Raw genomic sequence first — 139,557 nt, 5'->3', positions numbered from 1 at the left:
AATATTTTAACAAAATGAACTGTACATACCAACGCTGTTCCAAAACCTTGTGAGCTGCCTCACTGTCTGTTCTTAGGCAGCATCCTAACCAAGAAAGAACCTCATAACTGACTGTTATGGAACACTACATAGACAGCTATATTTTTGTGTGGCACACAAATGTGGTGTATGTGAATTTGGCAAGGGGCACATATATTGTAGAGATCCACCTACAGGGCACTCTTCTTCGGAAAACATTCCCTATCGATTGCTGTTTCTGTTCCGCAAGAAGCGTGGCTCACATGTCTGTACTTCAGACAGCAGCATGTGTTAGAATAATCATCTCAGCTCTCTTTGACAGACAGAGGAGAGGCACACATGATTGGTCCTGATCTCAGAGCTGCTCTTTGTGCCGGAAGTGTTTGGGGAGCTTCGCAGTAAACTCGTCCCACACTGCCGGCCATCAGCCTGAAGGATCTGCAGGAGTCTGGAAAATGCATCAGTGAATTAAAGGAGCTCCATCTTCACGGTCCAGCGTCTCTCCTCCACCTCCTGTATAAAAACAAGAGAAAAAAAGCTTGTCTATTGTGAGCTATGCTAATCACAAGTCTCCCATCCCCCGTTTTCTCTAATGTAGCAAACACAACACTGCAAACCTTGTGTTAGTTTAACCGAGATGGTAAATAAAAGCTAGCTAATTAATGTGTGCTGGGCTCTAGTCTGCAGTAGTCACTCAAGTGCTCTTCTGCTGTTGTTCATGGATCTCTAAACTGTGACACTGTGGCATCGGGTCTCAGATCTGTCAACAGGATCAAGTCCCGGCGTTTCATGTGTTTTTTTTAACTCCGCTGTCTTTCTGACCTGCCTTATCTCGGTCTGCTCCTTTCCCCAAGTCTGATAAGGACAAAGGAGCAGCTGAAGGAACAAGTGCAATCAGATCGTTTTAGCAGTTCTATACATCAAACCCCACACAGGCACTTGAGAGGAAATTAGGCATCCCTCTCCTTACATCCCACATCCTCTCCGTCCACTGGCCTATAGTGATGGTAATTTTAGGGTAAGAGGGCCATATCACAAATCATTGATCAGAATCAAATCAGCATGCATGGAGATCCTCTAATCTGACTTAAATTGTGCATAACAGTTATTTGCTGATTAGTGGGCTGCTCTCTGCCAATGAAGGGGAATATTTGAGATGCAGTGATGTCTCTCTCTCTCTCGCTCTCTCTCTCTAATCTCTCTGAATTTCTGTTTTATTACATCCCACTCTGTTTTTTCAATAGTGCTTTCTTTAATCCACTCATATTACTCATGGTGCTAAACTCGAATATAAATGTCTATAGTCTGTCTGGTCTGGGTGTTTGTATTGAAAAATACAGTAGGGTTCAAAATCTGAGACCATTTGTAAAAATGCTTCTGTTTTGCATTTTTTCTAATATAATTATTTTTATTTCAAATTATCAGCAAAACAATGTGTGAAAAGTTGAAAAAATTTTTTTTTTTTAGTATTTCATAATTTCTTATGAATCAGAAACCTATGTATTTTCTTCCAAATGTAGTCATTTTGCATGCACTCGAGCTAATAGTTAACAATTAACATTACACTGAGTTTGTATTTGTTAGTATTAGTTAATTACATTAGTTAAATTTAACCATGAACAATTCTTGATAGCATTTATTAATCTAGGTTAAAATCAATCAAAAAAAAATAAAAAATCAAAACTGTAATTGTAACATACTAATACATTTTTTAAAATTCAAAGTTGTGTATGTTAACATTAGTTAATGCATAATGAAGTAACATGAAATATCAATGAACAACTTTAACATTAACCAAGATTATTTTATTCTGTAAAAGATATATAGATCATTATTGGTTCATGATATGTAATGCATTAACTATAGTTAACAAATACAACCTTATTGTAAAGCGTTACCAGCTGGCAAAACCTGATGATTAATGTTACTCAGCATGATTCGAGAATGTTCCAAAGATCATCTTGTGTGCTTCATTGGAGGCAAGGAAACCTGACCTTTAAAACAATAGAGTTAACATCATTGTCACAAATGTGCTTTTGATGTACATTTGACTACTGACCTACTTACATGTAGAAAGAATGCAGAATTTGTAATATTTCATATGCATTTAAAGTCATAATGTTTATTTGTTTTAGCATTTTCAAAATCCTAAAATTTCCTATTTCTAGGTTTGAATTGCATTTTGAAGTCCACGTTTCAAAGTTGTCTCAGACTATTGGACATCACTTTATTAGACCTCAAGAAGATACTGTTTGCTTGGCTGATTTAAAACATACAGGTATTTGAGATTTAACAGTTGACCCCTCTGTTCAGTAAGGGGACATTTCTTTGCCTTCCAGCTGTTGACAGATTAACCAGACTTCTGGTCAACAGCTCAGTGAGTTGTGACATCCTTACAGTGCTATAGACTGGGCAGACTGTAGAATGCCAGGCTGTTCAGTGTCTAACTTAAGACCAATGAACTGTAAGTTTGACCTTTTTGTTGGAGCCATGGTGCAGTGTTTGGTGAGCTGTGGTGCTCATGTGGGTGATGCAGGTTTGAGTCCTGTTTGTGTGTTACAATTCCATTCCCCTTCTCTGTCCATTCAGTGCTACACTTAATAAATGTATCTACTAAAAAATAAGTAAAAACCCCATAACAAAGAATGGGAAAAAATCGACCTAATTTCAGACCAGTGCTCACTATATATATCTATCCAGTTGTAAGTCATGTTCCAGCTCTGCTGTGATGGGGATGATAAACAGCAGTCCATTTGAGAAGGCAGAGGAGTCATACTGCAGGCTGAGGGATGGGGGTTGAAGTTGAAAGCCGATTCTGAAACAGGAACCTGCAGCTGCGCAGCAGGTGGTGAGTGGCAGGCTGTCTATCCTCATTGTCCCTCAGATGAGCACACAGGCCGCAGCAGACCCCCAGAGCCACTGCTGCAGGTCAGGGGCTTACAGGTGAACGAGTTGGAGGAGGAGGGGTGCTGGATGGCTACCATGCACCTGCTTCAGACACTGCAGTCAAGGCTCAGTGGAGAAAGAAATGTGGCCTATCTGCCACCTGTCCCAAGCCCTCTGTCACTTCGAGGGGGTGAGTGGAATCATGTAGATGGATTTAAAGGGTTATCTGAAAAAAATTAAATAAAATAGCAACAATTAATATAGTGCCTTGACCTCAATATGAAAGCACTTAGATAAGTTCTCCACATGCAGCCACACTCTCTCTCTATGTGTTTAAGTTGATTTAAGTTGATTTATGTTATTAAAACTTACTTTGACTGCTCAGCCGTTTCCTGGCAGTTCCCGCCTCCTCCTTGCCCACCTTACACGTTTCATTGGTACCGACACCCAGGAAGGAGGAGGCGGGAACCGGCTGATAACATAAATGATTTCAAATCAACTTACGTGCACACACAGCAGCCATTTGTGGCCTCCAGCTCGTCTTTATCGCCCTCCCGGCTGATTAGCCCGATTCAAGGCCAGGCGTGTGTCCTCACTGCCCGTCCCCGCCCTCCTCCTCGTCACATTGAGGTTATAGTGAAGCACATACAATGGAACTCAGTAGAGCCAATTTTTGGAGGGTTTGAAGGCAGAAATTAGAAGCTTATAATTTTATAAATGCACTTTGTTTAATTGTTCTGTTAAAATGTTACTGTATTATTTGAGTTTTTGTTTTTATCTTGTCTTCAGAGTAATCCAACAAAACTGCATGATAATTGTTTTTAACAAAAACTTCACTAAATTAATTTTAGTATTTTATTTTTCTTGTTTAATGGATAGGACAAATGTTTAATGGTGCAATCCCATTCTAGGGATTATTCCAGGGAAGCTTATGGCTGTCCTTTGTAGCTCTTTCAAAAGCATTGTATTTTTGTAAGACCTTACCAAGAAAACCCCTCATATTTGTTTAGACTGTTCCTCTGATGACAGCCTGTTCATTTCAAGAACTCACTTAGCATTCATGCTCTATTCTTCTGTGTGGCAGCGACTTCTTTTCTCCAGTGTTTTAGGAGTTAACCGTCATGCTTTCCATCTCCCTTATTGGATCTTTCATTTGCCTACTCAGCTGTCAGATCCAGGCCTCAGGCTGCCAGCGCTCTGTCTCCCCCAGCATCACTGAACCTCAGTCCTTCATACTGGGCTCCACAGCCCTCTGTTTGTAAATAACATCTCTGCTAGTTAGGGACAGGTTTAATGAGCTCCTCTAAGCCCACACAATGCCCATTCTACAAAAAAAAAAAAAAAAAGATGCACAGCTGGTCATCAGTAATCATAGCACCAGACTGATATTTGTTTTATAACATCCAATTATCCATACACAGTTTCAGTCAATTGCTGTACCTTTAGAAAATGTACAGCATTAAATATTTGACAAGCAATGCAGCCAGAGTCAAAGAAGGAAATATTAGACCATCCCAAGGAGCTAAGGAACTTAAACAAGGATGAAATTGAATACTGTTACAACCACATGTCAGCGCTCCCCCCCCATCCACTCAAAAGTGGCAACTCTAATGATGGATCACTCTTAGGATATAATCCGTGTCCATTTTTATAACCGGAAAAACAGAGAATGTATTACATGCTGGACCTCCCCAATGCTGTCGACCCATTATGGTCGATCCATTATGCTGAGGAATGGTGCATTGTTCTCCTTCACGACTAGCATGTCTAATCAGTAAACAGAGCATGTGTGGGCTTGCCTCGACCTGAGGTGCGGCTTGTGTCTCAGGTTATTCTGTGCTGGATCATCATTATGAAAGAATTGGCTGGAGTATGATATTACCAAAGATATCGGAGTGGCTATGCTCTCAGGAGTTCACATTGAGTGACAGCCATATGCACTTAGATGAAAAAGAAAGTTGTTTGGTTCTTAAGAATGTCTATTGTAATAATTGTAACTGTATATTGAGTATATTGGTGTCTTTTATCTATAATGCTGAAGTGAACCATTTAGTCCTCCCGGACAATGCAATCCACATTGGAATCCAAAGCAAATCTATTGGCTGAAAACCCTTCTAATGGGTCTGTTCGTTAGATGTATTAGAAATCCTACAAAATTTATTTTGCATATGTGCTGTGAGACACTGATATAGAGGGAGACTGAGACTTGCATCATGAGTTTTCTCATATGATGCTTATCTGTATAACTTTGAAAATACAACAAATAATGTTGTTTAAATGAGATGTCACACATAATTGTGATAGCTGAGGCTATAAATCGTTAAACTAAATATTTTTTGTTCTTTGTGTTTTCCAATTAACTTACATTTTTTTCAAGATAACCATTCAACATACTACCTTATCATACCGCCAACTGATTAGCCTGCTAGCTTACCATACACAAATAACACAATAAACCTTATTCACACTAGCGCCATCTTTGGGAATGACAACGAGGCTGTGAGGGATAGACTTGCAGTCTCTTCAATGGGCTGTACTGCAGTTTCAATTTTGTTTTATTTAAACAAGAGAAAAAACCTTGCTAAAATATCTGTCCAAACACATTTAGTATACAAAAATCTATAGGCTTTTGATCAAGCATAAAAAAGGCTACATCCTGGGGACTGCATTATCCAGGAGGGCTTAATTTTTTATGATGCCACCATTAAATAAAATGCTTTACAGTGATTTGACCACATATTAGGGGGGTTTAGGCACACTTCTTCGTGTTGTGCCTAACCATGCCCCTTACCCATGGTTAAATCACTGTAACGCACCACCTCTCATAGCTAATTGCTTTAGTAGATAGTACTAAAACTCCACACTACATTTGGTCATCTGTGTTGTCTTAACAGAGCACTATATAGTGAACACTTCAAGCTAAGAAAGCCATTATGATGAAGTTGGAAGGCATTCTGTCTACAGTCTATGTATGTGCTAAAGCAGTTTGCTGTAATCCACCTGATTTACATTTAGATTAATAACATTCATCTCATGACATCATCAAGTACTTAATTAAAACTCATCAGCTGCAATAATGAAAGATCTGAGACTGGAGCCTTTTGACATTAATTACAATACAGGTAGGCCAACTGCTCTTTTATTAAAATGAAGTATATCCTATGTAAGGTTGGCACAATAGATTATGACTGTCTGCTGTTAGATCAACTCTTAGATCGATTCTTCTGCAAGATGTTACAGTAGAGCTCTCAATCAGATTTTATTTCTTTTGACCTATTTTGTCCGTCCCTGATTTGGTAAAACAGAAATAATAAGAAAAACTTTCATTGTGGTTACGAGATGATTTTGCAACATGTGTTGGCAACTTGCATTGACCACCTGTATAGACAATCTGTATTGATGATCTCACCCTCTCTTTCCTGTCATCCGCAATAGTATAATTTAGGCTGAATTAATCTACAGATGGAGAACAACACTTCCTGGATTATTGCTTCAATAAGAACCTTTCTGAGAACTATTCATAAACCATGTGATTTTCTATAATCATTCCAGTTATGTAAATGTGTTCTGTGGTGTAATTTCGTTGACCATTCATTGGCGATCCTGTCTAAGGTTGAAGGATTGACGTGGGCATGACATCTCCAGGGCGAGTTCAGACATGTCCGAGAAGCCCTCCCAAGGACCAGGCACGTTGAGTGATTTACCAGGAACAGCTCTCAGCCAATCATAGCCAGACACTATGAATGGCCTGCCAGCAAAATTATAGCTTTGCTGATTTTCAATGGAGAGGCTTTCTAAACTGGATTATCAAGTGTTGTCTTCAAAGCTGACCCATCAACTCATAATGCAACTGAATGTTCAGAGTACAATTACTTAAACAAAGTCACAATCCTTGCATTATCTGATCAAAATCTCTATTCTGAGACATTTTGTTTTTTCGACGTCATATCATATCATATAAAAAGCTCACAATGCCAACTCTAAAAAAAAAAAACATAGCAGCCTTTGATATGGAGACTAGGAATAGTCATCACACTTCTCACTCCAGGAAATATACATTATCTCAGGGTAAGTTTATGCTTGAAAGTCATTGTATGTATAAGTTCATAACTTCACGTCTTGACTATAAAAGCTATTGAACATTTCCACTTTTATCACCCAGGAACTAAGATACAGTTCATTGAACACACGCTGACCCAATGCCAGGGCACGTTGTCACACTACATGAGGTAGGTTGTCATAATGGCACCCCGCCTTTCATAGGCTTTTTATTGGCTTTTCAGCAAACGTAAACAGTAAAACAATAGTGAAGGACAAAATGATGAATAAAATAGCAAATATGTAAAAGGTAAAATATTGACTTTTTTTTTTGGCAGATGCTTTTATCCAAAGCAACTTACAGTGCACTTATTACAGGGACAATCCCCCTGGAGCAACCTGGAGTTAAGTGCCTTGCTCAAGGACACAATGGTGGTGGCTGTAGGGATAGAACCAGCAAACTTCTGATTACCAGTTATGTGCTTTAGCCCACTTCACCACCACCACTCCATTGTTTTGGCCATTGGGTATTGTAATTAATGTATTGCAACAATTAATGTGTGACAATGTGCCCCAACCTGACATTTATCTGGGGGAAAACCCTTATTCTAAGACCCTTGTTCAACTTTTTGGTTTAAATCTGCTTTCATTAAATAGTTGACCCTTGCCTGAATGTATGCCAGTTTTAATGTGTTCATGTGTTCACATGAGAGCTATTCTAATTTAAGAGGGTTTTGAACTAGACTTTTGAAACAACATACAAAACCACTATTAGAGAAAACCTGCATTTGTGCAATTGCAATTGGACCTTTAGGTTACTGAGTTTTTGCCCATGTGACAATTTCCCCATGTGTCCTCCCCTATACAGTTTAAAGGATCTCCTGTCACGCACACCAGACAGTTTGTTCTTGTCCATTTCTATCAAGTGTACTTCATCAAAATAGTGGCCCTTGCCTTTGAAAGCCCCAAACAAACTTGAGCTGTCTCATAAAACTAACAGGCGTGCCATCCGCTGCACGACCGTATGGTAAATCAGGCATGCATTGTCCTCGCTTAAAGATGAGGCTCATCCGTCCAGTCCAGACTCTTAACAAGAGCTTTACAATGTGGTGCGAGTCGGCCAAGTGAATGAACACACCGGTGGATGTGGCTCAGCCTTGGGAGGTAGCTCAGCAGGCCTCCATTGTGATGCTAAAACAGAATCAGGCAGCCAGGATACACATTTAAAGGATAAGAGCTGGGAAGAGACTGAGAGAGCCAGAATTGCAGCACAACAGACAGACAGCAACTCCCCTCCCATTTGACCTCACTCTGAGAGGAACATGATGTTCAAGGATGTTTTTATGACAGAAGTTTTCTATGGAGGCTTTTCATAAGCTGTTGCTGAAAAGTTTGTTCCAAAAAAAAAAATCAAGAAAAACTATCGACAGTAATATTTCTTTTATCTCTATGTTTAATACAAAAAAAGGAAATATACAATCCCAGTTTAAAGATTTTGTGTTTAATTAGTTGATGGTGTCATCATACAGTATTTGCTATTATGAATCCACACACATAAAAAAAAGAGTCAAACAAGCCACACATAGCTCAGGTCTGGTCCACACTGCAACTTATTCTGCCCAAAAACATCCACCAAGACAAGAAAAGACTAACCAGACTGTCTGACCAACATTTTTAGTTTCTAATCACGAGTGCTTATTGTATCAACTTATTGTACAATATTGTAGCACCTTGTAAAAACAACTTTGTTTCCATTATCTCTAGAATTGCATAAAATCAGCCAATTAGATTATGTTAGATGGATGAGACCAGAGATCCAAGTGTGGAGGCAAAGGGAAATTTTTATTGATAATTAAACAGCAGAGCTGGCAAAGTGTGAGGGGAATTCAGAACCCAGCAACAATCCAGGCACTACAGCGAAGACTGGCAACCAATATAGAAAACACGCAACAGGAGCGACTAGGGCAGAGAGAGAGTGGTGAGTAACTAACACACAACAATAATCTAGCAAAGAACACGAAACAGAGTGGGGTAAATATAGGCAGAAAACAAATAACGGTCAGATGCCACTTGTCCGCTGAAAGTTTGCATGATCGGCGTTCCCATGGAAATGATCAGGGTTCCCATGGCATCGCTGATTCCGCAAGCCAGTGGCACCTGAAACACATGAAGAGAACGTAAACACAAATGGAACAAACCAGCAGACTCTCCGAGACTCTCCGGTACTGTCTCTACCATGACAGTACCGCCCACAAGGGATGCCTCTTGACCTACCCAGAATAGTTACCATGATGAAGATGGTACTGATTGATGAGGGCACGGTCCAGAATGTCCCAAGCCGGGACCCAACATCTCTCCTCAGGACCATAAACCTCCCAGTCCACCAGGTACTGAACCTCTCTGCCCCCGCATCTGATGTCGAGCAGCTGCTTGACGGAATAAGCCGGAACGCCCTCCACTAGGTGAGGTAAAGTTGGGACGAGTGTGGAGGGATCTAAATTAGACCGAATGAAAGGTTTAACTCTGGAGACATGAAACGTGGGGTTGACGCAACTGAGGAAGAGGGGCAATTTGAGACGGACGATCACCAGGCTAATGACCTTCATGATGAGAAAAGGTCAGATGAATTTGGGCCCCAGCTTACAAGAGGGGAGTCGGAGTGGGATGTAATTAGAAGACAACCAGACCTTCTGCCCACAGATGTAAGCTGGAGGTTTATGTGATTAATGACTTCAACCACTGTCTCCCTTGTTGAATGTAATTTGGGGAGGGGAATGAAATGAGCTGCCTTCGAGAACTGGTCCACCATGTTCATGTTGATCGTGTTGCCATGGGACGGGGGAAGACCGGTGACAAAATCCATAGCAATGTGGGCCCAGGGTGGCAGGTAACATTGGACGAGTGGCCGCACCGGAGGACGTGTGTCCGGACCAAACACGGAGCAAACCTGTTGTACACTCGGTGGTCAAGGTGGTGTTGTACAGCGAGGAGTGGACTTTAGTCTCCACGACTCAGGATACCATGCCCACCACCGAGAGGCAGGTAGGATGGTGTCCAGAGGAGTGGTGGAGATCTCGATTTCAAAACATTGAGACAGGACATCGGCTTGACTTTTTAGAAAAAATATGCCCAACAAGCCTGTCTGGAATTTAGATGCTTTGCTCCGTGAATGTATTCCAAATTTTTAAGATCAGTCAAGACCACGAAAGGTACCTCTGAACCCTCTAACCAGTGGCGCCATTCCCCCAAGGCCAATCTGACAGCCAACAATTCTCTATTACCAACGTCGTTATTCCGTTCTGCTGGGGTCAGGCGGTGCGAGAAAAAGGCGCACGGATGCACCTTCCTGTCCGAGGAAGAGCGCTGTGACAGAACAGCTCTGACACCGACCTCTGACGCATCCACCTCCACCACGAACTGACGTGAAGTGTCAGGATTGTTTAGAATGGGGGCGGTAGAAAATGTTTCTATTAATTTACAAAACACAGCTTCAACCCACAGGGACCAACAAAACTCAGTACGGGTGGAGGTGAGATCCGTCAGAGATGCGGGGAGCTGGCTGTAATTTCTAATGAAACGGTGATAAAAATTGGGAAACCCCAGAAACCTTTGTAGAGATTTGCGGGAATCTGGGGTCTGACATTTTAGAGCTTGCCAGATCATGAAAATACTTTCCAGTTTTGTGTGCAATATCCATCAGACAGTCAGTGAATTGGCTGTAGACAGCATGATAGCATGGGAAGTTTGCATGTTGCTTCCGAATGTTCCAGTACCTTGACATCGGCCCCATTTTGACAAGTTACAGATAAGCGGCAGCTCCCTTTAATTTAATTTCCAAATGAGCTAGGTAAGGTTTCTTAGACATTCTTAGTCTGTCCTGACACAGAAAGAATTTCATAGGTCCAGGAATGCCTGGCTTGTTTTGCTCAGGTCCCTTATTCAAACTCTACTGGTCCATAGAGAGCAGTCTGTGGCCTATCCGTCTGAGACCCAAACAAGCCAGAGTTACAATTTTACACACACTATTCTATTCTACCACCTGAATCAGGCAAAAAAGCAAGAGATAATTAATTGATTACAAATAAATGAGACACAGGAGCTCCTCAAATAAAATTTCTTACAAGCCATAATGTGAAAACAGGCTGAACTTCATGAAGGTCCATGGTGATCACTTGAAAGTATTTTTATTGAGGCCATTTAATAAACATTTCAGGAGTTCACTGGTTCATATAGTCCTGGATCACATTAATGTAAACTGACTTGGCGTGCTGTGCATGATGGAGGGGCTCGAGCACAGGACTGGAGCTCTGAGATTGCCCTTGGACTCTCTGACTAAAGTAAGAAATAGATTGACAATAATAATTGTGTTAAGCATTATGAAATATAAAGTTGGAGATGGGGAGGTGGAGAGACGTCAGAAGAAGCATCACTGATGCCGCTTATTTATCCGTGGGATATGATTGGCAGGCCTGGATGAACAAACTACTCCTGAATTTACGTTTGGATCATAATTTGTGTGTAGACCAAGTACCCAAGTTCGCAATGACCCCTTACCAAACGGGGTTTATGGATGTGAATATTTGGCATCATTTTGAACACTGGATTGTGAGTTCCTTTTACACACTCCCAAGTGTCTTTGAAACTGTGCATAACTGGCACAAGACAGCAGGCAGAGTTGTGCTGGACACAGTTTTGTCTGGCATGAAGTCAAGCTGGCTCATGACAAAGAACAGAGCTGTCCCCTCAGCCCTCTCTCTGGAGAGTGTGAATCTACACTGGAAAGAGTCTCAGTTGTCTTGGAATGATCCAACAGTGACACGAGAGGACTTTTACACAAATCCTGCTTTAACCTAACTGGAGGAACAAAACACTAATGTCAGAACAACAAACGACATTTCAGCCAATCGCTGCTATGGTTTTTCAGCTTTGTGGTTCAAATACATGCACTTTTCGCAATGTTTCTGAAGCATCTTTTGATTACCAGAGTAAGGACAACTGCTGTGGTGTTACTAGTCAAAAAACACATTTGGATGATCTCTAAACTGTTCAGTTAAAGCTATGACGGTTCTGTGTTGTTCTGTATACACTGTGTTCTTTCAGATTGTCTCATGGGATGATATTTTGCATAGATTTGGACCGGATGGCCTTTTATGAGCCACTACCATCACCAAACTGCATAAATTGCATAAATGTTTGCTTTCAAACGGGTTTCCTCTAATACTCTCCCTGTCATCCATTGGTCATTCAACCAGATAGTCCTGCCCCAGACTCATCCAATTGGTTGGGTGTGCTGCTAAAACAAACAGAGCAATATTTTGTTAACACCACAAAGCCAACAGTACTTTTAGGGAAAACCAGTCTACAAATGGTTTACTTATAGTTGATTCTGCATATAATTTTTTTCCCCATTAAAACAAGTTTGAATCCTAAAGTAATGAATTGTTATTTTGAAAAATATGAATAAAATCAAGACCACTCACATAAGATGAGGACTCTAGTCATATCAGTAACCCTTTAAAAGCTGTTTTATTCTTCATGGGGCAGGGGCACCCTTATTGGGGACTGCCATTTTAAAATCACATGACCATCTGAATACTACTTGCTTAATCTCAGTATCTATCTATTAAGAAACAAATAGAGACTGATGCACACGCATTGGAACAAGTGTCCATTCTTTATCAGTGAATGGCCTCTCTTGATCAGGTTGAGCAGTGTGTAGCTGTCCTGTGCAAATCCTGTGGTAGGAAAGTACAGGGTCCACAGGACTGTCACTCCTGTTCACCTCTTCTAATGATACCTCGACTATCATTAGACTGGCCCTGTGCATGTCATTTCACTCCTCCTTACCCATCCTCCAATCCCCAGCCCTCTAATTATGCATCTGTGCCACAAACCTGTAACCCCACAGAGACATCTCAACGTCACAAGATCCCTCATTCAGGAAGACTAGACCCTTCAGTCAGTATATAATTATATATATATGGCTCTCATTCAACAGTAAACTATCTGATGTCCAGTCTGCCATGTCCTTAAAATTCATTTAACAGATTAACCCTATAATGCTTTGGCAATCAATGCAATTTGACACTTGGTTTTCTAAAGCCTCCACATCATCAACATGTTTTATGCAATGTACTAGATGTCTACAGCCTCCTGGTGAAAGTTTACATACTCTTCTGGAAGTAGAAGACCTTGTAAAATAATTTCCAAATTATCCACCTTTGTACTGAGGTGCACATGTATATTTTCTGTGAAATCTTTGCTGATTTTGATCATGAAGAAGTAACAATAATGTTTGTATTGTTGCATTTATTTAAAAAATAGTATTTGCTGAATTGAAGAAACTTGTGCTTTCTGAAATCATGTTCAAATGTGTATCAAATGCGATACAACCAGCTTTTTAGGTATATCTCTCAATCATCCTTACATTCCATTCGCGCCCACCACAATAAAAACAGCTCTTTGAAAATACTGAAATATAATTTTTATTGCATATATTTAAAGTGTGAACTTATATATATATATATATATATATATATATATATATATATATATATATATATATATATTTCTAACTCATGGGAACTGAAGTATTTTCATATATGCAGCCTTCTGTGTCATTTTAAAGATCTCATTGTTTTATACTACAAGCTATTATGATGTTATCTCAATATAAACTCCAAAGACCTACAGTTTAACTTTAAAAAAATATCAATATAGTGTTTGCTGCATTAAAAAACATTTAATAATAATTGTTTTTTTGAAAAAGAAAAACATTATTCATAATGTATTTGATGTGCTGAATTGTAATGTTATCCATTTCTATAAACCAAGGAGATGATGTTGTCATGGTCAAACTCCCAAACATTTGGTATCTCTGAAAAGCCCAGGTAGTTCTCTTTGGATACCCCAAGATTTACTTCTGTGTGAAGTATGGGCTAAAAGGAAATTTACAAAACAAAAGTCCTATACCAAATTCAATTGCTGGGTCTCGAGAAAAAATAATTTTAAAGCCTGGTGTACACAAATAATAATAACAATAATATTTGCTATATTATAGCAGATAATATATAACAATATATATTATAGGTTCCAAAAACAGCTCCATTTAAAATAATAATAATACGTTTCTGACTATTAATTCATACGTCAGGCTTTATATGGTTAATTTAGTCATTAAAGCGATAGTTCACCCAAAAATGAAAAGTCTCCCATTATTCACTCACCCTCATGGCATCACAAATGTGTATGACTTTCTTTCTTCTCCAGAACACAAATTAAAATATTTAGAAGAATATCTAATCTCTGTTGGTCCTCACAATGCAAGCGAATGGGTGCCAACATTTTGAAACTCCAAAATCCATATAAAGGCAGCACAAAAGTCATCTACATGACTCCAATGGTTAAATCCATGTGTTCAGACACGAGATGATATGTGTGGGTGAGAAAAATAATTTTTTTTAAGTAATTATTTGTCAAAAATTCTCTTTCCTGCCCATTAGGGGGCGATATGCTAGAAGGATGTGACTCACCAAAAACAGGTGTATGAGAAAGTGAAAGTAAATTGGAAATTGACTGAACAGGGAGGATAATTTACAGTTAAAAGGACTTAAATATTGATCTGTTTCTCTCCCACACCTGCCAAATTGCTTCTGAATATATGGATTTAATTACCAAAGTCATCTGGATTACTTTTATTTTACCCATATGTGGATTTTGGAGTTTAAAAATGTTGCCACCTATTCACTTACATTGTATGGACCTAAAGATTACTGGTAACAATGATGTATCTTGTCATTCTGGTGTTGTCAAACAACACATATTTAATTATAAACATTGCAGTACTTAACACACAGGTACACACAAATCACACTCTGCATATAACGCCCTGCTTCAACTTCCCTGTCGTTCTCTGCCTCTTCTTCTCGTCTCAGTCCCGCAGGAGAATTATTATCCACCTTAGTTCTCCCGGGCCCAATTAAGAAGCTCTGAGTTGTCAGAGGTGTTCTACACTACTGTACTTTTGAACTGACTGTACGTTTGAGTGTAATAATGGCTGTATGTACATTTGTATGTGAATCATATCTGTATGTACAGTGGGGTATAAAGAGTGTACTTGTGAAAAATGCTTTTACTTAGTATTTTTCTAATTTAATAATTTTTTTATTGAAAAATTAAACATGAATTTCCACATTAAATGTTTTAGTATTTGGTATGTCCCCTTTGCTGTGATGAGAGTAAGCACTCGAGCTGGTATGGACATCACATGTTTCTGCAAAACTTTATTATCCATGTTTTCAGTATGATTTAAGAATGTTCAAAAGAGCCTCTTGTGCACTTCATTGGGAGCAAGAAAATCTGACCTTTCATAGAAAAGAGTTAACATAGTGTTACAAATTTGCTTATTTGAATAGTAACCTGAATAGTGCAGAATATCTTGTTTACATCATATTGTTTCTTTCTTTCAAACCATGCATGTGTGCATGTGTGTGTAGAAGAGCTTGTTTAGTATGTAAAATGTGTCTGCCTTCCTAAAGCGCGTCTGGAAAATCCTCAGGAAATGTCTTAGGTCGCATCCTTGCATTGAAGGGTGTCATGTGTACTGCAGCCCTATATCCACCTGATATCAATCTGATTACAGGAAGAAGGGGGATTAGAGGCTAGTATGTTTGTATAGACATGGAGGTGCAGGGAATATCTAAGCACAGTCTGTGGCTTCTGAGAATCCAGAGCACTCATGTTCTCCTTATTGTGAATTCGCAGTGTATTAACCTAGTCCCCTGATGGCTGAAGTGTGTGTGTGTGTGTGTGTGTGTGTGTGTGTGTGTGTGTGTGTGTGTGTGTGTGTGTGTGTGTGTGTGTGTGTGTGTGTGAGCGTGTATTTATCACTTTGTGGGGACCAAATGTCCCCATAAGGATAGTAAAACCCGAAATTTTTGACCTTGTGGGGACATTTTGTCGGTCCCCATGAGGAAAACAGCTTATAAATCATACTAAATTATGTTTTTTGAAAATGTAAAAATGCAGAAAGTTTTCTGTGAGGGTTAGGTTTAGGGGTAGGGTTAGGTTTAGGGGATAGAATATAAAGTTTGTACAGTATAAAAACCATTATGTCTATGGAAAGTCCCCATAAAACATGGAAACACAACATGTGTGTGTGTGTGTGTGTGTGTGTGTGTGTGTGTGTGTGTGTGTGTGTGTGTGTGTGTGTGTGTGTGTGTGTGTGTGTGTGTGTGTGTAGATACCAGCCTGCCCAGAACAGGTGTGGTCCCTGTGGGTCCAATCAGTTTTAATGAAGGCCTGGTTTTTGCTCTACAGGAATAGACTGATGTTTGCTCTACCCCTCTCTCAGGTATCAGCAAGTTTATCTGTACCTCTTCTCTGATTCAGCTCTGAGCGCTAGCAGTTTTGTAATCAAATTTACTGAGGATTCACACATCAGCCGTGTGCTGCTATCACCTATGCTCAGAAAGCTGGCATGAGCAGTCATGAATAGAAAGATTTGATGAATAATCTTCTTTGAAGAGTAATTCACACATTGTCATAACTAGCTCTCTATTGTCTCTTTATTGAGCGAATACTTAATTTGGGAAACTTATTGTAAACGGGCTAATGTTCTGAATGTTCCCCCAAAACGATATAGCACAAAGCCCCCAGGCATTCTTGACTCCACGGAGGAATAGTCTGTACATACAAATGATGTATCTCCTGAGAGCTTTTAATGTGCTCCTATGAAATTTTGACTAACAGGAAAACAACTTGCAATATCACTGGAAAATGTCAGACCATCATCTGTGGAGGTAAGTTAAATTTATCAAAATCCAATAAATCCAAAAGCACATCTGCTGATTATTTGTACAGATTCAACATGTTAATTAATACCACAAACACACACACACACACACACACACACACACACACACACACACACACACACACACACACACACACACACACACACACACACACACACACACACGTGGCCAGATGTCTTGAAGGGATTCTTAAAACTGTATGACACCATGGCTGATACTTGTCAAATAGGGAAGTTGTTATAAGGGGAAGGGCTATATCTCAGTTTTGAGTGAAAACTCCAATAAAACAAATGTGTGTTTAACACCTATTTCAAAACCCTCTAGGCCAAATTGATGATTTTATATTTTTGATGTTCCTTTAATTGTTTTGTGCTTCATACTTGTTTTGCTATAAAGTCTATAATAGGCTGTTTAATGACAGGTTCCATTGTTACAATGTGGCATTGTTCCATGCAGTGTGACAACTATTGGACAACCTGTACTCAATGACCTGTATCTTTTTTTTCCTGGGCAATAGCTGTGGAAATGCTTTTCCTCTTTTTTTTGCCAATGTGGCAGCCAGTGCTGGGCATAATGTGATTACAAAGTAATTACCTGCTGTAATCTAAATACTTCTTGGTCAAAAAGTAGTGTAACAAAATACAATAATTATTATTTTTTTTTGTAATGAGATTACAGTACTGACTTTCGGTAAATTTAACTAACTTTTGAGTGCATCACTTGAGTAACTCATATTTCTAAAACAATATTATTTATGTAGAAACATTAATTAAAAAATACATTTAAAGTATAGAATAATTTTCAAACATGAATTATGTTTATATGTATTTTGTTTGCTTTTCTATGACAGCTGAAGCGCATGTGTCCCCAAATGAGTCACTGTACTGGAGAAACATATAGTCCTGAGTGCGTGACTTGTGTTGAACAATGAATAAGGACGAAATATAGACCATTTTTTTTAATTTGTTGAGCAGAAAATAAATCTGTGAAGTGTTTTAGAAAGTTACTTAAAAGTGAAGTAATCAGTAATGTGATTATCTTTTCGAAGAAGTAATGAGTAAAGTAATCTGATTTTAATTTTAGAAGTAAACTTCAGTCTGACCTCACAGTGAAATCAGAAACAGTTGAATTTTCTTTAGTTAAAATTGTTGTGCTTACTGATATGTAAAACATTTCCTCCATTGGCCAAAGCGGTAAGAGTCGTAGAGCGAATAGGAACGTGTGAATAGGTGTAGTGTCCACGGAGAGGTGCCAAAAGTGAGTTGTGAAGCTAGCTGTATTCAGCTGTAAATGATGGAATACGGTGAAGGGGCATGCATATTTTATATATTGTAATCTCTACCCCTAACTCAAACACTAAACCTAAACCTAACCATCAGTTGAGCAAAAATGTAATGTTGGGGTGGGGGGGATGCAACTGTCACACTTCTCACTGATTATACTTTATTACTTACTAGTTTCAATGCAGGATGCACACCTGGATCCTCCACACTGAGTCGCAACATGCTTCCACCCAACATGCCACAAAGGAAGACAAAATTTTGTTTGAGCAAAAGTGTTTGGTGGGAGTCTGGGAGATGACGCTTGTCTGAATAATGTGACCGATCCTAGGATCCTGGAACTTTTGGAAACATGCCAGTTTCCCCTGTGATGATGTTGGTAACTTTCAGAATATTGGTGGCTATAAAGAAACTGACTTTCAAAAAGAAATCAAAATTCATACAATATCTGCACTCAATTAGCTGGACTTACTAAAGGTGGCACAATATATTGTGGACAATTGTTCTAAGAATAAGTGTCAGTTCAAGCTCATTTAAGCTTCTGGACACCTCATCTCGGCATGGTGCCCGTACACACAATTTGCAGGTTGGTCATCAGTTATAAAGTAGAGGAGCGATACATTTGATTGAGGTTTTGGAGACCAAGGCTCACATTTCCCTTTTGTAGTCATGCTTATGCAATCAGGTGTGATTTCTCTCACTGATTTAGTGCTAAAGCAAATTAGATTTGCTCCCGGCCCACTCGCCCAGACAATGTGGGAAGAGAGAGTTTGAACAGGGCCAAACCAGCAGGCAGGTGACAGGAGATGAGCTTGTCGCGGTATGTGATTAAGGAGCGGCTATGACATGCAGCTGGCTTTAATGAGAAAGGGATAAGCTCAGTTTAAAAGTGCTAAATGTGAGAGTGCACAAGGCAAAGCACAGTTAATCACATAAGATGCAGATAAAAGAGAGCCAGTGGGGTGAAAATGAGAGTAAGAAATGCATTGCAAAGTGAGCTGAACATAAAAAGCCATCCTGGAACATTTTTTGATACACTTTATAGGCAGAGGCTATTTGCACTAAATGAAAATAGCGATAGATACTATTTACACTTTCAATTAAATACTAACATACAGTGTAGCGTCATCACTGCAGTGTGTTTTTTGGTGTTTATTTAGAGTCACACAGACACCCTACACCAACCCCTATCCCTAAACCTAAACCTAACCCTAACCTTCCCTTACAAAAATTAGCCAAGGTTTTACTAGAGTAACCATAGTTTACCATAGTGTTTTGTTGTAAAATAGTATAGTAACCACAACATTAAACTAAATTAACACCATGGTTAACTTATTAAGAGTATTAAAGGAAATATTAAGAGCGGAGGCAGAAAACTGCTAGGTTGAGGAAAAGTGGGAAACCGAACCCAGGTCATCATCTTAATAAAAGCACATCCACACCATCTTTACACATTATGCTATTTGCTGTTACATTTGAGGACACAGTTTGTCTGTTCTTTGTTTCCACCAGACTATTTGAGTGCAAAAAGCAGCACTATGTGGCAGGTGCTATTTACACCAGTTCAAATAGTCACTCCGCACTTTACATTGAGCTTTCATATGGCTGGCGTGTTCCCTCGCTTGCGAGGATCAGGGGAGGAGGAGTATGGTCTGTCTATCTTCTGCAGACTCGAAAGTAGCTGTGGAGCCCAATCTGTGCGGCACAGACCTTTCCGCACTTGGAACAAGGGAAGCCCTGGGCCGGTGGTGTCTGAAGGGCAGCCTGCTCCTTCTGTCTTTTCCTCTTGTCCTCAGCAGCTGCCCATCTGTCAGCTTCAATGCCAGCTATGCCAGCCTTGTTTGTTGCTTGCTTCCTGGTGCCACGAGTGATGATGGATTCCGGCTAGTAAAAGCTGCTTCTTGAGCTGGTCTTTAAAGCGCTTTCTGGGGGCCCCTCTATTGTGCTTTATTTATGAAGTTCGCCAAAAAAGATGTGCTCTCCATCCTTCCGACATGTCCCGCACATCGCAATTGATGTTTCAGTATCATGTGTTCAATGCTCGGCAAATGTTCTTTCTCTAGCACCTCTTCGTTGGAGATTTAATCTTGCCAATTGATGAGCGTCATTATTATGTACATTCATGCTATTCTTTGAAAATATTGCATGACATCTGCATTTGCTGTTACAAAGGTTTAGGTTAGCATTATATTACAGCAAAGTCCCTTTCAAGGCAATTCAGTCCACTCAAAGGCCATCTTGTGAACACTCCAAGGCAGCTGTTTTCTATGAATGCAAGTGGCATAAAAGTACAGCTTCTGTCTACTTGAATGGGGAAAGACTGAAATCTCCAAAATGTTAGGTCAAGATAACAATCAAATAGCATATTTAATATCAGCAGTAAAATATGACAACAATGATATCATAAATTGTGCTTCTTTTGCTGAGATAACACTGAAAACAGAGGACGGTTAGAGTTAGGTTTAGGGTAAAGATTAGGGTAAAGGTTTGGGTTAGTGGTTAGGTTTAAGGCCCAGGTATACTGTGTTTTTCAGCATTCCAGACTACGACTGCTTTGTGATATTCTTTTAGTACTGTCAACTGCAGGTGCTTGTGCCAATGATGCACGCAGATAAGAACTGTCCACGTGTCGAGAAAATCTGGGCTGTACGCGGACAGTCGCAGACTGTGCTGATGACCAGTTCCATGATAATTAGGATACCAGTTCACTATGTTTTGGAACAGAGATACAGAATATCTCTAGCAAAGTCTGTGTGGGCTGGGTAGGTGGTAAAAGTTCCAGAGAATGGTACTGCAGTTGTTTTTCTCTTTTTTCTGTCTGGAATGGGACCGAGTGTGTGGCTAAGCTCCAGGACACTGCCTCTGGTCCTGGGTGTCCCGACACTTTGCCCTCTGGCTGCTCTCTCTCTCTCTCTCTCTCTCTCTCTCTCTCTCTCTCTCTCTCTCTCTCTCTCTCTCTCTAACAGCCACAGAGATCTAAGAAACCCCTGAGGAATGCTTTTCACTAGCCACCCTGCCAACCGTCCTGGGCATGCACCACGCTTTATAGCAGCCCACAAAGGACATGAAGAAGAAATGAAAGGAGCAGGCAGGAGTGACATTTAGGAGGGCTCTTTTGACTGATTCTGAATTTCAATCACGATTGCGGTTTTTATTTTCGGTGCGCTGCATTGGAGAAATGCTCTTTCTGTCGGCTGCATGAAATTAAGCACAGTTAAGATAAGTATGATAAATCAGTTAATATATTCTTTGCAATATGACCTACACAGCCAATAAATTGAGAGATCTCACCACAACATATTATAGGGAAATAAGACATTATGTCTTCATAATATAATCACAGAAATATATAATGGATCATTACTCAACAATGAAATTTCCCCTGATGAAGGTGAATTTACATTGACATATTTAGAGGAGAGAAGACAAAAAGAGGCTATTTAATGTCTGCATGCAAGAAGGCTTCTGAATGAGCTCTTCAACCCTCTAAAGTGTTCCCTAATAGCATCTCTATTCGTTCAGATATCAGTGAAAAGACCTCATCTCTTAAAGAGACTGAAACAGTGCTGTGTAGCACAGTTTATTGCAATGTGTATCTGTTTGTGGATTTCAGCAAAATCAATGAAATTAACACATCAAGGAGCCCAAAATATAGCTGGCAATTTTATAAAATCAAATGTAGGTTACAAAAATGGCCTATTTGTTATCAAATTACAAGTGAATGTACAAGCTGATTGTAAAATGGCAAGTAAGTTTGTAACATAATCACATTGGTAAGATCAGTGATTCTCAATTTTGTGTTTCAGGACACAGAAATTCACATTTCAAATTTGTTTAATGTTCAAAGGTACACACTTAAAAAAGTTCCTAAAATATAACTTTGAAATGTATTAATAACCAATAACTTCAAAGGCCCAACAATATGAAAAATACACTTTGTGGTTGGCACAAACCATGTTTATCCTTACTGAAATTAAACCTGTATTTAATGTAGTCTGGGTCATTTTTATTTATTTACATTTCTTAGTTTTGTTCATGGTTTTCGAGGGTTAAGGGTTGTCCTAATTTTAATGGCTTTTACCAAGTGACAGATGACTTTGATTGGACACACTCTCGCACAGAATGATCTTTGACGTTAACAACTTTGAAGTCATTTAGCTTATTTATTTTGCCATTCTCACTATCCATGATTATATGGTTAAATGAATTGTATTATTTGCATTTAGCACTGTATTGTCCCTGCTGTATGTGTATGTGCGTATGTGTTCAGAAAAGCCCTGTGATCCATTTTTTGGTCACGAACCACTGGTATATAAAATGTGCTGTTTTTACACTCATAGCAATGTTATGGTTGTTTTGTATGATATGGTGTGCTCCAATACATAGAAAGAGATGTTGAATTGTCTACATGTCATAACAAGGTACAGAATGCAATTAAACAATGCAATGAGCACATTTTCACTGACGCAGAGCCATCAGAAAACATCATCCCACCACTGCTCTTTAGTTCTGTGAGATAAGAGTCATTTTATTACCTTTGCCCTTTAACCTTGTGCTGTTGGTGACTATTGGCAAATCCAGCCTGGAATGAAAGGGCTGGTTTAGTAAAGCTTTAAATAAGATTAGGGATAACGACTCACAATCATTCTGGTGCTCTGTGTAACTGACTAGCACAGTTCATTGGCTGCATCGTTTGTCTTGTGAAAAGGCAGAGATATTAACAGAAAAATACATTTAATGAATGAAAGGAAGGAAGGAATTTCTGCTGAAGCCCAGGATGAAATGTTGCCTTGAATGCCAAAGTTAGAAAGGTCGGTAGGGTGTCGGGTCATGTTTTCATCATGTTTACCTCATCTGAAAGCAAGACAAATCGGCCTACCTCTTTCCCCTTATATTTTATATTGTATATTCTATTCAAATCTATTGTATCTATTAAATAAAAACATTTTTATTAATCCTACCAATTCATTCTAATTGTAAAAACACACTTACACACTGATGGCAGTGTTTTGCTGACTTTTTAGCAGATTGGCTGAGCCATCTCTCTGTGTGATCTGGCTGACATGCCCATAACACCTGTAATCAGGGGCTGCCAGCAGTGCCCGAGGGGACATAAAGCAGCGTGGCGATGCCCTGCCTTGACAGCCGTCCTTGTTCCTGCTGACAGGTCTGTGTGCAGGGCCGGAGTGGCGACAGTGCCCGTGTAAATACAGGCAGAAATCTCTGCCTCTGGGGAGATAATGTTATCTCCAGCGTCAAGGAGCTCTCCCATCCCTCCTCCACAAAGAGCAAAAACGCCTGAGAGGCACACAGCACCTCCCCTCTCACCCCACCAACACCGCAATCACAGCAGCAAGTCACCTCTGTCACTTCCACAAGGGACTCTGCAAATAATGTTTTTGAGGTGTAAACAGAATTTATATTCTGTTACTGGTCACAAATGTGTTACTCTGTATGAATGTGTGCCCTTGCCATGACCATGGAACTGTTGAGCACAGCTAGACGGAATTACCATCCCGGCTTCTCCCTGATGTTCAAGGAATGTGAATTATTGCACAGATTTCGAAGGGTCTCTACACATGACCTCCAGCAGAAGGAGGCAGAGCCGATGAAATTGACTAATACTCCCTTTCCTTTTTTCTTTTTCATTAAAAAGAGATTTTAAATGTGAAAGTATTCTTTTTTCATTCAAATGCATTGGATTTTCACAGATATTCAAGTCAGCTGGATTTTTCGAGGTGGGGGGCACAGCAAGCAAGGAAATTAACTTGAAAGCAAGTAAAACATAAGTCAATAAAAGAGCATTCCTCTCATACTGCTCCTTGACTTTGCTGTCTGAACACTGGTTCACAAATATTCTTTTAAAACAAAAGATAAACAGCCAAGTTCTTCTGAAGTTCTTCACAAAAGACAATTTCGTGAAGTTTTCTGTTGTCAACAATCTGTTTTGATTGTTTTAAAGGACAACGCACAGCCCTACTAAACAATGTCTGTGTTCAGAAAGCTTACTGCTTAATGAATAAAATGTATTCTGCTTACTATTGTAACCCTAGAATGCGTGTACCACTGTACCCCTCCCCCAAAACCCCAGGTGAAATCTAGATTCTTATTCTTTAAAACAAAATACATTTTTTTTTTTCACTAAGGGAAATTAACTGTAATGATAATTTTATTTATATTTTTTTAAATGAATGATATATAATTTATTACATTCTGCTGAGTTTCACACATATTGAAAATTGCTTTTGGGTGACAGTGTAAAAGAGTCTGCATAACAGAAATATGGGCAATTTCCATCTATGGTGGTAATATGAAATGTCTTAACATAACATGCCACACAAACAAATACATATAAGTACAATGGACTAGGATGCATTTTATTTTACAAACGTACTTGTAAACTTGTAAAATGACAATCTTATCTATATTGCTGTATGACACTATAGTTCTATATTACTCCATTTAGCTATGCAGTATTTGTGGTTCAGAGTGGGAGCGTTCTGAATTAAAAAGGTTGTTTCAAACACATTAAGAAGTGTCCCAGGGGTTATTACCATTGTGCCCTTGCCTTGAGTTTCTAACCTCAGGTTGCTCCATGAGGACTGTCCCTGTAATTTGTATAAAATAGGCTGAATGACAGCTTGCTATTCTTGTATGCTACACATAAATATTAGTGTGAACATGGTATTTGACATAACAATTGGAAATTGGAAACAATACATGTATTACAAGAGTGTTAAATGCATTGTCTACCATAGGAAACACATATGGGTTATATAGGACCCACATATGTGTTTTAGGGGTATAGTGAAGCAAATTCTCTGATCATTTCAAAAATATTCAACTAAATGTTTCAGAAAAAGTCAGGTCACATGGTCAAAGACACCTTAATTGAGGAATGCCTGGAGTGACAGATAAAAAAGACCACTTCATGTAAAAAATTATAGTAAAAATGTATGACCAGGCAATTATTGAGCCACATTTACATTCTAGGGTAAAAAACATAAACTAAACCGTTTGCATTATTCCACAACAAATGTTTCAAACAGTAGCATGTTGCATTGTTGTCACGACCGCTTCACATTGCATGTTTAATTTAGCGTGTACCATCTTAACATTCAACAACCCGATCAAATAATGTGTATAATAAAAATAAAAGTCCAGCTCATCCATCACACTGGAAATTAAAGGTCAGTCGAGCACATTTTGTGGGATACAGTATTTCATGCAGTAAGGTTTCTTGTCATCCAGGTCTTTGATGAATATGGAAAATTTGTTCCAGGAAAATTATTGATTTGTTCTAATTTAAAGTCAAAAATATAAATAAACATAGACTCAAAAATAGTTTTACCCTCAAAGAGAATGGTGATTTATTTTTATAATCTATTCTCAATAATTAATTTTTATTTGGAATCTTGTGCAATAAATATTATAATGTAACATTTAATTTGAATAATAAAGATAATGAAAAAAATCAAGCAATATATTGACAAACAGTCCTACAGATGGTTGATCTTTTTATTCAAGTACAGAATATATTTTGTTTCATGTTGCATGTTTGAGTCCATTTCTCAAAGAATCGATACAAGTACACTTCTAGAACAGTCATTGCCTTGTGACATTGCCACCCACAATTCATCATAAATCCGAGACTACAGCATTTGCATTTAGAAATATAAAAGAAATCTTAAAGAGGGAGACTTTTTACTCTCATATAATATCATCAAAAAAGAGAGAAAATAAATTATTAGACTAAATCACCAGGCAACAAACTGAGCTAATGTTTCAAAGTGCTTGTGCGGGTTTGTTTTTCAGTGAAAATGATTTTGTAAAGCACTTTGGCTTGATGCATCTCTTTTCCTTCAAATATCTGATTTATTTAATTTTTTTTGTTAGACTCAGAAAGCATGACATTACCAAAAATATCAAGTCAACTAAACTGAATATATTAGATTAATGAATCAATACAGGAACAAAATGTCACTATCCTAGATAACTAGATTTGTCCCACAAGAAAATTTCCCAACAAAGAATGAAGAATTCAAAGAACAAGGGCAATTTAAAATGAACCGGTATAGGTTCATACAAAATTTGAAGTACAAAGAATAATTACATAGAACTTTTCAACTTCAATAGTTCATTATGCTAATGTAGCAAAACAAAAGTCAATAGGTTTTTAGACCAGCAAAGACAATGGTGTGTTCACAGATACGACTCTGCTCTCTCCCACAGTTGCATCTCAGAGAAAAATCCCTCACAGAGGCCATAGCCATGATCCAGGGAAAGTGGAATGGCTTGGACTTCCTCTTTAATATCCCAGGGGTGCTGCTGATACAACTGAATCTGATCTGAGAACAGAGTCATTCCTTCATAATATTGTGGATGGGCTTGTACCGGCTGGTGATGCTGTTGGTGAAAATCCTCCATGCTGCTTCCCATCATGCCATGCGCCTCGAGGTAAGCACAAGCCTGCTCATCCTCATTGCTGTAGCCAGGCCCGTGCTGGTTCTGTGTGGACACCTCCAACTCACATCCCAGCGAGCTCAGCGCTGTGTTGATATCCAAATCCTCAAACGTGCTGTCATTCCCACTAAGTACATCATCAAAAACAGAGGCAAGGTCAAAGTCTCCTCTCAGTACATCTGATGTTTTGATCTCAGTGGTTAACAGAGGGGACTTGGAGACTCTGGCCAGCTTGCTGCCTCGTTTGGGGAAGACCTGCTTGCGTTTGTTTCCTGGGATAGCTCCTTGGAAGTGGCCCATTCCCATTTGTTGGCCAGTTTGGTTGCACTGAGAGCCATAAGAAGAGCTAGGAGAAGATAATATTTTGCTCTGTCTCTGGGTATTGAAGTTTGTGGCAGGCATTCGACGTCGTTTGAAAACGCCATTAACGAACATGTCAGCGTACTGGGGGTCGATTTGCCAAAAGCCACCCTTTCCTGGCTCGTCTTTCTGCCTGGGCACCTTCATGAAGCACTTGTTCAGTGACAAGTTGTGGCGAATTGAATTCTGCAAGAGAAGGAGGAAAAATCTGTTGTTAATTAAAAGTTAAGAATGCTTGAGTGAGGGCAGGTTTTTTAACATTTAAACCTACAAAGAAGAATTTGAAGAATTGGCATAAAACATGAACAAAACACAATAATTAAAACAATAAAAAAAAGTCATTTGAAGGAATATTCCTGGTTCAATAAGATATAAAAGTTCATTTAAATGAACGCTAAGCTCAGTCAACAGCATTTATGGCATGTTGATTACCACAAAACTTTTATTTCAACTCATCTTTTCTTTAAAAAAAGGAGCTTAAAATGGAAATTAATGGGGCCAGTCTGTAATTGTTAAAATACTCACTGTTTCAAAAGTATAGCCACAAGACTTAAACAATATGAGTGTTAACATGATTTTAGTGTGATAAAATCGCTTACTAACCTTTTCTGTGCAAGTAGTTATACCCAATTTTACAAATACGACATAATACCGACAATTTAAACAACTTTGCAGCTCAAATAATACATGAGTTTTAACAGGAAAATTTATGTAAGTTCACTTCTAAAATAATAAGCTTCACATTTCTGACTTTAAACCCTCCAAACATTGGCCCCATTCACTTCCATTGTACTGTAAGTGCCTCACTGGAACTCAAAATTGTGCTTTTTTTAACGAAACAGAGGGACTATTCAAACATTATGCCACAAATGCTGATTGAGCTTGGCTTGTATTGATCTCAGAATATTTCTTTCAATGTGGAACCAACATTATGGTTATATGTATCAGTAAAATGAACTTCTAGTGGCAGAAGTATACAACACACATATATGCTCCGATTAATCCCTTTGTGCAGCAGGTAGAGGTGTCCTATTTCATTAGTTCAGTGCCAAATGGGGGAGGGGAATATTGTGTGTACAGGAGGAGAAATGTGGTGAATATAAGGCTCTCGAGTAATGCAGCTCTCCTAGTTTCATATGATCATAGTTCCCTTAGGGATCCCTCATTAAGGAGTGAGGCCTCAGAATACCTAGTGTTCTAGGGTGTAATGGTCTCAGCTTCCATCACCAATCACCCTGCATAGGGTATTTTAACACTAAGTATATTAACACATCTCAGATGTGTGCACAGGTCTTCACTGTAAAAAATGTCTGTAATTTTAACAGTAAAAAACTGTAAAAATGCAACAGTAAAACAATTTTAATTGGTAATTAAAAGTTACCTTAAAAAAGACAGTAAAAATTATGATATATTTAAAAAGACAATACGTGTAATTTTACAGTACAATGTAATAAGTATGATTTTACCGTAAAATTAACGGTAAAATGTATATTATGTTTAACAAGAGAGTACATGTACTTTTTATGGTAAATTATTGTTAAAATTATGCAAAAAAAATAAAATAATATATATATATATATATATATATATATATATATATAAAATCTACGTTCCCAGAATTCCCTGCGTTACCATCATATTTCATTATTATTTTGAATATCAGTTACGTACATTGGGGTGTTTTGTTTTATATTTGTTGTAGTTTAGTTCATGTTTACTGCATTAGTGAAATCTCATATGTGTTACCCTGATGGTGTTTAGAGTTTGTGTGAGTGACACTGTGCACTGTCTCTACATGTTTATTGTTCATTGCTCTTGGAAAAGTCTGATGAACTTCATGTCATTTACATTTACATTTACATTTATGCATTTGGCAGACGCTTTTATCCAAAGCGACTTACAGTGCACTTATTACAGGGACAATCCCCCCGGAACAGCCTGGAGTTAAGTGCCTTGCTCAAGGACACAATGGTGGTGGCCATGGGGTTAGAACCAGCGACCATCTGATTAACAGCCCTGTGCTTTAGCCACTACGCCACCACCACTCCACGTGACTCCACATGTCATCATGTGCCTTCTGTGAGTACTACAGTAGTAACAAATACCTTATAAAGTGAAAAGCAGATTTTAACATTTTCAGAAGGTTAAAGTGTTAAGTTTATATCATTTAATAAACGGTAATGCACCGTAAAATATACAGGCATCAAAATGACTGAAGTGCGGTTGCCATATTTATTTACATTGTGGCTCTGTGTTTTGGTTGTGTGGGTCCCGTGTTGAGACACCAACACACCCATAATGTTAATGGCATCCTATGCTTCAGGTTTCCTATCCACCTGTAGCCTACTCGGTCAGTGCACCTGTTGTTGTATCCATTAAGACCTGGATGTGGTATAAACGTGATCTAAATACTACTTCATAGAGAAAAGACACTTGAGTGATTCACAGAAAGGATCAGTGATGTTACCTGCCAACTTGGCTCTGCGTATCTGTAGTAGCAGAAATTCCCCGTGATCCAGCTGTATATGGCGGATAGGGTGATTTTGGTTTTGTTGCTAGCTTGCATTGCCATACAGATCAGAGTGGCATATGAATAAGGGGGCTTCACATAGCGGTTTGTTTTATAGTCTATCTCCTCTGAAGGATTAATTTGCGCCGTTACATAGCTTGCTTGTTGGTGCCCATATGAGTTCGCCAAATTGCTGCAGGACGCGGTGGGATTCCCAGGTGTTTGTGGCATCCCCGTTGCGGCTGTGTCTCCGGCAGGTGGGCTGGAGGGTGAGTCGGTGCCCCCTAACTGGTTTTTGTTGAAGAAGAGGTGTTGCGGGTGGCAGCCGGAGCTGGGTGTCCTCTCCGGGTTGGCACTCAGAATGGAGAAGTTTTGCAGCCAGTGCAGACTGGTGAGACTGTCGTCAAAGTGAGCAGAGCCGCCGACATCGTCCTGATCCTCCGAGTGAAGCATCATCCATTTCTCTTTGAATTTATCAGCCATCTCGGGACTCATTAACACTGGCATTTTGGAAGCGACGCACAGTAGCCTATGTATCACCCTTTTATTTAGTTTCGTTCAGGTGAGAGATCTGTAAAAAAATAAACACATTATTTAAAACTTTAAAAATAAACGGATAATAAAAGAACGTCACCGCAAAGGTGGAGGAAAATATATTTACAAGTGTATAATTTATTCTCATTCTTGCGCAATACGTGTGTATGATCATTTGATTAAATTCCCCAATGTAAATGCATACCTCCGACATGTAAATACACCGCAGAGCTCGAGCTGTTGACCCGTAGTGGTGCGCAGATCATTCAATATCTCTCAGTCCGTTAGATTCTGCTGTTCGTCTCAGCGCAACAAGTGCAGACGATAAACGAGCGCATCCACAAAAACAATACTGCGGTAAAGTATCATTACACTCCTTGTCTTATACAAAGAAAGTAATGCAGAGCCACCTTTACTGTATCCAGTCTGGCGTAGTAAGAAATATAAGCGAGTGAGTGAAATGAGAAGAAGGTTTTGCGCTCTACAGTTTTGGCTGTTTCTTAATAGCCCTTTAAATGTTGACGCTCTCTGATTGGCTCAGAGCCGCAGAGTTGAACCAAAGTCTATCTAGCAAGTCAAGCCACTATCGGCCATCTTTGGAACGCTCTTGGGAGGCTAATTCCAGTCATGGCAGTGCAGCTTCTATCTACTTAAATGGAAGAACACCAAAATAAAAAAAATGGCTGGTCAAGATTACGGTCAAAGAACATATTTAAAATCAGCCAAAAAATATGACAATGCTGGTATCATTTATTGGGATTCTTTGCCTCATATTATGCTAAAAATGCAATTTTATTTTTGCGGATTGTATAGCTAATACGCATGCGCGTTCTCGAATTGACTGAAGTGTGATGTCTGTATCTAAAGGTTATTGGCTCTTTAACTGTCTAAGGTGGGATTTGCTGTACACATCCGACGACCGGTGGGCACTCAGAGCATTGTGGTTGAGCGTTCCAATTTCTCCCATTCATTTAAATACAAGTGACCCGTCTCTGCTATACCTACTCTGGTTTAACGTGTCATTGTCCCTGCGCGAGGAGTGTCTGTCTTCAACCTCACATTTTATCCGCGCGAAATGAGACATTATTATTAGGATTATGATGATTATTATTATTATAAAAATGTTTAATATACAGTTTGTTTTCATTGTGTGTTTCAAATATTTTAAAGTTTATTGAATTGATTTTTTTATTTGATGCAATAAACCCCTTAAGCGATACTCTTATTACTACTTGATTCCGTGTTTTATGTTTTAAAAGTAATTCTTATCAGTTTTTAAAATTGATTTACAACGTTCTTAGGTTTGATACATGCCTGTACTAAATCACTGAAAAGATCGTTTGTAATGAAGTATGCACGCGCCAAGAGTCCACGAAAGGCGCTCAAGTGAAAACGGAAGCATAATAAAAGAAGCGCGCCCCTCGTCCCGCCTGAAAAGACCTCTTCCCTCTCCTCACATAATGACAGCAGATACACACACACACACACACACACACACACACACACACACACGCGCGCGCGCGTGTATGTTCAACCACGGTGTTATACATATAACAGATTTTCCAGCAGGTTTGCAAAATGTTGAGCCTTAAATCTGGGCAAAATAATTAGGGAAAAATACAGCATTAATGCAGTTTCGGGATTGACAGAATTTGAGTGAGTGTATTTTTAAAACACAGGATATACTGCCACCGTTTGGCAAAAAATGGTCTCTACACTTAATACATAGGTTATACAGAGCCTGCCCAAGGCATAAGCGAACTAAGCGGCTGCTTAGGACCCCCGTGGCCACCAGGGGGCCCCCAAGAGCACATGAAATGACAGCTTGATTTTGGTTTTGTTTTGTGATATACAATGTCAATGGACAATGGTAATTATACAAAAATGCAATATTAAGTTAACGGGCTGCTGGATGCAAGCACATTCAGACAGCAAAACAGCAATGTCATAAAAAAGGACATATCCCTCTGGTGCAGAGAAAAGGAAAAAGAAGAAAACAGAGGAAGAGAAAAACAGCAAGATAAAGGTATGTTAAGTAGCTAGGCTATGTTACGAGCTAACATTAGCTGGCTAGTTAGTTAACATGGCCTATGTAGCATATCTTCCTTTTTAGGAAGGTTTGATTAAACATCCATAAATAGCCTTGACATCTTAATATATTATAGTACAACATATTACTTAGCTAGTTTTAGATTAAAGTTTTTGTCTTCTATGTAAAAATATCTTTCCTGGGTATATATTTTTTGTAATAAAAATAAGCTTCTGTTCCATAAACTTGGTACTGATAACAACTTAACATTATTTACATTAGTCTACCATTTTGGGGTCTTTGCTATCATATCCCAATATCATTATGCCTCAGTTAGCTGTTATAGATTAAGAGATGACTTGCTGCTGTGTATAATAGTTTGTGTTGAGAAAATAACATTCTGTTCTGTCAAATATGTACTCTTATGAAACTTCCCTAGGAGCACTGTTGAAATATTTTGGAGGTGGGGCACAACCAACACCACCTGCCCCAAGTGCCAGTGCTACAGCTGATAATGATTTTTCAACAATCCCAGATCAATATATTTATATGGATAAACCATGCCTTTTTTTTTTTTTTTTTTGACATTTGCATTACCTTCTAATATGACATCTAACATGGCTAGCTTTTATTATTATTATTTTCATCTTTCATCAGGTCCATCCTCTGCAGACGAGGAGCACTTCCCAGCACATGCATCCACTGATCCTACTGTTCCTTCCATGTCTGTTTCAACCTCAGCGGATGTGGCAAGTTAATAGCACAGCAGCCTTTGTATTTGCTCAGTTTACTGTAGAATATCCTGAGATTAATATTTCTAATTATAATTATTCATGTAATTTCCTTATAGGTCCTTTTACTTCTGTGGTCATTGGGATCGATGTCACATCTAACCCCTTAGCAACTTCCAGCCTACACCATGGATCAGCAGCTCCTCCAGTTGACCCAGCTGAGTTGTCATCTATCCTGTCCGACTCAGAAAGGACTGATCTGGTAAGCAGAGGGCCACTGCCTATAAAGGAAAACTTCACATTCCCTGAAAAACCTGATGGCCGAAGCTTCCACTACCACTACACCAACAGAAAATAAATTAATGGGGAAATAATGTAAGTGGAGCTGGCTCACTTATTCAAAAATAAATGATGCAGTCTACAGCTTCTGCTGCAAATTGTTCTCTAGGAAGTCCACAAAACTGGTAACAGAGGATCAACAAGATTGGGTAAATATAGGTGTGCTACTGTTACAATTAAAACCATAGAAGGGTAAAATCATGCCAGGCAGACATTGGTATGTTGTAAGTGACACAGCTACAACTAATAAAATTGATAAGGGGTGTGATAGATTTATAGTGTGTGAATAATCAAGCATTGACAATATTCAATCATATTGGCGGCACCGAGGGGCCCCCAAATCAAATTCTGCTTAGGGCCCCATAAAGGCTTGGGCCGGCCCTGTATATATATATATATATATATATATATATATATATATATATATTGTTTTTTTTTTTTTATTATTATTATTTGTATTTTTTTTTTAATTGCAATGTCTGTACTGTCAGATGCCTAAGACGTGCACTACCAGATGCGCTACAGGGAGACAGGAAGAACAGCTGATCGTCTTCGCAGTTGCAGACCACGTGTAACAACACTTGCACAGGATCGGTACATCTGAATTTCACACCTGCGGGACAGGTACAGGATGGCAACAGTAACTGCCCGAGTAAGACCAGATACACACAATTCCTCCATCAGTGCTTAGACTGTCTGCAATAGGCTGAGATATGTTGGACTGAGGGCTTGTAGGCCTGTTGTAAGGCAGGCTCTTACCATACATCACCAGCAACAACGTCACACATGGGCACAAACCCACCTTTGCTGGACCAGACAGGACTGGCAAAAGTGCTCTTCACTGATGAGTCATGGTTTTGTCTCACCAGGGGTGATGGTCGGACTCGGGTATATCGTCGAGGAATGAGTGTTACACAGAGGCCTGTACTATGGAGCGGGATCGATTTGGAGGTGGAGGGTACATCATGGTCTTGGGTGGTGTTTCAAGCATCATCGGACTGAGCTTGTTGTCATTGCATGTAATCTCCATGCGATTTTTGCTTTTTTTTTTTTTTTTTTTAGAAAATGAGGGAGGAGTTGAATTTTTTTTGTTGTGATAATCAACATTATGCCATACGTGTTGTCAATAAAGCTTAACAAGTTTCAGTTCTGTCCTAATTTCATGTGCATTTATTTACTAAGTGTGTTTCAGTGAATATGAAATTTATAAGTAAAGTACATTAGTTGTGCTGTTTTTATATATTTTTTGAAGGGGGGCAATTGATTATTGATCATGCCCTATGAGAAATAAACACAGTGACCCATTTTTGTGCACAACACTTTGTTAAAACCATGTAACTACATACAAATATACATTACTTTTAAAGGTGCTTGACATAGATAAGCAGCAGTGAGTTTAATAAAAAGCATCAGATACAGTTGAATTCATAAGTTTACATACACTTAGGTTGAAGTCATTAAAACAAATTTTTTAACCACATCACAGATTTCATATTAGCAAACTATATTTTTGGCAAGTCGTTTAGGACATTTACTTTGTGCATGACATGAGTAATTAACAATTGTTTACAGACAGATTGATTCACTTTCAATTGACTACATCACAATTCCAAACTGTCTTTAAGCAGCTTTGAAAATTAATGAAAATTAGACAATTAGCTTCTGATAGGCTAATTGGAGTCGATTGGAGTTGTACCTGTATTTTAGATGTATTTTAAGGCCTACTTTCAATCTCGGTGCCTCTTTGCTTGACATCATTTGAAAATCAAAAGAAATTAGCCAAGACCTCGGAAAAAATTGTGGACCTCCACAAGTCTGGTTCATCCTTGGGAGCAATTTACAATTGCCTGAAGTTACAACATTCATCTGTACTACAATATTAAGCAAGTTTAAACACTATGGGACTATGCAGCCATTATACCACTCAGGAAGTAGATGCATTGTGTCTCCAAGAGATGAACGTAGTTTGGTGCAAAAAGTGCAAATCAAGCTCAGAACAACAGCAAAGGACCTTGTGAAGATGCTGGAGGAAACAGGTAGACAAGTATCTATATCCACAGTAAAACGAGTCCTAGATCAACATAACCTGAAAGGCTGCTCAGCAAGGAAGAAGCCACTGCTCCAAAACTGCCATAAAAATCCAGACTACAATTTGCAAGTGCACATGGGAACAAAGATCTTTTTGAAGAAATATTCTGGTCTGATGAAACAAAAATGTAACGATTTGCAATAATGCGATAATTATGTTTGGAGGAAAAAGGGTGAGACTTGCAAGCAGAAGAACTCCGTCCCAAAAGTGAAGCATGGGGGTGGCAGCATCTGCTGTGGGGGTGCTTTGCTGCAGGAGGGACTGGTTTACTTCACAAAATAGATGGCATCATGAGGAAGGAAAATTATGTGGACATATTGAAGCAACATCTCAAGACATCAGCCAGGAAGTTAAAGCTTGGTCACAAAAGGGTCTTCCAAATGGAAAATGACCCCAAGAATACCTCCAAAGTTGTGGCAAAATGACTAAAGGACAACAAAGTCAAGGTATTGGAGTGGCCATCACAAAGACCTGACCTCAATCCGCTAGAGAATTTGTGGGCAGAACTAAAAAAGCATTTGCGAGCAAGAAGGCCGACAAACCTGACTCAGTTACACCAGTTCTGTCTGGAGGAATGGGCCAAAATTCCAGCAACTTATTGTGAGAAACATGTGGAAGGCTACATAAAACGTTTGACACAAGTTAAACAGTTTAAAGGCAATGCTACCAAATACTAACAAAGTACGTAAACTTCTGACCCACTGGGAATGTGATGAAAGTATTAAAAGCTGAAATAAATAATTCTCTCAAATACTATCCTGACATTTTACATTCAAAATAATGTAGTGACCCTAACTGACCTAAGACCTTTTTTCTACGATTAAATGTGAGGACTTGTGAAAAACTTAGTTTGAATGTATTTGGCTAAGTGGATGTAAACCTCTGACTTCAACTGTATGGCACTTTAAATTATGCAAATCCCCTTCATTTAACGTTTTTTAAAGCTTTCAGAAGTGCCACTTCCCATTTTGTATGTTTCAAAGGGAGGAGCAAGGGACAGCCACACATTACTGTAAGAAACAAAACAAATATATACGATACAGACATATATGATTAATTCAGCTGGATAAGTATATTATTATACTATGTGTCCGTATCGGATAACAATCTGATTATCTGATGCACTTAGTGTTCATTTGCTGATTATACAAAACAATAAAATGCATTAAGTACATAGTCTTGAACCACCATGAAGCTGCAAACTTCTAAAAGATGAACCCTGGGCATCCAAGTAATCACTTGAGCTGTAGTGAAGGTAAAAGTCTTTAAGTCTTATAAACATCTTGTCTTTCTTGTCTACAGGGTTCGTACAGATGCTTCAAAGTTACATACAAGTACTTTTCAAGCACATTTTTATTTGTTTTCAAGGACTATGCTTGAGATGTCATTAATAAAAATACTTTAACCATACAGTTCATTTATTTTTATAAAACACCACTTATGAGCAACAATGAGCATCTTTATCTACACATTCTCACAGTAACAATTCTTGATTCATTAATTATGAAATTGATTTGCATTTGTAGTGTGCTCCCTTAAAACGCACTTCACTTTCTAACAAGTGAATAATCCGTAAACATTAGTCTATATGACTCATGTGCTGTGTTCCATGTTTTCTAAAGTCAAACATCAGATTTATGTGGATTTATGTGGAGGATCTGACCGAAATTTCCATTTACTTCAGTTTTTGTCTATAAACGCTGAGGGTAAATATTTTGTAACATGTTGACATACACTTTTATTCATAAAGGACAACTTGGCTGTTGTTCTTTCTTATATTATTTAATTTTGTTTCACGAACAAAGCAAGTTAACACTAACATGGGTTAAATGGGTTACACCACATTTTGAGGATTCAATGGGGTACATCACCAAATAGTTTTGTGTGAAAATATTAGTTCAAATGTGAGTAACGTTTTAACAGACTGGAAAAAATCACTATATGCATATTTAAGTAGCCTCTGAACTTTGTTATTTTCCACAATTTTTGTACTAATTGTTTTTTTTTTAAACATAAAAAAAAGGTTTTAAGATTGATAACACCAATGCCATGAAATCAAACATTCTTTTTAAATTATTTAAATTATTAAAAAAAAAAATTGTTTTGCTTTTTTGCACACATGTTCGGCATTGCATGCTTTTATTAAAATAAGTACAAAATAAATACTTTTACATGTCATAGAAGTGCTGTACCAGATGATGGAGACAAGGATTTTTTTTTTCAGGCAATAAACATTTTAAATATATTTTCTAAAACATTTGCTGAACAGAGTCAAGCCATTTCATATAATTAAAGGTAAGGTTATAAAATTATACAAAACATTTTTTTTTTTTTTTTCGCTATTTGAAAGCATTTTCATGACCAAAAAAGTAAAGTGACATGACTTTTTCAACATATTTTGATATTGACCCAAATGTTGTCAGAAATAAAAACAATTTTGTGAAACACAAAGCTTTCTTTACAGAAGGGGGCACTAGTCATCTCACATAACTGGTTCCTCCATTGATATGCATTCAAATCATTCAAAATGTTTTACATCTTGTATAATTTTTTCACACTGGAGAGTAAATTTTAATTAAAACTGATGGTTGCAAGGAATCATACTTGTTAAATTTGCAACAGCAATATCTATAAAATATATATTTTTAAATCCTCCAGCAACATTTGATTGCGATTGGCCAATTCTGAACAGCGCTGCCAAAAGTAACAGGTGACAAGTTACAGCGCCGTCTATTTCTGCAGTCGTTTAGTGGTGTTTCGTCCTGTTTTTCGAAAAAATAAATAAATACGTTTAATTTATTAAATGATTTAAGCAACGTATTTTAAGATTTTCTATAAATCAATAACTTTTTAAGCACCTCTGGCTATTTTCAAGGGTTTTCCAGGACTTAAATTTGAAAAGGCCAAATTCAAGAACTTCTTGTAACTTGTACAAACACTGTTATTAATGTATTTTTAAAGCTAGTCAGTTAAACTTCTGTGTAGTGTTTCGTTTACAAATATCTACTTCAAGAGAGATGTTTCAGATGCTTAAGCATAAGATTTTGATTATGATGCTTATAATCTTGATTGAGACAAGATAATATTCATGGAACAACATGTGATGGGATTGGAATAGTTTGATTTGTATGGGATAGTGAGAGCGTCTTGGGATGATGAAATCGGCACAGCAGAGGGCCTATTATGGAATGAGACGCTCATCATCCATGTGGAAGGTGCTGGGGAGGCAGAGCAGGGGCTGACTGGAGCTGCTTGTGCTCTGACTCTTCAGGCTTTCAATGGACTCCGATGACCCTGAGGAAGGGTAAGGACAGGTGGTGTGAGAAATAATCACCTGCAGACAGCAGAGATCCAAATTTTACCCTGAACAAATATACAAAAGTGCATCTAATTGTGTTGCACGTAACATGAATAAGTTGACTATTTTTGTGACTAACAAACCAAATTGTAGAAAGATAGAAAATGAGTACCAATGTGAAAAAGAGTGACCATTTCATGACACAGGTGACCAACCAGAATCAACATTCCTCTACAGCAGTGGACCATGACTTATTATGTGGGTTAAGAACAAAGCAAAATTTAAAGCAACAGAGAGGGAGGGTAAGACTGAACAGAATTAGACACACAGCTTGAGAGATCTTCTTTTCTACATTTCTTGGTACTAGGGGATACGTCAATCTGATAATGAAGATTCAAAGCATTGATTGCGGATTTTTATTTTATTTTATTATTATTGCTATAATAATACCTGGAAATGAGTTCCCCTTCTGTCGCTCTCTCCACGTTGTGTCAGAGAAGCAACACTAGGGTCTCTCTTGAGCGCCGATATTCACCTCTGAACTATGAAAAAAGGCCAATGAGAGTTGGCAACCAGTATTTGCATGTCCCGCCTCGACATACGGGTATTTAAGCGCGCAAATACGGGAGTTCATTCAGAAAATTTCTTCGAGCCGACGGTCGTGTTTGCAGACTGCTGCGCTTTACACACCGAAGTTCCTGCTATCCTCTGCTGCATGCTGTTGGATTCTACGGCGCACAACAACGGCTTTCTCCTGTTTGCACGGTTATGCACTTCCTGCCCCTGAGCGCATCGACAGTTGCAGATAAGAAAGATCTCTCACGAGTTCTTTCATTCATAAAAGAGTGATTTTATTTAAAAGAGTAATTTCCTCTAAAAGAGCAAAAACACAGCGGCGTTGAACGCCCTTTTAAGGACGCTGTCTTTATAAAGATGACTTTCCGCCCTGTGTTGTTCCTGGATGCGTAGAGTACTCTCCGCCTCGACGGCCACATGCGTTGTGTCGCGGTGTCTGGGCAGCGATCACACTGAGGCTGCGTTTAGGATGGTTCATGTTCTCATTGCGAGAACATGACCATGACAACGCTATGGTCGCGGCTTGCTTACAACCGTAAGCTACTCCAGCCGCCCCGCATCGCCTCCTTCTTCCCACGGGATTGAGGCCGATGCGGCTGGCGATGGAGGCGATTCGGGATGGCAGCGGTGCAGCTCGCCGGTACGCCTCGACCACCCGCGCCCGCACGCTCGTTGACTCCCGGCCCCGCCGAGGTGGCGGCGACTCGCCACAGCCAGTCTGCCTACCCTCTTGGCGATGGAAGCAGATGAGTTCGCACGACATCGGAGGGCGTGGGTTCTGATGCTGAGGGCTCCTCTGGGCTGCCGCTTCGGGCTTGCACGCCCAGGAGGAGGCCGACGCACAGATGTCCGATATGCTTTCCGGAAGCCAACAGCGTGGGTCTGGATTGGAACACTCCATCCTCCCCACAGCCATCACGGCTGGACGATTGGTTCTGGGCGCTGGGCTGCTCACAGCCTCGCCCCGGTTCCTTTCTTCCCGGAGGTGCATGATGAGCTGACGCCTTCGTGGAGAGCACCCTCTCCACTCGCCGCACCGCCACCTGCTCATCCGCCTCGCCACCCTCGACGGGCGGAGCGCCACGCAGTACACGGAGATCCCCAGGTGGATAGAGCTGTTGCGCTCCACTTATGTCCCGAAGCACTACCACCTGGCGGGCCGCCCTGTACTCCCTTCCCGGTCCTGTAGAGCAACATCCTCACTCACCGCGAAGGCCTACAGCGCTACCGGATGCGCCGCTTCCGCCCTGCATGCCATGGCTCTCCTGCAGGTCCACCAAGCCAAGGCACTTCGCGCCTGCCCTGATCCTGCAGGTCCACCAATCCAAGGCACTTCGCGCCTGCCCTGATCCCGACACGCTGCAGGAACTGCGCTCAGCGACCGACCTCGCCCTGAGAGCGACGAAGGTCACAGCGCAGGCACTCGGGCAGGCGATGGCCACTCTGGTTGTCCAGGAACGTCAGCAATGGCTGGACTTGGTTGAGATGCGTGAAGCTGACAAGACTCGCTTCCTCAACGCCCCTGTCTCCCAGTTCGGCCTCTTCGGCGACACCGTTGAGGACTTTGCCCAGCAGTTCTCCCTGGTGAAGAAGCAGACAGAGGCCATTTCGCACATCATGCCGCGCCGCAAGCTTGCCGCCACGGCCCTGGCCCCACCTGCTCGCCGAGGGCATCTTCCCGCGGCCAGAAGACCTTCTGCTCCGCCCCAACCTGGGCCCAGCTCTCAGCCCCGGCGTCGAAAGCAAACCGCAGGAAGCGTACGCCCCTGCCTCACGGACCCCTTCGAGGACCCGGAAGGCTCCCAAGCTGTCCCTGAGACAGCGGACCCAGAGGACAAGAAGTTAGCCCAGAGGTTCTTTTGTTTTTTCATTTGCCGCGACCCCCTCTCAATAAAAGAGCTATTTCCTTTACCTCTGGGTCACATGGCTCGCAAATGCCGCTCTCACGGCACTGTGCTTTCAGGCCTCAACAGTCTCGGCGCCCAGGATGCGGTGCTCCCGCCCTCAGCCCCACGACTGTTCCTCGGCCAGCCGGTTCAGACGAGTCCAGAGGACGCCAGCATCAGACCTCCTCCTCAGTCACGAACCCGCCCCTGCCGGGTGCGCGTGAACAAGGTAAGTGCTTTGAGTTTATTCTCAGCACCAGAGCCTCGGTCGCCACAGCGCTCCCGACGCCAGCGTTACCTGTTCCAGCACCGCTGCATGGCCCTCGCCGGTACGTCCGAAATACTCGTCCCCTTGGTGCCCCTAGCACGGAGCTTAGAGGCATGGAAGCTTTCACTGCCCAGCTCGTCACGCTGGCTGCACCGGACCATCCGACTCGGTTACGCAATTCAGTTTACCAGGTCTCCGCCCACTTTGTGGGCGTTTGTTCCTCCGCAGTGCACGGCGAACATGCCCACTCCCTGCACAAGGAAATTGCCTCCCTTCTAATCAAGGACGCGATAGAGCCTGTCCCTCCGACCGAAATGAAGAAGGGTTTCTACAGCCCTTACTTCGTTGTACCCAAGAAAGGCAGCGGCATACGACCGATCTTGGACCTGCGAGTTTTCAATCGGACCTTGTCCAAACTCCCGTTCAAAATGCTTACCCAGAAACAAATTTTATCTGGTGTCCGGCATCTAGATTGGTTCGCAGCGGTAGACCTGAAGGACGCGTACTTCCACGTCTCAATTCGCCCTCGACATCGACCCTTTCTACGGTTCGCGTTCGACGGCCAGGCGTATCAGTACAAGGTCCTCCCCTTCAGCCTGTCTCTGTCCCCTCGCGTCTTCACGAAGGTCGCAGAGGTGGCTCTTGCCCCGCTACGAGGAGCGGGCATACGCATACTCAATTACCTCGACGATTGGCTCATTTTGGCCTCCTCACAGGAATTACTATGCGCACACAGAGAGACCAGGTGCTCGAGCACCTCGGCCGTTTAGAGTTTCAGGTCAACTGGGAAAAGAGCAAGCTCACCCCGGTCCAGAGCATCTCTTTTCTCGGTTTGGAGTTAGACTCAGTCTCAATGACAGCACGTCTCTCCAACGAGCGTGCTCAGTCAGTGCTGGAATGCCTCGCTTCTTTCGAACCAGACACCGTGGTCCCCTTGAAACGTTTCCAACGGCTCCTGGGGCATATGGCATCCTCCGCGGCGGCCGCGCCACTGGGGTTGATGCATATGAGACCACTTCAGCATTGGCTCCAGACTCGAGTCCTGAGACGAGCATGGCGCCACGGCACGCACGGCGTGGAAGTTACCCCTGCCTGCCGCCAAACCTTCAAACCCTGGACAGACCTCTGCTTTCTACGGGCAGGAGTACCCTTGCAGCAGGTGTCCCGTCGCGTTCTGGTTACAACCGACGCCTCCAAATTGGGTTGGGGCGCCGTGTGCATCGGGCGCGCAGCCGCAGGCACATCAACTGCCTAGAGCTGCTGGCCGTTTTTCTTGCCCTGAAGAAATTTCTTCTGTTGATTCGTGGCAAGCACGTCCTAGTCAGGACAGACAGCACCACGGTGGTGGCCTACATAAACCGCCAAGGCAGAGTACGCTCCCTCCACATGTCACAGCTCGCCCGTCGTCTCCTCCTTTGGAGTCAGCAGCGACTGGAGTCACTGCACGCCACTCACATCCCCGGCAACCTCAATGTGATAGCGGACGCGCTGTCAAGACAAAACTTGCCCGGCGGAGAGTGGAGGCTCCACCCCCAATCGGTCCAGCTGATTTGGGACAGGTTCGGCAAGGCCCAGGTAGACCTGTTTGCCTCCCAGGAAACCTCCCACTGTCCGCTCTGGTATGCCCTCACAGAGGCTCCCCTTGGGACAGATGCTCTGGCGCACAGCTGGCCCGTGGGGCTGCGCAAGTACGCTTTCCCCCAGTGAGCCTTCTTGCACAGGTGCTATGCAAGGTCAGGGAGGACAAGGAGCAAGTCACTCTGGTGGCCCCCTACTGGCCCAACCGGATGTGGTTTTCGGATCTCACGCTCCTCATGACAGCCCCTCCCTGGCTGAACTCCCTGAGGAAGGACCTTCTTTCTCAGGGACGGGGCATGCTCTGGCATCCGCATCCAGACCTCTGGAATCTCCACGTCTGGTTCCTGGACGGGACGCGGAGGATCTAGCCGGCCTACCTTCGGCCGCCATAGACACTATTAACCAAGCCAGAGCCCCTTCGACCAGGCATCTTTACGCCCTGAAGTGGCGTCTGTTCGTGGACTGGTGTTCTTCCCGAGCCGAAGACCCGCAGAAGTGTGCAGTTAGGTCAGTGCTCATGTTTCTTCAGGAGAGGCTGGAGAGGAGGCTGTCCCCCTCCACCCTCAAGGTGTATGTTGCCGCTATCGCGGCCCACCACGACACGGTAGACGGCAAGTTGACGACCTTCGTCGCACGACTTAATCGTCAGGTTCCTAAAAGGTGCCCGGAGGATGACTCCCTCCCGGCCTAACCTGTTTCCCTCCTGGGATCTCTCGGTCGTCCTTATAGGACTCCGGAGACCCCCCTTCAAGCCGCTTGACTCAGTTGGACTCAGGGCCCTCTCTCTCAAGACCGCCCTGCTGATTGCGCTCGCTTCCATCAAGAGGGTCGGGGACCTGCATGCGTTCTCTGTTAGCGACGCTTGCCTGGAGTTCGGTCCGGCGGACACTTTCGTGATCCTAAGACCGCGACCGGCTACGTGCCCAAGGTTCCTACCACACCCTTCAGGGATCAGGTGGTGAACCTGCAAGCGCTGCCCGGGAGGAGGCAGACCCAGCCCTTTCACTGCTGTGTCCAGTACGTGCCTTACGTATTTACCTGGACCGCACACAGAGCACCAGACGCTCTGAGCAGCTCTTCGTCTGCTTTGGGGGACAGCAGAAAGGGAATGCTGTCTCCAAGCAGAGACTCGCCCACTGGGTTGTCGACGCCATTTCCCTGGCTTATCACACCCAGGCCGTGCCCCCCCCTTTGCGAGTCCGAGCCCACTCCACCAGGAGTGTTGCGTCCTCGTGGGCAATGGCTAGGGGCACTGCCCTAGCAGACATTTGTAGAGCAGCGGGCTGGGCAACACCTAACACTTTTGCGAGATTCTACAATCTCCGAGTTGAGTCAGTATCGTCCCATGTTCTCTCAGGTACCGAGCCCGTAGAACTCGGTGGCACGCCCACGATCTGACCGGGTGAATCGCTTGCACCCACGCCCTTCCCTAACCAGGGGAAACAGTGTGCCTTCATTCCCAGGAGATCCCAGGTTTGGGACACTGGTTGACTCCTCCCTAGCCCTCGTGGGTCGCAGTTCTCGTGGAGGAACTCGCCGACCCAAACCACTGCAGGTACCGCAAGCTACCCTGTACTGGTATAGGTGCCCCACAGGTAAGGCCTCCTGTTCGGACTCCCCTGTGTGTAAAACCACGGTTCTGTCCCCTCACGAGTTGACTCTGTGTTTCCCTTAGGCAGTTACAGCTGCCTCGGTTGCCGTGCTGTATGCTTCCCCCTCTGCGAGGCTGGATCTACCACCGCGACTACTTTTCCACATAAGACCTAAGTATAGGCCATGCGATGTATTTGCCACTCAAAATTTGCCTCCCCTCCGGGTAGGTGTGGCCTCCGCAGGGTCTTCTCTGCCCTAATAAGGGCTAAGACCCCCTTCCCTCAATGCGTGTAAGGGCCCGGCCGTAGTTGCTCTATGCGAGAAACATAGAGAGAAAGAGGCCCAGCCAGGCTGGCCCGTTCCCATGTTGGCGGCCATCACCTTGTTCCCCCCTCCAGGGTAACGATAAGGAATCCTGATGGCTTAAATGGGGCATTGGGGAAGGGTACGTGCAGCCTGATACAGTTGGTCATTCTGCACGTAGGAATACCTGCTCGCTCCTGTATCAGCAGATCACGCATACGGCTCAGCGCATGGCTCTTTTTAAGTGGACCCCTAGTGTCGCTTCTCTGACACAACGTGGAGAGAGCGACAGAAGGGGAACGTCTAGGTTACGTATGTAACCTCCGTTCCCCGATGGAGGGAACGGGACGTTGTGTCTCCCCTGCCACGTCGCTGAGCCGAGCCCCTGTTGTGGCCGGACCATTTCCGGCTCCTCAGAAAAATCCTGAATGAACTCCCGTATTTGCGCCGCTTAAATACCCGTATGTCCGGGGGCGGGACATGCAAATACTGGTTGCCAACTCTCATTGGCCTTTTTTCATAGTTCAGAGGTCAATATCGGCGCTCAAGAGAGACCCCTAGTGTCGCTTCTCTGACACAACATCTCGTTCCCTCCATCGGGGAACGGAGGTTACATATGTAACCTAGACGTTACATGGTCATATATTATCCAAACTACATTTCTTATTTTTTTCTACTTCTCAAAGTATTGTTTTTGTCAATATCCCTCCAGTAAAATTTTTTAAGCATTTCCGAAAATAATTAAGAATCATACAAATGATTACTGAATCAAGTTGTGATAAAAATTTCAGATTGCATCACATCAAATGGTCTAAGAAAATATTTACACCCCTTTTAGAGGAAAAGGTCTCCCAAAAATGAAAATTCTCATCATTTCAACAACACAAACAAAAATGTTAAAAAGAATATCTCAGCTCTGTTGGTCCAGTCAGTGCAAGTGAATGGTGACCAAAACTTTGAAGCTCCAAAAAGCACATAAAAGGCAGCATAAAAATAATCGATAACACTCCAGTGGTTTAATCTATTTCTTCTGAGACGATACATTTGATTTTGAGAGAGAACAGACCAAATATATCTCTTTATTTTTTTGACACTTTTACACTTCCTATCACTAGCTTGAGTGCTAGATGGCGCTAGAAAGAGTAACAAAGCTTGAAATAATGATCGCCAAGGAGACAGCTGATGTCAAGATTTATAGTGAAAAAGTAGTTCTATTTTAGTCTGTTTCTTACATAAAGAAAGTATTTCAAAGTTTTTCTCACCATTCACTTCCATTGTCTGGACCTACAGAGCTGAGATATATATATATATTTAAAATCTTTGTTTGTGTTCTGCAGAAGAAAAAAGGACATACATACCTGGTGGCATGAGTGTGACTAAATGATGAAAGAATATACATGTTTAGGTGAACTATTGCTTTAAGTACATCTTATTAATACACTTTGGTGAGACTTTAACAAGAAATAAGACATGTTAAAAACATTGAGAAAACAGTAAAAAAAAAAAAAAAAAAAAGCTTTTAAAGAATGAAAACAATGCCTTTAAAGAGAAGCAGTAAGGGTAGAAATGTAACTGTGAAAGCAGTAGCAAAAACAGAGACGGTTTACAGAGAAAAACATTAGATCTGCCAAACATGCAAAACAATTTGCTTGCTCCAACTTTGCTCTTTAGGTTAGCATTTTCTCAAAGTCAACACCACAAAAATGTATCAGGGCATATAAGACACTCTTCCCAATGAGGAACTGTACTGATAATAGGACAGATGACTTTTGGCAGACTCAGAGACTTACTGGGGCTGTTAGGTTGGTAGGGTACTAAGTGTGTGTTAGCAGCTCACCAGTTAGAGTCAGATCTGCTGAGGGGTTGCATTCTGTCTGGCTGAGGCTACTGCAATCACTCTGGCAGTCCTGCAGGATTTCACTCACTGACACACCCAACAATCTGCTCTCTGAACCTGCAAGCACGGAGAGGTGATTAACATGGTTTCTTCTCCAACAATAAAGCCACAATACAGCAGCATTGCAAACAAAACCTAACAGGCCATAAGGATGTACTGTAGATCAGATATTCACAGCATATTATAAATGTATAAACATTTTCATACAAACTCTTCATTCATGTTTTGACAAATTATATGTATTACTGCTGGCCATGACTAGAAGCATGCTACAGAATACAGATTGATCTGTTGAATACATATTTTCATTTATAATCAGAATGGTGGTTTGGGACAATGAGCTTGCTAACCAGAATTTGGGAATCCAGGTTTGGCAGACATGCTCTCTGTTGACTGTCGGAAACAAACAATAAGAGGAGGAGTAATTTTTACAGCTGGGGAAGTGATAAAACGGTGTACATTGTTCACTAGTTTGCATTTCTTCATCAATCACTCACAACCAGGTAAAACCCACAAGCCTATTCAAACTAACCCCTTACACAATCAGCTCATCTATGCCACGAGTCAAATACACAACATGTAAATAATTTTCTTTCGACTAAGAAATGATATGTAAATAAAGTCATATACCGTATTTAGACCTTCTATGCGGGTCCTTTAGAAAACAACAGTAATAAAACTACACAGCTGCACTGGCTCCAATTTTAGAAAACTATGTTGAAAGAAAGCTGTTAACTGATTGGCTTGAGTGGTCAGAGTTTCACAGTGTCTTCTTATTTTGTTTTTGGCGATTCGCATTCTTCATGCATACTGCCACCTATTGGGCTGGGAGGAGACTTTATAGTAAAACAGACTTAAATATTGATCTGTTTCTTACCCAGACCTATCATACATTTTCAGAAGACTGATTTAAACACTGGAGTTGTATGGATTACTTTTATGCTGCCTTTATCTGACATCATGGGAAAATCAAACAAAATCAACCAAGACTTCAGAAAAGAAATTGTGGACCACCACAAGTCTGGTTCATCCTGCAATTCCAAATGCCTGAAGGTACCACGTTCATCTGTACAAAAAATATTATGCAAGTATAAACAGCATGGGACCGAGCAGCCAACATAGCCAACACTCAGGAAGGAGACGCATTCTGTCTCCTAGAGATGAAGGAAGTTTGGTGTGAAAAGTGCAAAGGATCTTTTGAAGATGTTAGCAGAAACAGGTAGACAAGTATCTATATCCACAGTAAAACGAGTCTTATATCGACATATCCTGAAAGGCTACTCAGCAAGGAAGAAGCCACTGCTCTAAAACCGCCATAAAAAAAGCCAGACTTTGTTTTGCATGTGCACATGGGGACTGAGATCTTACATTTTGAAGAAATTTCCTCTGGTCCGATGAAACAAAAATGGAACTGTTTGGCCATATTGACCATCATTATGTTTGGAGGAAAAAGAGTGAGACTTGCAAGCTGAAGAACACCATCCCAACCATGAAGCATGTGGGTGGCAGCATCATACAGTGGTGGTTCTTTGCTCCAGGAGGGACTGCATCTTTACATGGATGCATTTAAATGTTGCCAGATTCATTTTGGTAACATAAAGTGGGTAAATATTTGCACAGCTGGTCTTACTGCTGCAGAAAAATAAGTGTGCCTCTATGACAGATTGGTCCTCAGAATGAACAATAATTTGTAATTTGATAAGCTAAAATATTAATGAGCTGATGTCAATTACATTTAAAAAGAAAAAAACATTTTTGACACCATTAAATTAGCAAATTCATAATATGGCATGACATATCCAGCATGTGGCACTGTTCTTCAGTTACATGATCTGCACTGCATGAGAGCATCATTAATAGGCCTTAGTTTCTATTCAATCACTAAAAAAAGAGGAATAAAAGAACAATGATTTATCAATCTATAACCAATGAAAAACAAAATAGTCATTTAGCCATTTATCTTTATTTCCATACCCAATTGAAATGATCAACTTACTCAGCAGAACAAATCTAAATAATAATGGGGGGGGGGAAATACAGGAAGCTCTGGCATTGATTAATGAGCACTTACACAGTCTGCAGATAGGACAGTTGTTGGCCTGGTAACGCAGAGTGTCAGCACAGGCATTGCACAGACACAGGTGCCTGCAAGGGAGAATGAGTGTGTCACGCAGGTCTGATAAACAGACCACACACTCGCTGATGTTGTCACTGTTCTCATCCTCTGCAGACTGAAAAATTTGGTGAAATCAGGGACAAGAAATGGCAGGATGGATATAATATTTCCAGAAATCAATGTCATAACATGTGTGTCCTAATTTCTGCTGTTTGATCACAGTGACATGATTTACCTTTGTCTCCTGATTGTTTCTGATTTCAATACCATAAATTTCCTGCAGCGGGTAGCTGACACGGTCCACCTGCTCAAATGTCACCATGTTAGCTGAACAGACTAATTTGACTATGTGCTATTAATAATAATGATAATACTGATGCTTATGTTGGTGATAATATTAGTATTTGCTGTAAAATAATAGACCATAAACGAATAGACCATTTTGCTGTCTGGTTAATGACTGACTCAATGGTACAAATGATTTAACTTTGAACTGCATATCTTAAAGTGTTAATTCATCCAAAAATGAAAATTGTCTCATCATTTACTCACCCTCATGTCATCCCAGATGTGTATGATTATTTCTTCTGCAAAACACAAAATATGATTTTTAGAAGAATATATCAGCTCTGCAGTTCCATACAATGCAAGTGAATAGGTGCCAAAAATGTGACTCCCCAAAAAGTACATAAAAGTAATCCATAAGACATAAGTGTTTTGATCCATATTTTCAGAAGTGATATGATAGGTGTGGGTGCGAAACAGATCAATATTTAAGTCTTTTTTTGCTAGAAATGTTGCTCCCTGCCCAGTAGGGAGCGATATGCAAAAGAATGTGAATCACCAAAAACACAAAATGGAGAATGTGAAATTGACCTGTTTCCCACCCCACCTATTATATTGCTTATGAAGATATTGATTCGCTGGAGTATTATGGATTACTTTAAAGTTTACTTGATTTTTGGAGCTTAAAATTTTGGCACCATACACTAACACATTATGGACCTACAGAGCTGAGAAATGTTTCTAAAAATCACCATTTGAGTTCAGCAGATGAAAGAAAGTCATACACATCTGGGATGGCTTAAAAGTGAGTAAACAATGAGAGAATTTTCATTTTTGGGTGAACTATTCCTTTAAATTTCTCTGAAAATGCCACATGACATTTATTAGGTCACTTACAGTAGATGTATCAGGTCATTTTAAAAAATGATTACACTGATCAATTTCTAATTTTATTTTCAAAATACCACTTTAAAACATATGACAAAATGGCATCAACCTTTGTCAAATTGACATTTTCTAAAAAATTAAATAATAAAAACTGAACTCTCAAGAAATAGAAATACACACCCTTTCAAAGGCTGCCAAGAGAACATGTGCATGCCCTGTGATATCTGTAACAGACATCAAAATGTTTTTGTGAGACAACAGTGTGAAATGTTATATATAAATATTCCAATTATGATATTTTATGGTCATAATCATGTTCCACCAAGCATCTCCATCATCCACTATTGCCTGGACCACCAAAGGGAAAACACATCTGTCCAAATAAACATTTTATTCAAATGTTTCATTTTGTATGAACACATTATGTGCAATACTCTACAAAATTGTCTCAACATTGTATTACAAAGTCCTCACAACAACTTGAGGATCCGGCACACGTACAAATGAGTGTCTGAGCTTCTACAGAAATGTAATCACAGAAAAATCACACCTCTTCAGGCTTCCATTTGTCAAAATCAATCTTGAATGATGGCAGAGAAAATTGTTGATTCATCCCTCTCATATATTGGACCATCTCAGAAACCACTGAAGGGTTCTTGGGGCTGTATCTTTAAAAAAATATTTTTTTTGTGGTTTTCACCAACATGTCTGAGCATATGTGCAGCTATCATTGCATAGTAATGTTCAATTCATCATTTCTCACAAACATATAGACAAAGAGTGAAACTTGAAGTTATGATCCACAAAAGAGCTTTATCGTTTGTATTCACGAAGACCAAGCAATAATTGCACCACTGTCTCCATGGTTAATTAAATTGCTAAGAGAGCTGTTATGTGGTTATGATTCTTTGGACTCAAACATCACAAGTGATTCTTGAAAGCAACTGAGACTTCAAAGTTTCTATCTTCTAATCTTCTGGTATGCTGTAAGAAATTCATTTATTCACAAAGTGAACAACAGGCATTGGTGAAAACACACTGATTTAGCAACATGCATTATCATTTAACTGCAGAAAAGTTACCCTATGGACTACTCTGCCATTGCCATTCCATTGGCAAACTCCTCAAAGGCCTGGCAGTATAGTGTAATTGACACTCTGGCATCAGTATCAAAAGCAAAATTCAACACTGTAAAGGACTCTTGGATCTCTTGTGTGCTGTCAGAATCATCCTTGTAACTGGAAAATTGAGAGGATGTTTTGAAAACAAAACAGACTGTTGAAGTTGACTGTCAAAATCCCACCCATTTCTCTTTTTTTTCAGCATAGTGTTAAGCAATTAGGTATTAAAGGCCGTTCTATATTATAAATATATTCACGCATGGCTCAAGAGTGTCAGGAATGACACACGGCTGAGTGTCTGCATAATAAATATACAGGTATATAATACAAAATATTAAGATCATTACATTTTCATTAAATCATTATTTTAAAGTAAATTCAGTAAGTACCATCTGTCCACTAAAAGAACATGTCCTTGACATGTAAACTAAGGTAAATAGCTAGTCTCTATGGTCCCAATGCAGTGTTATAAACAGAAGCTTGGTGAACTGTATTGAACAATCAGCATTTAGATCCAGAGTTTTTTCTTAAAGTGTCAAAAACAAGACGTTAACAAGAATATTCTAAAGTGCAAATACTACTTTGAAATAACCTTTAAGACAACCCTTTACAACAAACTATAATGTCAAAACTACCCTACAAGACGTAAAGAATCCTTCCTGATGTCCTTAACGTCCTCACTGGCTCCTGCGGTGCAGGGGTGACATAGGGAGACTGAGGAAAACAGGGGCAATTTATTAATTTACCTTTTTAGTTAAGATGATGTGAGGTGTGAAAAGTGGTCTGGAAAGTTTTGAGGCTGTTTCAGTAAAAGTCACCTGCACAGGTCTGTTGCCTAGGAAATTCAAATCCATATTTTCTCCAAAAAGGTATCCCTCAGGATGGGGCGTATCAACCTTTTATCCGCCCATGAAACAATTACTGGTGAAATAATTTCCTGCGATAATGAAATTAGGGAGATTATAATCTAAAATTACTGATCACTAGATGGAACTGACTCATACAGCTGTTTTAAGCAAATTTAGTAGTAAACAGTAGACAACAGAAAACGGTAGAAAACTGAAGAAATAATTGGCTACAGGAATTTTTAAAATTAAAATGTTGTAAGAGGGCAAAATGTTACAGACACCATGAAGGAGCAACTGTACAAGAGTGTAAACGAGGAAAGAAAACTGAAACTATATTATACTTTGCCAACATTTGTCAACAATTTTACAAAAGTAATATTTTACCTGATTTGGGGGTATGCAGCAATTCTCCGTCTAAGTATTGAACCCATTTTTAGATGTGAATGCTGAAGACTGAATATGTAGATAACAGAAGGTTTCTTTGGACAGTGAGCTGGATATCGTTTGCGTCCTCCGCAATTGATACAGTCCCATCTCTCAAGATAAAATTAACCGTCTTCTGGATCGACGTTTTAGCTTTTATGAAAAAAAAAAAAAAAAAAAAGACTGATTAATGTAAAACCACAACTCATAGTAGACGTCAAGTAAATAATGTAAAATTGGTAATTTTTTTTTTTTTTTTTAACAAGACTTAGAAAAGACTCCCCTCTGAGGATCACATAGTCTCGCGAGAGTTTCTCAGAGAGAAAAGGATTCTCCATTTGCGTCGTTGTTTCAGCTGTAGTGAACAGAAAATAAACACTTGTGAATGCTTAAATCAAAAGCTTCAATAGAGAATGTATATTTCGCCACTGCATTATGTTACATTAAGCTAAATTTATTCTCCACATAAATATTGGTGATGCATGTGACAATATCGCCTTTTAGTGTTTCATATTAACATAAACGTATTGCTTATTATGAACATATTATTATACATTAACAACTAAACTAATATCATACATTGTCTTTTAGATGGGTACAGTCGAGCATGATTTTTATTCCTAAATTATTTTATTATATTAAAAGTTGTCTTCATAAGCTTACCATTTAATTAATACTGCAAATTACAAACGGGATGCTATGGGACTGCGCTACAGTAACACGCGGCGTCTCTGTTAAGATCCTAGTGATTTAATTGGTTTTGGAAGATTTGTTTACCATATTTGGGAAGGTAGTAGAATAGCTCGAATGGGAATTGGACAGGAGATACCGTCATTCATAAAATCTGCCGTCTAGAATTTAACAAACAAAGCGTTGCATAATGGGATATGTAGTGTTTTGTTTAAAAAGCAACTTCAACATGCGATGATTTCCACACCATGCAGTTCATATGCGTTGTTCTTTTCTGTTTGAGAATATATAATTTCACACTGTATGACCAAATCTGTAAACATCTATATCGAGCGCGTCAATTTATGAGCCACAGTAAACCAGTGTCATCAGAAACACAACAAACGTGGACTCCAGAAGCATACAATTCCCATTACCTCTGCCCCGCTCTCATTGGCTGCTTCGTGCTGTCAATCATCTGGCGTTCCTTACACTAGCGCTCCTACAGTAAATATTTGTTTGCTCAGCCGGCTGTGATGGTGGACGACTGAAAGAAAAAAGCGGAGAGACTTCATCTCAAAAATCTTGTCCCGGAAAAAACAATATTATTCGTGGCTCGGAAGTAAATGTCGACGAATATGGATGAACTCAAGCATCAAGTTATGATAAACCAGTTCGTCCTGACAGCTGGATGTGCCGCAGAGCAGGCGAAACAGCTTTTGCAAGCGGCACACTGGCAATTTGAGGTAAGTGCAGCGCGAGCACACCATGCAATGCATTGTTTGTGTGATGCACTGCATACACAGTTGCTGTTAGCGTGTCGAAATAACAATGCTATTAATGACTAATAACAACGTTTCACTTCCTCCTTGAAAATGTATAGTCTAAAAGCATTTGTTTTATTTTTGGTAACGAACAGCACCTTAAATATATTTACATTATATACTATAACATTTGAGTAAAGCTCAACAGAGTTAGGCTTCTATCCAATTAGGGTATACTCCAGATTACATACTATAATCCTTACTCATGACACACTACTAGCTTTCCATGCTATTATGCAATGAAGATGACCGCTGACAGATTACACAGACTGCACACCACCAGCAGTGTTGTATACGAACACAAATTGTGCTTTCGTTTTTCATTTGATCAGCCTACATGCACACATACATCCATTCTCAGCTCTCACAAATTAATAAAGCCCCCAGAGTTTTCCAGTCTAGCGTGTTATAAACCTATTTAAGTAATACTACAGTGTTTCCCATTAGACTGTGTAAAATATTTGTACACCTCTCATGATAACATAAAACATTTCTAAGGTTGTGTTTTGCGCCATTTTTTTGGCAAAGCATCTCTCTCTCCCAGTCAGCCAGCCCCCCCTGTACGCGCATGCTCACACACACACACACACACACACACACACACACACACACACACACACACACACACACACACACACACAGAGTCTCACAAAATCCTGTGGGAAACACTGTTCTATTATTATATAGTATTAGGAGTAATGTTGTGTTGTCATCCTTCATTCACAGACAGCCCTTAGTGCCTTTTTTCAAGAGACAAATATCCCTTACGGCCCCCATCATCAAATGGTGAGTATAAAACCCATCAACTATTTGCTTATAGTGTGTGCATTATTGGACGAATGCTGCTTTGCCTGTGTTTATTGTGTTTATATGGTAGCTTTGGTTGTTTGGCTGTAACAATATTAATGGTAAGAGGTAGCCATATCGGCCATGTTGCAGAGAGATGGGGCTTCCAGAAATAAACACACACAGACATGCGGGCGCTGTGTTCACTTCACTGTTATTACAGTGTGTCGAGGTAGGCAGTATTTCAGTGTTCAGCATAAATTCAAAGAAATAATGGCCGCAAGGTTAAAGTATCATGGATGTGAGTTTGCGTCGGTCACACAATAATCAGTGTATTGAAATATGAATATTCAGTTCATTGTTGAAAAATAAACAAGCATTTGAGTTATAAATTAAATGTGCATTATGGCAAAGGAGTTCCAGAATGTCTCATTGTCACTGGATTCGTGTTAATGAAACTTGTAGTATTTGTTATGGTGGCCCAGCAGAGCACAACACAACAAAATTAGCAAAGCAAACATATGTTGGAAACACAATGGAAATTAACCACAGCATAGCGAAATTAAGACACAACCCAACAAAATGAACACAAAATAAATATCTTTAAACACTAAATTATATAAAATTGAATTGTTTAAAATAAAATAAAATCCTAAATATTTAAATTAAATAAAAAAGTTTCCTCCAGAGCAGTCATTTGTAATCAAGCTGCAGAGGTTTTGACTTTTTTTCTGATCTCTGTTATCCTACAACAAGAGAAAATTGGGTCTTTCTGGTGTGCGTTTTTAAGTTTGTTTTGTTAAAAATAAAAAAAATCAATTTGATGGAATTTTGTTATGAAATTGAAATGCGCAAATCTTAACAAATATTTTCTTGAGCTTATGGACTTTGAAGTAAATCTAGACCATTGTTTAATCAAAAAAAAAAAAAGGGCAACTTGCCCACTTTTTTCTTTCACTTGTAACTACTTTTTTGAGTGGTGCCCCTTTCCACAGTGCCCTACAAGGGTGCAAAAATGTTGTTAGGAAATCACCCAAACATGGCTCATCCAATCAGAATTCATGTTCAGAACTATAGGTTTTGTAATTAAAATTAACCCATGAAAATTTGGTTGGTGTAACCTAATTTTTCAGGTTGATTTAGTCACATTAAATAACATTTGTGTGTTTAATTAAACTAGTATATTTACCACATGAAGCAAATTGTTTGGACAACAAACATTTTCTTTTGGTTTGTTCCATAATTTCCACTGCACTGGCACACTTATTCTGATTGGCAGAATTGGGGCTAAAACAAGTGTATGAAAAAATCAGCAGATTTGTGTGCTTGCATTATGTTTTTTATATTGAGTATAGTATGTGTTGTTTGGATTCAGAATGTGCCAATAAAAATGAATGGCTGATGGCGACTGTAGTGTTTGAACATCTAAAATCATGTAAATGTTTTTTTGGCTGTCAGCCACAATTGTTGCATTAAGTTGCTGTTAATCGGATGTTGCTGAAGGGTCTATCTTTTTAAAGCATAATTGCACAGATTCAGGCCTCTCTGAAGCTTAACACCTGAATGTATTGCTGTTCATTTTGAGTAGGGATGCCCCCTAATAGTCGGCCAAACCTTAGTCGATGAGAAGAGTCTTGGTTGACCAAGTTTTGATTGGTCGGTTGGTCGCTGAAAAAAAAACTCCACAGGAAGTGCCGAAGACACGCAGTCAGTGACGGACAGACATGATCGTTTTCACAGCTGGTCCATGCAGTAATTCATTATGTCGGGCAGGAAATCCATGTGTGGGATCATTTAGAGAGGGTATAGGATGACCCCAAGACACTGCATACGTTCGCCTATCATTCATCGACCTCAAACATGGCTTATCATTTGAAACATGTAAGTAGCCTAACCTTAGCCACTTTGCATGGCCGCTCGCTCTAACGTTAGATAACCTAGATAAATGTGTACTATTAGGCTTATCCAAGTGTTCGTGGAGAGTGGAGAGAATGTGCATTTCTCTCTATAAATTAACAAAATGTTCAGACAGTCTCCTTGCTGGTTTTTCAGACACATTCAGAATCATTACTGCTTTTTCACAAACCCACGCACATAGCAGCGGGAGAGTTTATTTGTGATAACATGCCAACAAACAACATGAAATATGAGCTTGCACCTGTTATTGCACTGATTTGCACACAACGGGGGAAAACACAGAAGAAAATAATGTTGAGGCAGTGGTTTGTGAGACGTGGGTGATGTTTTCATTTAATTCTTTTCTTTTTCCTGATGCCTTTCTCTACTCTTGCGCGCTTGCCATTTCATTGGCTTTTGCTTATTGTCGGTCACTCGCTTGTCAGGACAGTGCGCACACCTGAGGATAAGGGTTTGAAATCCATTGTAGCGTTTGCGACAGGGTCATGTGATCTACTCGCAGAGAAAACAGATGGAACAGTGCATACGAAAAATGTTTGATACATTTCTGAAGCAACAACTGCAACATTTAAATCACTTTATGCCTCCTACACACTACTTGACTTTCAAATACGTTGGATTGTGGTACTGTTAATATTACACAACTGTCTGTCTTGTCAAGGACTCCTCCCACTGAAAATTCCCATGCCCCGTTTCTTGCTCTCTCGTTGGCTGTAGGTCAACGCTACAGTTTTATTCAGTCAAAACATATTTCATTTTGCACAATTTAGAATCACAGGCAGGTCCAGATATTTAACATGCTAGATATCTTGCTGACATCGGCTACGTGTCAGCGCTTTTCTCTGATCGCGTCTTTGATAATTCATACATTGCGTTTGTCAGTCATGGGAGCGAGCTCCGATTCGCCTATGATTTTGGGCTTTCGTCGGCTAGTGAAAATTGGGCCTAAATTTGTGTAGTGTAAACTTTGCATTACTCTCACCTGTGCAGGTGAGGACAGGTGAAGCTAACAGCTGCACACTCATAGAAGCAGATATATCCGTCATCCTGGACCAGCACATTTAATTTCAAAAATGTTAATAAATAGGCATGTCATAGATTAATTTTAAATAATAATTAAGTACTATTAAATGAAAAATCTATATAATCAGTTGAAGTAATAGTATTCAGTGTGTTTTGACCGGGAACAACTGTTAAATACTGGTAATCTGGTAATCAGAAGGATGCTGGTTCGAGCCACCACCATTGTGTCCTTGAGCAAGGCACTTAACTCCAGGTTGCTCCAGGGGGATTGTCCCTGTAATAAGGGCTCTGTAAGTCGCTTTGGATAAAAGTGTCTGCCAAATGCATAAATGTAAATGTAAATGTAAATAAAAAGCTGAAAGGGAAAAAAAAGAGAGTAAAAAATAATTTTTGAAGAAACTAAAAAAAAAGAAACTGGAGGACATGATGCATCAAGAATCCTTTATAATCTAACTGTTACCCTTGAATCGTAATCAAAACGAATCATGAGGGCAGTGTAGATTCACACCTCTAGATGTAATGTTATATGTTTGTCTCCTAAAGTGACCCTGCTGCAGTCACACAATAAATAACTGCTGACCACGTTGGCTCACAACTCACACAGCAAAAGCCTCAAACAGGAAGTGGGGCTGTATCTCACAAAAAGAGGCTCTTTCAAACTAAAATGAGTTTTATATACAAGTTTTTCCAAAGTTAATGTGTGCATTGCTTATGGCTAAAAGTTACATTGAAGACACTCTGTGCAAATTTGGCCATGTCCTAAATGTTTTGCACTACAAAAGACATGTGTTACTAGAGGAGGGCTTTAACCACCACATGGAGGAGTCTGTTTCATATTGAAACAAGTGATCTGTCAATGATATATATTCTTAAAAGTGTAGATTTGTCAAATATTAAATAGGGTGACTAAAAACAGTCCTTGACAGATGTGATGTAAGATGAATTGGAACATTAATAAACATAATTTATGGAACAAGAATGTAAATCTGTTCTATTGCTGTCTTCAATTGAGTTAAAATTATTAGAAACCAAAACTTTGGCAGTATTAAGCACAAATTTGAGGGGGAAAAAAATCTTATGTAACATAGCATGTCACATTTTGAGAAAGAATTTAAGGAAATTAAGGAATTATTTTATCCTGTCCCTGCTATTCCAGTGAACCTCTGACCATGTATTAACCTCCAAATAAAAGATAATCTAAGTTAAAAAAAAAGCCTTAGTTAGATGTCAAGATATCCTGTTGTTAAAGTACAGTAACTAAAGCAGGATTTAATACACAAGGAGTAGAAAAGGCTCTTTTTCTGGCATTGGGACTAAGAGGAAGGGGTACAACTTCTTGTAACTTTAACTGTTTTTTTTCTGGGTGTGGACTAAGAAGCAGTTCAGACTCTCAGCTGTTGGTATTTCAGGTCATAGCTGGCAATATATTAATTTATAGATACACTTACCTATGGGGAAAGGTTAAAGAACTGTACATATTAAAGAGAGTAAATGTTCTAAATTGTGGAGGCTGTGAATTTGAAGTTAGACAGTTAGTTTGAAATATAGAATAAACAATATTGAGACGTTAAGAAATACTATCTTAGTTATCAAAGTCAACACAATGGAATTTGCTCTGAAAGTGCATTGGAAAAGTAGATATTTCTATTTCTATTCTATTTTTAACAACCTACATTTTTCAATTGGTATATAGCCATATTATAGACTGTGTGAAGCATTTGGTCCTGTGTTAATGTCTCGGTCAAAGCTTTGTGTCAGAAGTGTGCCAGAAAGTAAACCACATTTAAAGCATGTTTCCAAAAGCATTCTTCCCAGCATATAGAGAGTTCTGCGAAGGGATGCAAAGTGTGTGAGTCGCAAACGTGCAAACTAGTAACGTGCAATGCAGTCATGTTTGTGCCGTGTCTTTGTTTGGTGCCTCTTTAATGTACAATATTTCAGTTCATAAACTCCAGAACAAATTGTTTAGGGTCTGTAAAAATTTTCTTGGACAGAGAGTAACTCTTTAGGTTGTCTGTTTGTTGGACTCCCCTTAAACGGCTCTGTCCAAGCTTACTTGGCAGTGGACACTGCAGTCTGGATTAACCTCAGAGTCATGTCCTTGATTTAAATAGAAGTGTGGATCAGTCGTCTTTTCATTGTAAAACCCAGCCAACATTTTCAGACAATAACTGCCTATTGTTTTGCTCTGAAATCCTTCTGTACTGTGTGTACTATGTGAGTGAGATGAATAAAGAACACTGTTGTATTTTATTGCACATGTACTTGGCTACGAGTATATCACAAACCGACACCTGGAGCCAACTTCTCTTTTTGTAATGCCTGGAATAATGTCTGGACAATATAACACAAGGTACAGTGATATAAATACAGGTGGAATAATGTACATTAAGAATAACAGGTATATTATGAAATACAATGCAGAATATTAAAAGAATATAAAAGAATAGCCTGGCTCTCTGTCTTTATTAAAATTATTGCCATTCTTATTTTTTTGTTTTCTCCCCTTTTTTCCCCAAGTCCTCGTGGTGGCGTAGTGACTCACCTTAATCCATGTGGCGGAGGACGAATCTCAGTTGCCTCCACGTCTGAGACTGTCTCTTTTCATGTGTCTTGTTGATTGTGTTACCGTGGCTCATGCTGTTCTCTGTGGCATCCACGCACAACTCATTACGCGCCCACCGAGAGCGAGAACCACATTATAGTGACCATGAGGAGGATGTGAATCTACCCTCCGTAGCTACCGGGTCAATTTGGATGCTTAGGAGACCTGGCTGGAGTCACTCAGCATGCCCTGGATTCGAATTCATGACTGCAGAGGTGGCAGTCAGCATATTTACTTGCTGTGCTACCGAAGCACCTATTGCCATTCTTTTGATATATTATTCTTGCAATAAAAATAGCAGTGTGGTTCTGCAATTCGTTTATCTACAGCATGTAAAGTGTCTTTTTCAGGGATGTTCATTGCAGTCCGAAGAAAACAAATCTGAACACTCTCTAGAAAAAAAACCTTTGGATTGTCAACGGACGATTTGTCAGACCACGTGTGCATAGCGCCATAGGAATGCATTGATACCATACAAAAGTTTGTTCGGAACAAACATTCGTACTAACAAAACGGATTTGGTGTGAACAGGCCTTAGCACATACATTGGAATTTGGTGTGAAAAAATCACTTACCAGGATTACAGAGTTTTGTGTATTTTAATGTTCAGTGCATTACTGTAACTGTGATGTTTGCCAAGAACTAACATTCCTTTAAAAAAAACCATTTCATTTATTTATTACTAATTTTTCCAATTGAGGATATCTCCAAAGAATGGTTTTATTAGATTTAGCGAACTTCAAGGGACAAATTTTTAATAGCTAAGTATGTACAACACACCAGAAAGACTTGATTTTCTCCTGTTGTAGCATAACAGAGTGCAGAAATCAGAAGAAAAAAAATATTAACCTCTGCAGCGTGATTATTACAAATGAAACTTTTTCTTTTGGAAATCAAAGCACCTCTTAAAGGCATTATCTGCCTGCTTGGCAAACTTCCCAGTCTCTCTTTCATGCATTCACAAATACAATGACACCAGATCATAGAGTCTTGTGTCCTGTTTTACAATTGAATGCTGCAGTGAACCATCAATTATCTTATTACATAGATCATCTGCCACAATGTGTTCACTTTCCATAACTCCAGCCCTAGAACCTCCAAGCTATAGCATAAGTGCGGAGCAGTGAATTGTGTCATCCATTCAGCCCAAAGGAATTTTAAATCTTTCTATAGTATGTTGTAGATTTCCAGTTACATATGATAAGGACAAACATTTTTCTCGGCCCATGTGAAAGCTGTAAATCCATCCACTGCTTGTTTTTGTATTCAAATAGTCAGCTTGCCACTAGAGCAATAGCAAAATGAAATGGGAACATGGGAATGTTGGTCTATTTTTTTCTTCTAAATACCCCTGCGACGTTCATGGAAGTGATTCAATGTGCTTGAACACCACACAAGCTGGTTTCACTTTCATGTGTTTAAACCAGCATGTTTCTGAATTGATTCTCCATGGAAGTGGTCACACACACTCTGACCTCCAACTTGAAAACACAGCACTGTTGATACAAGGAGATGCTGTTTGCTAACAAATCCCACATTCGCCCTGGACCATCATTGTTTTCTACTTTGTCTTGCATAGAAACACAGAAACCACTCAGGAGATCCTTGGGATGCAGTTTGCTTTCCCAGTGCTCAGAAAGAGACACATTTTATGTTTTGAACATTCACTACAAATTATGTTTCCAAGTAATACTTAAGAAACAAAAAAATAATGTAACAAAGTGGACTGGGCTGTGCACTGCAGGTCATGTTTTTCTATACCAACTCTGACCTAATTTCTTATCAACAGATCTGTCCTCACAACCAAAATATTTCCATAGCAACCCAGCTGTCGGCCAGAGCATGTTTGTTATGTACACAACACCTCTTGAAGTGTGCTTTGTCAATATTTCTGAATTATGGAAGATTTGCAGATGCATTTGCTCTTTGTTTGTGAGCCGTGTTAAAGGAAAAGTACACCCCAAACTGAAAATTCTGTCATCCTTTACTCACCCGCATGTTGTTCCAACTTACTTCCATGGAACATAAAAGGAGCTTAGCAGGATGTCTGAGCTGCTCTCTTCCATACAATGAAAGTGGTTGGAGACCTTTCTTTATTTCATTTTTAAAAGAAAGAAAAACACTGTGTGTATCCTCTCTGGGTAAGTAGTATTGTCACTATTGCAAATTAACCGGCAACAACCTGTTTTAATTATTTTTTTATTTATTATTTTGATCAAATCCTGCTTAAAAGTTTTCAAACACACATTATTTCCTTAGGCTGTCATTGGAAATTAGCTAACGTGTGTCAGAATTATGGCGGCAGGGCAACGGTTGCTAAGACAGGATTGGTCAGAAACACTTTTAAGGCATGTCTTAGTGAAGGGTCAATTGCTTTGTGTGAGGAACAAAAACCTTCTTAGTATGAAAAAAGAGCAGCTTGGACATTCTGTTATAAAAACAAATTTTGTGTTAGACAGTAGAAAGACAGTCAAGGTTTTAAATGATGACAGTAACTATTCCTTTTAGCTACTTACCTTCTCCTCCATATGTATTACTGGATGCCCTTTTTGTGCATCTCTTCTTAATTGAGGCCTTTTTTTGTGGCATTTGAAGCCTGTGTAACACAGTTTCAAAGCCATTTTTTAATCCCACAAATTTCCTGTTGCAAATACTCTTGTGATTTAAAGTCATCTAGGGTTACAGATGTCATCTTAGAGACATCTTGGATATATTTTTAAACAGAACTCAGAGGGCATTTCCTTCTTCCTGAAGGATACATGCTATTCAGCCCCTTTGCACCAGGAACATGCCTATGATGCCTTAAATTTCAACCCCCAAAGGCAGCTCATAGTTTCAGAACAGAGCTGGAGATTATTGTATCAATACTAAACACAAAAAGTTGTACACACATCATTTTGTTTATTTAATGTACTTTTTTCATCTTGAAGAATCGCAAAAAAGCTGCTAAATCAATACACAGATTGTTGATGTGTACCAGGCATATTTGCGGTGACCTGTGAAGTGGTGTTTATTTTGGTGATGTTGTCCTGCAGCCAAAAACACTGCAGGATGGTGGGGTTGCTCTCTTGAGTCCTATTGTGTATTTCTATAAATATGGGCTTTGCTTTGGACAGAGGAGAGCCAGTTCAGAGCACAATGGAGAGGTCATTGAGGTAATGGAGAAGCTCAACGTTGAACAGAGGAAGGCAGAGCATGTGATGCCAGGGCATAGATGAGAAACAGGAAGTAGAACTATTAGAAAAGTACCAATCAAAACAAGCAGAAAGAATGCAAAGGAAGGGAGGGGCTGTCGGAATTATCTGTGGGGGCAATTTATGTCAATGTTTCGGCTTGTTAACATGTCACATGGATTCTCAAAGTGTGAGGCATCCCCCTTAGGGGGGGCGGAGGTATTGCAAGGGGGCCGCAGAAGACTGGCTCGTCCTCAAATCTCGTTCAATTTCACACATTCAACAAAAATAGTGAAAATACACATAAGTACCGAAGTGCGCAATTTATTTTCCTCTGCCTTTAAACATTAGTCTGGCACCACAGCGCATCCTACGCACGCAGCTCTTGACAGCCCAAAGCGTTGATGTCATGTGCGCTCAAGAAAACAAGGCCATTCTTGCATGCGCACCAGTTTCAAATGAGTGACGAGGTGAATTAACATTTAAATTTTGGTCTTTTCCTCACACAACACACTATATGACTTCAGAAGGATTGAGATCTAAGGCACGAGTGCAATGGATGACTTAAATAGAGCTTTTATGTGTGGTTTCGGAGCTTTCGGAACAAAAACAATCCTCTCATCCCTCAATCTTGTGTTTCACGGATGAAAAAAGTAATACTGATTTTGCACAAGGTCAGAAAGGTCAGTTTTTATGAAAGTTTATCAGTATCATTAATCAGGTGTTAATGATTGCCAGAGGTCCTGACCGAAACAGTGTGTAGACGGCGCTGTCACGTGATACTTGTTACTATTTTCAGCGCTGGCTAGGATGTGACATTCAGTTATTTATTATTACTGGATGAGGATTTAAAAAAACTTTTATAGAGACTGATGAAGCTTATTTCTATTCATAGGTATGAATCCTTGCAATCCTTGCTTGAAAGTTTTCTTGTTTCAAAGGGGGGCGTGACCCCCCAAAAATTGAGAACCACTGGATTAATATATGTTTTGTTAGTTAGGAATGCTAAGAGTATAGAGTATACAAAGTCAACATTAAATTGTGTTCGATGGGCGGGACATGATTATGTCCATCTGGCGTTGATTGGATTGTGAAATTTGCCCTTACAAATCAAAATGGGATTAGTGGTTGGAAGAGAGGGGTTGCAAAATAAGAGGGATCGGTGATGTCAGCCAAGAAGGAAAGACATTTCAGAGGTGTAGCAAATTATATCACTTTGAACCAGAAACATATAATAAGAAAGTAAATAGGGTCCATTTTGATTTCATGTTGACTATCTTCTTTTATTGATACTGTACCAGATTTGTTATTTGAGACATGTTGTTTTGCCTCTTAGGGGCCATTCAGACCATACGTGTTATTGTGCTTAAAAAAGCTAGATGCTTTCAACTTTCAATCAGTCAACGCTTATAACAGAACACAGGTGTCTCGGACATGCTTTTAAAAGTTGATCTTCTGTTTTACTCATACTCCTGTGCAAGACACTAAAATAACACCTGGATGAGATGCAATGGTCAAAGACGTCCATTTTGCACACGTTTACAGAGAAAACCTATGAAGTGCAGGGACACAAAAACGCAGCCTCATCTCATGAAAATTGTGTGACTGGGGGAACATATTTGCTAAATATTATTACATGGTTCATGACACTTATCGTGGCAGTTCCAAGGTGAAATGTCCACTGTAAGGCACTTAAAACAAGTTCAATATTCTTCCAAACAGATCAGGCTTTTAAGGGTTACTTCTCTATTGAGTTTTAAATAAAGAAAACTGACCCTCACTAACCTAAATTTTAAACCTAACCACTAGTATCATAATAACAAATTGAAAAACGATTCAATGAATTAGATGAAAAACACAAATGCTGAAACAACCACGTCATTATTTGGCACTTATAGCACTTTCAGCTCACATATCGACTCATAGTTGTAAGTGCAGACCAGTTAAGCTAATGAGCAATTAGACAGAGTTCAAAAGTAAAAATAATTTTCCTTAATATAAGTTATATAATACATGTGTGGTTTGAACGGCCCTTCGTGCTGTTTACCTGTGAATTATCCAAGCACATATTTGTGATTCTTTCTCCATCCACTTTACAGATGTGTACTCCCGCCAACACACCTGCAACGCCACCAAACTTCCCTGACGCGCTCACCATGTTCTCGCGACTTAAAGCCTCGGAAAGCTTCAACAGCAGCAGCAGTCCTAGCATGGCCACCTCGCCCCCTCCACCTCCGGTCAGCTGGGGCATGACCCCACCCATGTCCAACCAGCCGAGCTTATGGACTCAGGGGCCTTCGCCCCAACAGGCCCACCCACCCCCTGGCTGGCCCTCAGCTGTCAACCAGCAAACGGCAACCGAACAGAAGGCTAGTGTCGCCATGGAGGCCGAGAGATGAGGGCCCAGACTACATGGCCTCCTTCCCAACCTCCCTCACGCAGTTGATGGGAAGAGCAAGAGCAGGGGAGAGAGGGTTATGGCAGGGTCTGGGGCACTCGTTTTTCTTTCTCACTCACCAAGCATGGAGGGGGAGAGAGCTACACCAAGAATAACCAAGCAACATGGACTTTTAAAGAAGAGGAGAGAAAGCCAACACAAAGGTAATAAGAGAAACAAAGCAAACGCACATTGCATTACTAAGAAAGAAAGCAACTGAAATGTACTGATATTGTTTTCTATAATAAATGAGTAGTTTAACATTTACTACGATCATTACGCCATGGATTATTTCTGGTATCTTTTGAATGATGGACGTTTAGTGATTTTTCTCACCTTTAACTTTGTATTCTTTTATCTGGTGTTCTTTCTTTATGCAAGACCGGTCGTTTATTACGAGAACTGACATTGCATGTGCAATTGCAGGATTTGTTTTTGCAGTTTTTAAATAGTATTCATTGTATGCATTCATGTGTATTACGTGTGTCACGAACACACACTCAAACATCAAGTGTATTGGACATTTCCTCTCCCCATTGGATAAGGGGACTTTTCGTACCTCACTGGTCACCTGACTCTACTCAACCAATCAGGGAATCTCACTACGATATTTTTTCGAACTCAAACTGGATTTTACATAATGTTTTGCTTTATCTATCAAGCAGTAACTCACTGATATTCTCCAATATTGTGTGGATTGATCTGTTGATTCTGTTTTCTGAATAGACAAAAAGATCTGGATATATTATAAGCATGGTAAAATGTTTTATTTAAACCATTTTGAGGGCCGAGGGAGGACCTGCAGGAGGGGAGCAGTTTTGTTGCTAGAGGGCCTTTGATGAGGATAAATCCAAGCCGCAAAAAGCTACATAAAATCAGACTAGTACAAAACATGTTTGTGAGCAGACTTGCAAATTTGCATGGCGTATTCATATGTACATAAATCATATTTTGTCACTTCTTGCTTTTGGGGGGAATTCTACATGAACGCTTTTTGGGAATACTGTCACATTATGTGTTTTTAGAGAAAATTATATCTTAATTCAGGGCAGCCCCATCAGCTTTTCTATTGATATTTATTTAAAAACTATAAATCATAAAAAAAATGTTTGAAGTCAAAGTTCATTCTTGGATGAAAACAGGATGAAAACAATAATTTTCATGAGGCAATGCTATCAGTAACTTATCTTAAAATTTCGTTTTTATTTACCGTTTATACAAATTTCTGATCAAAACTTGTCTTTTGGGGTAACTTGTTCCTAAATGGGTTTCCATGTATGTTTTCCTCTGTATGACTGTATTGATACCATTCCCACAATATTTGTGGACTACCTGATAATTAACTTATCATCGTTTGTGTTTCTAAATAAATATTGTATGTCCTATGATGTGACTTCTGTTCTTGAATGGATTGTCCATTCTTGTTCTGGATACTCATTGTACAGGTCACTTAATAAAAAGTTTGGTAACACTTTATAATAAGGTGACATATTGTACTTTAAAGTACAATATATACTAACAATAAACAGTAGTATTTTTATAAATAAACAATAACCAGCATTATTAAATGCAGACATTTTTTTTAATTGTTTGTTCATGATACACCATGTTTTATCTAATGGTCATGTATAGGACCTTATTGTAAAGTGTTACTTAAAATTGATTACAAATATTTTCCTTTTTTGTTTATTCTACTGATGTCTCATCATTTCTCTATTCAGATTCATGTGACGAAATACTACAAAGAATTAAAATGTGTAAAATGTCAAATGTGAATGAGCTGAGCTCAATAGGAAAAAATATATTACTTCACTGATTCTTGAGATAACGGACAAAACATGTTTAAAATCTGATTTGTATTTTTTTTTTATTGCTAAATTAATTTGAAATGGATATATTTGTAGACAAAAATCTCAGCAAACGAACCATGTAAAAGATGAGGTTTTATAAAAGCTCTTGTTTCTGAAAATGTACATTTATTCACTTCATAACTTACACTTTATAACATAACTTTTTTCTCTTTTCACACTATTCAGAATATTCTGATGGAGTTGACAAAATTTTTCTATCTTAACCATGGAACACTAGAACCATTTTGAGCCATTTTCCTCCATTAAAGCTGCCTCTATAGCCTAAACCAAAATGGCAAAATAAATCCCACAGTTCTAACAGAATTGATCAAAATGGCAATGTTAGTTGAAGCTGTGACCGCAGAGACTTAAACATTGTTAGATTAAAATATACTTACCAGACCATGTGTCCTACTGTTGCATCCACCATGAGCAGGAAGTGGTAAAGAGGTACTCAGAGTTATAGTTGACCATGGCGTTATCTGATTTATTCAGTATTATAAAAAAGTCTGATGGAGTTGACAAACGTGAGGACACAAATTGTATCTTTTTTTTATGTAAAATATTATTTAAAGTTTACTTTGTATATTGTTTGATATCTTACAGATCCCTACCTTTAATTTGATATTAATAGTTATGAATTAGTTGCATTTTTAAACAAGTATTTTGGCAGTTTAACTTTTTGACCTGAGGACAGGTTAAGTTACATGTGCTTCCAAGTATAGAGCATGCATTTTAAAAAGTTCTACTGAAATTATTTAAAAATTAATAATAAATGCCCTGAGTATACATACTTATTTTAACCTAAAATCTTGTTGGATACAAAAAAAAAAAAGTTCTCCTGCTCTCCATTCTGGTCCCACTCTATCACTGGCACAGCTCGAAGTTCAGGACACAAAGTTCTACATAGCAGGGGAGAAGGACGGCATAGATGTCAATGTGAACATCACACTGCATTTTGAAAAGAAGTTTGCAACAAGGCTTCTGGTAGAGGAGGGGCTGCAGGGCTTAATGAATCAGGAAAGGTTTGATATCAAATGACTCACTTGGCCACTTCAGGGCTGCCAGGAGCCTGTCAGGAGACACCCGCTAAGGTTTGAACTGAAAGGAATGAATGGACATGAGTCAGCAGGAAATGAGATGAGTAAGAGTTCTGATTGCTCCATTAACACTAACACACAGTACATGGATGGATGGAGATCTAGTTTAAATGATCAGACACTGTCAGAGCTGTCCAGCCCGTATCAATCTTGAGATTCACTGCACAAAGCCTTAGCAAATTGTCAGGGGCAATGGACAAAATTAAATGTACAAAGGAAAGATGTTAACAGGTCTGTTGAATCTCACAAAATCAGTAAATAAGAAATATTAATTTGCAGAAGACAAAGCACCTTTTTGGGACTATTGGGATTTTTTTTACATTGTGTTTTTATTTTCCACAACAATTAAAATAGCCTCTGTCCTCTTTGTCATTACCGAATGCAAAAATGTTATTCTCATTACTGTAATCCAAATTTTGATGAAAACGAAAGTCCAGGAGGATATTTATCTAATTATGTAAATCACAATACAAGGGTACTGCCACATACCTCACCCCTGTGACAATTCTTCCAGAAATCTTCCAAACTCAACTTAAAAAACAAAACAAAACACATATTACAGAAATGAGAATCTTATATGATAATCACTGTAGAGGTAATTTTTCACTCTTTACAAGTAATGTTGCAAAACAAAAACATTCTCAATGGTTCTGAAAATAGGCTTCATTTTTATGCAAATTATTTTTTTATTTTTTTATTTTGGGATGTAATATGATTTATTTATTTTTTCATGACATTCACCAAGATGGTAGTTAGCTCTGCATCTTAACAGGGTCTCTGGCAGCTAACACTCACAGACCAGGTGGTCTTTTTTTTAGTCATATAAACTGCGAGCAGGTCAGACCGGTGTTGACTGCAGAGAGACAAGCAGTTCTCAGTACATCCTTCTACTTGGAGATCTGATTTGTCCGCTCTCCTCCTCCTCCTTCCCCACGTGGACATATGCACACACTCTCTCCCTCGACTTCTGAGTCTGCACTGGCTCGCAGCAGATTAGCACTACGTCACAGACAAATCAGCACAGCTGCCATACTGATACACACTCACACTCAACATTATGTGCAGTGATTGTAAAATCTTTGCTGTCATTAAGCTGCAAAGTCTGTTTGACTCAAATCAACTGCCCTCCAATGAACTTGCCAAGAATTAAACATAAATGGACCTAGAATACAGTTTTCAGCTAAATGTAAACCTTTAAACCATTGTGAAACATAAAGCAATTCATGAAACAAGACAAATTGTGTTAAAATGTAAAATAAACAATTATGGAATAAATAAATTGCATAGATTTATAACAATTAAAACACAAGACAATTTTCCCCGACCCGACATTTATTAATTATTGGCTACCCTTGTCCTGAGAACACCTTTGTTCAACCTGTGAGTGAAAGGAATGTTTCACCCAAAAATGAAAATTCAAGCATAATTTTCTAACCCTCATGCCATCCCTGATGTGTATGACGTTCTTTCTTCTGCTGTACACAAATGAAGATTTTTAGAAGAATATCTCCATTTTGTAGGTCCATGCAATGTAAGTGAATAGTGACCAAAACTTTGAATCTCCAAAAATCACATAAAGTTGTGGGTGAGAATTAAACACATGTTTTCAAGTCCTTTTTTCTATTAATGATCTTCCCAGTAGGTGGCGATATACATGGAGAATGCGAATTGCCAAAAACAAAAGACGAATAATGTGAAAGTGGACATTTACACCGATCAGCCACAACATTAAATCCACCTGAATAATATTGTGCAGGTCCCCCCTCGTGCTGTCAAAAAAGCGCCAACCCGCATCTCAGAATAACATTCTGAGATGGTATTCTTCTCACCAGAATTGTACAGAGTGGATATCTGAGTTACTGTAGACTTTGTCAGTTCAAACCAGTCTGGCCATTCTCTGTTGATCTCTCTCATCAATAAGGCATTTCAATCCACAGAACTGCTGCTCACTGGATGTTTTATGTTTTTGGCACCATTCTGAGTTAATTTTAGAGACTGTTGTGTGTGAAAATCCCAGGAGATCAGCAGGTACAGAAATATTCAAACCAGCCCATGTGCCACCAAAAATTATGCCACGATCCAAATCACTGAGATCACATTTTTCCCCATTCTGATGGTTGATGTGAACATTAACTGAAGCTCCTGACCTATATCTGCTTGATTTTATGCACTGCACTGCTGCCACTATAATAATTAAATATATATATATATATATATATATATATATATATATATATATATATATATATATATATATATATATATATATATATTTAAGATGGATTTGGACTAGATTACTTTGAAACCAACATACAAAACCACTGCAAGAAAAACACACATTTGTGAAATTTGACCTTTGACTCAAAACCATGTAATTACCTATGACCCTTAAGACAAACTTCACTTATGAAAATTACCCCCAGTTTTCCTTATAAAAACTGTTAGAAACAAAAGAAAAAAGCAGCTAGAGTAGATAATTCAGCATCAAACTTAGATTTATCGATACAATTTCATAATGTGAGTAAAATAGCCTGAGCAACGGATTTATCAACACTCAGTTGCAGTTAGCAACACAATGACTTCATCATTCCACAGACAGCCTGCAAAAGAAGCAAAGACTGCAGCTACTTTGAGCAGCGTAACAATATTTGCAGACTACATGTGCTTGTGCTTTCTTCTGTGTTCCGTTGCCCACTGTTTCAGACCCCTCCTTTCATCTTATTGTCTGTTCAAGCCCCTCCCCCTGTGATGTCATCATCCAAGATCACGTTTGGCACATGGGCATGCAGCAGAAACTGGACCCAGTCTATCTGGGTGATATTTTGTAATCTTATAGACAGAGGAGATAAAGGAGAGGAAAAAAGATGGATCAGAGAGGAAATGATGCAAAAGAAACAGTTTTTTATAGTGTAAAACAGAAGGTAAAAATGAAGATAGATTGGGGAGAGGAAGGGGCTGTGCAACACTCACATTACACACAGATAAACTCCAGCTGAGACCACTGAAATGGGAAGTGGTCCTCAGTGATTTCATAGACTTGCTCACTGTGAACCAACGAACACATGATTCCAGCCTGCTTTACAAATACAAAGATACACAAGCATACATAGACTCTTAGAAACACAAAAACAATGCACCAAGAACCATCATATCAGGCTCTGTCAGTAGGTCAGGGTGTTTACCTCAGTCCTATGTTAATTCATTGGTTCATATTTCAGGTTGCTGGCTGCTTCAGTATGCTATTGTATGTAAACGTCTGACCTCTAGAGGTGAAGGCCAGGATAGGATGGATTAAAGGAATAGTTCACCCAAAAATGAAAATTCTCTCATCATTTACTCACCCTCATGCCATCCCAGAGATGTATGACTTTCTTTCTTGTGCAGAACACATTTTATGATTTTTTGAAGAACATTTCAGCTCTGTAGGTCCATACAATGCAAGTGAATGGGTGCCAAAATGTTAACACTCCAAAGTGCACATAAAGGCATCATAAAAGTAACCCATATGACTCCAGTGTTTTAATCCATATCTTCAGAAGTGATATGATAGGTGTGAGTGAGAAACATCAATATTGAAGTCATTTTTTGCTAGAAATTCTCCTCCCTGCCCAGTAGAGAGTGATATGCATGAATAATGTGGATCGCCAAAAACACAATGGTCAGTAAATGATCAAATAATTGTAATTTTTGGGTGAACTATCCCTTTGAAAAGTCTCTTTGAGAAGTTTTTTTTAGTTCTTTTCAAAGTAGGAAAGTTTGTTAATGAAAAGTAACATGATCTTTAAAAAAAATAGTGAATAGCTGAAGTTAATACTTAATTATTTAATCATCATTACTACTTAAAAATCATTCTTAATAAAGAAAAACTATCCATACTTTTTTACACCTTAAAAATTGCACTTTGTGTGTGAGAAAGGAACTTTAGAAATAACATGTATTATTATTTCTACTTGTAACAAAAATAAATGATGTCATGATAGCCATGTTTTTTACTGCTGTTTTATCCTTTATCAGTTTTTAAATCAGATTCATAATCATACATACAGCTAAATGCATTTTTAAGGATTTATCTCTGGGTATCTTTATGATCCGCATTCAACAACCATTGAAAATCTTAACCCTGAATCCTAAACCCAACACTCATTGAAACCTTTAGGAATTTTTAGATTTTAATGAAAGTTAATTTAATTTAGTCTCTTCACTAAGCCGCTTGAATTGTGGGGACAGTTGTGAGATCATCACACTGTAGGTGAAACACAACCACACACACACATACACAAAGAACCAGTAAAGTTGACGGTCAGTACATCACATTTTACAGGACATTTGACTATGAAAATAACATTCAAGCCCATATGGAAATAAGATCTTAGATGGTTTAGTTCTAACAGACGTGAATGGAGCAAGGCAGGTGAATGTACTGGAGAATTGAGCGTTATTTACTGTGAAGCTTTCTACTGATTGAGCTTGTTTTTTTTATTAATTATTGATGTCTTCTCATTTTATGATCCACATTCACACCACAATGGGAACAATGCTGTAAGAGATTATGGGGAAAAAATCTAAACTGCATAGTAAAAAAATATTTCAAAAGAAGAACAGCTGGACAAGGACTACAAAAGGAATACTAATTGGAGCAAACTGACTATTATCCCCATCACACTTCAATACTGTCTACATTTCCAAGATTGAAACTGGACTGTGACTCAACTACTCAGAGAACAAGAACAGCACCCCAGTGCCTATAGGTAATGCCATGTACCGATCATTAAATTCAGGGTTGACAAGAGTCTTATTTTTTTTTTAGAGACAATATTAAAAATGTATTTCTTTTTTATAATTTATCTTTTAAATGGGCTTTCTGTCTACCGTAAGTGGTATGTATGAATGATAGATTCAAATTGTCAAATAAAGTGTTAATAACGATGGCCAAAAGTTAATAAACATTACAAGAAAATAAAAAGACACCTGAAATCATCTGCATCCAAATCTCACTTTGTTAATGCCTTTTGTGATACTTAAAAACCTGCCATATTAGACAACTCGTTTAGTGCAACTCTTCTGCGTGTAATGGTATGGACTTTCTTACACTTTTACATTATTGGCAGATGCTTCCTTAACAAATACAGATACTGTATACAAAAGTGCATATATTAATGAATTATAAGCAGTTCATTTTTGTACTTATTTTGCTAAATTAGATCTATATTTCTACAAGTTCAGCAATGATTGCTTGACTTGTTAAGTTACCACTGGCTATTTGTTTACTTAGGTGTTTACATCATATTATGTCAAAGATGCATATTTTTAAGATGTAGAAAATGGTGTTGTAAAACTTTTTTTTTACTGAAAGTCAGAACCCCCGTAACCCCCCCCCCCTTGTTACCAAGATTAACAGTAGGTTAAAAGTGTAAAAAATTGCTACAGTTTTAATGTTGCATCAACAAGAAATTGTATGGTGTTTGCAAACATTTGGTCAATCATGTACATTCATGTATAGATATATTCATGTGAACTTTTCAGATTCACAACGGACTCAGTAATATCTAGAAACATCTATTCTGTCTAATAGGAATAACTCAACAGAGGACTGAATAATTTTTTTTTTTAAGTAAAATAACAGTAGGGCTTTTGGTGATACTGGTATGGTCAAAATGTAAATATTTTCAAATGAGGTTGTAAAATCAATGAAATATGGCCTTTAGGGCAGCAGCACTATGATCCCAGTGCTGTCAGGGGGCTTTACACATGATGACGACACGACCCTGTGGAGCATCCTTTTCAGAAGGCAACAGCTCCAAAACCGCCTTGAGTTTCTTCAGGTGATTCAAAAGAAGAGCAACATACTGGAAGGTAAAGAAAAGCTTGCAAGCAGACACATGCCCTTCTTAATAAGACTGATATATACCAATATTAAAACAACGATGATATGAATAAAGACATGATTGACATGAAACATGACTCTATAAATAATACATTTAATCTACTTTGATATATGCAAACATTACTAGAGCAATTTGGGTGGAATAGAAACAAGGACAGAGAGAACAATAGTAGGCTATTCAGCTGCTACATGTAGATAACATGCAAACTTTGACCTGATATTCACAGTTATTCCTCTTTCACTCTTCAAATATAAGTGGTTGCATCTACTTTGCTGGGCACTTTGAACATTCAAATTGCAATGACACAGCTCTTACCTGTAATCCATGTGCAATATTAATTTGACTAGTTAGTACAAACAATAATTTGGCTGATGTTAATTTACATTTTCTAGAATCCCTTGCAAATGATGAGGGCCCATCTGAACTGGAAAGGATAGAGGAAGAGTTGAAGCTTCTGGAGGAAAAAGAGAAGGAGTTTCTCAAAGTGAGACCACAGCCCACTGAAAAACCCCCGGACAGAGGCAAGCTTACAGATTCAAGACTTTAACCTCCAGCCAAAGAAACAAAAGTATTTGCAAAGCAACTGTGAAAAGGAGGAATTAGCTAAATTAAAAATACAAATTTATTATAACAGTAAATTTCTACTAGACATGTTTGCTGAAGTGTTTGTTAAAATACATTAAAGATAATAAAAAAAATACATTTAATTTTAAAATAACAGCAGAACAGTACATGCTTAAAGCGATATTATAGCAAGTAATATATGTATCTCTTTATGCTGAGAAAACCACCACATGAACGAACGCATTACTGTACCAGGCACACAGAAAGCATCAGGATCTATGAATGGGTCGATTTTAAAGCTTCCAAATGTAACATTAATTGTCTCATCTTGTGTCCAGATCTTGGCCATGATTTACTTGCCGTGACAGATGCGAAAGGTCAAATACAAGGACTGTACGTTCTCCCCTTTTCTCTCTCAGAAGCTATTACTGCTCCTTACATTCCTCCGCAAGAGGAAACAACAGGTAAATAAACAGTCATGCAGTTTTAAACAGCACAATCTTTGGGAGCCAAACTTGTCTAAACCTAAGTGACACATCTGACACATTTCAGAGCAGCCAAAAGCTCCAGAGCCTGTCTTTCAACAGCCAAACAGTCCAAGTCCAAATCCAAAGTCATATCCAAGTCCAGTTAAGACTATGAGTAGAATAAGTTGTATGAGCATATGATGTGTATGTGAATGAGTCAAAGAATGGATTTGTTTACCATGGTACGTTTCGGCCTGCTCATGATAATGATTTTAATGAAAATATGATTGTTTATTTTTTATCTTAATTAATTGATGAATTGTTGCCTAGTTTATAGAGTCTTCATGACACCCCAAACAAACTAAACAGGTTTCATAAATGATTTATATGTAAAATGGAAAATCTAATAGCCTCTAACCCTTAATGAAACAAAACAATTCATGGGGCTCTTCACACAATGTTCTTGCATTCATCAACTATGGAAAACATGCCTTGAGATGAATTTATAAAAATGTTTTTATCTAGATATGTATCATCTTAAAAATGGGGTGCTCATGGCGTGAGGTGCTGATAAAACCGCCAAATGTGTCGCAATGGTCAAATATGTCCGTCTATAGTTTTCAGAGAAAAACTATGCAAAAACAGTGCAGATGTTTGCAAAAGTGAAATCTGTGTGAATGCCCCCTAAAAAGTGTTTTACCTCCCCAGAGCCCCCAGTGCAGACAATACCCTTGGATGACCTCCCCATGACTACGGCCACAGTGAAGTGTCCTTTCTGCCAAAAAATTGTTGACACTGAGGTTCGCTACAAAATTGGCAGCAATGTCTTCCTCTTTTGCTGTCTCTTATCCATGGTGGGGTGAGTAGTATTTAACAATTAATAATGTTCATTATTCAAAGAGTGTCTTTCTGCAGATCAATTATTTAACAAAACCCATAAAGCAGTTGTTTGTTTAGGCTACATAGTGTTAGAATATTTGAGAACACTGACATTCTAATTCTGTCATTGCTGGGCTAGGTGTCTGGCTGGATGCTGCTTGGTCCCCTTCTGCACGAATCGCTTCAAAGATATTGCCCACAAGTGTCCGTCCTGCCACAAAGACGTTGGTAAATCTCATAGACTTTGAGGCACAGCAAGCACGGCACTTGGTCTGTGATAGTATGACTGTAAGAACAGACCCAGTTGAGAGTGGAGCTGGGCACAGGAAGCTGTCAGGGAGAATCACGTCATTAGGGCCTCATTTTAAGAGGAAAGGATGTTTATCTTTGCCAAGGGCGTTTGAAGAATTTCCATTGATCATCTTATAAATATGGGGGGTTGATTACTGGCTGAATTATCTTCCCCCATCTCTCCCTGGAATATTCGCCCCTGATCCCTGCACTTACAGAATTGTTTGGGGAATAGTCATTATTTGGCTTTTCACATTTTGTTAACACTGTTCATACTTTACCCTGTGTTAGTATTTAATCCTGGGTATTAATTTATTAATAACACAATGTGCAATTGTAAACACTTGGTTAATGTTCTTATTTGAATATTTATGAGGTTGGTTGATTGATTGCACGAATGCAGCTCGCATGTCCATCTGTCTAAATGTCACCATGGAAATCCACGGTGGTTGGTTGGTCCTCTGAAATTTACTACAGAAATAATACTCTCTTCCTCACCCAAATTAAATTGTTTGCCTTTGCTACTTCTGCGACTGTCCTGAGCAAAGGAATTTTTAACGAGGTTAACACTGAAGCAGTTTATGACTGGTTGTCTGTTGCTAAACAACTTGCTGTAGGATTCTTACATGATATCGTTTAAACTGTAAACTCTTGGATTTTAATGTGCACAAGCAGTGCCGTTCGCCCTCTAGAGCAAGGTTTTATAACCCAGGGGTAAAAGCATTGCAAACCCTCTTTCGAAATTACAAATACGCTTGCTAAACCTAGTGTTAAAAATCATCTTGAGCCAGGATTTAAAAAGATGATACCTGTAACCCTGGGTTAAGTGCAGTGTGACAAGCCCTTATGTAGGCAAAATGTGCAAAATAAGTTAAGACATGATAACGTGCCTTTTTGAACATATTGTTTGTGGTACATGGAAATCCTTACATACCAAACAATAACAAGTAACAGGATCTAATGCACTGTTCTAACATAGTGGTATCTCCCACAAGGGATTTATATTAACCACTTTTGTGCATGCATGCAAAAAAAAAGTTAGGATGATAGTCTCCAATTCATGACTGTGGCAATAATCAAAGGCACCAGGACAAAAGTTGCCTTTTAATGCAATCACCTTTGTAAATGGATAATATACTGTTATAGTCTAGATTTTTAAATGCTCGTTTTGAAACACATAAAAATCTCTAAAATAATACTAGTTTGCATTCATGTATTAGCAGAGTAAATGAGTCTGGAAGAGAGCCAAGGAATGGTTACAGGAAAATACTAGAACCTACTGTCACTATGAAAACAACTGCATATTCCAACCTCACTGATGATCAAACAAAACTAGTGCATATATATATATTTGATTTGATAAATTTTGTCATGAAACTTTCCAGTATATCATGGAAAATGCTAAGAGCCCAGTTAACATTTGTAAAGATACGTAATAACTGCGTGTGAACTTATTTCGGACTTGTTTGTAAAATTTTTCATGCTTCATAATTTTTAAGTTAAGTTAATTTATAACACAAATAAACAACAACAGACACAGTAATTTCTCTGATATATTTAAGAGACTCAAACATCTTTTACAACAGTAATTTCAAAGTACACATATTTTCTGTGACATGATGGCTTACATCTTTTACAACAGGAATTTCAAAGTACATATATTTTCTGTGACATGTGATGGCTTACATGCATCTTTAAAACTATTCACAAAATAGAGCTCATAGATGCAGCAAACATGTATAAAAATATGTATTACATCCATTAAAATATATATGCAATGTGCAAAACATATAGCATAGAAATTATGATTGCTCTCCCGCTGAAATACAGCACTCAGTATAAAATGCAAGTTTGTCACCTTATTGCTTCACTCTCCAAATGCAATGCTATACACCTAATAGGACCGTATGCTTTTCAAGCTGTACAGTATAATTTTATACTCTACATTTCATTTTTCTGTCGTAACTGCACTTTGAATGAACATTGCCTATGAAATGTGCTAAATAAATACATTTGCCTTGACCCATAATAACCTAGTTACATTTACACATCTTGTTTAATTAGCCATTCAATAACAAGTCTCCTAAATTAAGTGGCCTCTTTGGTCATTTGAATTGTTCAGTTTAAATTACATAAAACCCCTAAAAAACAAAGAGGCATCAAATGTTGGAAACTTAGCAAGGCCATTGTATCAATAATCTTCTCCATCTACTTGCAGAGAAAAAGTTTTGTAGCTGTACACACAATATTTCACCATATCACATTATTACAGCGGCAATTGAAGTGGCAAAAAATGCTCTGAACAGTCACAGACACATGCATTACCCTTTATTTAACAGTTGACTAAATTTGTCCCCAAAGCCACAAATAGCAATGAACGATTATACTAGTAGAGACTAGCAATCGGCATTATTTTTGCCTGGATAGGCCACAATTTGTTCAGTATGCACTGCAACAGTACAAAGCCTTAAAAAGTGGGCTGATGAATAATGACCATCAACAATCGTTAGATCTTTGAGCTGATTATAACATACCACTGACTCTCTTTTATAAATCCTCATCTGTAAAGGTGCTTTGATGCTGTGTGACTATTCTATTTGTGATGAGCAGTTCATCTCTGCAGCACAAATCTTGTACAAACTAAATTTACATCGACACATTTCCCTTTGAATCAAACATATTTTGTGTCACATAACCAAGCCAAAGCCGATGGACGTGTATTGCCTTGCTGAATGGAAAGGCGTTATACTTTTACAACATTGACAGATTTTTTAGAGCAGGATATCATTTTGTTTTAAATGTTTCCATGAGGTGGCTGAAAACAGATCAAAATATGAAACCAGAAATGGTTACACAGAAAAAAAAGGAGGATATGTTTTTCTAAACCACATTAAATCAATTAGATTACTTGCATGCTGCCAAAATGCTTACTGTTGCTCATTTACACAAATATTTCATTTGGATGCATTTACATTGATAATTTTGCTATTTTTATTTTTTTGCAGTTTAGAACAATAAAAATAAACTGTAATGAAGGAAAACAGACAAAAACAAAATAAACATAACCACACACACCCACATACACATGATTACAGATAAAACTGAAGGTGGAAGCTGAAAAAAATTTAAATAAATTGCTAAAAAAACATTTCATACAGCGAAAACAGACAATAATGTTCAATATTGTCAAACTTGACAATAATTATTTAGTAATTATTAAGCTGCCACAACAGTCGTCAGTAACTGCTTCAACTGTCTGGACAGGTCCACTTTTAAAACATAACTCCAATGAGTTTTGCATTTTCAACATTTCTTGTTCTTATTCCAGGAGGAATAAACAGTACAAAGAACCCCTATGTTCATAAATAAAATAGTGCTGATAGCGAGACAGTTGCATTTAGTGTCAGATGTCAACTTTGATGGCTTCATTTACATAATTACTTTAAAAAGGTAGCAACTCTAGTAGAGCTTTGTTCAGTGGCATCAAAAATAAGCAAATTAATCCACACATTAAAAATAGTACATAATGTAGTCAATCTGGGGAAAAAAGAGGAACTTTCCTCACAGAATGGTGCACATAAAATCAATAGTCAAACACACAGCATTCTATAGAAGGTCCATTGAGGTGACGTACAATCACACACAAACACATAGACACAAATAAAAGGCCAGACTTTCAACAAATCTAACTTGACATAGGTTTCGTTCTTTTTCTTTTTTAATTTATAAATATTTGTTCTCAGATTAAGTATTTACACAAGACTGAATTCATTTCAGTCTGTTTAACAGTCTACAGTTAGAGTAGAAGAACCGGTCGCCAATCAGAATTGGACTTTGATCCTCAAATTTGCCTGAAATTTTGATCTATGAGCCAAGCGTATCTATGACGTAAATGAGCCACAATTTCCTTATTTGCCTAAATATGAAAAGATTATATCTGCCTGAAATTTTCTGTCTGCTAACAATATCTTCCAATCCCGTTCAAGACCGTGTCAGACATTTTTGCATACAGACAATCGGCAACTGTGCCAACTTTGTGAAATATTGATTGGTCCATCTTTTAAATTAAATTCAGATCAGAAGAAGTCAGGTTGGCTAAAAGTTTTATAAAATGAAATAAAAGAAATCTGTGATATGGTAAACAATCTTCTCCATCATGTTATTTGCCACTAAACATCGAGCAGACACCAGGCTGTTAATGCAGTCAGTGCTGAAAAATAGGATTCTAGGAAACGTAGTTTGACTGGGCAAGGTATATGTTTTAACCCAGGATGAATCTAAGATTCTCATCCTCTACACAAACACTCATTGTCAATTTTGTGCAAACAACGCAACATTTTGTCTGAAACAGACTGCCTGCCCATCCTAATCAGGACTTTGAATTAGCTGTGAGGATATTTATAGACTGACTACAAAACAAAATTGATGTCAATGGAACATGACCACAAAAAAAAAAAAAAAAAAAAAAAAAAATATAGCAGCAAAATGAGCAATAGAGCAGAATTCAATCTGCCAAAAAGCAGCTCCTTCTCAACATGGCACAGAAAGGAGAGCACATTCAGGATTTAGCCAGCAATATCCATTACAGGATGTGTTTGAGAAGAGATGGTGAATAGAACTACAGCATAAGTGAAGAATCCAGCTGAGCTGGAGTCTAGTCATGCAAAGCTGCCAGACATTGTGCGGTCTCAAATGAGAATGTCAAACCCTCTCCACACCATGCTCAGTCCCAAATGGTGCACTTGAAGAGAACTCGCGGTTTAGACCGACGCTTATGTGTCTGTGTAGTCCATGAGACCATGGTGTTTCATAAATTTTTATATGCTTTTGCAGGGTGCTCAAATGCGTCCCTTTTCTGCACCACAAGTATGCACAAAGTCCCAAGCCCTTCACTGAAGACTATCCTGTTAGTGCATGAGCTGTGATATCATAAGCAGTAGATGGGGGAATACACAGTACTTTTGAATGGCCATAAATGTAAAAAGATGCTCTTTACAGCCAGAGGGTGTAGATATTGCATCTACCAGCAAGGGCTGATGGGGCCATGCTAACCAGCAAATCCTTGACCCCTTACGCCTGCAATGATGCAAGCCTCCATAGTGCAATACTACCTGATGGTCTACGGACTTGGGAAGGTGACTGCAAGTACTTAGGACAGCATCTGGGACAGAGCCACTCTATCTCAAATTCCAGCATTAAGTACAAATCCCCACTTTCGCTACAGCAAACTCAACTGATAGACAGCTAGTTTGGTGAAGAGATGTATGCGTGAGAGTATAATCGTGTTTGAAGGAGAGTGAGTGCTTCCTCTCAGTCCCAGTGTAGATGCAGTTCATGCATGTCTAGGAATTCAGAGGTGATGCCCAGTGGGTTGAGTCTGCCAATGAGCCCGGGCATAGTAAGGTCCAGCCACTCCATGTTGTCCAGATCAGTTTCCTGCAAACTGAAGGAGAGAGGAGGAGGTGAGTCAGAGAAACCCAGCTCGGATGTGTCCATTGGGGAGTTTGGGTGCTCCAGGATCTGGTTTTGCAGCTCCTCCAACAGGCCCAAAGTCCTCTGCTCAGGCTCTGTGTTCCCAACCAATGTGCCCTCTAGCAGAGCCTCCACCTGGTTGTCAGAGTCCAGGTAGGCTAGGCTGGGCATGGGCTCCACTATGAGAGCAGGTGGGGGTGCCATTTGCACCTGGGCAGGCGGCCGGGACAGGGCGGTGTTAATAGGCAGAGTGGTGATGCAAGCAGTGACAGGCATCATCTTAGACACAGACTGGTCCTGTTGAATAAAGGGGGTGATTTCTGTAGAAAACAAAACAGGGGGACACATGAGTACTGTCATGAAAATAAATATCTAAACCTGAAAGGTTGTATAGATACTGCTCCAAAACCTAGAGAGTTGTCTCATTGTTTTCTGAAACATTTTGAATTGCAACTATAAATTTGTAAATAGGCATTCACACCTGGGTGCGAACATTTGCAACGAATCATGCAAGACAAAGCTAAGCTTTTTTTTTTATGGTGACTGTGCAATTTGTTTTTTCTTCGTCTGGCAACAAAATACCCTGACCAATAAAATATGAGCATTCAATCACATGTCAGGAGCCGTAGCAGTTACCAAAATCAGCACAACAGGTGTCACTAAAGCACAGAAAGCTGCTTTGATCACAGAGAAAAAACACTGAAGTAACCCGTGGAAGAAATCCAGAACCAGGAGTGTGGATGTGTGATTTAATTTGCATCATGTCTTAAAAACTGAAATGTTACATGTCACATGTAAATGATATAACTACATCTCAGCCTTGCATCCCCTTTAAAATCTCTTAATTTATGTAGATTGTCTTCAAAATACATTCCATATTGGTGCATTTTTTTGCCTTTGCATTTAATATTACCCGAGTTCTCTTATATCTCTAATATATTGTGGCATTTTTGCCTTTTTATAACTCTTCTAATAAACAACTTTACAGATCTCGTGTGTCCATCTTCGGCAAATATTTATAATATTAATACTGCTGCTGTTGTAGCCCATCCGACTCAAGGTTGAACATGTTATGCATTCTGAGATTCTATTCTGCTCATTACAATTGTGCAGAGGGTTATCGGAGTTATAGTAGAGATTGTCAGCTCGAACCAGTCTGGCCATTCTCCATTGACTTCTCTCATCAACAAGGCATTTCTGCATGCAGAACTGCTGCAAACTTTCTTTTGTTCTTGGCACCATTCAGAGACTGTTGCATGTGAAAATACTCAAGAAAAACTCAAACCAGCCCATCTGACATCTAAAATCATGCCATGGTTGAAATAACAGATCACTTTTTTTCCCCATTCTGATGGTTGATGTCAACATTAACTGAAGCTACTGACCTGTATTTGCATGTTTTTATGCATTGCACTGCTACCACGCAATTGGCTGATTAGGTAATGGCATGGATAAGTAGGTATACAAGTGTTTCTAATAAAGTGGTCGGTGGCTGTACATGGCAATAAGATACAATCAGTATTGTTCCAATTGATATCATGTTTAAACATGGGAAGGTCATTGATAACAGCACTCTGCACCTATAAAACTGGGGGCGGCTGTGGCTCAGTTGGTAGAGCGGGTCGGCCACTAAGCAGGGTTGGTGGTTCGAATCCCGGCCCACACGACTCCACATGCCAAAGTGTCCTTGGGCAAGACACTAAAACCAAGTTGCTCCCAATGGCAGGCTAGCACCTTGCATGGCAGCTCTGCCGCCATTGGTGTATGAATGTGTGTGTGTGAATGGGTGAATGAGTCACAGTGTAAAACGATTTGAATACCGTTATGGTAAAAAAGGCGCTATATAAGTGCAGACCATTTACCATTTATCTAAACCCCAACTCTCAAAAATATGAAGAACTCACCTCCACTTTCTATTAAAATGTCAAAGAGATCATCCATCTGTTGACTCGTTGCTGTTGGAATCTGAAGACCAATAAAATTAAATGGATGATTTTTCATTTCAAGATCAACATATTAAGGTTACCTGTTGAACCAACCCAATATGAAGTGCTGTGCGTGAACATGTGTAGAAAACACATCACCTCTGTGACTGCAGGATTCTGTAGGTTGCGGGTCTGTTTGACGGCCTCCTCATAGCAGGGCGGCTCTCTGTTTTTGGGCATCTGGCTGAAAGCTGAGGGTTTCTGGATGAAGGGGGACTGAGAGTGAAAGGTGGAGTCAATACAGAACAAAACACTGACAAAGTACACTCTAAAACATCTCAAAAGGATCAGTTTATTTTACCTTATTTAGTGGCCCATTGATAAGGGAGGGTGGAATTGGGAATGCCCGAGGAGAGATCCTATACTGTGGGAAGCTGCTCAGGAAATGGTGAGGCATCTCCAGTGCTGGGTTCTCACTGGCACCATGTTGGAAAACTGACCCCTCACAGGTGTCCAAAGGGAGGTTCTGTGCAAAGAGCTGCATGTGTAAAAGCTGCATATCATCTAGTTTGACACTGACCAATCTGCTGTAAACTCAATTCTAGACTTCAGCAATGGTAATATGGTTTTATATAACTACATTTGAAGTCAGACGTTTACATACACTTAGGTTTAAATCATTGAAACTAATTTTTTTAACCACTCCACAGATTTAAAATGATCAAACTATAGTTTTGGCAAGTCGTTTAGGACATCTAATTTGTCCATGACAAGACAGATCATTTCACTTTATTCTCTGTCTGTCTGTCTGTCTGTCTGTCTGTCTCACTCTGTCTGTCACTCACTCACTCACTCACTCACTCACTCAATGTAATTCTTGATGAGCATATTATTTTACATTGATGCATGAATGAGGACTGACCTCATTCATTCTGATGTGGTTGTGACTGACTAGCTGCTGTGATGTAGGACTCTCTGCTTTGACAGGCTGTGGCTGGGTGGTCTGAATGAGACCTGGCCCAGATGGGGAGACAGTAGCCTGCAAAACTGGCTACAAAAAAAGACAAACTAAGTATCAAAACTACTAACATAACCTCCAGCAAAGAGGGTCAAAAACAGATAGAAATAATGAATGGGTCCAGGCCCATCAGTATTGACAGAATGCAGTCAAATCACAAAAATAAATAACAGGGTGTTACCTGTAGTTTGACATTAGTGTTCGGCACCTGGATGGTAGTGGTATTATTTGCCAGGGGCATTGGAAAAAGTATCTGAGTGCCCCCATGTTGAGTGGTGAGAAGAGTCTGGGGCTGTCCTATAACCTGTTGCACCCCTTGGTGACTGATAATGAACTGAGGGAGGGGTGCAGGTGTCACCTGGGTGGGGTGTGTCACTAGCATCGGTGTAGTGTGTGAACCCAGAGTGCAGTTGGCAGGAACAGTACTTTCTGTTTTCACAGAGGCCAACATGATGGCTGGGCTGGAAATTGTATTACTTTCTACAGGTGAGGCGGTCTGTCCGCTTCTTTTCTCCACCTCTAGCTGCATCTTCAGCTCTTCCACCAGCTTCTGCTCCTGCTCCAGTTTACGCAGCAGCTCCTTGATCTGCCGTTCCTTTTCGTGTAGTCTTTGGTCCTGCTCCTTGGGAGCAAGAGCTGCCTTAACCACATTGTTGCTGATGCAGTTCTGGGCCTCAGCCTGACCCTCCATGCATGCCTCCTCTCTGCTTTGAAGTTCCGAGGAACCAGGGGACATGGGTGGTGTGGAGCTCATGTTTTCAGAGGGTAGCTGGTAGGGAAAGAGGGTTGTAGTGGTGCTGGATACATCCATAAGTGTGCCACAGGGCTTTGTGTTAGGTCCACTGTAGTTGATGGGTGCAGCAGTGACGGGGTTATCTTGGAAAGGCTTAAGACGTTCAATAAGGTCCATTTTTGTTCCCGACACAGGAAGACCACGTAACTTTAACTCCATTTTCAGCTCTGCTACCTGCCCATATAGAATTATTTTTTAAATAAGCAAGCTGCAACTTAAGGTTGCAAGAAAAGTTTTGTGAACCAATTGTAAACCAATAATAATTAAGTTAAGGTGTTCTGAGATCTCTGTAGTTCAAGACATCAGGCAATTCTTCTAATGAATAGCAAACTCAACATTTGTGCATGTTTTTTAGAGGTCAACTCTAAGCACCATCTAAAATCAGTTTCATTGATTGGACTCCAGACTGACTCACGTCTACTCTTGACTTAGCTGAAGATCACGTTTTATGACCAATATATGAAGAAATTCAGTGTTCAGATAATTTTACCTGACCCTAAATATTACTTAAAGTTTTAAGCTATGCTCAACCAACAGTATTTGTGGCATAATGTTGATAAATAAATTTCACTCATCCATCCTTTTCTTAAAAAAAAAAAAAAGCAATATTGGTTTCAGGGAGGCTGCTTAAAATGGAAGTGAATGGGGGCCAATCCATAAAATACTGACCGTTTCAAAAGCATAGCCATAAGAAATAAACAGCATGTGTGTAAACATGATTTTAGTGTGATAACATAGTTTATTAACCTTTTGCGTACAGTTATAGGCAATTTTACAACTTCGTTGCAACGACAACGTAATATCACAAACCCTAAAACAACTGTAAGAATTACAATTTAAACAAATTTACAGCTCAAAAAACACAGGAGTTTTAAAAGAAGGATTAATGTAAGTGCTTTTATAAAAATATAAGCTTCACATTTCTGCCTTGAAACCCTACAAAAATGTACCCCATTCATGTGCCTCACTTTAATCAAAATGTTTGCTGTTTTTAAAAGAAAAGGATAGAAAAGTAAAAATAAATGTTTGTGGTAATCAACATTTTCCCACAAATGCTGTCGCTTAACATGAATTAAACCCGGAATATTCCTTTAATTCAAAGCTATATTTATTATCTCACTCATTCTTTACACCCCAAAGGTTTACATGCAAGGTTGATTTGGGTTACATTTTGTGTGAAAAATAAAAAACCTTGTTACCTTCATTTCCTCCAGCCTGGCTGGAAGTGTGCCAGCCTTGCGATTGGACACGGTGCTGTTGGGCCGCACAGGTGTTGCTGTGGGCAGAGACACCACAATAGAGGCAGGAAGGCTGCTGGTGCTGTTGATAGCGACTGTGGCACTGCTGTTTTGGCCCTCTATCACAGGCCTGGCAAAGAATTAGAAAGGAGGGAAGCAGAGGGAAGTAGAGTCGAGCAAAATCATAAAAAAATCAGAGCAAGAACAATTTTGTTCATCCATCCCTCTCTACAATAAACAAATACTGTTGAACAATGCAGAGGCAGAAAACAATGACAGTTAAAATAAATATTGGACATGTCCCAATGATGATAAAAAAAAGGAAGCAGAGGAATAACCCCACTGATTTCCTGCCATTAATGAAAATCACTAAACAGGATTTGTTATAGGAAAGCAGGTAATGGTCCTGAGAGCCAACGGCAACAACAATAATGTATTTGTAGACAATTTCCAACCAAAACATTTGTATGCAGCAAATGGTTGATTAAAAAAAAAAAAACATCTGAATGGCTAGCAAGGATTCAAAAGCAAAAGATGGCCTTTGTCAAATCAGGCATGAGATTTTAAATTTGAGTGCAGCCCAAAAATGCACCTGAGTTTTAAGACAAAGGCTAAATTGTTTGCACCTACCAAACCAGGCATCTGTGCTTAACACAATGGCTGCAATGGCAAATGCACTTAAGCAGATCTTCTTGCTTACTTGAGAGGCGCAGGCAGGATGGTCTGGAAGTTGTAGTGCTGCTGTTGCTGTTGGCTGAGTATCTGTAGCTGCAGAAACAGCTGTTGTTGCTGTAGTAAGCGTGCATATGCAGAGTCCATTGGGGCTTGGTCAGGTTCTTGTTTCTGGTCTGGGGGAATGTACTGATGATATTTCAACTTTTTAACACGTGGCTTTGCCTCCTTGCACTTCTTGCTGCGACTCTTGTCTCCATGTAACTTAGGCTGACTCTGTTGTAGATTAAAGGGAGGTTATGAGTTTCCCCAATTTGTATTTCATCTAATTCAAGGGGATCTGCGTATGTATAGCTGTCTCTGCACATTAAACTCAGATAGGTAAAAACATTGTAACATGGAAACAAAAGATACACGTCACCTTTAAAATCGTAATCAATGCACACACCAGGAACGCGATTATTGAAATGATAGATATTTTTAAATACATTTGAAATAGCAGATAAGATGACAAACAAACGAAATACGAGGATATAACATCAACCTTCATTTCTATAGTTGTTTTTCTAAAAGTGAAATCCACAGAAGTCCTTAACTGACCTTTACATGGGTGTGTCCAGACTTAAAAGGGGCCACAGTTATGACTGGCTGTATCATGGGTGCTCGAGGGCTAACTAATTGCTCACTGGTGGAAAAAGGCTTGAGGAAATCTCTTGAAGTGGTGATGACTGGAGGACGCTGCTGGAAAAAACAAACAGCAAATGACTAAATGTTGAATCTCCAAATTCTCAGTTCGTTCCCCAAAATCTGTATCCTTGAAGTCAAGAAGTATAAAGGAAACAGGGAGAAATACCTGTAACAAGATATTGGGCAGTGGTGAGGTCTCCTCTATTGTCCGTGCCTCTCCAGGTGAGGCTGCAGATCCTTGAGACTCCTGACTGCCTGGCTGATCAGGGGAGAGTGCATCACCACTGTCCTCATCTATTGGGTTGTCCTCTAGAGTTTTGGGGTATTGCATCTGACCATCTACCCAATAAACACATTGTAAGAGGACAGAGGGACAATGGATTATACTTGGAGTCATTCCAAGTGCACCTAAAATTTGGACAGGTAACTAATTCTCATAGACCTTACAGCAGTTTTGGATTTTTTGGTATTTTTCCCCCTTTTTCACCCAATTTGGAATGCCCAATCCCAGCGCTTTTAAGTCCTCGTGGTGGCGTACTGACTCGCCTCAATCCAGGAGGCGGAGGACGAATCCCAGCTGCCTCCGCGTCTGAGACGGTCAACCCGCGCATCTTATCAAGTGGCTTGAGTGCGTAGCCGGAGACATAACGCGTGTGGAGGCTTCACGCCATACACCGCGGCATCCACGCTCAACTCTTCACGTGCCCCACCAAGAACGAACCACATTATAGTGACCACGAGGAGGTTACCCCATGTGACTCTACCCTCCCTAGAAACTGGGCCAATTTGGTTGCTTAGGAGACCTGGCTGGAGTCACTCAGAAAGCCCTGGGATTCGAAATAGCGAACTACCCAGGCTCCCAAGCTTTTCAATTTTTGACGGAAATTACGAGGCTGTACGGGATAGTCTCTTCAATGGGTAGCACTGTTGTGTTTTTGGATTGTTCGATTGAGGAAACATTGAAAAATATCTTTCCAAGAAATTTTTGCAGACAAAAAACTCCAGACAACACGAGTTGTGGAAAATTAGATGTGATCTACGAGTTTCACACAGCTTTATACAGGGCGTGCCATTGAAGGGACTGCAAGTCTATCCCTGACAGCCTCGTTGTCATTCCCTTCAAAAATTATTACTGTGTAAGGGCTATTATGCAACCGATTTGCTTTACATTGGATTTTATACAATGGCTGAAAGTGTATACCTTTCCTCCGATTTTTATGCCCACTTCAGGAAGCATTTTAAGACCTCTGACTGGCCACAACATCTGCTTTGTGTTTATTGATAACCCAAGCTTTACTTTCTCAAAATGTTCATTAATTTAAAGGTGTATAATCACCAATGATGGCCTCTTTGACACTGGAGTCCACAGGCAAGATGTTCTTTTCCACCAGCTCCATGGGGCCAGGCCGTTGAGCGATCTTCTCATTCAGGTCATCGGCCAATCGAGCTCTCTTCAGCCTCAGCTGGGTGGCCTGCAATGAGGGCACTGCTGCCGTTTCTGCCAAACCACCAAAAGCCATCAGCACAGCAATCATCCAAACCCACTTCACAACAACACGCACCACAACAATCAAGAAACACTATGGTCAACTACTTTAAATCACAACAGTAAACAATGGTTACAAGGTAACAAAATACCGTATTGCATCTGGATGAATTACTGTGGTTGATTTTGAACATGGATTTGTCCCGACTTAAAGGTTTCATCCACTTAAAATGAGAAATCTGTCATCATGTACTTACCATCAATGACATTTGTCAGTGGAACACAAAATGTAAAAAATACAGAATGTCCAGCTGTTCTTTATCACAATGGAGACTGGGGTTGTGGAGCTCATGTTCAATATAAGTAAGACCTGTTAATATGTGTAACACCAGGTTTGATCATATTTAAATGTTTTAATTAAACACAAGTGCGGATGCGATTTAAGAGCTATGGCTGAGAAGATTTTAAATGAATTACATCTTAATTTCCTGTCTGTTCCTTACACAACACAATTGTATGTCTTCAAAAGAATATTGCAAATGAGTTAAATGGACTACTTATATGGTGCTTTTTTGTCACATTTGAAGCTCAACAGCCCTAGTCCCCATCATGGGAGGGGGAGAGAAAAAAAAAAGAGCACAATGGACATTTTAAAAAATATTTTTGTTTGCCTTCCATGAAAGAACATTATGGGTGACAGAAGTTTTATTTTTGAGTAAATTATTCCTTTAAAGCTGAAGTATGCAACTTTTCCTATGTGAAAATACATTCTCCTATCCGACCCTGCAGCCTCATGCGAGGACTCGCTATTTTGGATTCGTTATACGCAACACATAATTTAAATGAATTTAAACCCATTGCATACTGTTCACGACATTAAGGAGTCATTTAAGGGTTAAACTTCTTACGCAGAGTATTAAACACCATGCCGTTGATTTCTGAAAACTGCGTCTATGGGCGCAGCACCAATATGGAGTTAGGATGAAAATAAGGTGCATTTTGAACTTTTCTGAGACCAGTGCAGACAGACCGCACACTGGAGGTTAAGTCATTCACTAAATAGGGAGCATGCTATAGCTTTCTATGCAACCAAATGCAGCAAAGTTCAGTTTCAGGCTGCCAGATGATGTTTGGACAGTGCAAGTTTGGCAGACATGGGACAATGATAATCAGTACATAGATTCAGAATTTTATAATGCATTATTTGGAAAGCTGTTTTGAAAATCAAATTAATTTTTGCAACTCCATTTGCTGGTGCTAGTGTACATACTAAATTACATACTTCAGCTTTAATACTGAGCCCATATTTCTGAACGTGTTCCACGTCATGTGAATGGGCAATTACCTTGTAAGATGTGCATGCGGACCAACTCAGCCCTTTCGGGACGGCTGCGTATCTTGTGCTTTAGGAAATTTTCAGTCTACAAAAAGAAAGGATACAGTGTTTCAGAAATCTAAATCCATCTGCAATTCAGGGATCACAGACCAAACACTCAAATGAGTATGCAATGATCTTCTCAGAGCTTTGCAAATTACAAACACATTTACAGATGGCTTAAGCTAATAAAACAACTATGAGGTTCACATGTGTCCCATTACGGAGAGCTGTGGAACCCTGAAGGGTTTTAGGGAGGATCTGAAACCCCAGATGGCTAAGGAAAGCAGAGGAGGACTGGGGACTGGTGCCCTGCTCTTACCCTGGCTCTCTCAAGACTGCGGATCTGTTCGTGGAATGCTGCTGGGCTCTTGAGGGCTATAAAGTCACACGCACAAATACACAGAGCATCAGTTTCAGAGTCTCATGCAGGGTTATTGTAGCTTATAAAATATTTTGTACTAGTTTTATATGCATTTCATTTCATTTTGATTTTCAATTTCAGTTTAAATTAATTATTAATTATATATATATAAAATAATTAGTTTACGTAGACCTTAGCCAAATACATTTAAACTCAGTTTTTCACAATTCCTGTCATTAAATTGTAGAAACTATTCTCCATCTTAGGTCAGTTAGGATCACTACTTAATTTTATGAATGTGAAATGTCAGAATAATAGCAGAGAGAATTATTTATTTCAGCTTTTATTACTTTCATCAAATTCCCAGAGGGTCAGAAGTTTACATACACTTTGTTAGTATTTGGTAGCATTGCCTTTAAATTGTTTAAGTTGGGTCAAACATTTTGGGTAGCCTTCCACAAATTTCTCACAATAAGTTGCTGGAATTTTGGCCCATTCCTCCAGACAGAACTGGCGTAACCGATTCAGATTTGTAGTCCTCCTTGCTTACACATACTTTTTCAGTTCTGCCCACACATTTTAAATTAGATTGAGGTCAGGGCTTTGTGATGGCCACTCCAATACCTTGACTTTGTTGTCCTTTAGTAATTTTGCCACAACTTTGGAGGTATGCTTTGGGTAATTGTCCATTTGGAAGACCCATTTGTGACCAAGCTTTAACTTCCTGGCTGATGTCTATGTGAACACAATTTTCCTTTCTCATGATGCCATCTATTTTGTGAAGTGCACAAGTCCCTCCTGCAGCAAAACACCCCCACAACATGATGCTGCCACCCCCATGATTCACAGTTGGGATGGTGTTCTTCGGCTCACAAGCCTCACCCTTTTTCCTCCAAACATAACGATGGTCATTATGGCCAAATCGTTACATTTTTGTTTCATTAGACCAGAGAAAATGTCTTCAAAAAGTAAGATCTTTGTCCCCCTGTGCACTTGCAAACTGTAGCCTGGATTTTTATGGCAGTTTTGGAGCAGTGGCTTCTTCCTTGCTGAGCAGCATTTCAGGTTATGTTGATATAAGACTCGTTTTACTGTGGATATAGATACTTGTCTACCTGTTTCCTCCAGCATCTTCACAAGGTAATTTGCTGTTGTTCTGGGATTGATTTTCACTTTTCGTACCAAACTACGTTCATCTCTACGAGACACAGTGCGTCACCTTCCTGAGCGGTATTATGGCTGCGTGGTCCCATAGTGTTTATACTTGCATAATATTGTTTGTACAGATGAATGTGGTACTTAAACCAGCCCATCTGGAACCAAAAACCATGCCATGCTCCAAATAACTGAGATACATTTTTTTTTCCCATTCTGATGGTTGATCCAGACCCATTATCTGCATGATTGTATTCACAGCACTGCTGCCACACAACTGTCTGATTAGATAATCACATGGATGACTGTTGGTGCCAGATGGGCTGATTTGAGTATTTCTGTAACTGCTCCTGGAATTTTCACACACACAACAGTCTCTAGAATGGTGTCAAAAACAAAAAACATACAATGAGCAGCAATTCTGTGGACTGAAATGCCTTGTTGATGAGAGTGGTCAACGGAGAATGTCCAGACTGGTTTGAACTGACAAAGTATACGGTAACTCAGATAACTGCTCTCATTTAGAGCATTTCTTTGCAGAAAATGAACACTGGTTTAAAAAAAAAAAAAAAGATGCAGTGTTTTCAGACCTCGAATAATGCAAAGAAAACAAGTTCATATTTATTAAACAACACTATATTAATGTTTTAACTTAAGAAGAGTTCAGAAATCAATATTTGGTGGAATAACCCTGATTTTCAATCACAGCTTTCATGCATCTTGGTATGCTCTCTACCAGACTTTCACATTGCTGTTGGGTGACTGTTATGACAATCATGGGGCAAAAATTCAAGCAGCTCGGCTTTGTTAGATGGCTTATGGACATCCATGTTCCTCTTGATCACATTCCAGATATTTTCAAAGGGGTTCAGGTCTAGAGATTGGGCTGGCCATGACAGGGTCTTGATCCAGTGGTCCTCCATTCACACCTTGATTAAACTGGCTGGAATCCTGCTGGATAAAACAATCCTCAGAGAACATTGTCAGAGCAGAAGGAAGCAAGTTCCAGGATAGCCTTGTACATGGCTTGATTCATGCGTCCTTCACAAAGACGAATCTGCTCGATTCCAGCCTTGCTGAAGCACCACCAGATAATTTCTTTTAACTTTATTTTGGTATTAGTCTTCATCCCTAATTACACTGCACTACAAATTGCTCCATCCCAAAAATTAGAGATTTGAAAACTGCTAGATTTCGTCTTTGTCATGGTTTCAATGTATGATAATTTCCTTGGTCTCATGAGTGCTCAAGAGCATTCACACAAAACTCAATGACTTGGTTGAATGGAAAAGTGGTTGTAATATGAGCAATAACGTAAAGAGCTGAGATGAGCGTTTGAAACAAAACAACACGCATCGGTCAGTGGTGTCTGGCTGTGACACAACTGTGATGCGGAATGAGACAAATCAACTGATTCAAAAGCAGATGTGGTACAGCAACCACAACATCAAGTGACTTCCTCTCTTAAATGCACATTAGAGCAGGAAGGCTTATTCACAAGACTTTTTTAAAATTCAAATTACATTTTACATATTTTGTTAAACAAGTAATGACACTTTGCAATGGTTATTATTAACGTAAATATGCATTATACATGGGGAGTTGACACATAACGTCCATGGAGAGCTAAATGTTTTTTTAATCAACATAGATTGAATGAAAATGTTTATGAATTTAGGTAGTTGAAATAATATACATTTGGGAAGTAAAAATGCTATGCTTCATCTAATACTATTTTAAACCATTTAGCTAATTCTTCTATAATTATTATGAATGTCACTTTTATGGCCTTATTTGAACTGACAAATGAATTTTAAGTCTAAATATTCCATTACTTGTAGTTTTACTCATATATTACAAGCAAAAATCTGCATAATTAAATAGAGCTGCAAGCAGCGTTAACGGACCCAAGCACAACTTGTCCATTTCCACCTGGTGGTTTTCGGGAAAACAATGCAAGGTGAACACATGCATTTGGCATATTCTAAATAATTTTGAAGCATTTGAGTAAATATAAAAGGACTATTTTCCTCTGCACTTTCAGTGCTTGGGCCCTAATAGTAATAATACTTTATTCTTAGAAGAAAGTGCGGAGGCCCTAATAATGAGCAAAATGCAAGTCACTACAGGACATGTCATCTTTCCAAAAGTAGTTTATGTCAACCTAAATAGTTTATAAATTACAATGCATACAATATTAAAAAAACAGTTTTTCAAATATCAATCATCTTCTGCACCCTTTATTGGTTAATGTAGGGGCTGTACTCACATGGCATGATGCCCTGATCAACAAGCTGCTCACGGGTACGTCTCTGCTGCAACCTTAGCTGGAGAACTGGTGGACAGAAAAAGAATGGTTAGACTATTTTCTTTATCCAACCTCTAAAACAGGCCTGTCAACACTACACATAGAATGGGACTTTTTCCAACTGATTAGCACACCCACACAAGAAACACCAACACACATATACAACAAATGGGGAATCTAACGTTAAGCACAGCTGAAATCACACATTTCCTCTTTAGCATTACATAATAGCTACCATTCAAAAAATAAAATAAGAATAGCAGTTCTTCCTGCGACCAAAACAACAGGCTCTTGAGCAACCCTTTGAAGAGTGATGTTTGGAACAATTCCTGGGAAAATTTTAAAGACATTTTTCTTTTGCCCTCTTGGCTGAGCCTCCCGGATTTACTTGGCTGATTGTAATAACAGCTCAAATTAGTCTGAGTTTTGTGAAGACACAAGGATAACATCTGATATTTTATCAGAGAATCAATAACGATTTCCTAATATCAGACATGCCAAAAACTGCAATTTTAACATAAAACATTCATTTTTTTGTTGTTTTTAATGCTGAATTCCTGTAGCCCAACAGGTAGACTATGATGCTAGTGACCACAATCATGGGTTTGATTCCCATGGAACAAATACAGATAAAATAGATATCTTGAAGGCACTGCTCAACAAAAAGTAAAACACAGTAACTACAGTTCTGAAATGTGGAAAATTGCTTCAAAAAGGTTTTTGATTTTCCAGTCAAAAGTGGATTACCAAATTTTCACATACCTTCTGTGAATGAGCATAGTTGAACCGATTCCACTGATAACTACATTTTAACTAAATGAGCAGTTACTGCTTTTGCAAGTCGTTTTGGATAAAATGCACAAAAAGTGTGAAATGAAGTTCAACATGATATAATGCAAGAACTGAAAACTTGGCTTGACTGAACACCTTATTTTATCCTGTGTGAGTCAGTTTACTGTTAACAAGGTCAGCTGAGGTTGTGCAAACGAAACTCTGGGTAGTGCTGAGAACACATTCTGTTCTGTTCATCATTTTACCACTCTCAATATGAATCTGCACACCTAAGAGGAGGAAATAACATAACATGAAGATGTGAAAAATGGGGCATTTGCTACAGCATAACTGGAGGATAATGGATGCATTCCTGGTGCACTGACTGCACATGAATCCACATTGACCTTGACAAGGTGAAATTTTACTGAGGAAAAAAATATATATAAATAAATAAATAAACCTGTGCAATGTCTAAATTACAGCTGGGCTATTGGGTTATTCCACATGTTGGGCAAAAACTCTGACTACGTTTACATGCACAAAAAAAAAAATTATTCCGGGGTTTTTGCAGAAAGCGACTTTCTGAAATGTAAACAAAAGCACTGTTTTCCTAATCCCATTTAAGGGATTACGAGAAAGCGGTTTAACACACCCAGATTTCTCCCAGAGAAATGTGGCCATGAAAATGCATTAGCTACATTCTTATAGGTTTTAAAGAGTGTGCATGTTTGAAGAACAGACAGGATACATACGTCATAGGATGGAGCCCAAAAACAAAGTCAACACAGCGGAAATAATTCAACATTTCTGGTGGTACAGAGGGAAAAAAGAAAAGCAAATACACTATAAACTATACCCATTTGTATACACCAATTTAAAACAGCACCTACACACCCTGTACATGTGCTGAATTACATAGGGGGAATCCTGGAGTTTGATGAAAAAGGAAACCCCACTATTGTAGCACAATTCCACTGCAGGTTGCAATGGAAAGTTAAGGAAACAAACAAACATAGCAACAACCCTGGAATATCTGGAAAAAATGTGAAGCAACAGAGAATAAGATAGCGAGTTTTCCTCGGATGCCATGTTTGTTATTTACACAAGCGTAGCAGGGAAATTACTTTGCTGTGGAGAAAGCTTCTTACTAACCGAGCTGCTTGTTTACAAGAGTAAAAATAAAGCTGCTAATACAGCTCAAATGCCGATTTCGAGCCCTAAGCAGCTTTCTCACATCAGACAACTTTCTGGTGTCCATGTAAATAGCTCAGTATGATCTCAACCCTCATTCAGAGATCACTACTGTAGTTTAAATGCTTATATTGAGCCTTTTTCTTATTTAATAAAAAAAATAAAATGCTTTACTTGCTTTAAATAAAAAAATAACAATGTGTGAAAATTTTGAATAAAACAATTAAAATTAATTTATAATTTATATACTATATACTGTAGTATATGTGTATATATATATATATATATATATATATATATATATATATATAGGGAATTGAAGATCCGATTTATATCAGTTTGGTGGAGACACACTGATATGGCAAAGTGTAAATGGAATGTGCTATTTCAATGAGATAGCAATCTGATCAGAGAAACTACTCCGACAGAACAATCACTGATTATTTTTAATACTGCAGAGCTCATAATTCTGTCATAAAATGCTGCTGAATTGTAGCTTCCTTTTCTCTTCTTCGGTCATGCAAATTTCCATAAAACATTCGTAAACACAGTTGAACAAAGCTTCAGAAAGCCAATAAAAAAAATAGCTACTCCTGTTTCCTCTCATTGTCAGGAAGATATCCACCTCTCAAATTTGCACAGTAGGCAGCAGAACCTGATATGAAGTTTCCTCTGCGGGCGTAGTGAGGCTCCACTCCTAGGCAGGCCATGCTGCCTACCTGTCTTGTCGTACCCTCAGGGGACCTCAGTGTGGACTCCTGACATGACCAGAGCTTTGTGAAGAAGGCATAAGGACTCTGTTCTTCAGGGCTCTCCATTCACAGTTAGCAGCTCTGGTGAAACTGGGGCTCCCTTTAGGAGACAGCAGCTCTGTTCCTCTAGCAAAAAGAGAGGAGGGAGCAGAAAGACCAGTCTGTGGTTAAACCCTCCCTGCCACTAGATCTTCACATCTTGATTTTAACAGAGATCAGATCTTCTGTTTATAGTTCAGAAGAACTTTGCAAGTTATGGACAGGTGGACCACAACAGTGGATGCTTTATTTTTGGGATATGGAAGCAGCACAACCAAAGCAAAGTAAAGCAAACCAAACATAAAGTGAAAACTAACCCAAACAAAACTTATAAGATCCAAGTTTTTAGCTAGCTCTTATTAGTCACAATGGTACCAGTGTTTTTGGACTTTATACTGCCACCTATTGTCCTGGATGTACAAAATTTACCTTAGCTTCACACAAAGATGCTATCTTCTTTTTGTTACTTTTAGTCAGTGTTTTTCCTCCGTCTCATCCTACACACATCTGTATATTGGAAATTCTTGGATTCAAATCCAAACACATTTTTGCATGTTGTTGCACACAGGACTGTAACCGGATGGCCATTACTTGTGAGCTCTCTGTCAGCTGTGACCACCGCGAGCTTCTGCAGGTCATAGCAGTTTATTTTATCACTCCAACAGGGTCCTTATTTTATTTTTATCAGGGACATTTTAATTTCACTTGCACTCATTCTGTTTGGACTGTCTGGTGGATCACACTACTGCTATTCCATACCATCCCTCTGGACTATACTGTTAAATTGGGCTCTGTTGTTGTCTAGAGTATGTATATTGCGTTTGTTTGGTTTGCTTGTTTTGTTTACATGTAGCTACTTTTTAGTTAGAGCATTGGCTAAAAGTGCTATATAAAGTAAACATGTTATTATTATTAGTGGTAGTAACTTAAAGGGGGTCACGCACCAGTAGAGCTGAAACGATTGAGAACGCGACAATAAAGAATTGTCAACAAACATTTTCATTGTCGAATAGTTGTTTGATCTAATTTAATGTAACTGAGGAGAGGAACAATTACACAGCTCACACAGTGCACTCTAAACTTTTCAAACAGCTTCAGATGATGGAGATCCCAAAGTATGAGGGATTTATATATAAAAATAAATAAATAAGTAAATTCAGAAGCACTGTCATTGTGGAACAAGCCGAGCCGGAGCTCTTTATAGGAAACACCCTGGTGTTACATCTTAAATGCAGTTATATTTAATGTGTTATAGCTTTAATAAAGTTAAAATAATACAGAAGCAGATCATGTAAATGACTACAAACTCCGAAACTGGCATTTCTCTGTGTGGTCAGCGCCTCTTCTATGAGTTGCTTGAATGTCCCGATCTAAGGGGAAGAGATTGAAAAGATGATTGGGAAGATCACCCGGCTGATGAACACTGTCGTGGGGCTGCTCGTTCCTCGAGCGCGCACACTTAATGCAGCTAGATTATAATGTATTGGCTCGCGGTTTATTGAATCATAATATATGTTGCTGTGCATTTCTTATCGTGAAGAAAATAGGCAATACGAATCTTTATTAATACGATAGAATTTGTTTTTTTGTGAGTAAAAGATGGATTGAAGTGAACAGAAAGGTGAGAGTCTTCAGCATACACTGCAACAAAATACGTTTTTGATTTGATTTTGTTTTGGCTTGCTTTCCAATATAAATATCTAAAACTCCTTTAAAACAATGTACATTTTCTTTAGCAACAATACTGTAGAAGATTTTTTTTTTCTGAGAATGTTGAATATAATATTAAAAATACAAATATTTTAAAATATCTAAAAATCCTTTAAAAAAAGATGCATTCACCGGAGAAGCAACATATAAGATATTTAGTCTTGCTTTTAGAGAATAGATCTTGAATATACGTATAATTTGTCTTTACTGCACTCACAGAATTATAACCAAGTGAAAAATACACATATTTAAGGTACATTCTCTTAAAGCAAGTCTAAATATTTTATATGTTGCTTCTCAAGTAAATGTATCTTGTTTTTTAGACTATTTTAAATGGAAAACAAGATAATTTTTTTTTATACAACAATAGGATTTTTTCCCATTGAATGTCTTTTAGAGGTATTTTTAAAAGATGATTTTGTCCTCTTTATTTTTATTAAGCACATTTAATCCAACCTTATAATTCGGGCCACAAGCTGAATAATCGGTTAAGAAAGAATAAGCTTTGCAATAATCAGTGAATAGCTGAATAATCGTTCTAATTATCGATTATCAAAATAATCGTTAGTTTCAGCTCTCACACACCAGACGCATCTGGTGGACAACATGGTGCATTCTAAAATTAGAAACAATTATTTACTAAAAGGAATGCACACTGTTGCCGGCAAACTCCAGATGCAGCTCAAAATTCTGCAGTCACAGAGCGCAACTCTGAATGGAAACATAGTTTTCCATTCAAATAGCCTACACAGTACACTCACCTAAAGGATTATTAGGATCACCATACTAATACTGTGTTTGACCCCCTTTCGCCTTCAGAACTGCCTTAATTCTACGTGGCATTGATTCAACAAGGTGCTGAAAGCATTCTTTAGAAATGTTGTCCCATATTGATAGGATAGCATCTTGCAGTTGATGGAGATTTGTGGGATGCACATCTAGGGCACGAAGCTCCCGTTCCACCACATCCCAAACATGCTCTATTGGGTTGAGATCTGGTGACTGTGGGGGCCATTTTAGTACAGTGAACTCATTGTCATGTTCAAGAAACCAATTTGAAATGATTCAAGCTTTGTGACATGGTGCATTATCCTGCTGGAAGTAGCCATCAGAGGATGGGTACATGGTGGCCATAAAGGGATGGACATGGTCAGAAACAATGCTCAGGTAGGCCGTGGCATTTAAACGATGCCCAACTGGCACTAAGGGGCCTAAAGTGTGCCAAGAAAACATCCCCCACACCATTACACCACCACCACCACCAGCCTGCACAGTGGTAACAAGGCATGATGGATCCATGTTCTCATTCTGTTTACGCCAAATTCTGACTGTACCATCTGAATGTCTCAACAGAAATCGAGACTCATCAGACCAGTCAACATTTTTCCAGTCTTCAACTGTCCAATTTTGGTGAGCTCTTGCAAATTGTAGCCTCTTTTTCCTATTTGTAGTGGAGATGAGTGGTACCCGGTGGGGTCTTCTGCTGTTGTAGCCCATTCGCCTCAAGGTTGTGCGTGTTGTGGCTTCACAAATGCTTTGCTGCATACCTCGGTTGTAACGAGTGGTTATTTCAGGCAAAGTTGCTCTTCTATCAGCTTGAATCAGTCGGCCCATTCTCCTCTGACCTCTAGCATCAACAAGGCATTTTCGCCCACAGGACTGCCGCATACTGGATGTTTTTCCCTTTTCACACCATTCTTTGTAAACCCTAGAAATGGTTGTGCGTGAAAATAACAGTAACAGAGCAGATTGTGAAATACTCAGACTGGCCCGTCTGGCACCAACAACCATGCCACACTCAAATTTGCTTAAATCACCTTTCTTTCCCATTCTGACATTCAGTTTGGAATTCAGGAGATTGTCTTGACCAGGACCACACCCCTAAATGCATCGAAGCAACTGCCATGTGATTGGTTGATTAGATAATTGCATTAATGAGAAATTGAACAGGTGTTCCTAATAATCCTTTAGGTGAGTGTATATTTTCAGTTCCAAGTATGCCTTTTTGTTGTTTGACAGCTTAAATTAAATCTATTCGAGTCTACATAGAGAGAAATTGCATAATAAACCTTGTAATTTTTAATTGTTCATTTGCAGTTTCACCAGTTTCATACACTAACCTGCAAACTCATCAACGTGACTTTGTTCATACTTACAAAAGCAGTTATATCACCCCCTTGTGGTCTCCCAATCTAATACATCACACAACATTAAACAGAAGGCCAACTTAAAGTGACTCGAAAAGTACACAAATTAGGCTTCTAATTTAAACATCGGCTGACGTTAATGTCAATGCCTCAAAAACATATCAAGAAAATAATGCGCCGATCAATAATTAATGTATCAATATTTTATTACATTCCTACTTGAGTCATAATCTAATGTTTACATCATTTTAAACATATTTCTATAAATTATTATTCATGTGTTTCAGGGATCGACATTAACGCTTGTCTGCTTGTCCGGGACCTGAACGGTCAAATACATTAAAAATTCTGCTGAAATGCCAGTCTTTGTTAGGTATTCATGTAAACACAGAAAGTGATGTCTAAAGTGAATGTAAACAGCAGAGAGAAAAAAACTGATTTGTATTACAATATCAGACTTGTAAGTATAAATGTAAGCTAATAGACCTGCTGCTCTCTATCTAGTGTGTCATTATACTAATCAAACAACCATAACAAGAAAATGAGAAAACACTCACTGCTCTTGACTAGGTAACTTTAGTAGCTTTAACAATTATTAAAGTATTATAATCATACAGTAAATACCAGTAGTAGTTTTATGTTGCATTTCATTCTGAATGTTTACTTGAATACTTAATACATATATACTACTGCTGTTAAAAACTTTTAAAGCTGTTACAAAAGCAATTAATTTTCTTAATTTGTACTTTTGTTCTATTATTTTTAATCTATTTCTATTCATTGCTGTTTTTTATTGATATTTTATTACTGACTGTTTACTAGTTGAATAATTACTTAAGAACTTGTAACCATTCTTCCATAATTAACAGAGTTAGTGTTATTATTAGTTGTGGTATTAAGAATCATACAATTTCACTACAGACTACTTACATTTTGGCATTGTGATAACGTTTAGCCTTTATTGTACATGGTAGATCTTGCTGCAATAACATGATGAAAAAGCAGATCTCATTTCACAGAAGTGTGAGCACCTCTGCTGTTAATAGTGGTGATGAAGGCTTTTATTTATTTAAATACCATGCATAACAATAATTACCATATGACAATAGCCTCCTCCCCAATGCAGTGCGGTTTACATTTATGTTGCAGAAAACCGAGTTGATTGCATAAATACAATATTAGGTTGGGTATTGGTCATCATTTTTGAAAAATACACAACATAAACTTTGACATGTTACTTGAGCATAAATGTCCTTTTTAAAAAAGTAACTTTTTTACTCTGACAAGTGAATGACCAATTTAATTAGCAAAAACTTACCGAGTGCACATTTAACACACAAAATTCTAACCAAACCGAACAAAACTAAAACAAAACAGCTCTCAACCAAAACACCCCTCCACTCCACTTCATCAACAATGTGAACATCTGACAGACAGCCAGTTGGTGATGAGTAACTGACACAGGACATGCTCTGCCAGAGTTGTTTACATTTCCACTCACTGTGACAATGTGACCTCTGCATATCTAGAGACCTAGAGGAGCAGCCCTCATAGAGCTGCGAGCCACCACAAGCAGACAAAACTGTCCTGTGACCTTTTACATGTCAGTCAAACGTGTGCATCCAAAGATGCAAACAAAAGTCAAGATTCTGAAAAGGTTCCTTCTGTTTACTGAGGACTAAGGCTGAGAGAATGGAAAAAGAGATTCTCTTTTTCAGCAGGGACAAAAATATAAAGTTACTCAATCAACTGGAGATAGACACAAACCTAATCAGGATCTGCCATGAATTATCTAGGCAGTGAATTACGAGAGCCAACATTGAATAGCTGAATTTGTACAGGCTGTGATTACAAAGTACCATTCCAGAACTTGGCCAAATCTTAAAGCTCACAATAAATTCACTGTTGAAAAAAAAAAATGGCCACAAAAAAAAAGTACAAAAATAAATAAATGGACTGATGGCGAACAGGTAGCCAAGAGAGACATCTAAATCAGATAGACTATCTTCATTTTCACAAAAGGACCATCAACTAAGTACAGTCTGTTGTGCTTAAGACCAAGTCTTCGATACAGTTGAAGTCAGAAGTTTACATACACCTTAGCCAAATACATTTAAACTCAGTTTTTCACAATTCCTGACATTTAATCATAGAAAATATTCCCTGTCTTAGGTCAGTTAGGATCACTACTTTATATTAAGAATGTGAAATGTCAGAATAATAGTAGTGAGAATGATTTATTTCAGCTTTTAAGTTATTTAATCACATTCCCAGCTGGTCAAAAGTTTACACACACTATGCTAGTATTAATGATGCACCGAACCAATACCTGGATCGGTATCGGCTCTGATACAGACGTTTTTAAAAGGAACGGGTATCGGTCCGACAAGCCAGATCCAAATCCGATACGGTGTTAGTCATGTTCTTTACTTTCAAGCTAAAAAAAAGACCATAAAAACGCATTTAAATTGGTTCATAAGACTCATGCATATTATTCAAAGCCACTTGAAGATGTGTGATAGCTCTGTGAATCATCAAAGACTGTGTTTAATAAGTAAATATATAAAATGCACACACAGCTCCAACATGTTATTGAATGGCGCTGCTCTGTTTACACACACATGGCTATTTTTAGCCTTCACCCCGTGCACAATATTTGAGCGGTACAAACGAACAACATCTCAGATGTAAATGCTCAATAGTTCGGTTCACTTATAATATGCATTTAGAATGGCACGGCAGGTGCATTTTTCCAGAATTTTTATAAGAAGTGAATTAAACTAATGTGAACTTGCCTACAAACAGACACACTTTACAGGACTTCCTGGAGAGTTCAAAATGTCAAAATAAAAAGCCAGACAGTTTAAAAGTTAAAGGTGCATGATTGAGACATATTACTATATATTACTATTATAATATATTATTATCATTTGTTTACAAATGATAATGGAATTACTGTTTATTTTGCTGCAACATTATCCAGTATACTAGTTAACAATAACGTCTTCTTAATAAGCTATACATTTATATTGAAATAATGTGTTGTTATAGGTTTGTGTTTCTTTGCATATTAAAGAGTACTCCCAATTAATTCCAAACAATAATATAAAGATATTCTAAACTGATTATGCAAAAAACACTGGATTTCCAATATCGGAAGAGAAAAATTGGTATAGGTGCATCCCTAATGAGTATTTAGCATTGCCTTTAAATTGTTTAACTTGGGTCAAACGTTTTGGGTAGCCTTCCACAAACTTCTCACAATAAGTTGCTGGAAATTTGGCCCATTCCTCCAGACAGAACTGGTGTAACTGAGTCACGACTGCAGACCTCCTTGCTCGCACACGCTTTTTCAGTTCTTCCCACAAATTTTCTTTTTCGGATTGAGGTCAGGTTTTTTTGATGGCCACTCAAATACCTTGACTTTGTTGTCCTTAAGCCATTTTGCCACAACTTTGGAGGTATGCTTTGGGTCATTGTTCATTTGGAAGACCCATTTGTGACCGAGCTTTAACTTCCTGGCTGATGTCTTGAGATGTTGCTTCAAAATGTCCTCAATTTTCGTTCCTCATGATACAATCCATTTTGTGAAGTGCACTAGTCCCTCCAGCAGCAAAGCACCCCCAAAACATAATGCTGCTCATTGGTGTTCTTCAGCTTGCAAGCCTCACCCTATTTCCTCCAAACATAATGATGGTCATTATGGTCAAAGTAAAATTTTTGTTTCATCAGACCAGAGGACATTTCTCCAAAAAGTAAGATCTTTGTCCCTATGTGTAATTGCAAACTATAATCTGGCTTTTCTAATGGCGGTTTTGGAGCAGTGGCTTCTTCCTTGCTGAGCAGCCTTTCAGGTTATGTCGATATAGGACTTGTTTTTCTGTGGATATAGATACTTGTCTACCTGTTTCCTCCAGCAACCTTTGCCATTGCTCTAGAATTGATTTGTACTTTTTGCACCAAAATTCATTCATCTCTAGGGGACAGAACGAGTCTCCTTCCTGAGCAGTATGATGCCTTCAGGTATTTGGAAATTGCTACCAAGGATGAACCAGACTTGTGGAGGTCCACAATTATTTTTCTGTGGTCTTGACTGATTTCTTTTGATTTTCCCATGATGTCAACCAAAGAGGCACTTAGTTTGAAGGTAGGCCTTAAAATATATCTACAGGTACACCTCCAATTGACTCCAATTAGCTTATAAGAAGCTAATTGGCTAATTGCCTAAAGGCTAAAGATAATTTTCAGAAATTTTCCAAGCTGCTTAAAGACAGTTAACATAGTGTATGTAAACTTCTGACCCACTGGAATTGTGATGTATTCAATTAAAAGTGAAACTTTTAGTAAACAATTGTTGGAAAAATGACTCATGTCATGTACAAAGTGAATGTCTTAAACGCCTTGCCAAAAATATAGTTTGCTAATATGAAATCTGTGGAGTGGTTAAAAAAATTAGTTTTAATGACTTCAACCCAAGTGTATGTAAACTTCTGACTTCAACTGTACCTGCCGTAAACTACTAACATGGTCACTGTGTGCTTTTTGAATGTACATTTAGGTATATAGTTTTCGAATTGATCTCAGATGGTTTCTTAAAATGTTAAACATTAAATTATCCATTAAAATACTGAATTCCTGCAACACAAATATTAATTTACAGAATTCTTCCGGATTAAGAGATAGGAGTAAGAATTATTATTTACTTATTATGCACTTTCCCTTAAAATATATGTGATTTAAAGGTGTATAATTTGTGAGTGCGTTGTCTCCGTGCCAGTAGAGAGTAGACTCACCGTTCTTGCGCTCATTGAGCGGAGGCAGCTTCTGGCTGGGGTGAAGGGACAGTTCTCCCATCTCATGGGTTACAGCTACACTCTGTGGGCTGGGTGCCAACAAACCCACAAACCCAGCACCCCCCTGGTCCTCCATGCCTCCTCAGTGAGCTGTCAAGTGTCTTGCAGGAAATAAGCAGGATATTCGGTCACAGGAAGCTGCTCACTTCAGTCTCTGCAAAAGACAAAGGCAGCATAGCTTGTGATGAGCAAAAGAACATGGTCCAATGCAGCAGGCTGCAAGTACTAAGTGAAATCTGTAATAGATTACATAGAGCTTATGAGAATGATATAACAGCTCAAGGATGTGGTAGTGTCTGTAATATCACTTTTACCATATGAAACAACCAAAAACACTTAGCATGTGTAGAATCTACACCATACACAGATTCTACTGTTTCACCGTACATCTATTAAAATGTAAACAAACAATCAAAAAGAGCATCTCCACAGACTTTAAATGAATAGGCTTTGTGTTTGCTAGTTACATAAAATTTGCATCATCATGGTGGTTTAGGCATTGGATGTGAAACCAATAAAAACAATCACAGTGCTCAACACTGTACTGCAAAATGCTAGAATACACCACATCAGCACAAACCACAACCATCTATTCCGAAGGATCATTCTGCATTCCAAAACCCTTTGTCCTCCTGACACATGGCAATTGAATTAAACATTTATGATACTCATAGAGGTAGACTGTCAAATATATGCCATCTTCTTGTCCTCTTAAATGGTTATTTTTTGCATTTCTTACACTCTGTATGCTGCATGGTCTCTTGTTTGATAGCCAAAACAATACACAATCAGTTTTGTTTTGCAGGGTAGTGTGCCAACATTTTACGTACACAGTACATGTACATCCTATTAGTCCTTGATAGTCACAGTTGCTGGGATACGACAGTCTCCCACACAAATAAACTCAAGTACATTGTTTATGCTAGTGATAGATTGTGATTGCTTATCACAATCTATCACAATACAAAAAGTACCAGTGCTTTGGTGCCAAGTAGGTACTAAAATAATAATACAAAAAAAACGATGCCATGATACCAGTATTTTTGCCATAACGGTAGAACTGAAAACAGACTCAATTTGATACCCGGGTACTGTCTGACTTAAGGATGCACTGATACTTTTTCTCTTCCGATTCCGATACTTGAAATCTCAGTATCGGCCGATACTGATCCGATACCAGTGTTGTTTTATTCAGAATGGGTTTAGAATATCTATACTTCACTGCGTGAAACTAAATGGGGGTACTCTTTTTTTATGTAAAGAAACAATCCTCTAACTACAAATTATTTCAATGTAAATATACAGACTATTAATACAATCTTTATTGTTAACTAGTCTACTGGATAATGCAGCAGCAAAATTAACTGTAGTTCTAGTTAAAGACTTCAGTAGAAAAGAAGCCAGTTTTCTTAACACTATTTTTTAAAGAAAACACACATATTTAATTATGATAATTAACATGAGATGAAGACTCCAGTCATATCAGTAATGTTATAAAAGTTGTTTTCTTCTACATGGAAAGGGTCCCCTCATGGGGGCTGCCATGGTGGGATCACATGAACAGCTGAATACTACTCACTTCATCTCAGTAACCACCCTGTTGTTTGGACACTTTAGCTCATGGATTAATCATGGATGACTGTGAATAGTGAATTTCTACAATGGCATCATAAACTGAAAACTATTGTGTTTGAATTATGCTTCATCCATGCCACTATGTGTCAAGGTAAGTATAAGACATCATAAACAAAAACTTCCTGAGTGCACCTTTAAAGGACTCTAAACTTTTTTTTGTTCACTTTAGTTGTAAGATATCAGTCCACTTTTCATTAACAGTTATTTTTGTAATTTGTAAACAAATAACAATTATAACGATTCATTTTTATTATTGACTTTTAGAATTTTATAATACAAGAGTAACTTATTTCAGTCATGAACCTTTAGGTCTATCTTTAAAACCCTCTGGCTTTTTGACAGTCAGAAATGCTCCTCCAGTGCTGTTCTATATTCATGCTAAGAGCGAACCAAAGTATTGAGCATCTATTTTACTTCCGGAACCGGACTGTTGCGCTCTATACTGAACAGCAATATACCTAGGCAGTTTATGGTGGCCACATTTTTTAAGCTTCAAAAGAATGCAAAATTGATAACTCAGAACTCTAAATTATTCCATGAGACTCATGATTATTATGAAAGCAATGCATACAATGAGGTTTGGTAAGAAACAAACCAAAATCTAATGGATTATTTAGTGAAACTGTCGACCGACAGTTGCTCTGCTGTGCGTGTTCATGAGACTCCACGAGAGAAACAATTCACGCAGGCCCCGTCATGGGCCGTTCATCAGTGACGTGCGGTGATGTCTTAAAGAGGCTAGGCAATGAGTTATGAAAGCCAGATTACCTGATTTATTGTTTAAGCTAATAATACGTAATAACAGTGAACGTTACGCACAAGCGCGGCATATCAATAAATGTAAAAATCAGGATGAATTATTTGTCAATAAAAAAAATAAATAAAAAAAATCAGGATGTATATCGTGTACTCTCTCTCTCTCTCTCTCTCTATCACAGACACACACACACACACACACACACACACACACACACAGTGAACGCGGCATATCAAGAAATGTATGTATTTTATATATAATATATACGATTTTGTTAATATATCTTCATTAGATATTATTATACAAAATTCAGTAGTCAAAACACAGAACATATAACAGAACATAAGTTGTTTATTTTTTACAACATTATGTGCTTATTTTTTTATGTGCAATCTTCATCTTTATAACAGAAGATACAATACAACAATCCTTTACCTTTTCATTGTGGTAGGTTATATACAGCTTCCTTTGCTCGTCAAGTGCAGGTCGATCCGAGATTTTCCAAAGGTTTTCAGTGTAATTTGACACTGGATGTGAGCTGACGACTTTTCATGCTTGGTTAAAGCTGCGGGCAGGTTGTTCAAATCACAAAATCCCGCTGAAGTCCAAACAGTCCGACTGGTTGAAAAAAGCAGGCAGGGATAGCAGTACAGCCGCTGATTGTTAGCACAGCCACATAGCCAATCTTTTCTTACATACCAATCAGTTTGAAATGATCGGATAATGTTTTGTGCCCTTTTGCTGTACTAGTCAATCTAAGGCTGGCGTAGACCTCCCTCTTGCAATTAACTCATATTTGGAATTAAAATCGAGCTTGGAAAAATTCTTAATTCCGTGATTACAGCCAGTGCTGTCATTTTGATTTTGAATTTGGCGGGTTTAGGCATGTACGCTAGCTGTGGTGTAATGACGTTAGCTACGCAAATGTCCAGGAATATCTCGATTTTAATTGGTCCATGTCTGATACGTAACGGAGATGATTACGGGCATAACATATTTACGTCAAAAGGCACAGTACAGTTGTGCTTTTGCGTACATGTTAAGAATACAGGATCGAGCGCATGCAACATGGGTTTTCCGCGTGTCGTCTGCAATGAATGGACCGTAAAAGCACTGCTTATTCTACCATTTGTTTTTAGCTGATTATGCATAACTGCTACATTTGTCATCATAACGTCTAAACAATTGGAATAACACACATATTGCATATATAAATCACAAGAATAAAAAGTAAAAATACAAATACAAGTTTATTATTTAATAAACATTTTATTTTTGAATTTTGGCAGGGTAGGCAGTGCCTAGTTTGCCTACCCAGACCGCACGTCAGTGCCGTTCATGCAAAAACGTGTTCTGTTTATCAAATAACAGGTCCATTAAAGCGATAGCGACAACAGAACATAACACAGCTGCACACAAACCAGAGAACAGAACTTACTAAACATGTCTCAAGACACCCAAAACAATTCAAACATAAATAACTTTTTAAAAATTATTTTATTCTCAAAGTCATAATGTGATGTTTATACGGGAAGTCATAGGCTAATTAATATTGTTTGTGTATAACTATTTTCCTAATTTAATAAAAAAATATACACTCACCTAAAGGATTATTAGGAACACCTGTTCAATTTCTCATTAATGCAATTATCTAATCAACCAATCACATGGCAGTTGCTTCAATGCATTTAGGGGTGTGGTCCTGGTCAAGACAATCTCCTGAACTCCAAACTGAATGTCAGAATGGGAAAGAAAGGTGATTTAAGCAATTTTGAGCATGGCATGTTTGTTGGTGCCAGACGGGCCGGTCTGAGTATTTCACAATCTGCTCAGTTACTGGGATTTTCACACACAACCATTTCTAGAGTTTACAAAGAATGGTGTGAAAAGGGAAAAACATCCATGTTTGTGTATGCGGCAGTCCTGTGGGCGAAAATGCCTTGTTGATGCTAGAGGTCAGAGGAGAATGGGCCAACTGATTCAAGCTGATAGAAGAGCAACTTTGCCTGAAATAACCACTCGTTACAACCGAGGTATGCAGCAAAGCATTTGTGAAGCCACAACACGCACAACCTTGAGGCGGATGGGCTACAACAGCAGAAGACCCCACCGGGTACCACTCATCTCCACTACAAATAGGAAAAAGAGGCTACAATTTGCAAGAGCTCACCAAAATTGGACAGTTGAAGACTGGAAAAATGTTGCCTGGTCTGATGAGTCTCGATTTCTGTTGAGACATTAAGATGGTTGAGTCAGAATTTGGCGTAAACAGAATGAGAACATGGATCCATCATGCCTTGTTACCACTGTGCAGGCTGCTGGTGGTGGTGTAATGGTGTGGGGGGATGTTTTCTTGACACACTTTAGGCCCCTTAGTGCCAATTGGGCATCGTTTATATGCCACGGCCTACCTGAGCATTGTTTCTGACCATGTCCATCCCTTTATGGCCATCATGTACCCATCCTCTGATGGCTACTTCCAGCAGGATAATGCACTAATGTCACAAAGCTTGAATCATTTCAAATTGGTTTCTTGAACATGACAATGAGTTCACTGTACTAAAATGGCCCCCACAGTCACCAGATCTCAACCCAATAGAGCATCTTTGGGATGTGGTGGAACAGGAGCTCGTGCCCTGGATGTGCATCCCACAAATCTCCATCAACTGCAAGATGCTATCCTATCAATATGGGCCAACATTTCTAAAGAATGCTTTCAGCACCTTGTAGAATTAAGGCAGTTCTGAAGGCGAAAGGGGGTCAAACACAGTATTAGTATGGTGTTCCTAATAATCCTTTAGGTGAGTGTATATTGTAATGGTTTATCAAATAGTGTAGTGGAAAATAAAGTAATTTAATTTAATGGCAGAGAGGCTATTGCACTGTTTAAATAGCAACCACAAGCATCTTGTTTGCACCAAGTGCGAATAGTGTGAGATGCTATATGCACCCCTAATTAAATACTAACATACAGTATAGGGGCATCATGACAGCATGTTTATTGTTTTAATTTAGAGTCCCACAGACATCCTACATCAACCCCTAACCCTAAACTTTGAAGATAATTGGCCCCAGGTCCTTTGCAAGTCATAATCCGTCACTGCTTATGACAAAAAAAACATTTTTAATACACTATTTACCCAGCTCAAACATTTCTCTAAAATCCCGACCTTATTATTATTATTATTATAAGTAGCCAGGGTTAGGAGGGTTACTTCTGAAATGTATTCCACTACAGATTACAGAATACATGCTGTAAAATGTCATTTGTAAAATATTCCGTTAGATTACTCAAAGTCAGTAATGTATTCCAAATACTTTGGGTTACTTCTTCAGCACTGGTAGATTTTTTAACTTTTTTTGACTATAAAAATTCTGCCAGTTCAGTAAGACAAAATACACATGTTAAAAATACATTCTCTGAAAAACCTACTGTAAATATCTTATGCAGTGTTGTTTCTAAAACAAGATTAAAATAATTTTAAGACATTTCTACAGGAAAACAATATAAAAATGATTATCAAGTATACGATTTTTGCTCTAATATAAAAACTCTTATTATAAAAAAATTATGATCCAATGTGAATTTTCTTGATAAAAAAATATGATTATGCCTGATAACATGTGCATGTCAAATGGCTAGAAATAGCATTTTAACTTGGCATAAAGCTGACAATTTACACAAGGTTTATTTCTATTTCTTGTGCTCCAAACTTACGTCTCTATCTGCTTTAAATGTATAAATGTTTTCCATCTGAAAGGACTAAATATTAAAGGGGACCTATTATGCAAACTTTACTTTTACATGGTGTTTGTACATAAATGTGAGTCGGCAGTGTGTACACAACCACCCTACAATGTTAAAAGTCCACCCACTCCTCTTTCTTATATTTCTATTAATCAAAAACAGTGTGTCAAAATGAGCGCTTTTAATTTCTGCTCTAAAGTGACGTAACATTAGGCCTCACCCATAACTCATGACGGACTCCACCATATTATCATAGATCCTCCCGAGTGATCTACACACAGTCCGCCATTTTTTTCTGCACTGGTGCAGATACAGTGAGAAGTATAATGTCTCCAGTATTTACGCTGTCAGTCATATTGGTTCTGATTTGTTGTTGCTGTAGTAACCGAAGCACGAGCAGTAAAGGTACAGCCCTCTTCTGGAAAGGGGGCGGGGAGCAGAAGCTCATTTGCATTTAAAGAGAGACACAAAATCAGCGTGTTTTTGATTCCACCCAAAAAGAGGCATTTATAACATTGTATAATAAATGATCCATGGGGTATTTTGAGCTGAAACTTAAGACACATTCTGGGGACACCTGAGACTCATATTACAGCTTGTAAAAAGGGGAATAATAGGTCTCCTTTAAATGAAACAAATGACAATAATATGCAAATGCAAAATGTAATCTCTTCAGTAATCAAAATACTTTTTGAATGTAACTATTCTAAATACCAATCATTTCAATTGTAACTGTGTTGGAATACAGTTACTTATATTTTGTATTTAAATACATAATCCAGTTACATGCATTTAATTACTCCCTAAACCTGTAAGCAGCATTAAATGGATGGGACAAACTTGGGCAAAAGAGGGAATCAAACCCAGGTAAACTTCTGACTTCAGCTGACATTTCTTCACTCATTGGGACACCTACAGCTGAATGAGAAAGTCTGAATGTAGATATAATGAGATCCTCACAGCCATCCAGAGTTTTCCTAATGGAAAAGCGGCAGGCCTGGATAGTTTTGGTATTGAGTTTTATAAAGCTTTCTCTGCTCAAATTGCTACTGTTCTACTAAGGATGTTTAATGGATCATTTGTAAAAGGGAAGCGGTCAGATTCACTCTACACTGCAAACATTGCACTTATATTTAAGAAAGACAGAGGTAGCACCAACCCATCCTCCTATAGGCCAAATACCCTCCTCGGCAGTTACCTGAAAATATTCACCAATATACTGGCAAATAGGCTGAATAAATGTATACACTCTATCATACATGAAGATCAAACCAGCTTTATTCCAGGCAGATTTTTATTCTTTAAGAAGTGTCAGCTTTTAAATATTGTTTACAATAAACAATCTTCTCAAAGTAGAACAGCATTTTGGCCATGGAAGCTTATAAAGCATTCGATGGGGGTAGAGTGGAATTATTTAATATCTGTTATAGAAGAATTTCATCTGGGGGAACAAAAATGTCATCTTGTGTAAAGATATTGTATCATAGCCCTACCGCCTCAGTTCTCACTAACAGCTCAGAATAAAAATTATTTTTATAAAGCATAACCCTGTGGTTGAAAATTATTATCAGATTTGGCAGCAGATTAGTAAAGTCTTCAAGGTTCCTCAGGTTAGCTCACTCACCCTGATCTCCCATAATCGTGCATTCCCACCCTGGCAGTCAGCTAAGTCCTGGAAAGAGAATGGGATAGTGAAAATTGGGACTTATATATTGATAATGTATTTTCTTCTTTTGAACAATTAAGACAGAATACATACAGTTATATCCATTTTCTTCTATACCACAAGGTTAGATTGATCCAAAACTGTGTAAGCTCTTAAAATTAAGCCATTATAGTCAATATCTTGGGTAACATGAAGTAAACACATCCTAAATTGATTACCACACTAATCAGATTCTAGACAGCATCTTTTTCAAGTTGTTGTGTGTGTGTGTGTGTGTGTGTGTGTGTGTGTGTGTGTGTGTGTGTTGACATTTTCAAGAACAATTTATAAAGTAATTAAAAAGGCAACTAAAAATTATAATTAGATTTTCTGTCCTCTCCCTGGTTGCTAGTGAATGCTTAATCATTAATTAAAACCCAAAAGCTCATTACAGAGCATACATCTTGCATACCCTTACAGTAGAATTTGAATTTGTGCATATATCATCCATGATGACAGGAAGGGGAGATGTCAGTTGTGTAATCATCACATTGCTTCCTATATAAAGTTTCACCTGTGTATGATTCATGAGCTGTCTGATCTGAGGTCTAATCTATTAGCTTGTTTACCCTTGAGTTTCAGTTTCAGCGAGAGTCAACAAGACACAAACAGGATGCAAAAACGTGCAGTGTATTTAACCTTTCGGTCAAAAGATAATCTCACAGCCCTTCCTTCTTGGCCTGCTACACTATGCTGACATTGAAGGGCTTAACATGTATCCAAGCGTCGCTGTTACATTAAACCTGTGAAACGGCATATGAATGTCTACATACACAACACAGCTCAATGTTTACAGAAAATTATGAGTTAGCATGCTAGTAACCAACTAAATCTACTGAAAGTGGTTTGTATTTCGATAAACACGTGATTTAAAGCTCGACACGCCGATTCAAAAGCATATAAATGTTTTGATTTGTAGCGTCAACGTATAGGGTGTATACGGCAGGCATGCTCCGTGTTTGTCAATGGCTCAATTAACATGTCAGCCAACAGGCTAGCACGAGAACTCCAACGCTGCGCAAAAAAATAAAAATTTAAACAAAATTATTGTCATTCAGTGTCAGTTCTTACCGTACTCCCTATGACTGTGTCTTGCTTGCATTTGCTCAACACCTTGGTTTAATGCTCCATAACTGTCCTTGATGTGGCCACCCATGTACAGAGGGACTGATTGTGTTTTTCTTTGGGACTGAAGTTTTTCTTTTTTCTTCTTTTTTTTTTTTTGGAGGAAGATGGCTGATGCTGTCTGCTCTTCTGAACCCGGTGGCGTGAGAGGCAAGTCGCCAACAGAGGGAGCTATTGTTCTGTCTGATATGCACCGTTCAGCCAAAACCATCTGCCTAATATTGTGTAGGCCCCCCTCATTCCGCCAAAACAGCACCAACTGCTATTCTGAGATGTATTCTTCTCCACAATTGTACAGAGTGGTTGATATGCGTTACTGTAGTCTTTGTCAGTTCGAACCAGTCTGGCCACTCTCTGTTGACATCTCTCAAACACCTTGTTGATGAGAGTGGTCAATGGAGAATGACCAGACAAGTTAATACTGACAAAGACTACAGTAACTCAGATAACCGCTCTGTACAATTGTGGAGAAGAATACATCTCAGAATAGCAGTAGGCACCATGAGGAGTAACTACACAATATTAGGCAGGTGGTTTTAATGTTGTGGCTGATCGGTGTATCAAGGGACATGTATTTTTGTTAAAAGAGACTACAAGTAATCCGTGCTATTCCCTGGTGTTCTCAGCCAAAGGCCCAATAGGAGGCCTTAACAAACTTCTAAGATGACTTCTTAAATGATTAAAAATGTGTTATATGAATTCTTTAAAAAGATGCAGGTGAACCATAGATATCATACTGCTTATTCAACATTTGAAGAATTGTAGGTACCCACGGTCCCCCCTGTTTAAAAAAAAAGTTTAAAGGACCAGTTCTCATCATTTACTCATCATCATGCCATCCCAGATGTGTAGGACTTTCTTCTGGTGAACACAAATGAAGATTTTTAGAAGAATATCTCAGTTCTGATGGTCCATTCAAAGCAATTTACTGGTGGCCAGAACTTAGAAGCTCAAAAAGCACTAGGATGGCATGAGGGTGAGTAAATGATGAAAGAATTTTCATTTTGGGGTGAACTATTCCTTTAAACCAGATTGATTGGTCTCCGCTAGTCACCCAGTTAACTGGACATTTATCTGGTTTTAGATGGGTCTTGGACACTTTTTAGCTGGTCAGGCTGGGAGACACGTTTGACCAACTTAAACCAGCTAAGACCAACAAAGCAATTAGCCTGGTATAGGTGGGGGTGGGGGTGTTCCTGCAAGATAATTCATTTGTGTTCATTTTACTCTGCTTAATTAATCCCATTACTGCAATCCCACTTTTTTCCCCATTGATCTTAAAACATACATTGTCCTCTACACTTAAAAGCTTAACCTTTCAATATAACAGAAAAAGACTGTGGACAATGAGGGTTCCACAGCTCTAAAACCTGCATTATGTTTCACCACAGAATGCTTTTATTATAATTGAATTTAAGCAACATGATATTTTATTGAACACAGATACAGACACAGTTATTTAATGATGATCATTTTTTTAAAAATATCTTTCAAAGAAAATGTAAAATGTGGAAGTATGCCTCTAGCCAAAGACAACACGAGACATCAAACTTTTATAAGCAAACAATTGCATTTAAATTTAAATGTCTAGTTATCTACAATAGGTGTTTACAATACACAACTATACCTTAACCCTTAAATGCAATGTACCAAGGCATTACAAAATTAAAGCAATTCGAAAGTTTGATAACATTTTCTTTTACAAAGCATTTAAATATTCAGAAATACAATAACAATCATTAATTCCATATTATACAAAAGTTTCATAATAAATAAATTTCAATGCCTCCTTTGACAATGCACAATGACCAAAACTGACATAAACCTGAGATTATCACACAAATACTTTTTTTCAATACCTACTTGTTCTTCTGAATAGGCACTACATCCATGGAATTGTGAAGGAATTCATACAGTTGCCTAGCATTACTGGAGCTACCCAATATCTCACTTAGCTTTTCTTGGCTACATGTCACAAGATCGGCCAGACAGGAAGCATGTTTTATGAGGCTCTTGAAGTTCTTCACATTGACTCCAGGCATACGAAGCAAAAAGTCGTAAGGCCCGGGGTTGTAAAGGTCTGCCGACTCCGTCACAGTCTCAGACTCCACCGTAACGGCCTGAGCTTCAGAAGCATCTGGCTCTGGTCGGCCGTGTTTGAGCTCCTGAAACAGCTCTGCAGTTACATGGGGAGATGGGCACCAGAGCAGCCTCAGCCGGGGAAAATGGAGGGTAAGGAGTGTCAGTTTGGATGTGACGTCACTGGCGGAGATCTCCTGACGGAAGTCACTGCGGGCCACCAGGGAGAAAGGCTTTGCTGGGTCAAACTCAATGAGAAGCACAGGGTGGCGATAGAATCGAGTCATAGCAAGGCACTGTGTGTACAGACGGCCACTCTGCAGGGAACCAATGAGGTCACTGACACTTTTGCGCTCTACACAGATCTCAGATGTCAGTATGTAGTCGCCGACCTCAAGAGTCACAGGTTCAATGTCCAGACCCCGTCGATGCAGGAGGGATGGGAGCTCACTGCGGAACTCCCTCATGTCAACTATGATCCGATGAGACTGTTTATCATCTTTGCGACCACCTAAGTGAAGAACAACTTTACACTTTTATGCAAAAGACTTTAAAAAATGCACTCTAATTTTTCAATGCATTAGACATAGTGAACTCAAACACAAAAAACAAAAAACTGAACAAATTAGTGGTCAACCGATATATCACTGAGGCTGATATTCAGAACTTTTGAATTATGGCTAATACATTTTCCCGTTTGGCCAATTTATTTCATGAGGGCGCTGAGAATCGCCTGCTTGCATTTGAAGGAACTGAGATACTGTATGTAAATGACAAGTCACAGTTCATTTTGTTGTTACATGCCATCGTATTACTACAATAATAGACTGTTGTGCAGCACAGTCTTATTTAAACGGTCTGCATATCAGAGCCACGACAGACGAGTTTGAGCTCATGATGTTAAAGTGCTCGTCTGTTTCATTCTCCATCTCTCTCCTAAACAGTTCCCTGTAACTTCTTGTCTAATGATTAAAAGGCAAATTTCAATAAAACAAATATCATATACCATCTGCAAATATGCGCATATCTCGTTTAAACAGATAAACCAACCTCACACAACTTCAGCAGATCCAGCGTCCTGTGGAACGCTCATAAATATTCCTCTGAAGCACGTATTCTAACAGTCTCTCCTCAACAGTTCCCTGTAACTTTTCTGATGATAAAAGGCAAATATCAATAAAACTTCTATTATATAGCGTCTGCAAATATGAAGAAATCTCATTTAAACTGATACAATACACACAACTTGAGCAGATCCAGCATCCTGTAGTGCATTCATTTATCTGCTACTAAAGCACGTATTCTATCAGCCTCTCCTCAGCAGTTCCCTGTCAATTTAAACATTCTTTTCTAATAATAAAAGGCAAATATCAATAAACTTCTATTATATACCATCTGCATTTATTCAGATATGTAGTTTAAAAGATGTCTTTCACGAACCTCACGAAAATCCAATGTTTTCTTCCAATCAACCGCTCATCTAATATCTTCCTCTGAAGCGCATATTCTATCAGTCAGAATCAAAACTTCAGGATCAGGATCAAAAGGTCCTCTGATTCACAAATCATGACGGTCAGTCTATGACAATCCAAGCAGGCGATCCGGACTGTTTAAACTGTCAGGAGGGCATGAGTGCAACTTAAAAGTAAAAACGCTTCACGTGCGCTATAATAAATGTATTATTCACTATGCACTGTATGTACAATTGGTTTGATTCTGTATTTTTTGAGAAAATGTGATTGTTAATGCGCACATGTCATCCATGGTTGCTGGACTACTGTGTGTACTGTTATTTCCTCCCTCCTAATATATTAACAATTTCTTCATAGGCAAATTAATTATTAACATTTGATAACTAAACAAAAATCAGAAGAAACTGCTAACTACTATTTAAAATACAATATATTTTTACAAAGTTATAGTTTTGTGTGAAATTGTGCTAAATAAGAGTTTATAATTTTTTGCAATTGAATATTTTTGTATTTACTATATTAAATTGTGTGACATATCGGCATTTTATCGGCCACTCTGCTCTCTGGATATTGGCAATTAAAAAACCCATATCAGTTGATCACTAGTAAAAATATATGGGTTCCTACACCTTTTGACCAATAAATTACCATGTTTTACATTGCCTTAACATTACTTTTCCAAGTTGTTTATGATTATTGGATAAAGATTTTAAAATATATATTTAATAAAGATTGCACTTGCAAAGCCAATTAAATATTGTAGAGCTGAGAATCACTAGTCATTTCCCATGATTATATTAATTTCCATAACTTTTCCAGGCCTGAAAAACAGTTTTAAAATTCCCTGTTATTTCAAGAATTTCCATGACCGTGGGAACCCTGAAAAATGTCAGGTGGTTTAGGGGAGAGTTACCTGCTTTGCGGGTGTCGGTACTGGCGGGCTCCTGACTGCGGGCAAGATCTATGTTGGTATCCTCTCTACCTTCTCTCTCTTCTGGCACAACCATACTGGCCTTTTCCCTATAGTAAACAGGAAAAATGGCTTTCAAACAGAACAGCATCACCAAAAGATTAAAGCCAATGATCCCCCATTTCCTCTTAAAGGGTAAGTTCACCCAATAATTATTCACTCATCCTCATGATATTCCAGGTGTGTGTGCCTTTTTTTCTTCAGCAGAACACATTTGAAGAAAAATATCTCAGCTCAGTAGGTCCTTAAAATGCAAGTGGATGGTGATCAGACTTTTGGAGCTCCAAAAATCACAGGCAGTCAGCATAAACGTCATCCATATGACTTCAGTGCTTAAATTCATGTTTTCTAAAGTGATATGATGGCTTTTGGTGCCATTGGACTGCTCTAACTGGAAATACCTTACTGGGAATTCCCTAAGGGCAGGCGAGGATGACACCTCCCCTTCCCCAGCGTTAGCCTGACGTGGAGTAGCTGCAGACGATCCAGGCCACACCACCCCAGCCAGCACTTTGCACATCCTACATGATTTACTTTCTCACAGAACCCATCCACACACAACTCCTTCAAAAATTATCGAAAAGCCGGCCAATTAGTTCCCAAAATTAGGCGAGGACTAACCACCAATTCAACTCTTTTGTCCCTGGAATATTACCATGACGGTCACTATAGGATAATTATTAATATCCCTGTGCAAACGCCTCACCTTCACCTGATTATTTGCCTCCAATGACCCGTTTTGAACCAAGCATTGATGAATGGAGGTTTGATTACAAACTCCCTTTAATTCTCACAGGAATTTGATACATCTCTGCTTGCTCGGGGGCTGTCTGTGGGGTGTCGGGGGATCCGGATCAAGGCCCCCACCTCTATTACCGTGAACTGCTCTCGAAACATGACCCCCGCAACTCCAGCAGACCGGCCCAAGCCTCCCGCCCACACTCGTGGCAGTGGAATCCTTCACCTGGGATGAAGAGAGAGGAGAGATGGGGTTTGTGGAATGAGAGAACCCCCATGGCTCGGGAGCTGTTCTTGGGGGAATATTTCCCCATTTCCAGTGAAATGGAACAGGCTGGAACGAGGGAGAGAGTACAGGGGAGGAGACACCGGTCGGTGGCACTGGACCACTCGGCGTCCCCTTCGTGATCCGGGAGACAAACTGCTCCAGCATAACCAGGTTGACGACATCCTCAGCGGTGCGGTCCTCCGTTGCCAGCACCAACTGCCGGCAGATGTCACGGAGCTGCTTGGCAAAGGCAAAGGGTGGCCGTCCTCGCTCAGCATTAAGGAGCGGAAATGCTGGCAGTGTTTTTCTGGGCTGAGGCCGACCTGTTGCTGGATGGACTTCTTCAGCACAGAGTAGTCCAGGAGGTTGGCGACTGGAAGCTGTTGTGCCACGATCTGAGCTTTCCCGGTCACCAGTGGCAGAAGATGGACCGGCGGCCATTTCAGAGCTTCAGCAGTGTGCTCTCGAGGCCCCATCTTGGTGAGCAACACATGAGCTTACCGCAAGAAATGGTTTATAGTAAAAAAGTATTTAAATACTGATAATTTTTCCACCAAAAGCAATAGTGTCACTTTAGAAGACATTAATTTAACTGCTGGAGTCATGTGGATGGCATTTATGCTGTCTATGATTTTTGCTGCTTCTAAAGTCTGATCACCATCCAATTGGATTTTAAGGACCTACTGAGCTGAGATATTTTTCTGTTTTTCTTCAAATGTGTTCTAGTGGAGAAAGAAAGTCATACACACCTGGGATATCATGACAGTGAGTAAATGAGAGAATTTTAATTTTTGTGTGAACTATCCCTTTAAAAGTGTGGAAAAGCTACTAACCTTATGAGGTGCTCAAATGCTCTTTTTTCTTTGCTCAAGACTGTAAGATACCTCTGCTCTTCTGTTGAGCCTCCATATATAAGAAAATACACACTAACAAAGAAAAACAGATATAAGTTGTGAATATTAGTAATTGTGTCTTATAAACAATTTTTTCTCCATGCTATACACACCGGAGAGGTTTTCCTGGCCTGCTGCCTTTATATATTTCCAGTTGCCGGACAAAACTGAGTTCAGCATCATACAAAACAACAAACATGGGGTCAAACTCGTGCAACACCCGTGTCAAACTGTAGGGGTCACTGCATCCATTCAGTGGGTGAATAACAGTCAGTGGCTCCTTCAGAATACCATAGTAATCATCTGAAGACAGATCGAGAAGAATCTCTTCTTCCTCATCTTCTTCCTCCACCACCACTTCAGCCAGACCTCCTTCATCTTCACTGTTCATAATCAGGTCATTCTCAGCTCCTTCCTTCTGTCTTTCCATCTGAGAGGCTCTCTTTTGTTTCTCGATCTTTGTGGGTTTCTTTGAGTTGGCTTTGGCTCTTTTTGGCTGCAGATTCTTCCCTTTGCTAATCTTACCAGCGCACTTCCTGGGCCAGCCTTTCGCAGTCTTCAGTAGATCAGTCTGGGTGTCATCTTTTCCAATTGTGCGTGAGTAAAGACGATTTAGTAGGTGGTCTGCGCCTTTATGGATATATTCCTTCAGCTGAGCACAGGTTCTGTCATCACTGGCACATATCAACACACGGCCTGGTGTACAATATACAAATTCAATTCATGAACATTCATTAATGCATGCTATGAAAATCTTATTATGCTAAAGGTATAGTTTACCCCTAAATGAAAATTTCATAGCTAGATGATAATCATTTTTGGATGAAATCTCTTTAAATGATTTTACCTGGTTCATGCTCAGAGCTGCTATTCTCTTTCTCAATCTCCTGTAGCACCTCGGTTAGAGCTTCCCATTTTGGATTTTTTTCAAGCACAAGTTCTCTTTTTAGAGTGGCTAATATAGACACAAATGGAAATAAAATTTTGTTATGGATAATCCACATACAGTTTTAAAAGTGGAAATTAATTGTTTAAGGATTTAGAAAATTGCAGTCATAAAGTTTAAAATGACATTTCATGTACCGTTTGGAAGAAACACATGAAATGAAATGTATCATACCTATAGCACTTTGCTTTTGATCAACCTTTCCCATTTTCAATTTCTTCTTTGACTCTTGAATGTGATACACACGGCTGCGAGCATTCACAAACATCGATGTACTTGAGTCCAGGAACAACCAGCCTGTTTGAGAACAGAAAAAGAGAGTTGGGTGACTCTAATCGTCTCCCAATTTAAAAAGTTTAAAAAGAACATTAGGTCAGTTGACTGTACCTGAATTACTACCAAAGCTTTTCTGGCTGGTTCTCAAAGACTCCAGCAGATTGAGGAAGGTGACACAGTCATACTGAGTGAGGTAGAGAAGAAGGGTTCTTAAAATCTTCAGGTCATGAACTAGAGATTTGGTCCTGGATCCAAGCTGATGCCACAATGGGTCAAGGTAATGTCGGATTGTCTATATACAGAAAATACATCATCAACAACTTACAAACATTGACTGTCATCAAAAGACACAAACTTGCTATTACCAATGCATTTTTTTTATATTAACAACATTCATTCAAACTATATTCAATTGTATATTTATTTAAAACAATGTACGATTTATTATTATTGTTAATTTCTTTGCACGACAAAATTCCATGGGCGAAAAAGGCGTTGAGCGCATGTTAAACCAGCAAACAACGAGTTGTCAAGCAGCCTCTTTTTAATTCTGCACTATATACTCTATTAGAGTGAAGTTAAAAAGAAAGCCACCACTTAAATAATATCCTTGTCCATTGTGAATATTTAGTGTAGCTGTGTACAAAGCACCATCCACACAGAGGTCACTGCCAATCCACGCAACTTCCTATTAGTCAACTATTGGTATTGGTATTAAAATTGTATCATTGTAAACTCATCATGCGTTGTTTCCTCACAAAAGTAATTAATTCAGCACACTGAAGCATCTCCGCCATAGACATACATTAAAAAAATGGCCTGTTGCCTCCTCACCAGTGTACCACCAATAGAATATATATGGGAATGCAGTATAAACCTTGAAGGCTCCCCTTGATAGAAGGGCTCTGGAAATTCTTCGCCACTGGAACTCCATTGTGTAAAATTCACAATCGCATGGATTCCCATTGACTGAAATGACTGTATTTCATCCTCGGAACTAAGCCGTGCAAAGGTAAATGTGACTACACCTTTATGCCGGCTTGACAAAGCCAACATATTGTTATTATACAAATTGAGACCTACATTTCTAACACTAACTCCTCCTAGAGCTTTCAGGCTACATCCACCAAACTTGGTACAGACCTTCAGACTGATCAACTTATGGTTTTCACACAGTGGACAATCAAAAAATCTAAATCCCATAAACTTACACTGGCAGAATGTTCAAACAGTTTAACGGAATGCTTGTTAAATAATATTTCAACTTAAAAATGTAAAACATAAACAAACCCACAAAAGGCTGAAGGTTTGTCTGACTATCTATATGACAGTCTGTCTGACTATCTAGCTGTTTGTCTTACTGTGATGTCTGTATACCAGCAAATATCAAACTTTTAAAACTAGTTTAAACTTTCAGACAAGGCTTTGTCAAGCCAAGAAAAACTTTACCCATCTAGTTATTATTATTATTATTATTAATACTCTGTGGCTTTACATTTTAATGCAGTAGATTGAAATGTTTTTTCCCAGAACAATGAAAATTAGGATTTCTAACTTTATCAAAGGAAGTGCCAAGGGCATTCTCCAGAGAGAGGTCTTCTGCTTCTAGTGTGGGATTGTAGCGCTTCAGCTCCTTCAAACAGGCGTTCATGATGTCCAGAATAGAGCTCTGAATGGCTGTCATTGCTGGAGTCAGAGATACATGCAGCTCCACCACATCAGGTCTATGCCTGTCCAGAGTTGCGTTTACTGATGCCTGGAATCTAGCAGACAACAACAAGGTTTAAAATGCGCAATACATGGAATCGACCATAAAGGGAATACATACCCAAAGAAATATCAAATATACAAAAATAAAAACACATCAATTCACTTGTTTATACCTTGGCCAGAGAAAGAGCTTCTTCACAAACAGGTTTCTCATGACACGCTCGACTTGACAGAAGCCAGAGGAGAAGGATGTAGCTTTGTCTGTAAAGGCCTTGATGAACCCAGTCTTATTTTTTTGCCGATAAAGCCTCAAAATGAAAGCCTCCTGACAAGACTCAATGATCTTGTGGGCACGATACACAAGGATTCCTGTGGAAGTAAAGAGCAGTTATAATCAATGTAATGGCAACTCATTATTACAAAGACACTTCTAAGCACGTAATTGTGATGGACAATCATTTTTCATTAACCTCACAAGCTCCCTCTGACCTGTTATAAGGTGTGCAGGAATTCTGTCTGTAAGGAAGTCCACCACCAGGATGCGGCTTGTCACAAAGAGAACTCCTCCTTTAGTATATACATTATACCTGTCACCACTCTGTACATCACTGGTCACAGTCTGGGGAAGATGGCTCACCCCTTCTGCACGCAGCTGCTCAGTAAAATACTCCTGTAACAAGTCAATGCACAGTCCTGAACAATGTAACTTTAATCATTACTCTTTACACAGTTCATAAACTACTATAATGCAGAAAAAGGCAGTCCAGATCAGCACTACTATGATTCATGGATATGAAAATGTTTCAAGATATTAGGTAAGAATTCATACATTTATAAGGGAAATCAACTTTTTTAAATCAAACTTAATCTGTTTTGCAGTTCACTTAAATGAATAGTTCACCCAAAAATGTACTCATCATTTTCTAACCCTCATGCCATCCCAGAAAGATGTGTATGACGTTCTTTCTTCTGCAGAACACAAATGAAGATTTTTTTTTAAGAATATCTCAGCTCTGTGGATCCATTCACTGCAAGTGAATGGTGGCCAAAATGCTGAAGCTCCAAAAAGTTCATAAGGTCAACATAAAAGTGGATGAGAAAAGTGCGGGTGAGAAACAGATCAATATTTAAGTCCTTTTTTACTCTAAATCTCCACTTTTACAGCCATTTTATGTTTTTTGGTGATTTGAAATCTTCGTGCATATTGCCACCTGGAAAAGGTGAAGATTTATAGTAAAAAATGAATTAAATATTTATCTGTTTCTCACTCACATCTATTATATCACTTCTGAGGACATGGATTCAACCACTGGAGTCTTATGGATTACTTTTATGCTGACTTTATGATCTTCAAAGTTCTGGTCACAATTCACTTGCATTTTATGACCTACAGAGCTGAAATATTCTTTTAAAAGTTTGTTTTCTGCGTAAAAGAGAAAGTCATACACATCCGGGATGGCATGAGGTTGAGTAAATGATGAGAGAATTTTTCTTTATATTTTTCCATTCCTTGAAATAGTCCTGCATTGTGACCCAAGAGTATTCCATGTACTTTAACTTATATGTCGTAATTTGTGCTCCTACTTAATACATTTATAATAAATATACAATAATTTAAAACAAGTTTTAATTTATCTTATATTGTTTAAAACATTTAAAATATCGCACTGCAGTGCTGTCACTGCTTGACATGCTAGACATTATATGTCAATTTATATGTCAACTGCTTGATAACAATCCCACTCCACTCTTATTCTGTGCTAGTTGCAGTATAGCTGGATGATAGATATATGTCTGTCCCACCTGTTCTGGAATTGTTGTGTTCAATAACAGCACCAAACTGCCCTCCTCTGAATACACTCTCATGAAGTGTAACAGGATGCGGTCAATACCGAGTCCCTCTGCTGTAATCAGCAGCCCGTCCGTGCTAAACAAACTCAGAAACATCTCCGTCTCGTACTCGAGCAGTGGATTTGCCATCTTTACAATCGATTGGTTCAAATAATGACCAATGATTCAATTGCTGAAATATTGCCTCGTTTGATTCATGAATATACACTCAGATGCCGACAGTTCATCTTCCAACTTTAATCGTAACGAGAAATAACCCTACAACAGTTCAGATTTTGCTTAATAGTGTACACAAACAAATCATAGGAAAAAAAAAAAATATATATATATATATGAAAATTATTTCATATTCCAGGATTTGTATTCTTCTTTGTTATGGTTTCAAAACAGGAGTGCCTACTTCGTCACGCGAGTGCCTGAAATGTAAATTTAGGATAGTAGCGCCACCTAATGTACTGGAGGTACATGACGCAAAGGATTTTGAGTACCGGTAGTAATTACATAAATTGTAACGTTCAAGTTTTTAAAAATAAGGGAAATAAAATCCCCTTAACAAATTATTTTTATTAAAAATATATATGTATTTTTTATTTACACTTTTTTAAACATTCTACAGCTCTGTAGAGTATTTTTCCCCAAGATGAAACGGGTAGGTTAAAAATGTTATGAAATGTTACGTTAACATTTACTGGCCATGAATAAATAAGTACAATTTGAAAAAAAGTCTGCATTTCATCACCATTTTATAAACCTTTCAACATTTTTCTAAAAGCACAAATACATTTGTCTCAGTTAATAAAAGTTCATGGAAATTGCAAGTATTTCTGCAGTAGGCCTATACAAAATAAGAAAATGCTGTTTAAAATAGTTTTTAATAAAGAAAGTATGTTATGAGGCAGAACATCACAGAAAATGCTTGAAATTTCCTATAAACTACCCACACAATGCGTACCGTAAATGTTTATTTAGTGCAACAAAATCAATGAAAAACATCGTCCAGAATATGAGCAAAAGTGAACAGAAGTTAAAACAAAATAATAAAATAAAAAATTTAATTACAATGATATATTTTATATAGGGCCTATAACCACAACACCTAAATATATATATATAAAAATAAATAAATAAATATAAATATGTGTAAAGTATGAACACGTACCACTATACAGAGCAGATCGTATATACAGTATTTTGGATAGTTTCTTATATATATAATATATTTTGGATAGTTTTGTAATTTTGTAGATTAATTGCTCATATTTTCTTTTCTTTATGTCGGCAGTGTCTGAATTTCTTCCTCAGATTATTCTTGAAAAAACATGACAAGCACGTTGCTTTGAAAAGCACTGTCATCCTTCTGCCATCCTTTAAACAAAGTAAGTCTCAACGAATCAAACAACCACAAAGTTATATTTTTCATCACTTATTTCCTGCATTTCAGTCAGGTGTGATCGTTATTGAGCAAGGTGTGCAATCTGTGTCGAATAAAACTGTGATAAGTGCAGCACTCGAGTTCCCAGAAATGCATTGAGGAATGAATAATTTATGCAGATTACTGTGTACTGCTTATAGTTTTACATTTTGTTGATTATATGTACACTGCTGGTATTGTACTTGATGTAAATTTCAGTTATTTGTCATTCAGCATTCAGAGCTCATCTTATACATATACTTCCTGCTTTCCAAACAGCCTAAATAATGCCTTCGGGGGGGCACTTCTAAGGGATAACAATCATTATTGCCATGCTGTAAAACCATGCATTCTAAACAGAATTTCTAATAAAATAAACTCTAAAAGTGAGTTCCAAATTACCTTAATTTTTTTAGCCCCTCTCTTTACAGCACTCCACAGCTCTCACAGCAGATGGTAAAGTGTTTTTAGGGAGTAGGGCTTAGGGACAATCAATTCTGAATGGAATGCACCTGATATATATTGTCTCCTTCATTGTGATTTTTATATGTTAAATGATGAGGTCCACGTGTATTGATTACAATGATTGTGTGCAAAATGTAATGCTTCAAACTTCAAATGTGTAGAGTCATAGAAAATCTCAAAATAAAATATGTTGATGTTACTTAATGTTATGATAGTTTCAATGACTTTATGCACTAATTTGCATGTCAGGGCCCTAGGTGGCCACCTATATCGCCTGTAGGACAGCCGGTGTTGTGCCAAAATCTGACTACCTGACAGTTTCTGACTCCCCACAACCTGGCTGGTTCTTATCCCTAAAGTACATATAATAGATTCTGTCAATGGCCAATAATAACGCATTTAATTAATTAATGGGGTAGTTGAGAGGACCATGAGTCAGGCCGTGCTCCAAAGTGGGACCTAAGTGAAATATTGTAAAGCCACATTTCACTGCAAATATTTTAAATATCCGTTGAAACACAGTTTCTTCATTATTAGACAAGTGTCTACAATGGCAATCAATGGCCTTGAGAGAGCAGTAGAGCACTGTGTTTAGAGTACTGCTGAAGGAGTACTTAGCCATCACTTTAAGAGGTTTATGCTCCAAAGTAAACAGGAAATGGATTTATAGAGCTATTATGAAGACTATTACAGTATTACACACAAAAGGATTATTTTATAGATTCATTTCTTGCATTTAGAGAAAGTACTGAAATTAATAGAGTGACATTTTTCACTTTATCACAATAATTAAAACATACTGGAGCAAATAGAAAAACTGCATGCAAACAATATTAAAATAATATTAACTCTGATTAGAACAAGTCCACAAACAAATGTTTTCAGGATTCTAGATTTTTATTGTCACTTTGTTGCTTCAATGGACATTATCATGAATGTGAACATCACACTTGTATTTAAAAACAAACCATATATTACTCAACCTTTAAAAGGTGCTCTGTGTCTATAGTATATCAGCATAGATGGTTAGGTCTGCTCATCTTAAAGGGATAGATCACACAAACATTAAAACTTGCTCATCATTTACTCACCCTAATGCCATCCCAGATGTGTAAGACTTACTTTCTTCTGCAGAAATCAAACAAAGATTTTTAGAAAAACTTTGCAGCTCTGTAGTTCCATACAATACAATAGTGACCAGAACTCAGAAGGTCTAAAAAAGCACAAAAAGGCAGCATAAAAGATATCCATAAAACTCTAGTGGTTTAATCCATGTCTTCTGAAGCTATATGATAGGTGTGGGTGTGAAACAGATCAATATTTAAGTTTTACTATAAATCTAAACGTTCACTTTCAGCTACCTACTGTCTGGGCTGGTCAATGGTGGAGATTTACAGTAAAAAGGACTTAAATATTTATCTGTTTTTCACCCACACCTAACATATCGGTTCTGAAGACATGAATTTAACCACTGGAGTGGTATGGATTACTTTTATGCTGCCATTATGTGCTTTTTGGAGCTTTAAAGTTTTATTCACCGTTCACTTGCCTTTAATGAAGCAGCAGCATTGTGATATTTATCTAAAAATCTTAATTTGTTTTCAGCAGAAGAAAGAAAGTCATACACATCTGGGATAAGTAATCCATAAGGCTCCACTGGTTAAATAAACTTTTTCAGAAACAATATAATATAAGGTGAGGAAAAAGTGAAATTTTCAATTCTTATTTTTTTATACTATAAATCCACTTTTCCACTTTCACTTTCACATTTTCTTCTTACATTTTTTGGCAATTCACATCTTTGTGCATATTGCCACCTATTGGTCGGGGCTGGTAGAGTTGTTGTACTCGAGTTCGAACTTGAGTCCGAGTCACAAGTCACAAGTCCATTTCAATGAAGGTCCATTTCAATGGACTTGTCACAGACTTGGATGCATTTTTACTTGGACTTGACTCGGACTTGAGCCTTTGGGACTTGAGATTTGTTTTTCCATGGTATTTAATTTATGATGCAATTAACAAAATAAATAAATACAAATAAAAAAATAGAAATAAATGGACACTTTGTCCGCAAGCAGTGGTAGCACCCCCTGATGTCTTAGATGTAGCCAGAGTTTGTTTCACCATGTTGAGCAAACATACCTGCAAAACGGCACACTCAATCAATACTCTTGAATGTTCCCCTTCTGTCACGCACTCGACATTGTGTCGAATGTAGTGACACGAGGGGTCTTCCTTGGGAGCCTTGCATACCTCTGAACTTGAGAAAAGGCCAATTAGAAATTGGCAGACAGAATTTGCATGTCCCGCCCCCCGACATACAGGTACAAAGGGAAGCGTGCATGCATCTGTCAGTCAGATTTTTTCTTCGGAGCCGAACGGTTGTGCAGCAGCAAGCTGAGTCTCACTACTGTTCCACTCACTTCTGTTGGCAGAGCACTGCTGTTGGATTTCAAGCGGTGTTCACACTCTCGACATGTTGTGCAGTCCACACCCCTGGGCGCTTCGACAGCACTTCTGTCTAAAAGAGTGTTTTCCCTCCTAAAAGAGTTTTATTTCTCTAAAAGAGTTTACTTTCACTCACAAAAGAGCAATACACAGCAGGCGTTGAACGTCCTTTTCAGGATGCGTCTTTTTAAAGAAGTCTTTCCGCTTCTGTATAGTTCCTGGACACGGCCGATTTCTCTCTGCTTCTGACGGTCATAAGAGCTGCCTCACGTGCCTGGGCTGCGATCAGCGTTTTATGAATGGTTCATGTTCTCAGTGCGAGAACAAAGCCATGGCAACGTTGCGGTTGCGGCTTTTTTTCCTCACGAGAGAAAGCCACTTCAGCCGGCCTCTACGACCTGCCACCTTCCTATGGGATTTGGGGCCGGCGCGACAGGCAATGAAGGCGATTTAGGGCGTACAGCAGGCTCGGTTTCACCGGGTAAATCTCCATGAACCACCCGCCCCCCAAACACCCCCTCCAAGCACACTCGTTTGCTTCCGTTCGGGCACGAGATGAGGGCTGCTTGCCTCACGGCCAGTCTGTTTACTCCCTCGGACACCGCGAGCTGGATGATTATCATCGGAGAGCGTCACAGCGGCATCTAATGCTGATGACACCTTCGGGTCCAGTCTGAGGCTTACTCATGGATGTCCGCTATGCATTCCCGGGCCGCTGTGAGCACGAGGCTGGACTGGAAACTTCCGTCCTCCCCCTCACCCCTTACGGCTAGTCGATTGGTTCCTTGGGTCAGGGCACTGCTCATAGCCACACGCCCCACCCCCTCCCAGAATTGCATGACGAGCTGACGAGGTCGTGAGGGCACATTTTACTACCCAGATCCGACCACCTCGCTTGTTTGTTCTCGCTACCCTTGACGGTGGGGCGGCCCACGGGTACACGGAGGTCCCCCAGGTGGATAGGACGGTTGCGTTCCACCTGTGCCACGAAAACGCAGCCACCTGGCGGGATCATCCGGTACTCCCCTCCAAGGCCTGTAGGATGACATCGTCACTGACTTTTTAAAGCATACAGCGCCACTGGACAGGCCGCCTCTGCCCTGCATGCCATGGTTCTCCTGCAAGTCCACCAAGCAAACACATTTAAAGATCTGCACTTGGGTAGTCCTGACCTCGACATGCTGCAGGAACTGCACTCTGCCACCGACCTCGCTCTCAGAGCCACAAAGGGCAGGCAATGGCCACCCTCGTGGACCAGGAACGTCACCTATGGCTGAACATGGTCGAGATGTGCTACGTTGACAAGGCTCACTTTCTCAATGCCCCCGTCTCCCAGCTTGTCCTCTTCGGCGACACCGTCGATGATTTCGCCCAGCAGTCTTCGGCGGTAAGGAGGCAGATGGAAGTGATCTCGAACATCATGCTGCGGCGCAGTCAAAGCATGGCGCATGCCCCCTGTCTCCAGGACTTCCACCTTAAAGGCAGAGATTACAACTCAAGGATGCGATAGAGCCTGTCCCTCCAGCCGAGATGAGTCTCTACAGCCCTTACTTCATCATACCCAAAAAAGCCGGTGGGTTGCGGCCAATCTTGGACTTGCGAGTTCTCAACCGGGCTTTACACAAACTTCTGTTCAAAATGCTCATGCAGAAACAGATTTTAACCTGCGTTCGGCATCAAATAGGTTCACAGCGGTAGACCTGAAGGATGCATACTTCCACGTTTCCATTCTGCCTTGACGTCGACCCTCCCTACGTTTCACATTCGACAGCCAGGCGTTTCAGTACAAGGTCCTCCCCTTCGGCAGCCCTTGCCCCGCTACGGGAAGTGGGCATCCACATACTCAATTTCTTTCGACGACTGGCTCATTCTAGCTCATTCTCGAAAGTTACTAGGTGCTCACAGGGACCAGGTGCTCAGGCAACTGGGAAAGGAGCAAGCTCTCCCCGGTTCAGAGCATCTCTTTTTTCGGCATGAGTTAGACTCAGTCTCAATGACAGAGCTAAGGTGCCTCGCTCTCTTTAAGCCCAGCACAGCGGTTCCTCTAAAACAGTTCCAGAGGCTCCTGGGGCATATGGCATCCTCGGCCACGGTCGTACCGCTCGAGTAGCGTACAAAAATCGCCAAGGCATCATGCGCTCTCGTCATATGTCACAACTCACCCGCCATCTCCTCCTTTGGAGTCAGCAGCGACTCAGGTCGCTGCACGCCATTCATAGGGCTTACTCAGTGGAGAGTGGAGACTCCCCCCCCAGGTGGTCCAGCTGATTTGGGGCCAGTTCAGCATGGCACAGGTAGATCTCTTTTCTAAATAAATTCCACTGCCCGATCTGATACTCCCTACTTACTGGCCCACTCGGACATGGTTCTCGGATCTCACACTCCTCGCGACAGCACCTCCCTGGCAAACTCCCCTGAGGAAGGACCTTCTTTCCCAGGGATGGGGCACCCTCTGGCATCCGTGCCCAGATTGTAACTAATGCAGCTTTCATTTTCTTTAGTCTATGTTTCAGTGGAGGGGGAAAAGCAACAAATAACTGTAATGTCAACAGAACGTAATAAGAAGTGTGTTGAAGGACAGTTTTGTCTTCATACACCTAAAGCATAAGCTTTCATTCTGAAACTTTCATTCTTTTTTCGTAGTTACGAAAGTTAAAATAAACTTAAAACATTGATGTTGCGTTTACAGTTACAATTTGAATCCAGATTAATTCGGACTCGACTCGGACTTGGCCCCTTTTGGACTCGGACTTGACCCTGACTCGGACTTGACTCAGCCTCGACTAAGGTGGACTCAAACCCAACACTAGGGGCTGGTCTTCTGAAGACATGGATTTGACCACTGGAGTCATATGGAATTAATATATGCTGCCTTTATGTGCTTATTGGACCTTCTGAGTTCTGGTCACCATTCACTTGCATTGTATGGACCTACAGAGCTGATATATTCTTATAAAAATATCTTTGTTTGGGTTCTGCTGAAAAAATAAAGTTATACACATCTGGGATGGCATGAGTGTGAGTAAATGATGAAAGACATTTCATTTTGGGTGAACTATCCCTTTGAGTGTATTCCTCTGTTGGTTTAATACTTTGATTATATATTTATTTCACTTACAGTATATCCCATTTGCCAAAAATGTATGGAAAGGAAAGTATAAAAACATCCACAGAATATATCTCAGGAAGCCTTAACTCATTGAGTGGTCTGGTGGTTGAAATTAAGTAGCAACCTTGACTAACATGAAATAACACCACTTGTGAATTCATTGTATCAATGTTCTAAGGTGGCAGAAAGCAAAAATGATGAGATCTGCTTTTCAGAGAGCTTCTTTTATTGAGGTCACTGACTAAGTACTTGAGGAGAGGAAGCCCTAATGTCAAAGAAACCTTCCATCTCACCTGGCACAGAGTTTAATATGGGACATTCTCAAACCTCACCATGTCAGTGAGGATCAGGTGGCAGGGAGAGTGAGAGGACGCAAACAAACACTCGCCCCAACCCGTTGTGGAGCACTGCATTAACTGGGGATGTCGAGACACGTGTGAGATTAATCGAGGCAGAAAGAGATGTTGGCTCAGAGAGCAGCTGGATTTTAGATTTTTTGTAAAAGCAGACAGGAGGCATGCTACTTAAACAGAGTTATGTCAATGACTCATTAAAAATAAGTGCAAATGTTCAACTCACTGTAAACAGGGTGCATAAACCATAGGTCTCTGCCAGGCATGCAAGGCAATTTTTTCAGGGTATTGCTGTAAAGACTGGACAGGTAAAGTTATTGAATAAAAGGCTTCTCTTGATTCTATATATGAATATTCATAGGTTAATTACCCTGAAAACCTGGATGACCTGGGATTCTTCCTCTGCCACCCGGATTGAGGCGAATCACTATGCAACCATGAGGACTTAAAAGCACATAGGGAATTGGGCATGTCAAATTGGGAGAAAAAAAAAACAAAAAACTCTGTGGTGCTTTTTAAACATTGGGTGCATCCCAAACATCCTAAATTTCAACATTTGTTCGATCAATGGCATGGGTTCAGGGCAGGGCTATCTGCTTGTCTAACCAATAACAGATTGCCGATATTTTTCTGGAAACTTTTTAGAAGAAATAAATTGTTTTGACATTTTAGCAATATTGTTTGGTAAAACCAGTGGTGCAGAAATAATACATTTCACCTTTAAATGCATTTCTTTAACACAGTCTTTTAAATACCATGCATACATTTACCCACTACCTCACAGATAGCACTGTAATGTGTCCTGAGATATGTCTGTATCTGTGACAGCCCTAGGCACTGTAAACAAAAAAAAAGTAGCAGTGCTTTTTTTGGCCAACATGTCTCAGTCACCATTGACTTTCATTTCATTTTTCTTCCAAACAAAAGTGAATGGCTAATACAGTATTCAGCCTAAAATGTCCTTATGTGTTCCACTGAAGAAAAAAGTGATTCAGGTTTGGAACAACATGAGGGTGTGTAAATGATGACAGAATTTTCATTTTTGGCTGAACTATCACTTTAAAATAGGCTGCTTTTGTGATAAATCACTTATCCCTCTTACGGAGTGTTTTGTTAAAATCACGGTTCACGAGTTACTGTGACTCCGGTCATACTGTCTGACATTCAACTATAAGACATGGGATACTTCATATGCCATTGTCTGAACCTTGGATTTAGGATGGACCACACCGAACCTCACCGAAATTACTGGCAAGGTTGAACTGCGTTTCACATCCCTGATCTCTGCCTGCATCACATCGGTCTTTTGAGGGACTGGATCTTGAAATGGAATGCATAGACTAACAATTGCCAACAAAACCCTTCATCAGCCAATTAACAAGGACAATTGCACCTATGTGAACTTCTGCAGTTGATCTAGGATGGACTTCAAAGACATTTGTCATTAATCTTACAGTTCATAAAAAAATCGATGTTTAAACACTGACCCTTAACACTTACTTAGTTTAATAATTTTAAACCATGACTTTAACTATACATAAGTAATATTTACATTATATTCATGATGTTAGCCAGAGGGGAACTGGCCCCCACAGTGAGTCTGGTTTCTCCCAAGGTTATTTTTCTCCATTAATCAACATCTTATGGAGTTTTGTGTTCCTTGCCACAGTCGCTTTCAGCTTGCTCACTGGGGTTATTAATACAATTATTATTTAATTACTTATTTTTAAACACGATTAACGATCCTATTTTATCTAATTACAAAATAATGATTTATCGACATTATAGACATTACAGTTGTATCATCTGTTAATGCTGATCTTCTGTAAAGCTGCTTTGAAACGATGTGTGTTGTGAAAGGTGCTATACAAATACAATTTACTTGACTTGACATTGAAAATACACTGCTGTGAGAACTATAGAGTCACTGATAGAGTGCAACAATTTTTGTGCCAAGAAATGTAAAATTGGAGCTCTTTGTGTTAAAGCTTGGAAACTGCAGTGTGGCTGAGAAGTCTAGAAGAGCTTTTAAAAATACTGGCCTCGTTCTGCAATTACCTTTAATCCAAATATTAATATCATGTGTAATAATCTAATTGAAGAAGGGGATGAGAAAATGGGGCGGCAGATGATCCGTATTACCATTGGAATTTAAAAGACCCAGTAAGAAAGTGATTAATGTTCACATACAATGTAGAATATAGAAACCTTCTGCATTAATTAAACTTGTCTAAGTCAAAATTAAATTTAAAGATTTTAAATTAATCACAGAGCTCAGAAGCATAAACAAAACAAGGTCAAGGTTACTGCACTGTTCCACTGCATTGTATGTGAGAATTTACATAGCACATTTTGGGGTTAAATATGTATCCACCTCAAATGAAAAGGGTTTTCTAGTCTAATACTTTTGCTTCTTAGATGGGTATTTATAGGCTAAGTCATTTTGCAATGCCAATGAGGCATTTTAATGATCTAGTGTGAATCTGCATCTCTTCATTTGCCCTGTGTTCTCTTTGTCTTTGCTAATGTGCCCTCCACCTCACTGCATGCTGAAAATGACTCTATTACTGTCCAACCCCACTGCAATAGGATGTGCAGATGGGCCTTCCACACATAAATCTTGTCTTTGTGAGGGCTGACTGATAGCCTGAAGTGTTCACTTTTTGAAAGTTTCGTCTTTAGAAAGTTTGGACCATACTTCAGTATGATGCACAGAGGCGTTTCCAGCATTGAAGGACATCCGGGGCTTAGCCCAGACAATTTTATTTTCACACTAGCAACCACTTCTCTGTAGTCCAAAGCTGGTGAGAGGGTATTCTTTGAGTTTTGCTCTGGCTGGGCCTGTATCTACAGTTCCTAAATCTTCCACTCTTGTACTATCCTCAACATCCTCTCTCCTCCCTGAATCATCTGTGATGCAAAAGAACAGATACAGCACATAACTTATTGCAAATCAGCTTCAAACAACTAATTCATCAAGTGCTACATATGTCAAATTGTGGACCAATACCATTGAAGAATATGTATTGGGAAGAGCAGATCAGTGGGATTGCCCTAATATCAATCATGATTCTTGAATTTTCATGTACATTAACATAAAGTCATCACAAAAGAGTTATAGTGAGTAAAGTGAGGTAAAAAAATATTGAATATAAATAATTTATATTTTTTGACATAAATTGTCAAAATGATGTATAAGATCCTAAGTTAAAGCAATACATGAATGACTTTAGTCTAGATTCATTGACACACCATGGCATCGAACTGTATATAATTCTCCATGTTCATCTGTCAAAATCCTTTCATTAGGATCATTGGAATAAACAAAGTTTCACTTTTAACTTTCTCTAAAGTAAAGTGACTTATTAATTGTTACCAGTTTCCATGCCTGATTCTGGCACATCTTTGCTACCCTCAAAGTGTATATTTACTACAAACTAATATCACAAAACAAGTCACACATACATTTTATGCTAATGCTTATTGGTTATCCTTAGAGAAAACAACACCTGATAAACAAGAAAAGTATGCTCCGATCTGTAATCGAACCGCGGTCTCCAGTGTGGAAGGCGAATGCGCTAACCACGAGGCTAGAGGTTACAACATGTGATGAAAGCCACTACTGTGGGTGAAAGCCAGCCAGATGATGATCTTTAGACTTTAAGGACAAAAACAAATGTGAATTCTTACCCACTGACTTCTTTCGGAAATTTTAGAAGCCTCATTTGCTTCATTTTTGCTGTCTTTCCTGCTAACTGCTGTTAACTCGCCACTAAGTAACGTTAGTTGATGTCAACGACTGTGCAAGCTCCTCCTCTACCTGCTGCATATTCAACAGAGAGGAAGAAACGGAGTCGCCCATAGGCTACCGACAGCAAAGAAACTTATTCTATATGCTAGATTATGCCTATGTCTATTTTTACAGGCTGTATGCAGTATGCAAAGCCAAAGCACAATGAAATAAGGCAACTTATGATTTCGGGGGTTTACAAAGGCTATTGTCCGGTTTCATATTTGTCAGTCAACTTTTCAAAATTCATTCGGGGCTACACTCAAAACATTCGGGGCTGAAGCCCCGGCAAAATCGGCTGCCGCCGCCTCTGATGATGCATGACCCAGTATTTGTATGAAATTAGGGAATTTTAGGCTAGTTAGCATAAGACCATTAGCCTGTGCTTGTAGGTGTAGTAACTTCACCATCTGGCAGCAAAAAGCATCTTTCTCCATTGATGTCCATTCCAAAGTACTTTTACTGAGGCGGCATTTTTCCAAAATGGTATTACATGGATCCTTTCATGTATTGCGGGAAAGCAAGTAAAAGTTTCTCCTAATCAGATGAGGATTTTAAGTTTTATGCTCTATCCAGTTTTAAATTAACAAAACCTACCTCCGTACCCTACACCTATTTGATAGTGCCATAAAAAGCTACATTTACCATGAAAAACACAACTGCTGATGCAACCAGATCATTTTGTGGTGCTTCTATGACACTTTCGGCTCATACGTCGACTCGCATGATCTTCAGGACTTGTATCCCAGTCCTTTGCATAGCAAGTGCAACACTCTATCAGTTGAGCTACCGCACAAGTTCCTTGTACTTGAACAAGTTTATAAATGTTGTTTGTAAAGTAATGCAAATAGGAAAATGTATCTCCTTACAACTTCTGCACTGTAATAAAAGTGCTTAGATGTCATAGTAGGGATGTGAAAGACTAGTCGACTAACGGTACTTATGCTACTTGTCGACACTGGAATTTCTAGTTGTTTAATATTAAACTGTTTTTAAATATGTTTTTACACATTTATATTTGGCTTTATATTTTTACAAAGAATGTGTTTAAATTATTGTCATGTTAATGTTACACATTTTAAATATGATTAAAAATAATAATACTATTAAAAAAGAGGACATCTGGAGCAGATACAAAGTTTAATTTCACATCAGGCTGCACATGCTTCTTCCCTCTCTCACTTGTAGATTTGGATTACCTGTTAATT

General features: G+C 39.0%; 5 protein-coding genes and 1 long non-coding RNA gene across 12 annotated transcripts; 2 read left to right on the top strand and 4 right to left on the bottom strand.

Moving 5' to 3' along the window:
- Window positions 1-25,555: 25,555 nt before the first annotated feature.
- LOC127633131 (forkhead box protein J1-B-like) lies at window positions 25,556-48,587 on the bottom strand. Of its 3 annotated transcripts, XM_052112016.1 has the most exons (5): window positions 48,562-48,587; window positions 46,841-46,883; window positions 46,431-46,547; window positions 29,328-29,940; window positions 25,556-27,046 (listed from the first exon to the last, which is right to left on the bottom strand). In XM_052112016.1, the coding sequence occupies exons 4-5, from the start codon at window positions 29,874-29,876 to the stop codon at window positions 26,240-26,242; spliced, it is 1,356 nt and encodes a 451-aa protein (XP_051967976.1). In that variant the 5' UTR covers window positions 29,877-29,940; window positions 46,431-46,547; window positions 46,841-46,883; window positions 48,562-48,587; the 3' UTR covers window positions 25,556-26,239. The 3 variants fall into 3 exon arrangements, with proteins under 3 accessions (XP_051967976.1, XP_051967977.1, XP_051967975.1); XM_052112017.1 differs by lacking the exon at window positions 46,841-46,883 and having other exon boundaries at window positions 48,562-48,581; XM_052112015.1 differs by lacking the exons at window positions 46,431-46,547; window positions 46,841-46,883; window positions 48,562-48,587 and adding an exon at window positions 30,109-30,347.
- A 1,371-nt stretch (window positions 48,588-49,958) lies between these two features.
- LOC127633132 (uncharacterized) lies at window positions 49,959-52,331 on the bottom strand. The gene is made up of 4 exons (XR_007969177.1): window positions 52,133-52,331; window positions 51,719-51,837; window positions 50,330-51,614; window positions 49,959-50,003 (listed from the first exon to the last, which is right to left on the bottom strand). It is a non-coding gene; the product is annotated as an uncharacterized LOC127633132 (long non-coding RNA).
- A 1,007-nt stretch (window positions 52,332-53,338) lies between these two features.
- Window positions 53,339-65,709, top strand: LOC127633400 (UBA-like domain-containing protein 1). The gene is made up of 3 exons (XM_052112470.1): window positions 53,339-53,586; window positions 54,391-54,450; window positions 65,268-65,709. Exons 1-3 carry the CDS (start codon window positions 53,467-53,469, stop codon window positions 65,565-65,567), a joined length of 480 nt encoding a protein of 159 aa, XP_051968430.1. The 5' UTR covers window positions 53,339-53,466; the 3' UTR covers window positions 65,568-65,709.
- A 7,217-nt stretch (window positions 65,710-72,926) lies between these two features.
- LOC127633399 (lipopolysaccharide-induced tumor necrosis factor-alpha factor homolog) lies at window positions 72,927-76,598 on the top strand. Its single transcript, XM_052112469.1, has 6 exons — window positions 72,927-73,303; window positions 74,261-74,408; window positions 74,833-74,961; window positions 75,343-75,468; window positions 76,180-76,330; window positions 76,490-76,598. The coding sequence occupies exons 2-6, from the start codon at window positions 74,273-74,275 to the stop codon at window positions 76,596-76,598; spliced, it is 651 nt and encodes a 216-aa protein (XP_051968429.1). The 5' UTR covers window positions 72,927-73,303; window positions 74,261-74,272.
- A 5,347-nt stretch (window positions 76,599-81,945) lies between these two features.
- On the bottom strand, window positions 81,946-115,635 carry LOC127633398 (myocardin-related transcription factor B-like). Of its 5 annotated transcripts, none has more exons than XM_052112463.1 (17): window positions 115,517-115,635; window positions 114,365-114,412; window positions 106,541-106,754; window positions 95,096-95,161; window positions 91,630-91,685; window positions 91,278-91,353; window positions 89,783-89,944; window positions 88,613-88,785; window positions 88,360-88,500; window positions 87,788-88,035; window positions 87,049-87,217; window positions 85,238-86,023; window positions 84,937-85,089; window positions 84,400-84,564; window positions 84,198-84,314; window positions 84,018-84,078; window positions 81,946-82,433 (listed from the first exon to the last, which is right to left on the bottom strand). In XM_052112463.1, the coding sequence occupies exons 3-17, from the start codon at window positions 106,674-106,676 to the stop codon at window positions 81,952-81,954; spliced, it is 2,991 nt and encodes a 996-aa protein (XP_051968423.1). In that variant the 5' UTR covers window positions 106,677-106,754; window positions 114,365-114,412; window positions 115,517-115,635; the 3' UTR covers window positions 81,946-81,951. The 5 variants fall into 5 exon arrangements, with proteins under 5 accessions (XP_051968423.1, XP_051968425.1, XP_051968424.1 ...); XM_052112465.1 differs by having other exon boundaries at window positions 84,961-85,089; XM_052112464.1 differs by having other exon boundaries at window positions 88,360-88,497.
- Window positions 115,636-116,993: 1,358 nt separating this feature from the next.
- On the bottom strand, window positions 116,994-127,143 carry ercc4 (excision repair cross-complementation group 4). The gene is made up of 11 exons (XM_052112804.1): window positions 126,726-127,143; window positions 125,412-125,592; window positions 125,096-125,291; window positions 124,768-124,975; window positions 123,324-123,504; window positions 123,111-123,233; window positions 122,838-122,945; window positions 122,104-122,686; window positions 121,931-122,023; window positions 120,035-120,141; window positions 116,994-118,160 (listed from the first exon to the last, which is right to left on the bottom strand). Exons 1-11 carry the CDS (start codon window positions 126,900-126,902, stop codon window positions 117,430-117,432), a joined length of 2,688 nt encoding a protein of 895 aa, XP_051968764.1. The 5' UTR covers window positions 126,903-127,143; the 3' UTR covers window positions 116,994-117,429.
- Window positions 127,144-139,557: the final 12,414 nt, after the last annotated feature.

This window comes from Xyrauchen texanus, chromosome 40 (assembly GCF_025860055.1).
Source record: "Xyrauchen texanus isolate HMW12.3.18 chromosome 40, RBS_HiC_50CHRs, whole genome shotgun sequence".
In the NCBI taxonomy this organism is placed as follows: Eukaryota; Metazoa; Chordata; class Actinopteri; order Cypriniformes; family Catostomidae; genus Xyrauchen; species Xyrauchen texanus.
The sequence above is the reverse complement of the archived record's forward strand: the minus strand, read 5'-3'. Positions and strand labels throughout refer to the sequence as shown.

Excerpts from the sequence above, each read along its gene's own strand:
- LOC127633131 (XM_052112016.1), bottom strand. The coding sequence starts at position 29,876 with ATGCCAGTGTTAATGAGTCCCGAGATGGCTGATAAATTCAAAGAGAAA. Across the intron at positions 27,047-29,327 it reads ACGCAGAGCCAAGTTGGCAG|AATTCAATTCGCCACAACTT; the intron begins GTAACATCACTG and ends CTTCTCTTGCAG.
- LOC127633400 (XM_052112470.1), top strand. The coding sequence starts at position 53,467 with ATGTCGACGAATATGGATGAACTCAAGCATCAAGTTATGATAAACCAG. Across the intron at positions 53,587-54,390 it reads CGGCACACTGGCAATTTGAG|ACAGCCCTTAGTGCCTTTTT; the intron begins GTAAGTGCAGCG and ends CTTCATTCACAG. Across the intron at positions 54,451-65,267 it reads ACGGCCCCCATCATCAAATG|ATGTGTACTCCCGCCAACAC; the intron begins GTGAGTATAAAA and ends TCCACTTTACAG.
- LOC127633399 (XM_052112469.1), top strand. The coding sequence starts at position 74,273 with ATGATCCCAGTGCTGTCAGGGGGCTTTACACATGATGACGACACGACC. Across the intron at positions 74,962-75,342 it reads TGAAAAACCCCCGGACAGAG|ATCTTGGCCATGATTTACTT; the intron begins GCAAGCTTACAG and ends TCTTGTGTCCAG. Across the intron at positions 76,331-76,489 it reads TGTCTCTTATCCATGGTGGG|GTGTCTGGCTGGATGCTGCT; the intron begins GTGAGTAGTATT and ends TTGCTGGGCTAG.
- LOC127633398 (XM_052112463.1), bottom strand. The coding sequence starts at position 106,676 with ATGGAGGACCAGGGGGGTGCTGGGTTTGTGGGTTTGTTGGCACCCAGC. Across the intron at positions 88,036-88,359 it reads CTGGACACACCCATGTAAAG|AGTCAGCCTAAGTTACATGG; the intron begins GTCAGTTAAGGA and ends AATCTACAACAG. Across the intron at positions 82,434-84,017 it reads CATTTTAATAGAAAGTGGAG|AAATCACCCCCTTTATTCAA; the intron begins GTGAGTTCTTCA and ends TGTTTTCTACAG.
- ercc4 (XM_052112804.1), bottom strand. The coding sequence starts at position 126,902 with ATGGCAAATCCACTGCTCGAGTACGAGACGGAGATGTTTCTGAGTTTG. Across the intron at positions 123,505-124,767 it reads TTGGCACTTCCTTTGATAAA|ACAATCCGACATTACCTTGA; the intron begins GTTAGAAATCCT and ends TTCTGTATATAG. Across the intron at positions 122,946-123,110 it reads TCAAAAGCAAAGTGCTATAG|CCACTCTAAAAAGAGAACTT; the intron begins GTATGATACATT and ends TGTCTATATTAG.